The sequence below is a fragment of the Coffea arabica genome, chromosome 10c (assembly GCF_036785885.1).
Source record: "Coffea arabica cultivar ET-39 chromosome 10c, Coffea Arabica ET-39 HiFi, whole genome shotgun sequence".
Taxonomy (NCBI): domain Eukaryota; kingdom Viridiplantae; phylum Streptophyta; class Magnoliopsida; order Gentianales; family Rubiaceae; genus Coffea; species Coffea arabica.
Genome location: NC_092329.1, coordinates 3,753,933 through 3,890,958, shown reverse-complemented (window position 1 = coordinate 3,890,958; position 137,026 = coordinate 3,753,933). Strand labels below are relative to the sequence as shown.

The 137,026-nt window shown below is 37.1% G+C and overlaps 17 protein-coding genes, 1 long non-coding RNA gene and 4 other non-coding genes across 34 annotated transcripts; 8 read left to right on the top strand and 14 right to left on the bottom strand.

Moving 5' to 3' along the window:
* Positions 1-828: 828 nt before the first annotated feature.
* LOC113713472 (cytochrome P450 734A1-like) lies at positions 829-4,304 on the bottom strand. Its single transcript, XM_027237199.2, has 4 exons — positions 3,306-4,304; positions 2,682-2,926; positions 1,875-2,238; positions 829-1,491 (listed from the first exon to the last, which is right to left on the bottom strand). The coding sequence occupies exons 1-4, from the start codon at positions 3,795-3,797 to the stop codon at positions 1,072-1,074; spliced, it is 1,521 nt and encodes a 506-aa protein (XP_027093000.1). The 5' UTR covers positions 3,798-4,304; the 3' UTR covers positions 829-1,071.
* A 3,640-nt stretch (positions 4,305-7,944) lies between these two features.
* LOC113714662 (zinc finger protein GAI-ASSOCIATED FACTOR 1-like) lies at positions 7,945-11,265 on the bottom strand. The gene is made up of 4 exons (XM_027238641.2): positions 10,608-11,265; positions 10,069-10,465; positions 9,743-9,960; positions 7,945-9,072 (listed from the first exon to the last, which is right to left on the bottom strand). Exons 1-4 carry the CDS (start codon positions 10,738-10,740, stop codon positions 8,180-8,182), a joined length of 1,641 nt encoding a protein of 546 aa, XP_027094442.1. The 5' UTR covers positions 10,741-11,265; the 3' UTR covers positions 7,945-8,179.
* A 9,057-nt stretch (positions 11,266-20,322) lies between these two features.
* On the bottom strand, positions 20,323-29,384 carry LOC113713262 (uncharacterized). Of its 2 annotated transcripts, none has more exons than XM_027236942.2 (16): positions 29,206-29,384; positions 28,224-28,435; positions 27,621-27,757; positions 27,422-27,532; positions 27,210-27,311; positions 26,931-27,039; positions 26,648-26,848; positions 26,006-26,174; positions 25,699-25,780; positions 25,513-25,606; positions 25,153-25,249; positions 23,056-23,149; positions 22,203-22,275; positions 21,631-21,804; positions 21,414-21,536; positions 20,323-20,643 (listed from the first exon to the last, which is right to left on the bottom strand). In XM_027236942.2, exons 1-16 carry the CDS (start codon positions 29,216-29,218, stop codon positions 20,482-20,484), a joined length of 1,953 nt encoding a protein of 650 aa, XP_027092743.1. In that variant the 5' UTR covers positions 29,219-29,384; the 3' UTR covers positions 20,323-20,481. The 2 variants fall into 2 exon arrangements, with proteins under 2 accessions (XP_027092743.1, XP_027092742.1); XM_027236941.2 differs by having other exon boundaries at positions 28,224-28,438; positions 29,206-29,358.
* Positions 29,385-30,382: 998 nt separating this feature from the next.
* On the bottom strand, positions 30,383-33,483 carry LOC140016025 (uncharacterized). The gene is made up of 5 exons (XR_011822353.1): positions 33,329-33,483; positions 33,138-33,207; positions 32,572-32,667; positions 31,978-32,050; positions 30,383-30,742 (listed from the first exon to the last, which is right to left on the bottom strand). It is a non-coding gene; the product is annotated as an uncharacterized lncRNA (long non-coding RNA).
* A 291-nt stretch (positions 33,484-33,774) lies between these two features.
* Positions 33,775-40,239, top strand: LOC113714422 (COP9 signalosome complex subunit 4-like). Its single transcript, XM_027238244.2, has 14 exons — positions 33,775-34,135; positions 34,249-34,400; positions 35,371-35,474; positions 35,568-35,628; positions 36,994-37,086; positions 37,170-37,270; positions 37,525-37,633; positions 38,474-38,518; positions 38,693-38,761; positions 38,859-38,950; positions 39,082-39,124; positions 39,487-39,546; positions 39,709-39,768; positions 39,916-40,239. Exons 1-14 carry the CDS (start codon positions 34,006-34,008, stop codon positions 39,988-39,990), a joined length of 1,194 nt encoding a protein of 397 aa, XP_027094045.1. The 5' UTR covers positions 33,775-34,005; the 3' UTR covers positions 39,991-40,239.
* Positions 40,194-50,435, bottom strand: LOC113714421 (probable serine/threonine protein kinase IRE4). 4 transcript variants are annotated; one of them, XM_027238240.2, is made up of 17 exons: positions 49,815-50,435; positions 48,225-48,316; positions 47,943-48,128; positions 46,580-47,827; positions 46,064-46,236; positions 45,730-45,973; positions 44,566-44,658; positions 44,112-44,252; positions 43,924-44,016; positions 43,260-43,452; positions 43,060-43,145; positions 42,550-42,638; positions 41,961-42,012; positions 41,784-41,840; positions 41,351-41,494; positions 40,656-40,733; positions 40,194-40,405 (listed from the first exon to the last, which is right to left on the bottom strand). In XM_027238240.2, exons 1-17 carry the CDS (start codon positions 50,044-50,046, stop codon positions 40,307-40,309), a joined length of 3,300 nt encoding a protein of 1,099 aa, XP_027094041.1. In that variant the 5' UTR covers positions 50,047-50,435; the 3' UTR covers positions 40,194-40,306. The 4 variants fall into 4 exon arrangements, with proteins under 4 accessions (XP_027094041.1, XP_027094042.1, XP_027094043.1 ...); XM_027238241.2 differs by having other exon boundaries at positions 40,656-40,730; XM_027238242.2 differs by having other exon boundaries at positions 47,943-48,104; positions 49,815-50,434.
* A 2,307-nt stretch (positions 50,436-52,742) lies between these two features.
* LOC113713655 (uncharacterized) lies at positions 52,743-57,530 on the bottom strand. Of its 2 annotated transcripts, none has more exons than XM_027237436.2 (11): positions 56,561-57,530; positions 56,375-56,429; positions 56,177-56,276; positions 55,848-56,025; positions 55,570-55,623; positions 55,339-55,478; positions 54,508-55,066; positions 54,306-54,420; positions 54,110-54,159; positions 53,580-53,723; positions 52,743-53,379 (listed from the first exon to the last, which is right to left on the bottom strand). In XM_027237436.2, the coding sequence occupies exons 1-11, from the start codon at positions 57,218-57,220 to the stop codon at positions 53,137-53,139; spliced, it is 2,298 nt and encodes a 765-aa protein (XP_027093237.1). In that variant the 5' UTR covers positions 57,221-57,530; the 3' UTR covers positions 52,743-53,136. The 2 variants fall into 2 exon arrangements, with proteins under 2 accessions (XP_027093237.1, XP_027093236.1); XM_027237435.2 differs by having other exon boundaries at positions 55,848-56,079; positions 56,561-57,529.
* Positions 57,531-58,309: 779 nt separating this feature from the next.
* Positions 58,310-61,079, bottom strand: LOC113713374 (outer envelope pore protein 24B, chloroplastic). Of its 2 annotated transcripts, none has more exons than XM_027237092.2 (3): positions 60,775-61,077; positions 60,330-60,689; positions 58,310-58,619 (listed from the first exon to the last, which is right to left on the bottom strand). In XM_027237092.2, exons 1-3 carry the CDS (start codon positions 60,970-60,972, stop codon positions 58,539-58,541), a joined length of 639 nt encoding a protein of 212 aa, XP_027092893.1. In that variant the 5' UTR covers positions 60,973-61,077; the 3' UTR covers positions 58,310-58,538. The 2 variants fall into 2 exon arrangements, with proteins under 2 accessions (XP_027092893.1, XP_027092894.1); XM_027237093.2 differs by having other exon boundaries at positions 58,583-59,463; positions 60,775-61,079.
* Positions 61,080-62,442: 1,363 nt separating this feature from the next.
* LOC113713776 (uncharacterized) lies at positions 62,443-67,786 on the top strand. Of its 3 annotated transcripts, none has more exons than XM_072069818.1 (6): positions 62,443-62,759; positions 63,836-65,426; positions 65,516-65,594; positions 66,321-66,739; positions 67,201-67,299; positions 67,433-67,786. In XM_072069818.1, exons 2-6 carry the CDS (start codon positions 63,879-63,881, stop codon positions 67,586-67,588), a joined length of 2,301 nt encoding a protein of 766 aa, XP_071925919.1. In that variant the 5' UTR covers positions 62,443-62,759; positions 63,836-63,878; the 3' UTR covers positions 67,589-67,786. The 3 variants fall into 3 exon arrangements, with proteins under 3 accessions (XP_071925919.1, XP_027093366.2, XP_071925918.1); XM_027237565.2 differs by having other exon boundaries at positions 63,795-65,426; XM_072069817.1 differs by having other exon boundaries at positions 63,713-65,426.
* A 254-nt stretch (positions 67,787-68,040) lies between these two features.
* Positions 68,041-69,681, bottom strand: LOC113713292 (uncharacterized). Its single transcript, XM_027236985.2, has one exon. The coding sequence runs from the start codon at positions 69,379-69,381 to the stop codon at positions 68,350-68,352; it is 1,032 nt and encodes a 343-aa protein (XP_027092786.1). The 5' UTR covers positions 69,382-69,681; the 3' UTR covers positions 68,041-68,349.
* A 3,208-nt stretch (positions 69,682-72,889) lies between these two features.
* On the top strand, positions 72,890-75,569 carry LOC113713529 (uncharacterized). Its single transcript, XM_027237267.2, has 3 exons — positions 72,890-73,345; positions 73,930-74,271; positions 74,875-75,569. Exons 1-3 carry the CDS (start codon positions 73,043-73,045, stop codon positions 75,379-75,381), a joined length of 1,152 nt encoding a protein of 383 aa, XP_027093068.2. The 5' UTR covers positions 72,890-73,042; the 3' UTR covers positions 75,382-75,569.
* A 3,086-nt stretch (positions 75,570-78,655) lies between these two features.
* Positions 78,656-78,746, top strand: LOC113715244 (small nucleolar RNA R16). Its single transcript, XR_003453884.1, has one exon. It is a non-coding gene; the product is annotated as a small nucleolar RNA R16 (small nucleolar RNA).
* A 165-nt stretch (positions 78,747-78,911) lies between these two features.
* LOC113715245 (small nucleolar RNA R16) lies at positions 78,912-78,995 on the top strand. The gene has a single exon (XR_003453885.1). It is a non-coding gene; the product is annotated as a small nucleolar RNA R16 (small nucleolar RNA).
* Positions 78,996-81,910: 2,915 nt separating this feature from the next.
* LOC113715071 (uncharacterized) lies at positions 81,911-84,726 on the top strand. 2 transcript variants are annotated; one of them, XM_027239225.2, is made up of 3 exons: positions 81,911-82,540; positions 82,931-83,163; positions 84,364-84,726. In XM_027239225.2, exons 1-3 carry the CDS (start codon positions 82,274-82,276, stop codon positions 84,368-84,370), a joined length of 507 nt encoding a protein of 168 aa, XP_027095026.1. In that variant the 5' UTR covers positions 81,911-82,273; the 3' UTR covers positions 84,371-84,726. The 2 variants fall into 2 exon arrangements, with proteins under 2 accessions (XP_027095026.1, XP_027095025.1); XM_027239224.2 differs by having other exon boundaries at positions 81,932-82,540; positions 84,353-84,726.
* Positions 84,727-86,037: 1,311 nt separating this feature from the next.
* LOC113713211 (protein ESSENTIAL FOR POTEXVIRUS ACCUMULATION 1-like) lies at positions 86,038-96,420 on the bottom strand. Of its 4 annotated transcripts, none has more exons than XM_027236874.2 (10): positions 96,228-96,420; positions 94,203-94,288; positions 93,111-94,013; positions 92,903-93,023; positions 92,595-92,783; positions 91,455-92,234; positions 88,710-91,359; positions 87,406-87,590; positions 87,265-87,324; positions 86,038-86,682 (listed from the first exon to the last, which is right to left on the bottom strand). In XM_027236874.2, exons 1-10 carry the CDS (start codon positions 96,274-96,276, stop codon positions 86,294-86,296), a joined length of 5,412 nt encoding a protein of 1,803 aa, XP_027092675.1. In that variant the 5' UTR covers positions 96,277-96,420; the 3' UTR covers positions 86,038-86,293. The 4 variants fall into 4 exon arrangements, with proteins under 4 accessions (XP_027092675.1, XP_071925522.1, XP_071925523.1 ...); XM_072069421.1 differs by having other exon boundaries at positions 93,111-94,016; positions 94,203-94,306; positions 96,228-96,412; XM_072069422.1 differs by having other exon boundaries at positions 94,203-94,306; positions 96,228-96,412.
* Positions 96,421-104,990: 8,570 nt separating this feature from the next.
* On the top strand, positions 104,991-106,220 carry LOC140015704 (deoxyuridine 5'-triphosphate nucleotidohydrolase-like). Its single transcript, XM_072068477.1, has 3 exons — positions 104,991-105,425; positions 105,529-105,620; positions 105,706-106,220. Exons 1-3 carry the CDS (start codon positions 105,088-105,090, stop codon positions 105,948-105,950), a joined length of 675 nt encoding a protein of 224 aa, XP_071924578.1. The 5' UTR covers positions 104,991-105,087; the 3' UTR covers positions 105,951-106,220.
* Positions 106,221-106,420: 200 nt separating this feature from the next.
* Positions 106,421-107,224, top strand: LOC113713321 (deoxyuridine 5'-triphosphate nucleotidohydrolase-like). The gene is made up of 3 exons (XM_027237022.2): positions 106,421-106,654; positions 106,732-106,823; positions 106,921-107,224. The coding sequence occupies exons 1-3, from the start codon at positions 106,524-106,526 to the stop codon at positions 107,115-107,117; spliced, it is 420 nt and encodes a 139-aa protein (XP_027092823.1). The 5' UTR covers positions 106,421-106,523; the 3' UTR covers positions 107,118-107,224.
* A 1,316-nt stretch (positions 107,225-108,540) lies between these two features.
* Positions 108,541-116,213, bottom strand: LOC113714509 (glucose-6-phosphate isomerase, cytosolic). The gene is made up of 24 exons (XM_027238390.2): positions 116,073-116,213; positions 115,824-115,874; positions 115,676-115,752; positions 115,417-115,498; positions 115,288-115,335; positions 115,010-115,165; positions 114,837-114,933; positions 114,653-114,695; positions 113,540-113,607; positions 113,367-113,451; positions 112,993-113,041; positions 112,785-112,857; positions 112,653-112,713; positions 111,989-112,055; positions 111,445-111,501; positions 111,279-111,332; positions 111,068-111,196; positions 110,686-110,749; positions 110,518-110,591; positions 110,216-110,269; positions 110,070-110,138; positions 109,334-109,423; positions 108,997-109,104; positions 108,541-108,913 (listed from the first exon to the last, which is right to left on the bottom strand). The coding sequence occupies exons 2-24, from the start codon at positions 115,872-115,874 to the stop codon at positions 108,863-108,865; spliced, it is 1,707 nt and encodes a 568-aa protein (XP_027094191.1). The 5' UTR covers positions 116,073-116,213; the 3' UTR covers positions 108,541-108,862.
* A 338-nt stretch (positions 116,214-116,551) lies between these two features.
* TRNAE-UUC (transfer RNA glutamic acid (anticodon UUC)) lies at positions 116,552-116,623 on the bottom strand. The gene has a single exon. It is a non-coding gene; the product is annotated as a tRNA-Glu (tRNA).
* Positions 116,624-117,329: 706 nt separating this feature from the next.
* Positions 117,330-120,910, bottom strand: LOC113714387 (glucan endo-1,3-beta-D-glucosidase). Its single transcript, XM_027238199.2, has 5 exons — positions 120,601-120,910; positions 119,786-120,450; positions 119,189-119,512; positions 118,200-118,506; positions 117,330-117,673 (listed from the first exon to the last, which is right to left on the bottom strand). The coding sequence occupies exons 1-5, from the start codon at positions 120,665-120,667 to the stop codon at positions 117,636-117,638; spliced, it is 1,401 nt and encodes a 466-aa protein (XP_027094000.1). The 5' UTR covers positions 120,668-120,910; the 3' UTR covers positions 117,330-117,635.
* A 5,671-nt stretch (positions 120,911-126,581) lies between these two features.
* On the bottom strand, positions 126,582-126,654 carry TRNAK-UUU (transfer RNA lysine (anticodon UUU)). The gene has a single exon. It is a non-coding gene; the product is annotated as a tRNA-Lys (tRNA).
* Positions 126,655-127,377: 723 nt separating this feature from the next.
* Positions 127,378-132,162, bottom strand: LOC113713693 (uncharacterized). Its single transcript, XM_027237479.2, has 5 exons — positions 131,657-132,162; positions 131,163-131,224; positions 128,831-131,059; positions 128,565-128,688; positions 127,378-128,155 (listed from the first exon to the last, which is right to left on the bottom strand). Exons 1-5 carry the CDS (start codon positions 131,763-131,765, stop codon positions 127,530-127,532), a joined length of 3,150 nt encoding a protein of 1,049 aa, XP_027093280.1. The 5' UTR covers positions 131,766-132,162; the 3' UTR covers positions 127,378-127,529.
* Positions 132,163-137,026: the final 4,864 nt, after the last annotated feature.

The window sequence follows — 137,026 nt, the reverse complement described above, 5'->3', positions numbered from 1 at the left end:
CCTGGTTTGATAACTCTCACATAATCATCTAATAGTTGATCATACAATTTCTTGCAATGCTCAAAAAGAGAATTTCTTTTCTATGTTCTGAAAAGGTTGGTCTTACTTTATAACAATCGTAATAACCATTTAACGGATATTGACGTAGATTGCTTTATTTTATTTATTTTTATGCACAAATTCACTCCTCTTTTCCATCTCATTTTATTATTAATATACATTCTAAGTAAGTCAAGTGAAGTGATACAAACAACCGAGCTTGAAGCAATAAATATGTTGACAGCAACTTATTTTTGAAGATCTTTTAAAGGGCATTTTAATATGAATGAAATGAATTAAAGAAGGAACATGTTGTGAACTCACATATGTAGCAACTGCTAGAGTGCTATCTTTTTTTCTTTGGGAAAAAAAAAAACGAAAACGATAAAGTGATCAGCTTTTTCAGACTGGAGGCAGGAACTTGGAGGAATTGAAGAGGGGTGATTGAACCTCCATGTAGCTGTAGGAACTAGGAAGTAAACCTTTTGGAAGATCACATTTGGGTTCTATGGTTCTTTACCAAAATTTTATGATAAAGCTGGGAAAGTAAGTGCAAATGCGCCTATCAAAGAAGGATAACCATCAAAGATACTACAGAACTGAATCAGAATGGCACCAATTCGATGAAAGGATATAAATGTGCAAGGAAATGGATTCAACAAAGATATATAAAAACGTTTCAGCAATTCATTTCTTCAGAATGCAGATCCCATACCTCAGTTAATCACTCATCTTTTTTGTTTCTAAACATTGATCTTGAATGAAATGCTGTAAAGGGCGAAAATTGCGTAAAATGTAAACAGACAAAACAAATTAACTTTTCTCTTTGGTTTAGCCTAACTAAATTCTCCTAATCTCGATCACAAAACGTATATGGTGCTGCAGTTACAGGCACTTTTACAGTTCTATTTACAATTACATAAGAAAACCGCACGTACTCCGCTAACATATAGGAATAAATACGCTTAAACCTGTTTGGGGAAAGGAAATAAAACAAAAGAAAAAGAAAGGAACACTCGAAACGTGTAAACCTCAGCGTTGAATCCTGCTAAAGATAATCTGTGCACCGTACTGAGGTTGTAGGGTCATAGTTTGCATGGGAGCATGAACATAAGATGGAGAAAGCACGAAAGAATATTGTCTGATGATAACAGCCAGGACAATTTTTGCCTCAACCAGAGCCAGATTCTGACCAACACAAATTCTTGGACCCAATCCAAATGGAAAGAATGAAGCTATATGCTTTCTAGTGTTAGCGAATCTCAGAGGGTTAAATTTGTTTGCGTCTTCTCCCCATATTTGAGGGTCATGGTGTACAGAAGTCATGGCCAAATAGAATTGGGTATTAGCTGGAATGTCGAGGCTCCCAAGCTTGACATCCTTAGATGTTTGCCTCATCAACATCACAGCTGGGGGGTAAAGTCGCAGAGTTTCGTTTATAATCATGTTCACCTGTCAATGAACAGAATGTACATCAGAACCAAACTCTAAACACCAGGCTTAGAGTGATTTTGAAGTTCAAAATAGTAAAAACCATGTTTAACCAAAAGCTTATCCTGCTTAGCTTCTGCAAATCAAAGTGCTCCAAAATTTTGGAAAACACATTTTACAAATATTGTGCCGAGTCTGCCAATAACAAAGTTACATTCAGAGCAATATAAATGGACTATGGTCACTAGAATAAAAAAAGCATTACTAAGTCGTCCACCATTTTTACTAGCTAGTTAAAACAATTTTCAGTACCATCTTAAGCAACAGAACTGGTGAAGCAAGATATGGATTTCATTTCAAGCCTAATAACTGAAGGTGATAGGATGACATAAAACTGAACTTACGATTTTGAGGTCAGCTAAATTCTCTGCAGAGGGAAGTTTATTGTCACCACATGTGCTTAAGACCTCTTCCCTTGCCTCGTTTTGCCAATCTTGATGCAATGCTAAAAGGATGAATATCCAGGTCAAGAGATTAGCAGTTGTTTCCTTTCCAGCAAAATAGAATGTCTTGCATTCATCTGTGATTTCCTCCACATTCAATCTCTCCTGTTCATCATTCTGGTTCTTGTATGGAGACATTAGTAATGCAAGCAAAGCTTTTGGGTTTTCCTGAATATTGGTACCATTGCCAATCAATTTCCTAATTGAGTCTCGAGTTTCCTTCTCCAACCTTCTCCTCATTCTGTTCTTCTTCGTTGGCAAAAACCTGCATCCAGTTACATGGTCAGACAATGAGAAAAAGGTAGCACTTAGTCTTACTGCCAAATTACCAAAAACTAGTGATTCCTTGGAAAGAATAGAATCACTAATCAAGCCACCTCCATGCCGAATTTCTTGTTATAAATGTGAACAACATTATCAAAGGACACGCAAAAACTTTTAATACGTTATCTTGTTTTGATGGCCTGGAACATGACCAAATCAATTCTGGCAACTTTGGCATACCATTTGCCATAACTTTTCTGGAAAATCAAGTTCTTGACAGTAGCACACAACAGATGGGTGTTGAATATCAGCTCTTGTTGTCAGGATTTTCCAAATGTTTGAAATTACTGGTCCAATATCAAAAGTTTTTGTCGAACTACCCTCCGATGATAAGAAAGGAACAAGATTCTAGCATTTTATCGGCATGAGGGGAGTGAGTAATACCTGAATCCAGGTATGTATACACTTCTTATGGCCTGCAAAACAAGGCTCGCTTGCTGGTCTTGTAACTGGAAAATACGCTTCCCTTCCTCAAAGCTGCTTCCAAAAGCTGTTCTTGATAAGATATCAGCTGAGAGGTTATGCAGTTCTTTAAACACGTCCACTTCAAATTCATCTCTTTCTCCTCTTTCTTTCTCCCACCTGTCCAGCATCATTTTAGTGCTATCCACCATTTCTGGAACCCAATCCTATTAAAAATAAACACATTTAAGTGCCGTAGTCAGGCAACCCAATACCCAAATCCCGAAACCAATCAAAGAGCAGGATATGTCACATTTCAGAAGTTCCCAGAATCAATCAGCTGAGTGCTGCATTAGAATCATCACATTGTTCACTGGCTTGGCACTCTTCTTCCAAAGAAAACAAAATGGAATTTCACCAGAGTAATATTTCATTCCATGCCCAAATTTCTAGTTTTAAGGAGATATTTAGATAACTAATTTCCACATGTCCTACTTGGACAAATAGTGCTTCCGATTTTTGTCCATTTTTAAGGTGTCAGATCAACAAATAGATAAATAAAGAAGTCCTAGGCAGTATTTAAGTAGCTGTCAGGAGAGAGTTTACCTTTATTCTCTCCATATTGAAGGCCTGGCTGGTGATTCTCCTGTGCACAGCCCACTTCTCACCACTCAGCCTAACAAGTCCCTCTCCAAATAGCAACTTAGACAAAGGGTTGAACTTGACTTTCTCATAGGACCCGGTATTGTTGAGCAAAATCTCTTTGATCATGTCTGGGTCGGCTACCGCCAATCTGGGCTTCGGCCCGAACCAGTATAGAAAAGTCTTGCCATACAGCGTTGACCAGTTATAGTAGTGTGGCATCACCCGGTGAACTATTTCATGAGAGACGAAAGATATGGGCTCTGCTTCAGCTTCAGCGATCATCCGCCGCCTGATCTCGGCCGTGTTTCCAAAGATTGGATGGTAGTCCGGACCCTCAATCCCCTGTTTCCGGAAGTGACGTTGAATTTTTAATGGGACCCAGATGATCGAATACACAAATTTCAAGATGAAGCTAATGAGTAAAACCAAGATCAGGAGTAATAGAAGATGCATATTGGCAGAGAGAAATGAGAGAACTTATGGTTCTGAGCTCTCTTTCTTTTTTTTTTTGTGCTGTGTTATTTTAGAGAGTGAACGAGAGTTTAGACAGGTAGACAGAGATGGTTTGGAGTCTTTGGACTTGGGAAAGAGAAGATGAAATGGTGGGGGTCTGTAGCTTAATCAAACTTCAGCAAGGCGTTGAATTTTTGGACTAAATAAAAATATAATAGTGCAAATTGTATTATCTTGATGACTCCGTTGGAAGAAAGAGAGAGACTTGGACACAATCTCTGCAAATTGTAACGTAGGTAAGAGTTTTAGGACAAAAGGTTTGGGCATGTTAATGAATTTGAAGTTTTAAGCTACTAGTACAGCCGTACAGGTGACGGGTGACAAAGGCCAACTGATTGGCAAAGCAAAACTACAAACTGGATCTGTACTTGAGGCTGGGGAGGCACAAAGAAGAGTACAGACAAAAAAAGACAGAAGTGATGTTTGCTGACTTTCGAGGCACAGGGGGGAAAGGGAAACGTAAGAGGGGGACTAATCGGAAGAGACATGCCAGATGGAGCAAGAGTATCCAAGACTCCCAAAGTCCCAAACTAGCTACAGTACTATACGAGGAGTCAAACGTAGGGGAGAAAGAAAACGGATGCCAGTTCAGGATCCGATCCATTTGGATTTGGCTTCTAAATTCGATTATTGTCGGTCTAGCTCTAGCATGCCGTGTAAGTTGTTTCATTAATTCACTAGTACATGAAATAACTAACTCACTAATGTGCTTGAGCACTGGTACTCACTGACAGTCAGAATAACCTACTTGCCAGTGGGGGTAATTTTTCTATTATTAGTAATGGAATGTGAAATAACTCCTCTTATTTACCCCCAAAAAAAAAGAAAGGGGGAAAAAAGTATCTTAAGTTGATATCAGCATTACATCATTAAGATATGTATTTAATATGAGTTCTTGGTTTTAAATTTTTAGAAGTTATTTTTTCAACTTGTACCGAATTTTTACTTTAATAGCTCCAAAACAACTTTAACATAGGAGAGACACCCAATAGTTATTTAGGGGAGCAATGCGAGAATTTTTCAAACTATGAGGGGCAATACCAAGGGAGAATTGTAGTATTTTTCAGAAAATTCAGAGCAGAGCCGCGCGGGGAGGGGGGATTGGATTGCATTTTTCTGAATTTTTTGTAGCAAAATTACTGTACAATTTAATATATACAAGATAAAAAAGTGATTCGAAAATGTGTCTACGAAGAAACGTAGCAATTTTTCAAATCCAAACACACATGTTTGCCCCTGCTAGGTGATACTTAGCTCTGCCATGGGCAGATATGTACCCATGTCACACCTTATTTAGCTTTAGACTTTACATCATATTATATATAAGAACTACTATAAATGGTGAAATCTTAACAGTTGAAGCTTCAAACCAAAAGTTGTCATGTTACCGCACACTATGAGTATATGTGTTTTGTACAAAAATTGTGATATTGTTTACACTAGTCATGGATTTGTACATCCCATGTTGGTATAGGAGGAGCTAAATTCACATTTTTCCGTCGTAAATCCACATCTTGCTCTGAAGATCCTTCGGGGCAATGACGATGGCTTATTGGGCTTTTTAATCGGGCTCCTTCTGTTTATTTGTATGTCCGTCTCTCAGTCATGCAGGTTCAGCAATATCAAATTTGGATAATGGTCGTTGTATCAGTGGAAAAAGCCCATCTGCAAAGCTGGGGCTCGAGGAGAAATGCCCTATGGGCGAGCAAAAAAAAAGAGATTATGAACTTTTTTTCCCGTCGATAATTATTCCGAGTATTTTTTGTGGCTATTAATGAGAGAAAACTCTAACAGGGGACGAGGTGATATTGATAGGCAAAGTTCCCCATTCTAGGAGTCGGCAACGGAACATCTAAATTGAAACAAAAAGTAACGAAAGAAAATAGCCAAGATGAAATTAGTCCACGCCATGCCAGAGAGAAGAGAGGGACTTGTCCATCCTTCCTGTCTCTCGGGTCTCTGCAGACTCGACACCCTTGCATTAAATTCGTCTGGTCTTTCTTTCTGATCCAATGACCTGAGCAAACCACGGTCATACATGCAAATGCATGCCTTTTGTAAATTTCGGATTTCGAATTTGACTGCTTGGGAGTTGGACCCACTCCACCACCACCGGAGTGGGCTTCACTCAATTGCATTGGAGATAATTAATTTCTCTCTCAATTATACTTTAATAAAATTAATTTAAAATTTATTTTTAAAAATCAACATCGTTCATAATATATTTTATTACTTGTATTAATGGTACATAAAATTTCGTATGAAATTGACCGAGTTTTGATGTCTGATTAATCATTGCAAATCTCGTCACAATTCTGATTCATTTTTGCCGTTGAAATATTTCGTGTAAATTGAATGTCAAAATATTTTAAAAATATATCATTTTTTTAGCATATTAATCCAGGGATAAAAAAAAAGTGATGACATAATTGCATAATTTTATAACATTATTTAAATTTAGATATATAAATAAATAAATATATGAATGGAGAGAAATCCAACCGGAGGATCCTAACCCCACCACCACCACTAACAACATCATCGCCTGCTGCGTCCTGTCCGGTTCAACACTAAGAGAGGAAGTATTTGGAACTCTTCAATTTAATAGCACTTCCTCTCCCAACCCCTTCCTGCCGCCACGGTGCACTTGTGTCCCCCAGTCCCCACATTTTGAGCTGTCTCCAGTCCACAATTCCAACGCTTTTTCGAACTCAAGATGGACCTTTTTTTTTTATGTAAATAAAAATTTGGAAGGATTTTCCTCCCGTAACCATTACGGTACAGGACGCGACTTACATCATTGTCCTTACACATACTTTCTTTCCAACATATTCCTTGTAGTATCAGAAATGAAACTCAAATTATTGTGTGCCCTTTGAAAGTAGTGACTCTACCTTACCAGTCACCATTACCAAATTGAGCTAAACATATTTTGGTGAATAACAAATTATTTACATCATCATCAATAAATAACAAAGGTAACGAAAGTTTCGGCCTTGTTTGGATTGCTTGTTTTCATCGGAAAATATTATCGTTTTTCGTGATCACATTTTCCTATCACCTTTTTCCCTCACATATATCAAATCGCTACAATAATTTTTCCATAAAAAATGACGGAAAATGCAATCCAAACACAACCGAGCTCTCGATTTCAGAAATAAGAAGTTTTGAATTTATATCTCTCCTTTGCAGAAAGAAAAAATGTTTAAAAAACAAAAAGAAGAAAAAAAAGAAAGAAAAGGGGGTAACAAAAGTTTGGAGTTTAGCAACTGGCGAGTCCTACAGTAGATAGGAGCATAATTGAAGGTGTAAGTAAGTAAGGAGGGGAGTAGTGCAATGGTTGGTGGGTAACGGTAGTACTGTTGTAACATGATCCCTCATTGTAATTTGCAATGAGTACTTCCGTTGAACTTGCACGAGGATAACTCCGCGGGAGCACGTTATATATAGATTTTGTCAGCGAGAGGGGACCAACTTTTGATCATTAATAGTGGTTTTCTCTTGTGAGGATCTTGATCATCATTCATCCATCAATTATCAATATGCCTTGGCTGAGCTGGAATCCATCCATTTTTACCTTTATCCCGGTTTCTATATCTATCCCAAAGTAGTAACTACTACTAGTAATTTTTAATCAACTTCAAATCCATGCATATGCAGCATCTTTACAGAACCTTCTCTACATATTATTACTACTTTGTTGCAAAAAAACAAAAAAATGGTAGACTCACATATTCCTATTTTAATATCCCCCGAAACCTGTTCTCAGTTTCATATGAAACTAACTATAATTTTTTTTTTTTTTTTTTAAAAAGGGGAACATACAATAAATTTACATGAAGTAAAACATAGCATAGGATCCAATTTACCTCCATATGGTAATTTCTTAAGCCACATGCATAACAAACGAGCCCAAGAACGCTCCCATAATGTATCTAACGATGATAATATCATCATATACACTGATTAATCCATTCTTTTAACACTTCCAATCCACACACAGAAACTGAAGTTTTTCTAACATTCTCATAATCCCCGCTAGGAGAAGAAAAATTATGCCGCCTCACCATTGGGTGGTAGCCAAAAAAAAAAAAGACTGAAGTATAATTAACTGAACTGCAGAGGGAGTTTCATGATCATGCCTACCCTACATTCATACATATACATTACAAAATATAGATTATATATCTATATATGGAAGCAACTACGGATAAAATATAAACAAAAAAACCTCTCCCCGAGTTAAAAAATAAACAAGAGAGTGATATGATATTGACGGATAGAGAGCTTCTAATTAATTAACTAAACAAGGAACTTCTGGCTTAGAGTAAAGTAGGCTTCCTGTCAGAAGAATCATCCCAACCGCTGCCACCCAAGTTAATCCCACCAAATGTTGAGGTTGCAGCCACAGCCGCAACATCAAGACCCCCTCCTCGCATTGAACTCAGATATGCAGATATCCCATCCGAAGATGGAGCACCGGGAGCCATTCCCAGGCCAAGAAAATCAAGTGTGGTGGGCTTGCCACCAAAGATTGTTGGTGGCCCCATCATTAGGTCGGTTAAACCAGAAGCAGCATGATCGGAAGCTAGTCCTAGTCCAAGCTGCCCAGGTGCGACTGAACCGTTCTCTGGCTTTACATGGCTCATCATCCAATTTGCAGTGGATGCAGATGCACTAGCGGTGGCGGGGGCGGTGGCGGTGCTTGGACTAGCACAGGTATCTTGAAGGTCGGATGAGGATGGCATTGCCAAACCGAGACCGCGAAGAAAAGATGATCCTGATGATGCCGCGCCTATTTGAGCTGCTTTTTGAAGCAATGCAGTTGCAGACAATGCTGGCTGAGGGTTCGTCGAATAGTGCCTAGGATGATGATCCTGGGGCGTGCTTGGGAACAATGTGGATGGATGGTTGGAGAGGTAGAGCGAAGAGGACAACGAGAGCGATATGGGTTCGACAGCAGATCGCTCTGGTCCGCCCATCGCACACAGTAGGCCAGAGAAAGATGAAGGAGACTGCGAAGATCGCGACAGCCCAGCTGAGCCTGAGGCTCCGAGTATACTAGCAAATACACCAGTGGTGCTACTGACGTTAGCATCGGAAGGCGAGGAAGAGTTGCCGGCAGTGGCTGCAGCTGCCGAGGTGGTAGATGTAGCGGATAGCTGAGGCGTTCCTGGTTGTGGTTGTGAACGGCCAATCAGATTTTCCGGCATTTCTACAATCAAAAGAAAGAAAATGAAGGAAAGATTGAGACAGTTGAGAAATACTTCTAGGAATAACAAAAAAGATAGTATGACACCCTTTCCAGCAAAAGAAAAGGCTTTCAAGGCCTTTTTCAGATCCTGCCTGAAAGTTTATTATTAAACTCAGTATCCAACAAATTGCACTTAAGGACCTTTCCTGTAAAAGCAAAGGCAATCATGCAATCCTTTCAGTCATTGAATCATCTCTTCCCCCTTTGATAGTTCTTCGATCCTTGAGCTATCCGATTCACATTTGAAAAAAAAAAAAAAAAAAACCCCTCTAAAGTTTCCAGATCAACAAACAAGATTTTTCGGAAACGCAGATTTCAGAGGGAGATACGTTGCACAGACTGTAGAGTAGCACCCTCTCTCACACAAACCCACACACACACACAGAAACAGTCACACATGAAAACAAGGACACAAAGGGACAAAAGCAAAAGGTTCACTCACAACTCACAAGTTCTACAACCTTGAGAGTAGGGGAACGTCTACGGTGGGGTGGAAAGTTAGTACTAATACTCTTTTTATTATGTTAACGGTTCATAGTATCCACGTTTTTGTCTTGGCTTACGACGAGAAAAACCAATAATATTAGTAAAAAGAATGTGGACAAAGATGAAGACTATACACGTCACCCACCTGAGCTATGAATAGACAAAACCGGAGACAGCACGCCAGTTGACGGAGTAAGCGGAGGCGGTGGAGGACTCGATGACGACGTCCTCGTCGTCGTCGTCTGAGCCTGGACCTTCAACGTTCCCTCCTCATTAGTTATAGCCAAAGTTTGGGTTTGGGACCGCGCGCTCTCTTGCGCCAAGGCATCACAAAACGCCCGATGCGTGATAAAGCTATCCCGCCTTCATTTCATAAAAGAGAAAACAAACAAGGAAAAAGAAGGGGGAAAATGTTCATTAAGAAACGAATGAGAAAACTCGTTGAGTTTAGCTTCGTTCTAGTGGAATGACCTGGAAAATAGGGTGCCGCAGTCGCAGCGGTATTCTCTGGTGCCGCAAGTTTTCGTGTGGGCTTTCCAATCGGAGATGACGGCATACTTCTTAGAGCACCGTTCACACTTCCATTTCTTCTCGCCGTGTTTTCTGCAGAAGTGTTTTTTGATGCCAGTTAGGTCCCCAAGTGCTCTGGAGGGGTCGTGATGAATGCAGGTTGCTTCAGGGCAGACGTACACGCGCTTTTTAACTTCTTTCCCGTTTCTCTGCCGGAGTTTCCATGGCAAGTTATGGCCTCTTCTGTGTAGTTGCAAATTCTGGTCTCTTTGGAAACCCTTGTTGCAGATCTCACATACAAATCGGTTTGTTGCTAGGAGAGTCTTTGGTGATAAGGCTATCACTTCTGCATCTGGATCTACATACAAACTACCGGATAAATGCCCCAAAAAGAAACAAAAGAAAAGAGAAAAATATAGCACTAGTTTTTTAAGATAAAAAATTAGGAAGGTACAAGTACGATTTGAGGAGCTATATAGTGATGATTCATGAGCAGCTACCTGGCATTCCAGGAAGGTTACGCCTTTTCTTGACGGGTCCAACTTGAGCAGCTATCATTGGATTGCCAGCTGAGGAAACACTAGCTTCTTCAGAAGCCGAAGGGACTGTTGCCATTGCTGATGAATTATTCATATCCACCAACTCTCTACAATCCGTTTTTCCTTTCTTTTCCCAGGAAAAATCAGCGGGATTCACTTTGTAGCAAACTTTCAAGACTTTGAGAACAAAAACCCTTTAAGCTGAGGTGGTGAATTGGCCTAAAAATCTTACAGCAAAAGGAGAATGCTAAGCAGAAGCTGCTGGAAGAAGCTCCTAATAATTTACCAAGAAAGGCGCAAGACTTTTTTGAGAAATGAACCAAGAATCCCAAGAAAATCTTTATTCAGGACATTTTTATGGAATCTAGAGAAATGATGAGAAAGCAAAATCAAATTAATCCCTTGAGTCAAGAGTCGCGACCGAAGAAGACAAGAGCATAAGCAACCATCTTCACACCATGGCGTCGTTGTCACTTTGTTAAAAGAGAGAAAGATTGCAGTAGTATTAGTAGCTGTAAAAGAGCGATAGAGAGAGAGGCATGGAGATTTGAACGAAGTTACAACTAAGTATAAAGGGTGGGATTAAGTCATTAAACAATGGCTGTTTTTTGAAGCGGCGGCAGCCATGAGCTAACTACGGTTACTGTTTTTCAATTTTTTTCCCTTTGTTTTTTCTAAATCTTTTTGCTGCAAATTCCACCGTCCACGTGGCTTAGTTGAGCCACAGACGACACTTGTCGGAGAAACTCGGACTATGCGGTGGACTGTTTTGTCGTTTTCGAACTTCGTCGAAACTTGATCCTATTTATTTCATCTTTCCATAATCTGAATTTCTGATGCTGAAAAGACGATTCTATCCGCTTCTCCATTTTTGTGTTCTTCTAGCCTAATGGATGCTTTTGGGGTTTCGCCTTGTGTCCTGGTTTTGTTTTGTAGGAGAAATGGTTAAGTATTACGTGCTATAGTAGAAAATTCAAACGAAAAAGAAATTGTGTATTAGCATGCAGCCGCAAAGCTCCAAATGATGGACGATCAATCGATTTACACTCCTCTATTCACAATTTATTTGTCAAGTTTCGGAAGTCTAAAATTTTTTAAAAATAACACTTTTGATTGTGATGTTTCTACGCCTCTTTCCAATTTTATCTATATATATATATATTCATAATTTGAATTTGAATGGCAACATCCGTATGATTAAAATGAGAGATTATGTTAAAATGAGAGACTAAAAAAGATTTTAATTTTTTTAACATGATAAATATATTTTGGGATATCTAAAAAATGGAAAGGATGACAATATGGGAGAGAGAGTACGTATTATATTATGATGAGAAGAAACTCATAGTAGAATGTCTAAAATTTCTGTAGAAAAGCATACTGTAATGACTTGATGTATGTGAGATAAAAAAAGTGGTCGAAAGATATATTTACAAAAAAATATTTAAACATTTTTTGTTAAAAAGTGTTATGTAACTAAAAAAAAAAATCATAGGTAGGTTCCTCCATGGAAGAAAATGAAGAAATTATGGTGTGTTTGGATAAAAGATTATTAAATTTATTTGTTCATACCAAAAAAGAAAAACTTATTGTGATGTAAAAAAAAAAATCTTTTTAAAAGTATGATAGTCAATTCAAGTACATGTTTCTGCTCAGCCATTTTTCTCTTTAAATTGCATATTCTTGTTTGCATTTATCATATATTACCATCTCTCAACAAAGTAATCAAATATATACGGGCTATTTTGTTCAATCTCCTTGACATTATTGACATTGCTAAAAGCACATAATGTGAATAAAAAAAAAGGTAAAAGAAATTCCTTGTAGCATGACAATTTTTTGAAGTTTTTCATCAGTGCGGATTTTTCAAATATAAATTTCTCGAATATGATTTGCATACGGTACTAGATGGACAAGATCAAAGAAATATGTGTTTATTTTTATAAAATTTTTTAGTAGTGCGGATTGTAATGTGTCTGTGGTCATTATCCTTTTTTTCTTCATATTAATCGTAACGTCTTATTATCATATATGGAGTGTATTTGAATAATAGATTATTTGAGATATTTTTTTTTTGAAAAAAATATTATAACACTTTTTTTTTAATATGATGCATGTAAAGTAAAAAAAGTGATTCAAAAATATATTTATTGGTAATACAAACAAGCAGAAATTGGCAAATAAACTAAAATCCAAACCAACCAATAGGTACATGTGAAATGCAAGCAGCAAGGCGCTTACGAAGGAAGATGAGTTTTCTGGCGGCTTCTGTAGTACCAAAAATGCCACGAGGATAAGGACGATGGACCACAATGGCCAATAGCGGGCTGTTTTGTCGGCTATGGAGTGGCTTGGCCGTGATTCTGCTGCCAAAGTAGTCCATTTTCCGAACGTTGGAACCAGCTGTTTGAATGCTGCCAAACTTGTGCTAAGGTCAAACGAGAATACTACTCCAAGTCCTCCTCCTCCAGCCTCTTCCGACTTGCTACTTTCCTTCCACTGTTCCAATCGTGTACTTTAGCCGTGTTGATTTTTGATTCTCAAAAACATGCGTGAAAGGAGCTTTATTCAAACCTTGAACCCCAAGAATTATCATGTGTTTGAATTGCCATTATCGGCAAAAAAATTATTGGGGAGCAACCAACATTTACTACTCTCTGTTTTTCTATAATCGATGGGTAAATTTTCGTCTCCAGTCCAAATTTGATTGGTTGCCTTTTTTTTTTATTTCAGACATAACATATCACTGCAGACTGCAGAGAGCAAACTTTACACACGGAAGAAATCAAATTCCTACTCCGTAGAATTGTTTAATTTTACAATCAAAAGTTTGATTAATTTATATCCAGTTATGATACCTGTTACAAGTTTAGGCGTTGCTGGGGGATTATGATAAGTAATTATACAAATACAATATGGCGTGAACAAAATAAGAAGGGAGAATGAGATTAGGATCGTTAACAAGTGGATTCAAACTTTTGCATCACTCAGCCGGGTTTGACTAAAATTTATCAAACTTGAACTCGAAAAAGCTCTCTGCGTAAAACTCAACTCAAAATCAAAGTCAAGTTTAAGTTTAGTCGAGTTGGATTTCGAGTTTTATTAAGTTTAAATAAATAAATATATATAATTATAATATTTTAAAATAGAAAAAATGGATGTTTCGTTCTAACATATAATAAAAATATAAGATACATGCATGTAATTCTCTGCCAATAACAAAAATTATTACAAATACATATAATTGAATCGGCTGAACCAGCTGAGCATGACTTCCATAGGCTTGCTTTCCTTGTAGCCTTAAACGAGAAGAGTAAAAGTTGACCTCGAGGCCTGTTTGATAACTTTTTATTTAGTGTTGAAAATTAATTCAAAATTTTTTGAATTCAGCATATTTGATAACAAAAAATACGTTACCATTTAATGTATTAAGCACTTGATTTGTGTACAAAATTTTAAGTAATTTTTTTTTTACTACTCTTCTGAAGTAACTACACATGTGCTATACTTCTCGTATACATAACACACTCTCATACTGCTCTCGCATGTGGTATCTCTGTTTTCTTCGTACCTCTGTATTGTTTCATTATTTTCTCTCTCACACACATGTGCATTTTTTCTTTTTCTCCAAATACAAAAATAAAGAAAAATTTTTAAAAATAACACATGATATTTGTGTGAGTGAAATTTCAATTTAATGTTATAATCAAATTAGGCATCAAATAGATATAATTTAACCAATTTAACAACTTAATATTTTTAGCATTTAATAGATTCACAATTTATATTCAAATTTCAGTTTTATCAAACATGCCTGTGAAAAAAAACTCTGCATGGTTGAGCTATATTCGATCCTCAAATGCTTTCACGTTGATGGAGTAATTTTCTATTTAGAGCTTTAGCGTTGACGATTGTTGTTAATTCGTCAACTAAAACACTGTGGTGCTTCGAATATCAAAGTTTAGCCACTTCCCAATTCTCATAATATAAAACATTTTGTTTTTGCTTAATTTAATAAAGAACGACTTCAATATTTATTTTAGTGTTAGTTCATTTTATTAAGGATTTAAGGGTAAGGTCAAATTCGTTCAAGAAATCAAGAAACTATGGAATGGCTAGGTGGCCATTTTCAGAATATGTTTCTGAAAATATATCAGTTTTTTTCTGAAAATATGTTTATCAAAATATCAAGGATTAGCATACCAATTCAGTTTTTTTTTTTTTTTTTTTGGTTTTTGTTTTTGTTTTGTTGGGGAGGGGGGGCGGCGGCGCATGAATTGATCTTTACTGGCTGTATATAAAACGCGTGCGTGCTAGGGTGGCGCCGTGGCGCGCGAGGTGAGAGAAGATTTTGCTTCTCACAGAACACGACGCTAACTTGAAAGTGAAAAGGCGAAGACATTTTTCACTTTCCGTGCTAAAGCCATCTGTTTTTCTCTCCCACCATCTGATACAGACAAACCACAAAAAGGAGGATGGCACTTCGCAAACCTTAAAGAAAAGAGTCGATGTTTCATGTTTGTGCTTTGTCTAATCAACGTTGTTGCGGTTAGAGGATTTTTTGCGCTTGGAGCTCGGCTTGAGGTTCACGTGGCCCGTGCGATTCAATACTCCCATGGCTGGTCGATAGTGTTTTTTTTTGCCATGGCTGCTTAAAAGATATTTTCTTCTTTGAAAAATTACTGAGAATAAACTTCGATGTGAAGAAAGTGTGAGGCGGTGAGAACTTTTTCAAAATTAAATCACGATTTAATTATGAATGTCAAGATACCAATAAGTATTTTACGAATAGTGGCGGAGTCAAGATTTAATGGTAGAGGGACGAATTCAGTGATAACTAAGCTAGATCTAAGTTGTTTTACGGTGTCAAGTTGTGGTTCTTTTATACTTAAATGCCAATTAAGAAGTAAAAGTTTAAATTTTTATTGCTACAAACGACTGTTGCAAATATATATAAATTGATTGAATAAATAAATGGAGTATTTGTCTAGGCATGAAGGAGAAAAAAATACAAAGATTACACCTATAATACAATGCTACGTGTGAAAGTACAAAAATTATACATCTATAGTCCGATGCTACATATGATTAAATCAATAAATTAATTCTCTATCAACAAATCATATGATTAAATGAATAAATTAATTCTCTATTAACAAATTAATAACACGAGGTACTAAAACAATTAATGAAAGATAAGTTTCAAGAAAAGGAACAAGTGGATGGGGGAGAGGAAAGTTTAACAAATTTTTTGTAGGGGGGAAATTAGAAATTAAGGGTCTGTTTGGTTGGAAGTAAAATGTTTTCCTTGGGAAAATATTTTCCGTGGAAGTAATTTTCCATGAAAATCATTTCCCTTTCATCATTTTCAGGTGTTTGGTTAGTTTATTGAAAATATTTTCTTACTTCATTTTTCTGGTGTTTGTTTAACTTTTGAAATATTTTCACTTTTATCTCTATCTTTACTTTCTACACATTATAACTACATACTTCTTCCCATGCAAAATAAGAAAATTTATCGCATTGTTTAACTTTAAAAAATCTTGGAGAAATGTATAAAAAATATCTCCTTAAGCAATAAACAAATTGCTAGCCATTTAGTGTCAAATATCAATCACATGTAATGCTTATTGTGACATATATCTTGCACTCTCACTGCTGAAAGTTTTTCTAGAAAAGAATGTCCCTATTATACATAATTAATTACTAGCATAGGATGGGCAAGATGAGGTTTTTTTTTTTATTTTGAATATACTAGGGGGAGGGTTGGGTGGTACGTGGGAGGGAGTGTAAGGAAGAAGTCTTGGGTTCGAGTCCTCCTGTTTACACTAAAAAAAAAAAAGAACATACTACAAGATGTTTTCAGTAAGTTTGGAACATACTACAGGCGGGATGCATGCATTTCGGAAAACAACTTCAATAAGTTTGGAAGGGAAGTTGTTTTCCATAAGATGAATGGAAATATTTTACATAAGAAAATGTTTTCAGTAACTTTTGTGCAACCAAACACGAGAAATTAGGAAAATATTTTGCTGGAAAACATTTTCACCTGAAACAAACGGACCCTAAAGCCAAATGTTATGTTATAAAATATTTGTAAGTAACAAATGCAATCTCTCAAAAGTTAAGGGCTGACCGCCACTGCCGGTCACAGGTCACCCCCTCCCTCCAACCACTGTTTACGAACGTTTGCATTAAAGTGAAAAAATCCAACGAGGACCCGATCAAGCTGCATATGCTTTGCGAGAATCTCCGACCACTGTTTACCAAGGTTTGCATCAAAGTGGAAAAATCCAATGAGGACCCAATCAAGTGGCATGTGTTGCGAGAATCTCCATGAATTAGTTTCCTTCGTTAGCTCATCATATTGTTAGTGACGATTAACAACGAGTAATTTGCAGAGATTAGAAAACGAGGGGCTACAACGATAACTTATTGGAAGTTGTCACCCTTTGGTTCATGCCACTTAGCTCGAGGTTTTCTCATGTCACGCAATGAATGCCGGTATAAGAGGTGCATCCCCTCTAATTTGGGATGTATTGGGATTCTTCGCAACTTGTCTCACAATTGCGTGGTGCAACTAATGGTCGTGATGATGTGTATGATGCCAACATAAATTAGTTTAGTTGGCTCTTAGTAGGGTGGCCAAAATTATCCACTAACTAGAATTTTCATCATATCTGATTTGAAAATTAGAATACCTGATTTTTATTATTTGATCGAGTCAAAAGATGGTCAGATACCAGTTAAGATGCGAAACGGGTTACGGTCACATAATTAAAAAACCTACAGGTATCCGACCCGCCCCGCATATATATATTTTTATTTATTTTTACCTTTAAATACATACTATAAAATAATAATTTAGAACTAAATAAGTAATTTTATTGAACAAATTGCATTTCAAATATAAAAGATTATAGTTTATTTACAAGATTCATTTGTACAGGTAATAATCTTATGTTTTATAAAAAAGAGTTTAATTAATGTGGAACATATATTTAAAAAATGTGCTACTTATTTTAGACTTTTATTGATTTTGAATTCTTTTAATTTTTTTGTTTGATCTTGTATTCTCTTTGCATGCTTATTTCTTGGTGGGAGATTTTTTTGAGAAAAAATCTTTATTAAATCTTAGATGAATGTGTAAAATATAAAATTAAATTAGTATAAATTATTTTTAAAAAAAATTAAATGATAAATGGAGTGGGACGGGTATTTATTGACTCGATCTTATCTCAACGAGTACCCTATAATCGAATACCCGCTGATATACGGGACGGTAAGGGTCAGAAAATGGCTGACCCGCAAGGTGAGGGTCGGGTCAGCCAAATGGTGGACAGAGCAGATATCCAACTCGCGCCTACCCCTAGCATTAAGAAAAAGAAAGATGATGTGTATGATGAGCTTGGTTGTGCGAGTTAACTTTTAGTAAGGGTATGTTTTCAATTGATTTTGAAAATATGATTTTAGTTTTTGACTTTTGAAAAGCTATTTTGTTGTGTTTTTAACTGATTTTAAAAATTAATTTTAGAATTTTTGGGTAAAAAAACTGAAAATCATAAGAGTTTGATATTCACTTATAAAAAGCAGCATCACATTATTAAACGATAGATACAAACATGATAATCCCTAAAATCATGATAATCATAGAGGTAGAGATATCACCTCTTACATGGTTTTAAGAGTTTAAATTATTGAATGATATCGAAAATACGAGTAAAAGAGATGGTAGAATTTCTGCATGATTTTATAACTTGTAATAACCGATGTTTCTTCTTTTGAAGGAGAGAGAGAGAGAGAACTTCTTGCATGCATGCGCGCTATAATTTCTGGTAAATAAGCATACTTTGCCAGTGTATACATTGTATAGTGCACTTTGGAATGACAATTGTAAAATCCTTAGATCCGATTCGGGGTAGATACCCGAACCACAGATGTCGAGCCAACCTGAGGCTTGCTTTTTCGACCCAGGACCCAGGAGGGAGAAACAGCATATGGTCACATGCTTATCAAGGGCCTTGTACAATTTGAGAGTCAATCATTAAGGATCAGCCGATCAGATATGGTCTCAGTTTTTGGGTGCAAGTGCGCCCGCTAACAAATAAAACATCATACGTATCAATTTTTTATTTTGCTAAGAGCACAGATTAAAATATCAAAGCCAATTATCAGATTAATTCACGTTCGAGACTAGAAAGTCTTGTAACTTGTATTAAAGATATTCAATCATAATCTCTAGCGTCTAACGAATATGAATAAGCTCTTGTAGTTTCCAATTCGCAAAAATGTTCCAAGTCATTTTACTTCGCAGACCACTCCATTTGGATTTCTCATTTTTTTAAAAACAAGTTTTTTCATATGCAATACTACATTAATATATAAACAAAAACAATTTAAAAAATATTATATCAATACAATATATAAAAAAACAATTCTAAATATACAAAAAAATAAAATTTATACTATTTTCCTTTTCCATTTATTACCATCACTCTTATCCACTACCGATATCATCCCCTCCTTTTTCCTCTTTCCTCTCCCTCCCTCTTTCTCCTCCCCTCCTCCCTTCCCCTTCCTCTCCTTTTTCCCGCCGCACCCCACCCCTTCCATTCCTTCTCAAATCAAGCCTCGGGCAGAGACTATGATCTGGCCGCGATGTCATGACCAGAGGTCTTGATCTAAACTCGGCTAGATCGGGGAAAAAGAAGAGGGGTGAGGCGTGGTGGAAAAAGGGAGAGGAAGGGAGGAGGGAAAAGATGAAGAAGGAAGGGAGTAGGAGGAAGAGAGAGGGAGAGGAGGGACGTGGTGGTAGCGGTAATTTTTAAAAATATCAAAAAAAAAAAATTTAACTTTAAAAATATTCTAAAGAACATATCCCAAAAAACCTCTAAAAACATCACAAAAAACATTTATAGTATAAAATTTTTCATATACACTGTTATAGTAAAATATTTAAAAAACACTTTAAAAAATAACTAATCCAAACGGGATCAACACTCAACCCAAAATCTGGACCCCTAGGACTGGCGTTCTAGAGCCACCCCCATCTGGAACCTTCCCTCTTAATTATCTCACTTGAATTTCCAATAAAGAAATTAAATGAGAAAGCTTATTGAGATCTTGTTGAATAGTCGTATGTTCATAATTATGTTCACATGGACATACAAGCATTAATCTAAAAAAAATAAATAAAATACGGACATACAAAGGTTTGATCACTCCACTTTTGACGAAATGAAGAACGCAAATGTCTCATTCCATTGATATTACAGCTGTGAGGCCGCTGGACAAGCAGAATACGATGTCAAGAAAGGAACAAGTTTGATCTACCAAAGCAATCATCGGCAGTTTGATTATCTTTTCGTCCTTCTGCTTTTCACCTTTCCCGATTCCAATTGGCAACAAACGTCTTTCTCGAAAACTTGATAGCGATTTCTGTCCCCAGTACCAATTTTTTCTAAAGCTTTATCATGCAAAGGTGAGAGCCCACGACCTATCTTTGTTATTATGATATAGGCTACGTTATAAAAACATTGTAGGGTCGGACATTATCATCCAAATCTGTTGGTCCATGGATCCACTTATTTATTGTTTGAGTAACTCTGATGACTATGTCAGCATCCCCTACACTTTGATTTCCATTCACACAAAAGGAACTAGAGATTTCAGACCGTTCTTTGCCAAATTCTGCTCATTCTATCATTCAAAACAAAATGTGCTGCAACTAGTGTATGCGTAATAACAAAAGACACATGTCAATATCCGTCTGCGCACAAAACTGGTCAAAATAAATAAGCATCGCCCAAGAAAGGTACAAACAGCAAAGTTCTCTTCATGATCGGCAAGTCCTATACACCTCACCACGCATTACATCAATTGGAGTGTGTTCAAGAGTGTATCGCTCTGGACCCAAGTACACGCCTGTCTTTGCCAGCAGAGCAAGTCCTTCATCCCTACCAAATCTTGAAGCATAGAGCCTGAGGTACTCAATGTCCTGGGTGAACCGACAGAGAGTAGACATACCGAAAATAACCAACCATCAGTGGTCTAAACGAGAGAGGAAAGAAAAAGCTCAATGAGCTTGACTACCAATAGCAAGCATGGAAGGTTGTTGAAACGATGAAATCCAGTAATAGGGCTATCAGCTAAGCTCAATGCCACCCTGGGAGCAGCTATTCATGGCTAAATCAATACCATACACTAAACCTTTATTTCTTTTCATTTCATATCAATACCAGTTATATATGGCTATCAGTTTTAAGTTCAAAACCAAATTGCATTTCACTGCATGCTAGCGGACGCTATTCAGCATACAGCCAACACCAGCAGACAGATATCTACAGGAAATAGGGAGACAGAAAACCGAAGATACAGTCTTGTAACTAAGATATCTATTAGAAGGAAGGAAAATAGAGAAGGTTCTGAAATCATAAATTTTCAGGATAATTTCAGGAACCAGTAAATAAAAGGTGGACCTTGGAATGGAGGAATTCTTCTTCCTGATACCTAATGAGATCCAGTTCAATCAGGCAAGGCATGGAAGTCATACGTAATAACCCCTCCCAGTTTCCATACTCCCACCAAAACATCTCATCAAAGCATGAAAATAAAGATGATTACTTGCCATTCATGGATCAATATGTGAAACAAAGTATAAAGTAGCATAGCACAACGTTGTGCTTTATAGAAGGCTTAACGCTGCGCAAGGTTGTGCAAAGTAAAATGAGAGAATTGCATAGAAATTTCAATGTGATAAAGCAATACCTGCAAGCCACTCAAAAGCCGCTCAAGTCTTAGTGAAGCAACAGGTTGTTGTGAAGATGAGAATACTTGACCTGGGTAAAACAAGACCCCATCCCCTGGAGGGAGGCCACGCCTGAACTTTATCTGCAAAAAGGCATATAATAGCACAGAGTATCAGACATAAAAGATAAAACTGCTAATAATAAACAGCTGACGACATAGAGACGCATGAAAAAACCTCAGCACTTGGAGCAGTGGCCTTCTCATAACAGTTGGCACCCCAATACAGAAAACCTGTTCCCCCTTCTTTCCATACACGCCACATCACTGCACGATGTTGTGTACCTCGCATCCCAAGGTGCCAGTTGGGATGAGGATCAGACGGTCCCATACACACATATGTCCACCATTCCTGTATGAAAGCGGATCTCATAAGTGAAAAAGTTTACAAGCAACTGGTTATAATGATCAGGAACATGATCTGCTGAAGAAACATGCGCTATCTTCTAGGTGGAAAACTTGATGCAAGGAACCAATCAGATCAAAGTTGCCCTATCAAAAATTGTGGACCGGACCTTAAAAAATGGCATTTGGAAATGTGGTTTATATTACATTAATGGGTTATTGACATGATTCAATAATATCAACACGACAAAAGTTACGTCAAAATTGGGAACTAATCTTGAGCTCTTTATAAACAGGCCAGGCCAGAATTAGCTTGCTAAAGGAGACAAGAATGTCAAATCAGACGCACAAAGTAGAAAACTAGTTATGAGTGTAGACTCTTAGTGAACCCTCAGTGTACATTACCTCACCATTTTCAGGTTGTATTTCAGCAATGATATCCTTAGCCAAATCCTCTCGGTTACCAATCACCCATTCACTGCAAAGAGACAGAAAATCATCAAAAGAGAGCACTTAAATTGCAGCCAAAGGTTCTACAATTTAAAATCCAAACCAAATGTACAGATCTACTAAACTTTCCTTACTGAAGCCCAAAAATAATAAACAAATAATAAAGTGCATCAAGAGCTAAATATCATAAAACAACTACCTTTCCATCAGAAGAGTGTTAATCAGGGATAAGCATGATGAATGAGAATCACATTTAACCACAGGAAAAAAGAAAAAGGAAATGAGATCCTAACATATTACCCTTAATCATGGGAATCAGTAAGTAAGAAGAATATCAAAGACATGCGGAAAGGATTTCACTGTTCCTGTTGTAGTACCATTTCAGCCCAACTTACCAATTCAAGTGAAGACAGCGACCAATAGGGTAAAGAAGTTAAACTAGTCATTTGATATCCCTTAAAATCAATTTGCTTACTCACAAATAAAGATATAGCCTTCAAGCAAGACAAAAACTTTTTTGTTTTGTAGTGGAGAAATGAAAGAGGGAACACAAATTTGTTCATGAAAGACATGTCTAGACATCTGTGTCCTGGAAATATGTGGCGCAGTTGAGCTTCGTAGAGATACCATAGCACGTATGTGTCCAAAATTCTCATTTAACATTTTTTAGAGTCAATTCATCAAAAAAATTAATGCTAGTGCCTTTTTAAATTGGTGAAATGTAATTTAACATTTAATTACACAGATGCAGATTCATCCTCCTTAGAGACACATAAGTACCATGAATGAAAATAAATGACGCTAATACCTTGTACAATATATTTGAGTATGTGGGCGCAGAAACTCCGGAACTTTAAGAAAAGCCTCAAAGTTATTAGAAGCAAGAGGTGCATCACTTGGACCTGAATAAAGTTCAAGAGGCATTAATGGATAGCTCTAAATCTGCATTCTGTAACAGAGCAATGGGAACTTGTCTAGTGGTAAGGAAAAGGGCAAGATGAGAATATCAGGACAAATGATAGATATTCCCAAAGTTTTAGGCAAATCCAGAAATAAAGCTGCTTATTAGTCACATCTAATTCTTCACTTTACAAAGTTTCATGCTCACATCATTTGCCAGATGAAGTTAAAATCAATCAGAAGCACTATTAGAAGCAAGAGGTGCATCACTTGGACCTGAATAAAGTTCAAGAGGCATTAATGGATAGCTCTAAATCTGCATTCTGTAACAGAGCAATGGGAACTTGTCTAGTGGTAAGGAAAAGGGCAAGATGAGAATATCAGGACAAATGATAGATATTCCCAAAGTTTTAGGCAAATCCAGAAATAAAGCTGCTTATTAGTCACATCTAATTCTTCACTTTACAAAGTTTCATGCTCACATCATTTGCCAGATGAAGTTAAAATCAATCAGAAGCACTATTAGAAGCAAGAGGTGCATCACTTGGACCTGAATAAAGTTCAAGAGGCATTAATGGATAGCTCTAAATCTGCATTCTGTAACAGAGCAATGGGAACTTGTCTAGTGGTAAGGAAAAGGGCAAGATGAGAATATCAGGACAAATGATAGATATTCCCAAAGTTTTAGGCAAATCCAGAAATAAAGCTGCTTATTAGTCACATCTAATTCTTCACTTTACAAAGTTTCATGCTCACATCATTTGCCAGATGAAGTTAAAATCAATCAGAAGCACAATGATATCTTGTATTCTCTTTTTTCTTACATCAACAAAAAAGTTGAGTTGATGCATATCCATAATTTGTTCTTATGTAAATATTAGAAAATTATACTAAGTCCAAATATTTTAAGCTTTATGACACACGTATCTGCATGAAAAACAATGAAGTCAACTTATAACAAAAAAGGATGAAAACCACAATAAACATACTCCTTAGACACGCTAAGACAATTCTGAATGCTTATAATCCAAAGCTAAGTCACAGGACCTGACATTCCCTCATACACGAACACTTTGCCCACTTCATATTGAAACTCATCCCAAGTACAAGTTGCAAATTCAGTTTGAAATGGTGGGAGTAATTAATTCATAGTTTGTTAAAAAAGTGCACCTGAAGCTAAACTTAAGAATGCAACAAAAGTAGGCTAATTTATTAGTTTTCATTTTACAAATTATAGTTGAAGTAACAGTGATAGCCAAAATACTAATAACATCAGCCAACCAAAAGGAAGGAATAAAAAGAAGAAATTAAAGAAGAAAGAAGACTTGATGCACAAAATCCAAATAATGCAGGGTCCAAATGAGGAAGTTGCATGATTTATGGAAAGAAGAAAATTGTGGAAAATATAAAATAGAAACTCATCATATTATTGTAAATGTAACATAAAAGGATACTATGCCTGCATTATTCAGGCCAAAATGGATCCAGTTCAGGCCGTATTTTGGAAAAATTCTATTTAAAGATTTTGATCTCACTCTATTTTGTTTAAGTTATGTGAAGTAAAAACCATCAATGAACACCAATTTTGCCAGACTAGGCTTTTTCTTCATTATTTACCCTATAAATGGTACCAAACATAGTACTCTGAATCATTTTGAATTTCAGATATAAGCTAATAAGTTCCATTTGCTACTCTCAATTTCCTATCCATGGTTTCTCCTTGTGCACCTCCTAAGAAACCATGCTTTGATATCTATGGTTTCTGATTCCACCAAATCATACTGATAAAACTATTAATTAGTACCATTATCTTTTCTTCCAACAAATCAGTTACATGATCCAGAAAACCAGTAACTAGACTACACTACATGAAAGACAACTACCATATGCAAATTTTAATGTCACATTCACCCCCGCAGGAGGGGAGGCAAAGGGAAAGGAGGAGCGGAGAGAAGAGAATAAATAAATAGCAATAACATATTTAGAAAGACAGGCCAATCCGCACCGCAATAGTATGAAGTAAGGATTCGAGCATCAGGTGCATAGGCATGAATCTCACTGGCCATGGTGCGAACTGAATCATAATGTTCCACATTTAGTGGCTGAAAAAAATCAGAACATAAATCAGCAATGCAATATATAGGCCAAACTAGGGAAATTCCCAGTGTTTGACAGCAGTTATAGTAAGACCAGTAGATAAACTATATATTTAACTTTTTAACAGCACTTGAACCACAATAACTAAATTTAAAAAATAAAGCTCACAGAAGAATGGGAAATGAAAAGATAAAACACAGAATTTAAACCTCAAGCCTCTTCAGAACAAGATACAGGTCTCAGGAACTTTGTAATACCACGTTCTTACCTCATCCCACAGGTAAAAGTACGCCTTTCTCCAGTGATTCTTTTTGCTCAATATCTCAACTTCTTTATGCAAGTATTCCTCCGTTGTATCACCACTAATGGGAGTCAAAAGGTCAAAAGAAACTCATTAACATTTGATGCCAGGAAAGCAACTGACATATCTTTAAAAAGACAAGTCTTTACATACCTGGATACAACTGGATTATATGGTACAGCATATGCTGCAAGTCGAGGATCAGAAAAATACTCATCTGATTTTGGATGATCAGCTACAGCAAGAGAGAGAGAGGGAGTGAATAAAAATTTATCACTATGATAAATAGCGTAATAATAAATTAGGTAATAAGCAGCACATGTTCAACAGCATGCTTAAGAAAACCAAAGTTACAGCACTCTTTTATTATTGGCGTCAGCAGGTTAATTAATTATCTAAAAGTGCTGAGTCTCAAAACACATTAATGTAGACATATTGTAAAGCAACTTCTCTCTAATACCTGGCCATGGGCAGGTATATGTCAAAACTCTCATGCTCTCACCCCATCTGCAAAAGTAAGGACTGATTCTGTACTGAAGCAGCCACTTATAATGCTGATCCAGTGCTTCGTACCAGTCACTGCTTCCATGTTCAACACCAAAACGATCTTCAATTACTGTATCAGATACCTAATATAGCTAAGGAGACATGGTCCACTATTTTACAGTAGTATCTCATTGAGATTAAAATGCAAGCTGGCCATCCAGAAAAGGAGAAAAACAAGTCTCTCCTATAAACATCAAAATTTCAGTATCCTATTCAGCATAAGTACATCCATTAGCATTCAAAAGCCAAAACAGCATAATAACACATTACAAATGGAATGTTAACTATTCCAACAACAGCTCAGACAAAATAAACGAGCCAACATTTCACATCATTTGTAGTAATAGACTAGCACCATACTTGGTTAGAACGTAACCTCATAAATAGCAGTATTTGGAACTGAAAATAAGTAGATTCCTTGGATCAAACTCATAAATCAAGTCATTTACTACTCTGTAAGACAGCCAAATAGGGTACAAGAAACTCGAATAGCAAACACTTTCCAAAGTTAGCCCATCAAATTCAGCTTTCAACCACACTAAGATGTGCAGGATACACCAATAACAGCAGGAAGGGAAGGGGTTTCTGGTAGAACAAAGTCCCAAACCGTCAAACTTATCTTCAGTCTGACAGAAAGGTTTGAAATAGCATCTTCATCCATCATATCTACTGGGCCGTTATCTGGAAAGCAATCAGAAAATGATGGGGACACCAGAGCCATTCTGAGATATGAGCTAGCTGATTTGACCCTTTCTACCTAGAAAGAGAGAACTTGTGTGAGTAAAAACCCTAGGTCAAAGAAAATTGCAACAGCTTCAGATCCATTCCAGACTACCAACCACTTCATCTAATGGTGTTCCATCAATTGGCTCCATAATTTCAAAACAGTTTCTAAGTTGCTTGTACAATTGATGCTTCTCGGCTTTACCAAGGCAATTTGCTGCAGACCTGCGGTAAGGCATAGTAAATAAATCAGCAAGTAACATCCCCAGAAGTAAAGTGAACCATATTGAAACAATTCATCAGTAACACGGAAACAAAATAATTAAGCTGGTCACGGAATAAATCTAACACAATAAAAATAACATTTAACTTAAGTAAACAGGATAGACAATCACTCTGCATCAGCTCTAATGGCAGTAATTATGAGTTCTCCATCGTATTGACCAGGGGGCTGTGCATTTGGAACATCTACAGAAACCCAAATTGCTGTTGTTTCACTACAAAAATAAAAATTAGAAAAAAGTCCTCATTAAAATTTGTAGTGTCCCAGAAGGACAAAGCTCAATAAGTAAGCCATGCCAACTAAAACATGAGCATAATTGTATACCCTGGAAACAAATTTACTTGACAGGTTGGCATATCAAGAGGTACAAGAGCATCCGGAACTCCTAACATGGAAACTACTCGCCGTAGTGTCAGTGACTGGCCAGCTATCAGTCTGCACACAAGATATGTACCATTGACAGCATGGAATTTTAATCATTAGTAAATCTAAAGCACCGAAATAGCAGAGCTAAGAAATGAACCTTTCTCCTGAAGCAGAGCATAGATCTGTAGATTGAATTTGTATAGTCCCTGCAATACCAGATCCACTCCAAGACAATTTTGGACGTAAAGCAATTTGAATACTCTCCCTCTCATTTCTTGCTGCTAGAAGAGATATCTGCAAGATAAACCAAAAATCAGATGCAAATGCACTCTTCAAATATGATACTTTTACATTGCCCAGGCACCATTGAAGACTGTAAAGATTAAATGATGTAAAATCACTATTTTTATGTTTCATAAGGATGATTACAAGCACAATCATTGCCAGACAGTATCGGAGTCCGAGGCAAGCGTCTCTCAGCTAACAACTTGTACTGTGACTCCTAAGAATTAAGGATAAATAATGAGCGCAGACAGAGAATGGGACATTAAAGTGGTGCAAGACAGGGCATTCTAGAAATAACGGCCTGAATCCTTGGGACCAATTAGTCCACCAGAAGATCTGATGAAAAAGCATACAGTCTGGGAACACACAGAATTAACATACCAACTGGCACATGGGATGGTTGTAAAGGAACAATATCTAACATGAACTCGTAACAAAGCAAAACCACCAGTGAACCTGTCATTAGAACACTCACAGGTTCGAATGATCGTGGCATATCCTGAGGTCCGACGTTAGCTGTGCTTGGCATGCACCATACATGAATTAATTCTGAAGATGGAACCTTCATAGGATCAATAGACCCCCTGAGTTTACTTGGATCATGTACACTACTATCACTCCATCCGTACGCTGTCCCTCCTCCAGCAATACCTTCAACTGGTGGCACCCTCGTTCCTTGATGATTCTCTGCTTCACATAGAATGGAATAGACATTGAGATAAAAAGGAACCCATGACAAAACTTGTGATAACCTCATCCATTGCATTGACATCTTATTTCGGTGGCATTGCAATGTGCAATTATATACACTTTTACCTCTCTTTTCCATCCTAATACATCTTCTTGACCACCTTTTACTTCTTTATTTATTTTTTTGTATTCTGTTTATCAATTTTCTATCTTCACTCGAAAAGTTCTTTTAGACTCTAAACTCTTGATCATCGAAAAGCAACAACAAAATTCATTGTCAACTATCCATATTCTAGCTCACCGCTTCACGTACTGACACAAACATTAATAGCATATACATATAGATGCATGTGAACTTCCCCAAAGCTTCCAACTTTTCTCTTTAAATTTCCTAGGCAACCAACCAGTGGGATGCCATCGGATTCCAGCTTGCTGATGGGTTCTTACATGAATCATAGCCAACATATTATATACGAGGAAAAATAGTCCATGAGATATCCAAAAGTGACACCCACAGCTCTTCGCAACGAATTCAGAGATAATCAGAAAATATTAGCTCAAGTGAAGCACAATCCATTCCCATATCAACATTAAAAACCAAGAAATTAACTAAATCTGAACAGACTAGGAAAAAACAGCAAAATAACTGGGATAAACATATATGCATCATCCGAAATTTAAACCATCGCATGACAAATTTAACAGAAATACAGCATATGTAAAGGGAAGAAAAAAAAGAGTTATAATCAACGAAGTTTGATAGTTACCAGAGTTTTCCATTGTTGGCGCCGAATACTAATTTGCGACTTCAATTAGCTTCTATAAATCAACAAGTTTAGTTCTTAATTAAAGAGATGTTCGGAGAGCTAATTTTCAGGTAATGATCGCGCTTCGACTGCAGAGAGATGATCGTTCGTGGGTGGGTTTTTTTTTTTTGGCTTGAGTCGATATTTTATGTAGGTGACGGAAGATGATAAGACCAGGCCACGATTTGCTATTCCGTGGATTTAAAGGGTTATTATCAACGTGGATACGGAAGTGGAGGCGTGGCAGTTTGGGGGTGGAGTGAGTGGAACGTGGGCGTGGAAGGATGGTAGGCATGCTATGGATTTATCTGGTTACGTGGCAGCTAAAATATACCAGCAATTTTCCTGGGTTTAAATCATGTCGGTTAAGGGCCACGGGAAGGCAGAGTAGACATAATGAATACTTGTGCAGGAGGCCCGTGCAGAAAAAGCCCAAAAATGAAAAGAACCAACAAAAGCACCATACCCAAAATAGGTTAAGGATCGGCACTTTGTTCAGTTTTGCTGACATCTCTTTGTAGCACATGATTCCGTTTCGCCATCTCGGACTCATTACAAAGAAAGAAAGAGAACGTGGGGCGAACCCCAACCCCCCCACATTACACCAAAATTCAACCCACAATCATGCGTCCTTCGAACTATTGATATTGCGAATCCAATCAGCTAGCTGCAGCCGGAAATTAATGGATATAAAGTCGCTAATGTCTCTAAATTTAGTTCAAGTGGCAAAAATACCTTGCTTCTTCTACAACTGGCTTACATATAAGTACTAAAAGTATGTGGCAATCCTTCAAAAAAGTGTGTGGCAAAAAAACAAAAACGTTTAGAACGAATTGTGACAAACAATTTGGAATCGAAGTGTTACGAACCTAGCTTGCGAGGGAACGAAAGGCTACTAATCCCAGGCAAAAATGTACAGGACCAAATGGGATCCATCTCTCGTGTCAATCATGGAATTTTCTTTTTTTCTTTTTTGTCAAACATCAATAATTTACACCTATACCTACTCCTACTTCTACACTATGATGAAGGGACAGACCCAACTGGATCATAAAAAATAGAAGAGACTAAACCACTTCTAGATCAGCGGTACTTGGAAAAGCCACATAAAGCAGCAATGGATCGTCACAAATCCAAGGGGATAAACCATTTCTAGATTAAAAAATATTTGAAAAAGCCACGTAGAGTACTAATTGATGGGAAGTAAGGTTCGAGAAAACGTTGACCTCCATCTTTGGTGCCTTTGCGGTGTAGGGGCCGTTGGTTCAATCATTGGTTCTGTTGCACAGCTACAAGTTGCTTTTGTGGAACAGCGTACAAACACAATAGCTCGATCAATTTCAATACCGTGAACAAAAAGACCAAAATCTACAACACATGGTCAAATAACACAGAACAAAATGGATAATTATGCCAGAATCCCGTATCCATTCAAAACTATACTGCGCAATCTCCTTGCATCATAGGGGTGCCTCCATTGCACCAAACTCATAAATGCCTGAAAGAAAATATACAAAGTTACAACCACGAAGAGAACTAAAATCAGAATATGAATCTATGAAATTACTAATACAAATCTTAGCACACTAGCCTAATTAGACCGATTTGCATAGCCCCAAAAAAAAAAGAGGCACTTGTATATGATAAAGTTGCCTAAGATGATGACTTCCTGCTTCACAAAACAGGCCTAAACTTGTTATAGAGGTATCTGATAATGTACTGCAAATTAAACTTAACAATATACCTGTTTTAAAACACGAAAATAGATGAAATAATGCAAGCAACACTCAGCAAGTCCAATTCTCCATAACAATCAAATCCTTGGATCCACCTCCAAACTACTAAAAATGCAATTTAATCATCCCTAAATGAATTTCTTAACCATTCAAGTACTTCATCATGTCCATCTTAGGGTCGACAATAAGAAGATATTCTCATTCTGTCTGGTGATGTTGGATAGCACTAGTGTCTATTTTAGTTGCATGCCAACAAGTGATAATCAGCTTTTTGTGGTATTTTGTTATTCCCAATGATGCTAATGAAAAGAAGATGCCAACGACATAGTACTAAAAGAGAGGTGCTTTTAGCTGCAATTAGAGACACCAGACTCTTACTTGGCGGGTATGTGCTATAACCTGATTTAGTTATTTCACCAGATCACCCCTATAGGAAGTCTACAAGCAGTCAAAGAGCATGCCGTCAAATCTAGATCACAGAGTTTGGAATAAAGAAGAACGGGTTTTTCTTGCAACTTCAAAACTGATTATCTCTCAGATTGGTTCGAACAAATGCAATAGTCAAATAACTCGTTAACGAGGACTGTACTATCACCGTATCTACAAGATCTTGACATTTTCAAAGTTGCAAGCCCTGGACCAATAGAAAATTCATGCAAAATCATATATCAACAAAAGTGATTCTAAATTAAGAGTTTTCATTCTGAAATGACAGCATTTAAAATTTGTCACTAAATGTAAAGCTCTCTCAAAGAATATAGCGGTCCTTTAAGATCACATCAACCATGTCTTATTCATTGAAATGGTAACTTTGTTAATTAACAAGAAGTATATTGTCTCAAAATATGGTTACCAGTTCGATGATTTTACATGTAGAAAAGTCTCAATTATGGAAATATTCTACAGTTTTCATGAACATATTGATCAGGCAAGGACAGACAAAATGGAATCCAAATGCCATGATATTAGCAGTACAATGATGAGAACAGAGACTTACCTTTTACAGAAATCACTGATGAACTTTGAGGTGTTGTAGAAAATAAACCACATCAACACAATAATCAGAGTATCTTTCAGATTAAGGTGAACATTGCACAAAATACAAACCTTCAGAAGAATGACCTTGAGCACTGTACTGCCTTAACTAATATATTCATCACTGCTCGTACAAGCTTAAACAGTAAAAAAGATACGCACTTTCATTTTCTACAAACTCTGGTAGTTGGGACAGCATTTTAAAACATTTGTCAATCGAATGCTAAAATAAAAAATAAAAATCATCCATCAACACTATCATAAGTTTATAACCAGAACTTAACCACCAGGCCTAACTACTTGCACCACCCCCGGTTCCAAACATCATTTTCAGGAGGCAATGACTACAACTCCTTTTGAATGACATGATTGGCCATGTCATATCTCAGGATGACATTGACCAGAACAAGATTTGATCAAGACAGTTACCAAATTCACCAATTTCAGCAGCACCGGATTGTGCAAGTATGAGCAATTTTGGACAATCTTACATGAGCAAGCGTAGAGTATAAATCAAGCATATCAAGTTTCTAAAGTTGAAGCGAATGAAGGATACTGAAGAGATAACGCTCCCACCAATCCAACATGTAGAGTCCAAAAGTAACATTATACAGATAAATCTTGCGTTGAATCCAGTTCATGGTACTTACACCTAAAAGCAACAAGAAACAATTAAATGAAAACCAAATAATCGCAATTTCCATCCGTATGAAGAAATTAGGACCAGAGACACATGCATTGCATGCATAAGGCACACAACTATATGACTACTAGATGTAATCCAAACTTCAAAAACAAGATTTTCCAATTTGAACCCATTAACGGATAGTGGTTTTTGAATGCAAATTGAAGCTCTAAAATGAACTATTAACATGAAAAGAAATTATCCAAAAAGAAAAGGTCATTAGATATAAAAAGTTGCTTTCTTGGATCTACTACCCACTTAACCAGGTATCAAAGACTATCTTAATACCAGTGCTATCCAAAAACCTTTTGCAATCCAAACTTTTGGATCTCAGGCAATAATCATCTCAACGTTCGAGGCTCCAAAAAGTTATATTTGTCAGCACACATAAGAAACTTCCGGCAGGAAAAAAATAACTCCCAGGAAGCATTTCTTACCTTTAATAGCGGAGGTGGGGATGGTTAGAGTGGCTCTGTAACAGTATTGAACTGAAAATTTTGTTGATTCCTGTTAAAAATAAAGACAAATTAAGAAACAAAGAGATCGTTACCGTATAGATAATAGAACAGAGAGACAGAAAGGCGATGAGAAGAAAAAGGCAGTGGCGGAAGAAGGAGGGCGGGCACACCAGGAGGGGGTGATCCGGCGAATCAGCAGAAGTGGGAAAAATCTCTAGTTGTCTGTTTATTTGGCTGGCGTCAGCGTCAGGGTAAGAACATATTAAAAACTATTTGTTTTTTCTTCTATTTCTTTGTCTTGGCAAATGTTAATGGCATTGGCACCTCATTATTTATTAAAGACACCTCCTTTATAACCCCTTAATCATTTTTAATTAGATAAAAATACTTTTTTATTAAATTTATGACGATCTGCTTTACATAAAGTTGTAATTAAACTGATGTGTACATTTTTCATCTTTTTACCATTTTTTTTTGGGGTAAAATCTTTTAACATGAGTTAAATGAGTCCAAGCATTGTTAACAAAAAATTAATGGCCAATTAATTAATGAATGCTAATTCTTTGGGTTTTTGTGAACTGTGTAAACAATTTATTTTGTTTTGCATTTTAGTACAAAATGACCATTTAAATTTTACAATTAAGGAAACGAAAAGGAAAGGTAAGATCAAATCCAAATTTATTATTTTGCATCCCATTCTGCACCACCTTGTCCTATAAAAACCTCGCTTGCTCAAATGTCTCCCCGGTTTATTCCTTACTACTCCACAATCTTACTAGAAAAGCAAAACACCAAAATCTCGGAAATCTCTGAAGTCTAAACCCTAGGCTAACGACGACGGAGAACTATGGAGAAGGCATTCGCTAGCGCCTCTGGGATCAGTGATCAGAGGCAAAAAATCGAGCAGTACAAGCACATTCTCTCCACCGTACTCGCCTCAAACGATGCCGCACAAGCCAAAAAGTTCATCGATCACAGTAAACACACAGTCGATGTCGACATTCTATTGAGTTTGGGTTGCGTTTTAATTTTCTAGGTTTGATGATTTTATTTACTTAGTTTTTCATGAATTTTGTGAAAAAATTTTCAGTGTTATCGGACGATGTACCTCTGGTTGTATCGAGGCAGCTTTTGCTGACGTTCGCGCAAGAGCTTAGGAATTTGGAGCCAGAGGCACAAAAGGAGATTGCGCATTATGCTCTTAATCAGATTCAGCCTCGCGTTGTGTCCTTTGAGGAACAGGTTTCGATTTAGTGATAGTATGTTTACCAGGATTGTCCTCAATGCTGCTTTCGGTCGGGAATTGAAACTGAAATTTCGTGCTTTGGTTATTGTAGAATTAACGTCTACTTTTTGTTCTCGTTATCTATTTGTGATGAAATTGCTTGTATAATTAACCTGATTTAATTAGGCCTAGAATGAAGCTGCTGATTGCCTCACTCAAGTGTTTCTTCATCCTTTTGGATTCTTTTTTAGGAAGACATAGTGCACACAAAGCTGGTTAAACTTACGACAGTAGAGTTATTGGGGAATAGAGGACTTCATGGCTAGGGGATGGGAAATTTTAGGGGTATTTAGGCATCAAAAGTTTTGTTTCTTAACTGTTGATGTATTTTATCCATGTTTAATCAAAATGCATGAAAGTGAAACATTATCATGAGATTTGGCTTTTGCTGTGTGAATAGTACTAATGTTCCTGATTGGAAAGGAATTGTTCTAACGAATTACTCTTTAGCACCTGTGGTATTTGTTTGTGTACCAGAAATGCTAGAATTGCTGTTTGCATCGGTTCTTCTTACATCTGCGTCTTGTTTAGTGGCTTTATCACTTGACTGAATTATGATGCTGATCTCTATTTATTCTTTTGATTCTCCTTGCCCACGAATGTCTAAGGGAGGTTTAGCTGGTGGTGTCCAATTAGTTTTAAAACATGTCTACTGTATGCATAGCTTCATATTCTCACTAGGAGTATTGTGTGGTTGCTTTTTACTGTTCAAATCTTTTGAGTCATAAGGTGGTGGTAATCAGTAACTGCTGGGAGATAAAATTTGTTGTATGTCTAATATGTCCATCACTCATCCTCTTCTCTTTGTTTACTTTTTCGTTCTTTGACAATATTGAATTGCACAACACAGACGCTTATTCATTGATGTGGTTTATATGGTTGGATTTATCCCTTTTGCTGAATGTGCCTCATAAAAATGGGTTATAGGTGCTGATAATCCGAGAGAAGCTTGCAGAGTTATATGAATCTGAACAATTGTGGTCAAAAGCTGCACAGATGCTGAGCGGCATTGATCTAGATTCTGCAATGAGGTTTGTTAACAATTTTAACAATTACAGTACAACTACCAGGTATCTCGGTTAATCTGCAAAAGCTAATTTTCTGCTTCTCTGCTGCCTTTCTAGAGTGATTGATGATACATTCAAGCTATCAAAGTGTGTACAAATTGCCCGTCTTTACCTTGAGGTACTTGTTCTATTTGTTAGTAGATTTAGTTACTTGTAACTATTTACACATACATATATGTGCTGATACAAAGTGTGGAATCTAGTAAATAACTTATTTTAGACAGGATGTGCGTCAAGTGTCCTTGAACTTGATGAAAGCTGTGCAGGGGGTTGGTTACCTGGAGATCCTAGGACGCATGAAACTGTAACTATTACTGAAATCTGACTTGAAACTGGCACAATCATTGTCACTTTAAAAAAATAATTAATATTTTCCAAAAATCAGCTGGATCTTAGAACAATTACAAATACGGGACTTAAAGAATTAGTTCCAAGTATCAATTATTGTTTGTACAGATATGTACCTCGTACAGCAGTTGTATTTATGTATCTGCTATTTGGATTCATGCAATTCAAATGCGTGAAGAACAAAAGAGAAAAAATTTGTTATGAAAATGAACCCAACAAATAAAAGTGTGCTACTGTTTTTGGGACAGGAACTTTGGGGCTCCAATACCAAACCCAGATAGTTCCACTCTCGCATGAATCACTGTATAGAGTAGCTAGCCATCTACTGCCAAAAAGAATAATGTTATGAAAATGAACCAAAAAAGAAACAAAAAAGTATGCAATTGTTTTTGGACAGGAACTTTGGGGGGTCACAATGCCAAACCCTGGCGTTCCTCTTTTACATGAATCACTGTATAGAGTAGCTAGCCTTCTACTCCCAGGTAACAGTGAAAGGACTGGCATTGTTTTCTTATCTTTTGAAGGCTTGTCTGGTCAAGGCATTGTGAGCGGATTCACTAATGAGTTGGACTGGGCACAGGTTGACTCCTTGTTGAGTATTTGCCTCATTAAACCCTTTGCATTGAGTCAATGGGATGCAGCTTTCACTGGATTTATGCTGGCAAATATCTGCTGTCTCAGTAGCTGCGAGCGTGCAATAAATCTCAAAGAAATGCATGTTTGTTTGCGCAATCACTATGATATTCTGGGATAGTTGTCCACATGATGCTACACTTTGTTAGTGCAAACGTATTGCATCACTGCAGTTTGGAAACTTTGTCAATCTCACAAACCTCTGTACTTCTCTCTGCTTATCACAATATTCATTTTCCGAAAGCATATGTTCTTTAAATTGATGGAGGAGACATTCAATTGATGTTTTCATCATTTCCTTCACATATTGGATTCTTTTTTACCATGATGGATGATCTAGGAAAGCATTTTACCTGATCTCAAAAAGAATAGCCAAATTGGTCTTGCCATTGACATTTGGCTTCACAATTGAGCCTTTTTATGCATCTGTCTTGGTAGCTTGTCTGCATGGTCATTGCGTGGAATCAATCTGCCATAACTGCATTCATGGTTACCTGGACAGGATGATGATGCTGTTAATGCAGAAGCCTTTATCAACAAAGCTTCATTTTTGGTTAGCAACAGTGGACACGAAGTGTTGAATTTGCAGTACAAGGTAGACATTATCTGATGTTAAGAATATCTTTTGGCTGGAAACGACATTATTATGCTTTAATCATTGTATCTTGATTGTACCAGGTTTGCTATGCTAGGGTTCTTGATCTGAAAAGAAAATTTTTGGAAGCTGCTCTACGTTATTATGACATTTCCCAAATAGAGAAGCGGCAAATTGGGGATGAGTAAGTTTTCTAGACTTAAACTGCCTCCTTGAAGCCAAATCTGCATACAGATAATTGTCAACATTTGTACTTTAAGAATTAGATGTAAAAAGGGGTGATTTGCATTGGGAAATAGATACTGAATGTCCTCAAGAATATACAAGCCTTAATAAAAATCTCTCTCATGAGACTTTGATTCATTCTTTTTCGTAGTGATTCTGGAACATCTATACTGGTATTGTGTATGTGCTTCATGAGTATGATTTTTGTTGCAGAGAGCTTGATGAAGAAGCGTTGGAGCAAGCTCTAGCAGCTGCTGTGACATGCACAATTTTGGCTGCAGCAGGTCCTCAGCGTTCACGTGTTCTTGCCACATTGTACAAGGTTAATAATAATGAGAAACTAGATTGCATGAGCTTTCTATATGCTTTGTTTTGAATTTGGTTAGGCTTAATTACCCTAAGGGGTTAATCCCTGTGTTAACGTGATAGGGTTCCTGCTCTTTCTTTTAACCAGACAAATTTCATCTTTGCATTATCATGTTAAACAATCAGTATATGGTATCATTCTCTGAGATTGTGTCTAATATATACCTCTTGATTTTTCATGAGATATGGTCAAAGGAAAATGGGGTTTTACTATTATCACTTTTACAAGTTTCCTCTATTTCTTCAAAATTTCTTCTGCCACTTTATTTCTGATGTATCTTTACAGGCAAAGACAGTTAACCCTTAATTTTCATAGCCTGAAAAGATATGTTTTACACAGCAAATTTCATCTTTGTATTCTCGTGTTGAACAATCAGTACATGGTATCCTTCTCTGAAATTGTGTCTACAATCAAAGGAAAATGGGGTTTTGCTATTATCACTTTTATAAGTTTCCTCTATTTCTTCAAAAGTTCTTCTGCTACTTTACTTCCGATTTATCTTTACAGAAGAGGGTCAAGCCCTGATTTTCATCACTTGAAAAGATATGTTTTGCCTCAACGTTGTGGGTAGAATACTGTCTATAACATCTATCTTTGTAGTCATAGTTGTTGGGATCGAACAATGTTTCTCCTATAAGAAACTTATGAATAAGCTTTGAGTAGTTACTAAAATTAGGCTAGTACGATGTGATAATAATAATGAGATGAGTCGTTTTGCCAAAATTAGTGCTTCTGATGGGCCTTTGACTCCTTTCATCTTTTTTCCTCCCCTAAAATTTCATTACCTTGTTGCAGGATGAACGGTGCTCCAAGTTGAAGATTTATCCAATCTTACAGAAGGTATTTTCTACAACTTGTTTTCCTGTAAACGTTATTGAAACTTGCATGTTATCTGATTCATAAGCATAATAATGTGATGCAGTAGATTTGCATATCAAGGCATGTAGTTCTTTGTTGTCTTCTACCTTTTCATTTCCTTTATGTTTGTCTTTTGATTTTTAACATTGATTCTAGGTTTATTTGGAGAGGATTTTGAGAAAACCAGAAATTGATGCTTTTGCAGAAGAGCTGAAACCACATCAGGTCTAACTTACTTTCTAATTGGTGGTTTGGATGTGATGCTAGATGCAGCTGTTTCTAATTACTGCTTTGATCCCTGGATTGTGTAAATTTATTGCAGAAAGCGCTTCTGCCCGACAATTTTACTGTCCTGGATCGTGCTATGATTGAACACAATCTCTTGAGTGCTAGTAAACTCTACACAAATATAAGGTGGAAAAACCATTTGATATTACTCCTACTATTTACAAATTTTTCAACTTTCTTTTTGCTTTCAATATATCCTGTTGTTGTATTTGTATCTACATGTGCTTATGTGGTTTTGCATTGTCTCTTTGAAATAGCTTTGATGAGTTAGGGACCTTGCTGGGCATTGCTCCTCAAAAGGTCTGTTTCTTTCTGCCAATTTCAAGTATTTGGTGCCATTCTCGTCAATTTCTATGTTTTCTAGGTGTGTTTGCTCGTTAGTGGTTATTTTGGAGTTCATTTTGTATTCATTCATTGAAGTACAGAGGCTATCCCCACCTATGTTGGAGAATTCTTGATTATATATGTCATTGGAATATGCAGTCAATTAATCTCATTGGAAAATAGTAGCCAGCATTTTCAAGTGTTGTTTGCATCTTCTCAACGGGTTTAATGCAATTATTTTACACTATTTAATCTGTAGAATTCTTAGTGCATAGGTACGTGTGTATAAACCTACATGTCTTCTGGCCCTCGGAACCTATGTTGTATTTTCTTTTCAGGCTGAGAAAATTGCTTCAAGAATGATATGTGAAGATCGAATGAGGGGATCTATTGACCAGGTAGATCCTACATCTTTTTCAGCGACGAGGAGTTCTCTACATTTCTACATTTCTCTTTCATTTGTTTGTTATTGCACAACCTCGCTCATGCCCATCGAAGCTCAGAAATTATGAATGCACCGTTTCTCATGACCTTTTCTAATACGGGATCCATCTTGTCAGGTTGAAGGTGTCATACATTTTGAGGATGATTCAGAGGAATTACAACAGTGGGATCAACAGGTAAATTTCTGCTTATGTTGCCCTGCCTTTCCTAGATGGTCAGGTCATTTTCATGCCGTCTGGCAGAGTCACTCAAATAAAATGCATGATTGGCAGCTTTCACTTTATTTAATTGTTCGTTCTGACATATTATGCTGCTTTTGACAGATTGTTGGGCTGTGCCAAGCTCTGAATGATGTCCTCGATAGCATGGCAAAGAAGGGCTTACCAATTCCTGTCTGAAGGATGTTAGTTACGAGGATCTCCTCTCTGTTATTTTAGGAATACTTTTGAAATGGTATCTTACATCTTTGCTTCTACAGCAGTTTTGTCATGGTCCTGGCGGTTGAACGTCTTTGTACATGTCCCGAGTTCTTTCTGATCAATGTCTTCAAAAATGCTTTTTCCCAAAACATTTGTACATGTCCTCCCAAAACATTTGTACATGTCCTTAAATGAGCTTTTAGAAATCCAAAGTGCGTCTATTATGTACATTTTGATTTACAAATTAATCAAGTTCCCCGGTACTTTATAATTGAAAATGAATCAATAAAAACCGCTATTTTTCTGGATTTCTGCTTGGCGAAGAGCACTTTGACGAGTCCTTTCCTCCCTGTAACAGCACATCATGATTGATGGATGCCAGCTGCGACAAATTCTGTAGAAAATGCAATAGTTTAGGCTCGATTTGTCGAAGGAACGTCTAACTGATGAAAGCTACGGTATGAACCACAAAATGAGAGCAACACTATGAACTACGGTATTCATCATACATTAAACCGGCAATGTGTTTCAGCAACGCTATGAACTACAAAATGAGAGCAGCACGCTGTCTAATGCAAGTAATTGGAAATTGTTCAAAAAATGTAAACCGAAAGTGTGTTTTGCATTTCCAAAATAGAAGTTACCTTGAAGGAAAAATTAATCGAAGAAAGATCAAGAGGAGAAGAATCGAACTCAGCAAGATCACCACATTCGTCCATCTTCTGTAAAGGAAAAAAGAGGAAAGGGAAGTTTATAATTGTCCATCAAATAGGATACATTTGTCTTTCTCCAAAGTGCATTAATCATAGATTCCATCAAGGAGGCATTGTAGCCGTTGCTTAACAGGTTAAGTGAAAATCGAAATATTCATCTACACTTCGAACAAGCATAAATGTAACCAGAACCATACTTCATGGACAAGCAAAAAAACAGTAGGTAACAAGGAGCAGATTCTTGCATATCTAGCGATACACACACACAACAGATAATGGTTCCCCACTCCACCCTTGTTGATCCCTGCAAATGGAATTATTCACAAACCCACAATGAAGACACAGAAAAGCAATAAGTTCATTACAGTTCCTGATGTAAAATCAAAAGTAGTTAGAGATCACATGCTTGACTACAGGCCACCAGAGGCATGATTGAACATTTAGACATGTCTTCAACTAATGCCTAGGAAGGATGTTGAATTGAAATGACATAAGATCAGACAGTAAGCACACAATTTTCATTTTAATTCTAATTTGAGATTCCAAGCCTTTGCAGATAAAAGTGTTAGCATTTTGCAATGTGTATATTTGAGTAAAGATAGCAATCAAGGACCGAGCTGATATACCTCAAGCCCAGAATTTGAGCACAAATCAGAAACATCAGAAGCAGTATCACTACAATCCCCATCATCCTGTAGTCCAATCGAATTATACCGGGAGACAAAATAGCTTGTGTCATCCATACTTTCAGGTTGTGGTACAAAGGCAGCCTATGAAAACAATCACTGGCAGTTAGTAAATAATATGGGGAAAATGGTGACCGTAACCAAGCAATTTAAAGAAATGCCTAAATACTAGATTAATAAACAGCATTCTGAAAGTTTTTTCTTAAATTCAAGACAATCCTTTTTCTCCTCAAGAAATTTGTGCAAACAAAAGCTGAAAATGACCACATTCTGCAGAAAAACAGCTAAAAAAAAAAAAAGCTCATAATTAACCACTCCAAACATGAAAATGCAACACAAAGGAACAAGCGCAAAATATATTTCCAGTGCTGACCTTTTGTAAAGCTAGATTGTCCCAGTCAACTCCCCTGAAAAAGGGATGTGCTTTGACCTGTGCAAGGATCAAGGAAATATTAGATTATCTTTGGAATGCACAACTACTTATTTTCTCAGTGATCAGAACAAATAGAGAATTTTAATTTGACAACAAATTAAGCAAGATCATTTAAACCTCTGATGCTCCCTTTGCTCCAAGCCGCAGATCTGGGTCATGGTCAAGAAACCTACAAGATTGATTTGACATCAGTCGTGGAACAGGTAGTCTAGTAGTTGACACAGAACAGAGGCGAGGCGAGGCGAGGCAAAAAGAAAAAACAAACTATTGCAAGAAGTCAGCTACCAGTTTTAACAGCCAAAGTCATCAGTGTAAATTTTCCTTAGTTTAAAAACATAGATTCACCCAAATATCAGATAGCCTTGGCTTAAATTACATGTAATCGAGAGGTTCCCTCCTTTTACTCAAGAAACTCAACAGAAGAGAGGGTAACACGCTGACTTGGAGAGCCCTATTCTTTAAGTGTTAAATCCATGAACCTAAAATGGTAATTTTCGTGTAATATTCTGTCAGCAATCATGCAAAATGTAACAAAGAAGAAAAACCATGTTATATCAACTATAAAATCAAAAATTCAAACTATGTAAAATGTTCGAGATAATGCCTTGCTTATTCTGAGACATGGGAAAAGGCATCTATAGTGCTGATAAAATACTGCATGTTACAAATACAATCTCACGACATATAACAATTTGTACAAACTAACCTGTCAATCAAGTCTTGGGCTTCGTGGGACATCTCAATAGGAACAGAAGGCCAAGGAATACTCCTGTTTAGTATATTGTCAAAGATTATCTGTCCAGCCAAGAGCATGGACAACTGGAGTGAGAAAAAATATAGTAACTCTCACTGCACAAAGTAAAACTATTTAATGTTTGGTCATACAGGGATTAATAAAGAATTTATAAGAAGAATTAGGCAACGCATATGCATGGAAAACATTCCACAGCCGATAAAAAGCAATACGGGCTTAGTCTATGATGCATTTCCTCATCTTAATGATGCATGAAAAATTTTTTTAAAAAAAAATCCAGAGTCCAGTTTGCACAAAGTAAAACTATTTAATGTTTGCTCATACAGGGATTAATAAAGAATTTATAAGAAGAATTAGGTAACGCATATGCATGGCAAACATTCCACAGTCCAGTTTGCCTACTTTTGTAATCAGTTGCTCTGACGTCCAAAAACATTATAAGCCTACTCAAATGAATACTACCTCTGGAAGTTCAGCAGTGAACGGTGGAAATCCTGTAATGAGTTCAAATAGTATAATTCCAACAGACCACCAGTCTGCCGCATAACCTGCAGAAATGACCCAAAAATGATTGTACAACTTAGGCTTCATTGAATAACTTTGAACTGTTTCTGGAAGGAGAATGCTTCAAATGGAGAGAAGGGAGCAGTTAGCCTCTGGACCATGTTGTGTTCCAAGAAGAATTTCAGGTGCCAAGTAGTCTGGAGTGCCAACAGCTGATCGCTGACATCTATCAACAGTATCTGGATTGTTCTGACCATGATCACCCGAAACATTATTTTCCTTTGTCTCACATCTTGATAAATCACTTGTACTGTTCATAAGACCAATCTTTGACAGCCCAAAATCTGTAAGCTGGTCAAATAATCTGTTTTAGAATTTTATCACCACAATGATGGGTACTGGACTTGCACAAGTAACTCACAATTGAAACATACTTGTGTTTCTGAAACACTTCTTTCTTGTGATTTCCATTTTTCTTCCTCACTTAGAACTTCCCCTCTCCCAAATGCCCCCCCACCCCAAAAATAAAATAAAATAACCATTACTAGTTTGTCCTAAATACAGATTTAGACTAACCTTAGCAAATCTGGTAAATAAAATGGTTTATAACAAGTTTTGTTTTGATACTTTTGACCAAAAGAAATAAAGTCAATTCAGACTTGTAAAACTTTTGATGTATTTTAACATCTCTATTCTGTCAAACCAAACTTGCATAAAGAGGAAATGCATTGCTATGATTTATAGAAAGCCATACAACACTGCATATGATTTTCCTCTTTCAGGTTGTAGCATATATATTTCACACACACTGTGCTACCATACCTTGATATGCCCATCATGTGCAATTAATATGTTGTCTGGTTTCAGATCACGATGCACAATTCCCAGAGAATGAAGGTATTCCAATGCAAGGACCTGAAAGCATCCCAATTTGGATTAGAAAGTTGCAAGGACCTGAAAGCATCCCAATTTGGATTCAAAAATTTATCCACAGGATTAATTTGTCGTACCAATTCTGAAATATATATACGAGCCACATCTTCTTCAAGGCAACCAACTTTCTGAAGCAAAGAGTACAAATCTCCACCATTTAGGTATTCCATTACCAAGTAAAGATGGTCCGTACTGGTAAATGAATAGAAGAACCGAACCTGCAGGGACAAGATCAGACATCCAGAATTATGCTGTGTCATACTTCCAACGGCTCAAACTGGAGAGCATTAACAGCCCCAACAGTTGAATGTTCAAGTACATGGTTCTTTCACTAAGAAATACGACAGATATAGTAGAATTGAAGCAGCATGAGTGGCATGAGGACCAAGAATAAAACATATTTGAAACAGCACTGAAGCATGAACTACAAAAATAATTAATGAATTAAAAAAAAAAGAGAAATTGGATATTACCACAGAAGGATTCCGTACAGTTATCAAGATGTTACAAAAGAGAGAAATTGGACATTACCACAAAAGGATTCCGTACAGTTATCAAGATGTTTCGCTCTGCCAAAATACGGTCAATATCATTCTTCCGCAACATGTCCATTTTCTTGAGCACCTAAACAAAGCGACAAAGTACATTACCTCAAGAATAGACTTAAAAGTGCATAACACCTAACTAAATGACAGCTATATATGAGGTGATGGACATTACCAAAAATTTCACAAGCCAACATAATCTACAATCTTGATGAGTAAAAAATTGGCACTTCTAACAATACTACAGTTTCAAACATACTTTCTGGTCCTATAAATTAAAGTTAAAAATCAACGAGAAGTTACATTTTTACATGCCTTGTGATTGTGGGATAGTGGTTAAAATACTTGCTACAAAGAGCCTAATTTCATCCCCCCGTGATGAGTTCAAAAGAACATACAGGTTCTACAGTGAAAAATATAAGGAGGAAAGGAGAGAGGGTTCTTGTCCACAAGTACACAGCAACAACTAAAGGTGCTCAAGCAGCACCATGAGAAGTTACCTTCTATCTAATCCAGAACAAGCAGACAATCCTTACAACTTAAATTATATACATTGGTGCTACAATTTTTTTTATTTTTAGTCGAATGGGTCATATGTCCTTTGTGACTCCCAATGCAAAAAAAAAAATCTAGAACGACTATATTTTGACAACAAAGGACATCAAACAGGGGAGAACATTTTTGAAACCTATGCCCATCTAAACAAAGATAAACTTTAGTTAGACAGGAAGACTTGTAAGTAGATCATGCTAGGTCATATAACCCCAACCCCAAGCCCACCCCACAGCACATGGCCCCACCAAAGGAAAAAACAAAAGACCCAACCCAACCCCATCCTTTGGCTGATGATATTGTACCATCAATTGATTGCAGATGTCAAATCATATTGTCTCCACAGTATGTCAAATGAATCCCAAAATTTCAATTGCAACAAGTTAATTCAATTATATAATAGAACCAACTTCTTATAGATAACATTAAAACTTCCCAATTTGAAACTATAACCTGAAATCAATTCCATAAATACAAGCTAAAATCTCCACACATTCTGCCATAAAGTATCAAACTATGATGTTTACAGCTACAGTTCCAACAACTGAAAGTGTTGGGGGAAAAAAAAAATTCAAGTGTTGGATTGATTGAAGAGTACCTTAATTGCAAACAAATCCCCAGTTGTTCGCTTTCGAGCCAGATAGACTTTACCAAAGGCTCCCCTACTGATGGGCTTGATAATTTCAAAATCATCAATACTTGTTCGTTCTTTATGCAAGGGATGTGAAGGTGTAGAGATTGTACTACTCTGAGATCCATTATCCAGCAGCATTTTGGCACTTTCTGGACGCTGAATATCACTTTTTGGGTCCACCAGATTGCAAGCAAGTAAAAATTTCTCTCTGCATAAATGTAGCATTTGTTGGTAGCTTCAAAGTTCTATCTTTATTTTCCATTTTATGTTTCTTGTCTTGTATGGGACTTAAAATTACCGCAGAAGATTTTCTATTCGACCACCGAACGTATCTACAACAAGAGCTCTGAGCTTGCTCTGTTGCAGTACATCCTGCAAATCTTCCATGCAAGCAAGTAGAAATTCATTGGATCCTTCATCTGAAAGATCAGTGCCTGCCACACAGCGAGCAATGTCCGCAAGGTCAGCCATCTGAAATGAAACTTGAGCATTAGAACATGTAAGATTCTTTTCCACATGTTGCACTCAATTATTTTAAGCTAATGGAATCAAAATGGATATCCAATTATTAATACATACCAACAAAGAAAAAAACCAAAAAATAGTAACAGTAAATGATAGACTAGCAGAACAACCTCTAAAGTCACTGGAAAAAGACTAACTCCAAAAATTTTCCTTTCCTACTTGTCTTTTTAAAAGCAGATAACCACTGTTATTGCTTCTTTTTGGCTATATATTAGTTTTCAGGCACTTCACAATTATTCAAAAGATGGCCTGTCAACCAACATGCATAGATCAATTCAGGATGAACAACCTGTTTTACATCCTCCAACTCAGATGGATTATTGTGATCTAGCCAGAATAGGTCAAAACTTCCAGCCCTAGGAGTATTTGTTGATGAGGCTGATGTCATGCTCCCAGTTGAAGAAGGTGGACCATAAAGATTGAGCTTGCTGCCCCAGTAGCCTTTGGAGTTAATAAAACTTGCGATTTGGGAATCTTCTATACAGGCAGTGTCCATCTCATGAATATCCTCAAACATCCCATCCATCCCCCTATTCCGGAATTCATTTACCTTAGGCGAATAAACTTCAGATGCTACTGCAGAATCTGCTAATTGCATCCTTGAATATTCAGGGCTCTCATCTGTAGCTTGAATGCTGAGATTACGAGACTCTACTAGCTGTTCCAGTAGCTCTGCAAGTCTTATAAGACGCTCATTTACATCTAAAGAATTCAGATAACATTTGTCTGCATAGGCACATATATATGAATGAGACTCCAGATGAGTAATAGGAACGAGTTCCTCACATATCCTGCATATTACTAGATTAGAATCCTCCATATAATTTTCCTGCTCCTTAGACACGTTAATGCTAGCTCTGTTAGTTGATTTTTCACTAAATCTGCCACCCAATTCATCCACTTCTTGGACATTGGGAAGGACACGGGAGGTCTCAGAAGGTAAATTTTGTCCAATGCTCGTGAAATCTTTTGGAAACATTGCATCAACCTGTTGAACAGCTGCTTCAAACCTGTGCTGGGAAGGTCGAAAGAGAGTATACGCATGATTTCTCTTCTGAAGGTTTCTTTTAGAATCATTCTTAAGGTTTATAGCATAATCTGACTCAGAACCAGCCATCTCTTGATTGACAAACCAATTTACTTCAATAGAAGGAATGCTTTTCAAACATTCTTGGAACTTGTGGAGAGATTTTCCATCAACTGGCTCAGCATCCTTCTCAAAATGCAACAATCTTGTGCACCTTGTCAATATGAAAAGCATGCGTGTCAACAACCATTTCAACAATCCTGCTTGACATTGCTGCCTCTTTGCAGTCAAATCTTGGACAATCTCTTCACATTTGGTTCGAAACTTGGAGGCGGCCATTTCAGTGCATTCTTGGGCAAGAATGAGAAGTTGCTCTGCCATTCTATGACCTTCCTGCGACAAGGAATCATCCTGCAGTATCTCCATTAACTCCTTTGAGAAACAGTCAAGCTCTGTGTTGACCACTTCTTTGGCAGCATCGAACCTTGAATGCAATGATCTGAGCAGCTCCTGAATTCAGATGTATGGAAAAGAAACCAATGAAGGCTCAAGGGAGTCGTGTTTGAGTTTTACATCATGTTGTACAACACAATTTAAGAAGCTGGTACTCTGCAGTTACTTGTACCTTCATATCATTGAAACTTCGAGCACGAGGCTGCACAGATGGGATGCCACCTTTTGGACCTAATTCGTGTGAAAAACTTTTCAGACCTTTGTGCATTTTATGGTTGCTTGTGACTTCTAATGCAGATTGTTTTGCAGTTGTATGCTTCATCATTGTGCGTACCTGTCCAGTTTGAGAATCATTACACTGCAAGGTTACATGACCAGCTTAGTGACATCAACATTCAGATTCAAACAAGGTGGAGATACAGTCACGCAAGCTAGATATATCTGCAAATATCACCTCCAGCTGTTGGGGCACATCATCTGCCACTTGATCAGAATCCTTAGAGAGATGTGAAGTAAACCACCTAGCTCTTCTCTTGGTTTTCAGTCCTACACCATTTAGACGTTCAACTTTATAATATTAATATATCATTCATTTGACATCCATCAATCAAGATTCAACAATGACTTCTAAATAACATATTTCGAATAAAAAGGTAGAAAATTATCATCAGAGGAAAAATGAAGTGAAGGACTTGGTTCTGCTCATCCTATCAATCTTGAGAATAAGAATCTGAACAATATCATACCTCCAAAACAGGCATGATTGCAGTTAAAGCTTGTGGATGTGTTGTAAATCTAAAGGGACTGAAGTGACTACTGGAGACTTAACAGTACAACAAAACTGAACCGACAGGTGATATTAATATCTTCAGCCAAGAGAGGTTGTACAGGAAGTCATCTGACAGTGTTAATTTATTAAGCAGCATCCCTTTGCAAACTATGGATCCTCAAGCATTATATAACAGATTTTTGGCAGATTAAAGCCCATGGTGATTTCATGGAGCCAACCACATACATAGACCATAACTTCCACTACACTAAGAAACCATAAACTCACAACATATCTGTGTCCTTGTCTTTACCCCTCCTGAATTGCTCAGATGAATAGCAAGATACTGCTGACATTCATTGTAAAGTAAATGTGTCTTATTCCTCTGTTGTTGCTGAGGTATGACAGTTCACCGTATGGACAGATGATTATTGCTCCAGATGTTACATCATCTGTTCCTAAGCGACAACGCTAAACTGGTGATCATAGGGCTGCAGAGATCTAACAAGTACTCAAGCTTATATTTCAACCAGAGCAATGGCTTCCAATGCTTATCGCCGAGGACCACGACCATCATGACAATAGTTGTCTACCTAGCTTAGCCTAACACACTGCTTAAAATAATTTCTAAAGGAAAACGTGCTACTGCAACATAAATAAATAAACGCGACTTAGTAAATTATGAATCACCCTATCACGAGGAACTAATTTGAAACATCAGATACTGTTCCATGAGACTACTAAAGCGTCATTAACTCACTGGATGTTTACGACGATAGTTCTGCCAAAAGCAGGTAAATTTAACTTCATCAATTCGGAATTTCAGATACCAGAATAAATCACCAGCAAATGAAGTAACACTAAGTTGACACTTGAGCTCAATAATTAGGACAAAATAAAAAAAGAAATTTAAAAGTTAAATAGGTATGCACACATAGTGGAGTATTCTTTCTTCTACTCTATCGTTTTCATTTTAACAAAGTTATCATGACAATGATTTTGACAAACAAAACAACAGCAGATAATAGGTAAAAACATTAAATTCACGTGATTACGATCCACAAATAGCCTCTCTCCACCACTTCTCAAAAATTACCAAAATCAACGCCTCCGCTACTTCCATAACTACAGCAAACATCTTCACGTCTGCATGACGTTCGTATATTTCTCTTTTAAACAGGAAATAATTCTATGTACTGCATGTACAAGTTTAATTAATTATTTCCTTATCCAAATTTGGAAGATTAAAAAAAAAAAACGCAAAATAACTCGAACCTTCTCGAGGACTGTTGATTCTCACACGTCCTTTAACCAGAGCTCCGAACTTCTGCTTGACATAAGGCCGCAAGGAGCCAGGAGAGTCAGCGTTCAATTTCTCAGAATCTTCAGTTGTCGAGCTTCTCCTCTCCTTGTCCTTCGACGATGCCACTCGCCGAGTCTTAATCCGGTTCAAGCCGGTGGGAATTCCGGTTTCCGTCAACGAGTTCCGGCTCGGCTCTGCCGCCATCGCTAATTCAGCTACCTATTTTCACTTACAAATAAACTCCTAATTTTTGAGAGCATCTGTTGAAAGCAAGGGAGCTTCTGAATAGCTAATAATAACTAAAAAAAAAAAAAAGGACTGAAGCGAAGAATTTAAATAGGAGGAGCAAATGTTTGAATTGTTTTGGACAGCGCCAGAGCAGTTGTATAGAGAGAGAGCCTTATTTATGCTTCAGTTTTGAACTTTTGAATATGGGAATGAACAGTAAGCAATAGTAATAAGGGGGAGGGTGGGAGGAATCAGGAGTGGTGTTGGATGCGTGGATGCTTAGAAAAGGTCTTCACAAGAAAGGTGGGTGCAAGTTCAACTACAAAGTCCAGAATGGCCCTTTTCTTTTTTTTTTGGGTCGTTAGATGAATACCGGCAATTCTAGAGCAGCGTCCAAAATATTTCTTCTATTAATAGCAAGAAGTAAAAATTAAAACTCCAGGAGAAATGAGGTCATTAGGGTATTAGTGGCCTTGTTTGAATGGTCAGTTTTCTTAGAAATCCTCTCCATGCATTTTTCCTGAGTAAAGAAGAGATTTACAATAAAAAAACATCTTAATATAAGCAAATTGAGTTTATGATTGCATTATTGAAAATCAAATATGCACTTTTACTTATCATACCATATTAACACTACAAAAAGTGGCGGAGTCAGAAAAAATTCTCAGTGAGGGCAAAAGTAATACTAAAATTTTTTACCTACTCTTTTTCTAATTTTTTAAGCCAAAAAATATTCATCAACAAGTTGAAATGAAAAGAATTTTTTTTAATTTACTTCAAATGAAATTTTTTGGCCTACATATTCTTTTATAATATTGATTCATGATTAACTTAGAGGACCACGTATTTCTTTCACTTCGTTCGTAAGAAAATTTCGAAGACACACTCGAGATTATATCAAAGTTTTATGAATATTATAAAAATTTAAGGGGAGCAATGGGCCCGTGCCCAGTGCCCCACCTTAATCCGCCGTGACTACAAATGATAAAAATCGTTCACAATTGAAAAAAGTTCCTCTGACTTAATTTAAAACCTAATGTGCAAATTACTGCTAACACCTATGGCAATGAATAAAAAAGGAAAAACAATCACAATCCAAAACGAATGTGAACTTTGTCTCTTCAGCGAACGTTTTCTTTGATTTATAAGATAAAAAACAAAAAGAATAAGCAGCTTAATCTCAAGATTAAATATCCAAGGAGTAGTGATTAATACCATGTACGAGTGGAATATTGATATTTTATTAGCAAATTTCGTATTCACCATGCGACAAATTCACGGGTAGATAGGAAATCGGTGCCGGCATGTTAGTGGCAAAATTCTCGCTCTTTTGGATGGATGGGGCCAAGAAGATCGGTGGGAGCAAACTGCAAAACGCAAATGTAAAAAAAACCTGATACAACTAGCCTTTGACCGTTTTGACAAAAAAAAAAAAAAAAAAAACTAGCCTTTGACCTGCTTTATTCCTTTTCATAAACGGATTTTAATCCTCTTTTTCTGTCGTGCGTCACAAAGTGTGGCAAGGCGAACTTTTCAAATTTGGACGAAGTCACCAGCAACAGTAACGGCCACGCGACGGGTGGAAGGCAGGTGGTTTTTGAAGGGAGCAGGAACGGGTTTAGTTTATGATGGCTGACGACGTCGCTATGATAGGAGTCAGCACTCAGCAGTGGCGTTTTCCAGATGATCATTTCGTTGGTTGGGTGGCTGGATACGCATGCTGTAGTGTTTGCACTTCCCAGTCCCACTGCCCACCATCTTCTGTTTTCCATTTTGTATTGTGCGGAAGCATTTGGAAAGCCGCAATAATCATTCCTTCTTAGAATGATTGACCCAAAACATAGACAGATAAACCATAATTTGGTGGTGTTTGGATCGCAGTTTTCTATTAAAATTTTTTTATATTTTTTCGTGAACATATTTTTAAATTATATTTTTACTTTACATGTATCAAAATAGTTACAATCTAAACGAGTAATACGTTGACTTTGGAATGCTAGTAACCTCTACCTCTCACTAAAAGAACTCATTTCATCTATACATTTCTTTCAACATGTCTATATATATATATACACACACATACACACCTCCGGTACACATGTATGAAATCATGTTCCGATTTATTGTTGCAAAAGCTTGGTTGTACTAAAATAGAAGGAAAGATTTTTGAATGTGACATTTGAACTTTTGCTTGCCGACATATCACGCGATTCAAAGTTTAAAATGAAATATGCAATCGTTGGCTAAATCTGCAGTTTTGAGATGGAAAAGCGAAATGTCAATTTACGTAGAGATGCGCATCAGAGGAACAGCATTTTTTCACTTTCCATAAAATTTGGCAGAGGCAAAACGTACATGTAGTTGTAATTTACAATTTACAATTTTAAAGGGAAAGCTTCAAACTCATAAGCACCCTCGAGATATCTACGCATATACTTGTTAAATTTGAAGCATGGTTCAAGTGACTATCCTTCAAGTCAATAGTTAGAAAGAATAAGGACTGGTAGCATGGGTGACTCAATCTTCCAAGACGTGCATCATTTTCACCTTCGACAGATTCATTGACATCCTAAATTCTAAAAGGACAAAAACGATGTATTGCATGGTTCTGCTGTTTCTGGGCCCGACCACACTTGATACATACTTTAATTTTTATCTACTGAGTCAGCTGAAACGAAGAAGATTCATTCTCCATTCATTTCATGTTTTGCTCTGACGTTTTCCTTACATTTTCACACGGGGAGGGCAAGAATCTAAAAAGAACAACCTTGTGGAAGATAAAAGATAGATCGTCACATCTGATTTGCTATCATTAAAGATTACAAAGAGAAACAGATGGGCTCTGCTCAAAAGCGAACCGTGAGTAAAATTCCCAGAAATGACAAAAGCCACCAGGGCCCAGGCCACATCCAATTTGCCACCCTTGATTTCGGATTTTCATTATCTTTGTTTCTTTTTCTGGATACGCTTTTTCCGACTAGACTAGAAGAAGAGAAGCGTTAATTGGCCTTTCATAGTTTCACATCATTGCCTATTCAAAGTTGAAATGAATTCCTGGGAGTCTAATTAGTTTCTCCCCTCTATCTTAATTGGCTTCTTTGGAACTCTAAAAGTAGCCAAGACATGAGATAAATCAACCGGATCATCACGATTATAGCTCATAGACCGAATTGAGGACCGTTTCAATGTCTCAAATAATGAAGCACCGGAAGCTCTTACACCACAAGTACTTCTGTATTGACTACTGAACTTGGCTTGCGAGCTACTGACTGTAGCAGTAACGGTCCTCATTGGTTTTTCTTTAGAGATCTGCATTTTCAGAAGCAAATACCACAAGAATAAGTTCCTGCTACATTCAGCCACAAAAGGGGCACTACTTTAACTACAGTGAGGCAGAAATGTACATGAAGGTTCTGAGGCACTCATGAAGTTTAATTATTTAGGCTATCTAGTTAAGTTTATGTGGGTTACAGTAGCTGAAAAGCATTGATGAATGATACAATGCTTACTGTATCTAAAGAGTCGTCTGATTTCGAGATTGAAGTTCTGCTATTGCTGTCATCCCTCCCAAAAATAAATGATCGAACTGTGCCTGAACCTTGCTTGTGGGATGAAGGAAGAGAATGGTACGACGATCGACCAACGAAAGATGACTGCAACAGTTTAAGAGAACAGCTATGATTAGCTTGCTTAGCTTATGTTTTTTACAAGAAAAGTTCACGAATCTAAAGCAGATAAGAGCTTCCATTCAGAAAACTTGCTTCTTGTAATGCTAAGGTTAATAGATCTATCCCAAAGATAATGAATTCTAGTACCACAAAGCTGAATCCTACAAGTCCTTGAGAAAATCCATATCCCTTTAAAGCAAACCATTGCCGAATACTGACATGGGGCATGGTATTTGTGCTTGAACATTTTCTAGCACCCCTTGTAGCACTGCTCAGTTATAATTGGATGACAGACCCAATACCAGGTATCTACCAAGGGGTAATTTCAACCTCTTTGAAATTCTATACCCATTACTGTAAGGTGAGTTTACCTTTGAAAAACTCCTACTCTGTCCTCCTTTTAGCTCTGACTCAAAGTACGCTGCAAAGGAATAAAGTAACAAGTATGAGAAATCCAGACAGATAAACATAAGATGCAATCCATTTCAGATTGCCATTTGACATGGATTACATGGTGCTTACATGCATTAAGAAAGTTCAAACTGCATCAAGAAGAAAGTATCTTACATGATGCTTTTGCTTTCTTCTTGTTTTCTGGCACAATATTAAGCTTCTTTATGAGACCAAACACTTCCCTGGAACCTTCATCCTCCATAGGTGAAACCAATGTTGCCTGTTCTTCCTGTTTCAATCTTCTGAATCTTAATCTATTTGAAAAGAATAAAAAGCCAAAATCAAAACAAACAAAGCAAAAGAGAAACGAACTAACTGCTCTAACAAGAAGATGCTGCTTAACACGCCTCCTTTCAACCTCCTCATCCTCATCAGATATGAATGAGTCATCTTTATCCAAAAACATCTGAGTAATTATTTGCTTTGCTTTCTTTGTATTCATGCGAGCATAATTTCTTGGTACCACATCCTCATCATTACAGTCCTCTCCATCCTCAATCTCTTCTTGCTCCTCACCAACCAAGGCAGTGTCTTTGGGTTCTGAGCCAACCTTTAATCTCTGAAGCAGATTGTCTGTTCCAGCCTCATCTTGCTGCTCAAGCCACTTCTGATGAAGTTCATTCCGTCTATCACAATCAATTGGCCTCTCTTCATACTCAGTTGCTATTATGTCATTGAGTTCCTCAGAATCTTCCATGTCCTCATCTTCTTCGGTTTCTTTGGACTGGAGCAGTTCATTATCACTGTCATCTTCTTCCTCAGCTTCCTCATCCAGAAAAGCTTTAAATGGAGCACCTCTTGGAGAGGTACTGTCATCCTCACCTCCATGTGGTAGAGGATCAATGTTCTCCTTGTAATTGTCCTCATCTGAAGAACTGCAAAGCAGAAACTTTCTAAGTTGTACGAGTAAATAATTTCAATGCAGTAATATCATCCCCATGATTAAAAAGTTAAGCACTTAAGCTTCATACACAAATACTGCACAAAAAATGACACCATAGAAAAGAAGCAACAGGCAAAAGACAAAGTATTTTATCAAGTACGAAGCTATGTTGCGTTACATTAATGTACTCAACAAACTTTGAAAAGGATGAGGTTGCCTGTCTTTTTTATTTTCTGGGTTGATAATGGAGTTGACTTCACTTACCTATCATTAGAAGGTACTGAATCAAACTTCAAATTCATAGCAAGTAAAGATGGTGCCATAACTTCTTCCAAAGGACTATCCTGAAGGCCACCAGGCAGCTCATCATAGCATTCCTTTGTTTCTGAATCCCCAAAAAGATCCTACAAAGCCAGCAAATACCATTCAAACAGTCAATAAACATGATCAGCAGAAATGGACTTCCCTTTTTCCATACAAAAATATGAATCTAACCTGTGTATCATCAATAGGTGCTCTAAACATAGGTGAGGGTTTCTCACTTGAAGCCTGCAGTGAGATGGTACAACTTTTCATACAGCAAACCAGATCATAAATTTGCAGGTAACTACAAGGTTTTAAGTTCATTTAATCATAGCAATAGCATCTAGCACAAATAGATTGTTCATCCTCTAACCCCTGAAATATACAGTGATATGCTATAATTCAAACAACAAATACATTAGAAAAGTGGAGCATGTGCTTCTGATTATTCGCTATCCAACTTCCCTTACCTCATCAGGGGGACCAATCTCATGGCTTGAAGGAACTAGAGGTTCATCAGATTTATCTACGTCTAAAGCATCTCGACTTGGTAACACTGGACATGCCACTATATCTTCTACCGCTTTTGATAATTTATCTTCTCTCTCTTCCAGTAATCTGCTTGTTGGCTGATAGCCAATATCATCTCTTCGAACACCACCGTTTGCAGCAGCAAAAGCATTATTGTTTAGAATTAAGTTTCTGCCAACCAAAAGTTAGTATCATAATGTCTATCTACTGATAAATACCAAAAAGTTCATTTGTAGAAGGCAACAAAATTGGCTCTAGAGATACTCACTTTTTAGAAAGCTCACGTTTTCTCTGCCGGATCTTCTCCAAGACTGAGGATATCGGTTTTTTAACCACGGGTATGGGTTTAAATGCAGCTTCTGTAGTTTCTGAACAAAAGGGCAGAAGAAAAACCTAAACAACAGTCATTTACATAATAACTTCAACGTTGGCAGATTAGAGCAACTGTGTAAAATTTGGTAGAAACCTCGCAATAGCCTCTGCGATTCAGCGTGAAGTTGCTTAAGGTAAGTTTTTCTTTCCTGCACATCAACACAACAAACAAATTAGTTTTACATGGATGAAAAGATTTTGGAAAAGAAAAAGAAAAAAGAATAAAATCTTGTAGGCAGTACAACTAGGAAGAAATGCAGATGTAATGAATTCTTATTACCTTTTCTTGTCTCCTTTTGTCTGAAGCAGAAACTTTAGATTTCATGTCATCATCAACAGTAGTATCATTCTTAGTTCTCTTACTTTTCTTTTTCTTACTACTATCCCCTTCCATCTCATCTGTCTTATTGTCCACATCCAGTTCAGAAGTAGCCCTTTTCTTCTCGAATTTCTCCGACTTGGAATCACGATCCTGTTCAACATCAGCCACATCATCGAACTCCAAAGCCCTCTTAGCCTCTCTGCTGTCTTTCTCAAGTGCCATTTCCGCATCCATCTGATTATTGTTTTCAGATGCCAATTCTGAATACGTCCGATTATCTTTTTCAAATGCCAATTCCGAGTCCAGTTCCTCTGAATCCATCCTAATATATCCCTCGGATTTCATTTCGGTCCCGACGTGAGACGGCAATGGCGATTCATTTGAGTCATCAAAAAAAGAATCAAGTGTTTTGGTTGCTGAAGCTTCTAGAGCTTCCAATCGGGCAAAGTCAACCCTCGGAATGCCAAGCAAAGGGTCTAATGAATCGGGTTGCTGCGGCGACGGTGGCTTGCTGGAGACTTCCGTTGCTTTCTTCTTCAAGCGTTTGAGCCTTCGATTTTGGGGTTGTGGGGAAGGTTGGAGGGGTGAGGATGATTGATAATCATCGTCACTGTCCATTGCTAATTTGAGAGGGGAGAGAAATCTGGAGTTTTTATTGATTAGAGGATGGAGAACGGAGAATGGATCTGCTCTAGCGATTTCTCTTTCATCTTTTGGGATGTAATTGAGGTTTAGCAGTTTAGGCGGCAAGTTTTCAAATTTTGAGGAAAAACCAGATTGGCGCAAAATAGAGATACCATGAAATTAGCCGCCAAAAGCGTACGGTAATTTTGGAAATAGGTTTTTCGAAGGTCATTGGATTACTATCATACACTGCGAATCTGCGATTGCGTTTGGGATCAAGCAGGTTTAATGCCGGTTCTTCGTATTTGTATTTGTATGTATCTTGTGTAATTTCTGTCATTAGTGGAGACTTTATAAAATTATGATGTTTATTGTAAAAAAAAAAAAGAAAGAAAGTAGGTTTAACATCTTTAACAGTCGTCGGCTATCAAATCTTGAAGGAGAGGTCCTAGCTACGTCCAGAATTGTCTCATGTCTCTTGCCTCTGCAACTAATCACCAACATAAACAGAACAATTAGAATCCAAAATGCTAACCTTAGGTTGTGTTTGGATTGCATTTTCCGTCATTTTTTATGGAAAAATTACTGTAACGATTTGATATATGTGAAAGAAAAAGGTGATAGGAAAATGTGATCACGGAAAACGATAATATTTTCCAACGGAAACAAGCAATCCAAGCAAGGCTTAACATTGGATCTTGTCACTTAATTATCTATTTTTTTGGCTTGTAGTAGTCGAACCATGATCAAAAGCTGATACGTTTTCATTTTGTGGAGAGGGGATAAGCTTGCTAATTGCTGTCACATGCATCTTCTAATTATCTGGTTCCGACCAGCTTCTACAATAGTCGGAGCGATATCGTTTGCAGATCATGGAATTTTAGAGACCGGCTCCAGTTGCTGGAAGCATATGGAATTTTACAAGCCAGACCAATAATTCGCAAGCGTGGAAACCTTGTAGGCCCTTGACACCAATTGTTTGTATAGCAAAAGTTTGCTTGAACACAGTAGTGAAATTCGAAAACCATCTAAGTTAAGACGGTCAGATTTTTTGTTTCCAAATGATTGATGGCTCTATTCAAGTAATCAAACTTATAGAAATTTTTATTCGAGGAAAGAGTGCATATCTGGAATCCGCCGCACGTCAAGAAAAATATAAATAGAAGTTCATGGATCACCGCTCAGAAATTTCATAATCACATTTGAAATGTGAAAAAAAATGGCATACAATTGAGCCAAAAAATATGAAGCAGTCACAAGGAGACAGGTTGATCTGAATGGTTGCAGCAGGGTAATGAAACCAGAGGTAGGGTCACATCTCAAAGTCCCAAGCACTCTCAGCAGTTAATTTAGGCATTTTCCTTTCATCTGCCAAGTTGAGTGATGCTGAAATCTGAAAGGAAGAGGGACAAAAATTAAGAGTAGAAGTGAAAAGCCAGCAGAACATTCAATTAACAAGGTTAACCTAGTTAAAATGATGCCTAAATTTGTAAGGGACGAGACAAGCAACATTAAATGCCACTTCTACTCTAAGTTTATGCTCCATTACAAGGACCTAAGCATTTTGCCAGTCCATCTCTACTCATGCATCTTTTGCAACATGGCTTGGAAGCATATGGAAACACAACAACATCCAACAAACCCAATAGCCTTCATATCAAGGCATTGTCATTTTTCTGTTGTATCCAAGACACATCAGCCACAACATCATTGCATGTGTCAAGATAATAATTACCCAAAATATCTCAAAAAGAATGTACAAAGGTACTAGTAAAGTGGCAACCGTGTAACCCAGGCAGCAAGTCAATCAAAAATAAAGGAAAATCATCATAAAACACTCCATCACTCCAACATGGATTGCATTTTTATGTGTACTGGATGCCACAAGTAAAGAGTAGACAACATGCATGAATGATAGCCACATTCTGCATAGATTAGCAATTGAAGAGCGGATGACAACATTTTTTAACTTCTGAAAATATATGCTAACTCTCATTTAAGTTTTCAGGTCACATTTCTGACCTTTAAAAAAAGAAGTGGAAATACTTAACTCACTAAGATCTATTTACAAAACTTTCACACAACAGCATTCTCATTGGGTAACTAAAGCCCAATTAACTATCTGATTGAAACTCCTCCTTTACATTCTGCTGAATATATGAAGTGTCTGATTGAAACTCCTCCTTTACATTCTGCTGAATATATGAAGTAGATGTCTGCGATTAAGTTACACTCTTCTGCCAAACAAACAAATGAAATCAAAACAACAAAATTCTCCTTCAAAAGGGGAGATTCATCAATCTTAAATTGAAAGAGAAAGAGAACATACAAGCCAAATAGGAACTCTGAAAAAGTCATGGAAAGATCCATCAATGATGCGCACATACACGTACACATACACAGGTATAGAAGCATGTACCACCCCACACCAACTTTGGGCCCCTTAAAAATGCCACTTGAAATTCCAAGGGCACACCTTGACATGGAATCAGGATAGAAATTTCCACTGAAACAATGGCTATATCCAGAAGCTACATGCGATGATTTTCCAAAAAAACATATAAACCTAAACCTTGAATGCGTGACAGGTAGTATCCATATTCAACAACTAGAGGTTAACCAAGTGCTCAAAACAGCACTTTTTATGATACAATTCTATTCTCATGAGATAAATTGTTCTGCACTTTCTCATATAGCACACAAACAAAATGCCAACAGAAATCATGCTACAGCAACTAAATTAGCACTTCATAGTCCGACAAAATTTAGGCTTCTGTAAATCAACATGCACATGTGCCATAAACCACTTAGAGATTACGAAACAGCAACTATTTTGATGCTTTGCGTATGAGGTGAAAGAGCAAACTGAGACCAAAACACCAGTGCCTAAGATGCAAATGCATTGTGAACTGAGATTTATGAAAGCCATAGGCATTTAGATTCACCGTATGATGATTCATGACTCCGCAACTGAATCACAACCTTATCCATAAGCTATAGCTCAAATAAAAATGCCTTCAAACTATACAACTGAAATTGATCCATAAGTTCTTCATAAAGGTCAACAACATAGCAACCAACAAATCAAACGGCAATGTAATACCTTAAACGAACCGTTCAATTTTGAATTCCTCGACCACTCAAGCCCCAAATTCTTACTCGAGGTCTGATAAGCAGCCCTGAACACATCATCGCCGTAAACCCTACGCGAAATAGCAAAATCCCACGAATTTTTGGAAAAATCATAGCTGGGCTCGAAAGTGGTCAGGCCACCATGGACGTAAGTGTACTTCAACTTACAATTCCCCGACCCCAACACGTGGTTAGCCGATACCTTATTGGCAGAATCAAACACCAAAGTCCCATCCAAACTAGTGCGATTATCACCCCTGCTGTGCATGTATGTCAAGTTCAATGGCTTCTCCGAAACCCTGATTGTGTTCATAAATTGAAACCTAAAGTCCTGAAAATGCCCAAATATTTATCACAATCAATAAGTAAACCTAATTTGGGGGTGAATTTCTGCTTTCTTCAGTAAACAGGAATACCTTTTTGGGGACGTTGTAGTCGACGATGAAGAAACCTGGTTTTTCTACAGCTAGAGCTAAACCGTTTAAGTTGGGGCCGCTGACTATGGTGGCGTCAGTCATGGAAGCGCGGAGCCTAATGTCACCGGCGTTAACGGCGACAGTAGCCGCCGCCGCCGCTTTGTCTGTTTCATATCTGGCTTTGAATGACGCCTTCATTTCCTTTGTTGTTTTGTTTACCTAACCTCGAGAATATCAGTGAAATCATATGCTAAGCTGAGCGGGATAAGTAACAAAACGAGTGTCTAACAGGTTTACGGGGTTTCCCAAGTTTGCCTCGTTCCTTTTACATCAGTGAAGTCGTAATTTTTGCTGACTCCATGGATAGCGCCTTTTAGAAACGTTATTGGAAAGACTGCTTCGAAGTCTTTCTCTTTCATTAACTTTAATATCACGCCTTCACCAGAAGAGGAGGCATTACGACAGCTTGGAGTCAATGAGGCAAAGGAGCAACTTGAATCGTTCGGTATAGCACGCCTTTGAGGTTCGAATGCTTCATTGTCTACCACACAACTATACCACGCTTTTAAGTTGTTTTATGTATGATTGTCTTTCAAATTTTAACATGGCTTCATCGATATTTGCCTAAACAAAGTTCCTCAAATTACAAAAATGAACTTGTACTGTAATGATCCTATGATTTAGTCGACTAACTTGACACCAGAAATTCCCAAATACCAAAAATCATGAGTATAACCCAATATTTGAAACAATAAAAAAGTGTTTGTCTATGGGCATTAGTTCATGTGTTAGGTTTTTTAAAAGGGTAAAACTAATTAGGGGAGGTGTATAAATGTAATGGAAGGATAATTATTTTTTAATAATAATTGTTAGTGCGTATACTTATATGATAAATTAAGGGTGCATTTGATAAAATTAAAATCTAAAGTTTAAATTATTGAATTGTTAAATATTAAATCAAGTATATTTGAATATATATCATATTCAATGATAAATGAATAATTTATCACTCATTTTTTAAAGTATAAATTTTTTTTTTGTACAACGGAGGGCTTTCGACCCATTAGCTTGGGACAAGTCTCGGGGTAACTATCCATACAATGTCTTCTGCCAAAATATTCCTAACCCCATCAAGTGGATCCTGCAAAACTATAAACCCCATCGCCCCCTCTAGACTGCACTTGGCCAGATAATTTGCAACTCTATTTGCTTCTCTCCATGTCTGCGTCAATTTACATTTTTTGAAAGCAAGTTTTGTCTAAAGAATTCAGTATCACTTAATTAAATTCAGATATTTAATTTTTTATTGTCAAACGCATAAAAATATACTAAGATATGAATTCATTCAGTTTAAGTGCTTAATTGGATTATTAAAACGGGACTACGTATGATTTAAATGTGTTAACAAACATCCATTGAACATTTATTGAAAAAATTTAAATAATAATCCAAGTGAGGCACGCTTTTTTGCAAATGCAGAGTGTGTAGCCTAGCTAATGTAATCTAATCTATTATACCATCAAATTTCAGGTTTGTTCAATTAGCTGAAAATCATAAGCATATATCACCATTTGTAAACTACGAACACGAGGATAATATGGTATGAGGAATGCACTTATTTTTGCTCTTTTTCCTTAATGAAGCATCTTTTTCCACTCATGTAAAGGACTAAGAAAAAACCATAATAATCAGTTGGGGTCTATTGGCTACTTTTTTTAAGCGTTTAGTGGGCTATGACTACTTATTTTATACCTAGGCGGGGTCTAGATGGAAATTGACCCAAACTATAACCCTAGTTCCCGCCAAATGAATTGGCGCGAGATTTGTACCGGATTTCCCATTTCATAGTACTTTTGCCATCTGCTACATACAAGTAAATCTCAGCTTCCTACCACCCCCAACCCAAAAAAAAAAAAAAAAATCAGCTTCTCCGCCTCTGCCCACTTAGGTTCTCTCCATCTCCCCTTGCGCATCAGAATCTTCAGGTATCCTTTTATTATAGCATTCTTCATTCTTAGATCCGTGCATTAGCGTTGCATTTTTTACTTTATATATGTTTCTATGTAGATTCTTTGTTAAAAATTTGAAGCTATGGGGGGACAAGGAGCGTTGGGTTGTTTTATGTGAAAAAAAGCATTTCTACTGGTTTAGTTTGCAATTTCAATCATGCAATTGCAATTTGCAAGGAAATAGGCTGTGAATTTTCCGTGATGTGTTAGTGGACCTCCTTGAAACTATAGTCGATTAAGGATTGGAAACGAAAATTATGAATTGAACTGGGCAATTTATGTATCTCACCTATACGATATTAATATGGAAAAATGGAAAGATTAGAATGTTGGCTTTTTCATTTTTTTCCCAAGATCGTGTTAATAGATAGTGTTACTGTTTATATATTGGCAATGCTTTTAGCGTATTTCATTGAGCTTTTGCCCACAATGAATGGAAACATTTGAACTACACTGAAAGAGGTAGTCAATTGTCAAAATTCAAGGGCTTCTGAAAGCTTTCTTCAAGAATAACCTCTTTTTAATTATTCTCCGTTTAATTTGAACATAGCAATATAGTATGTCACAGCCACCAGTATCTAAACTCCAGTGTTGTTCACTACAATTTATTATCCTTTTTTGCCTTATCTAAGTTTTGCTAATGTAAAATAGCTTCAATTTCACAGTTATACCACATTGATTCCAACTTTTGTCACACCAATGTATGGCTTTTGCTTTGCTTCATTAGCACGATCACAAGTATGTTTGAATTACAAGTCAATATTGCTGCTTTTTATTATTAATATCAAGTATTAATTTCATAAATGTATACTTTAAGTTTTTTTTTTTTTGGGTCTAAAGCTTCTGTCAAGGACAAAGGATGGGCTTGCTTGACTTCTTAGGTGAATTTTAAGAAAAAGACTGACACTTTCTTGTCAACATGTTTCTAGGCAAAATAAGTGCCACGCATTTGCTTGGTTTAGGAGTTTGATCCACTTTATACACGTACTGGCATTTTTTGCACAAATGCAGATGTCCGTGAGCTGAAGTGGTAACCCTCATTTTATTGGCAGCAAACTATCATGAGATAGAGAGGGAAGGTTCAGTTATCCAACTATGCAGAGGAGGAGCTGCAGCAATCTACATTTCATCAATGCTATAAAGGGCAATTTGGTTTCAAAACTCTGCAATGTTAATTCCTGTGGCAAGCCGGCCCTCATGTTCAAGAAATTAAATGACATTTACAACACTGGAGAGATGAGAACTACTTCACACAGTTTTCTGCAGTCAGGTTCAGGGCTTAGCAGTGACAGGGTCAAGATTGAGAGCCAATGTCTGCCACTGGCAGTCCGAAGTTTGCTGGAGGTTCACCCTGCAAGAAATGAAGCTGTTTGCTCTATCAGTGATGGTGAAACTGGCAATGATTCAGATGACGATATTTTTGTAAAAATGACACTGAAACAACTTAAGCAGAAGTGCAAAGTGAAGAAGAGAAGACGTTCCGTTTCTGTTGGTTTGAATCCTCAACATGTTCACACAAAACTGGAGCGGGAGGATGATGAATCTGACCTCAAGGTCCCCCTAAGTAGCTTGAAAATGAAGTCTCCAAAGGCTAAAAAAAAGTGTATAAGAAGTAGTTCCGAATCTTCTGAACTTTCTGTTTTTAAAATAAAGTCTGAACAAGGTCTGGATCCTGAAAGTTCAGTGCAATTTCATGGGGGTTTGCATTCAGTCACTCATGTTAAGACAGAGGTTCCAGAACCTGAACTTGAAGGATGCCAAAACAGTACCCCCTTTGTTGATGAAACCTTCACTGTCAATCCCACTTATGAATCAAACATCATTGAAGTTATAAATGATGGAAACAGTGGGAGAGTTGAATGCCGAAGGTTGGAGCCAGATCTAGATGGAGAACAATACCAAAGCTGTGCTCTTAATCAAGTTTCCTATGACCATCTGGAGTATGTTGAGCCTCTTTGTGTTCTCGTACCCAGTTTTGAAGATCTTATGGATGTGAGCAATCAAGAGGAAAGGCACCATCAGTTTCTGGATATGCCTAGTTCAGAATTTGGGAGAGAGGGACAGATAGAGCAGCCTCTCGAAACAATTTCGCATGGCAAAGATCAAAGTTCAGATGTGAATGGTTGCTCCGGAAGTTGTCATCTGCATGAGTTCTCAGTGCAGAGCAGTAAGCCTGTAGTTCAAGTTCCTGAATTGGTGGTTGACGATAGCACTGGCAAAAAGGAACCTTGCTACGGTGGTGAGTCTTGCCTGTTACAGGGTACATTAAACAAGAAATTGACTACAAATCAGCAAATTGCTACATTAGGTAGCCCTCATAGAACTTGTAGCTCATCTTGGGGGCCCCATCCCTGCTCAAGTACTGAAGAGGAGTTACTTTCCTCACAAGATGGTAAAACTGAGGAAAAGCAACAACTGAAAGGTAACATCATTGATATAGTAAACAACAATTTGAATAGCGAGAATCATATGGGTTTATTGGAACATGAGTTATCTTCTGATGAGGAGAAGAAAACTCCAATATCTACAAAAGTTCATTCAGAAAGGGAATACTCTTCATGGAACCAAAACTGTGCTTTTGAGGAAACGCACTCACTGTCAGCACCGGTTCCAACTCCTGGGAGACTACTTTCAACACGGAAGGTCAGGAATATACATTTTTGGTTGATGGCCATTTATTATTTTTTTAACCTGATGCAAGTAGCTTAAACTTAACGTCAAGCACACTGCAGGTCGTCTCTCCTACATCTCAAGAACGCTACTGTCTAGCTATGAATTCCACAGAATCAAGTTATGGTACAGACCTTCAGGGTAAGTCATATATACTGTACATTCCTGGGTTTTCAGCACATATTCAATGCTACTCTCTTGTTTCCTTTTCCATCACTGAAATTGCATTTGGATGCATTATTAAGTCTGAAGGTAAACATTTTCTTTTAAGACATGGTTTTAAATGTATATCTCCACATTCCTGGATTGGCGGAGAGTCATAAATGTAGACTTGTACATGCAAGATGCCTTTTAGTCGTGTCTAAGATTAGAAAGATGATTGGGAGGAGCTGGCCACAAATAGCCATTGTTTCCTATTTCTGCAATGCAACAGCCCAATAGTGACTCAGATTATATAGCCGTAGAACCCAATGGTGCATTTCAATATCATATCTACCACAGTTTTGCATGCAGAGTAGAAACTACTTATTTCATGCTTTTGCATGCATCAGTCACAATTTTTACAATACTAAATGCGTGTATATTTATACGAGTTTAAGTTGATGCTAGAAAGGAAGTGTACACTGACAAACAATCTAAATGTACTATGTAACTTCAAAACATTGATATGATTGTTCTGCTTATCTTTCTCATGTGGAATTTTGTTATTGCTCTTCTATGAGTATCTGAATATATAGTTCCATCTCAAACTTTTGATCTGAAGTTTCAGATTCGGTTATTGTTTAATTCCTGCTTTGCTTCTGGAGGAATTACTAATTGAACCTGCTGTTTCCTGACCACTCTTTTCTTGGCTTTCTATGGTTTTAGATTGCAAGGAGAACCTATGCACTTCAAAGCAAACTGAAGCCTTGCCCTTTTGTGAGGGATCAGATAAGCATGATAATGCATCTAAAATCCCCAAGGGACCGGTTGCAGTTAGTAGGACAAAATTCATCTTAAGCCCCTCACAGGTAAAAGGAAAAACAAAACGTGAGAGAACCTCTCCACCTAAAGGCAATCTTGAAGGTCCTCGTCTTTCTCGTTCCCTACCTAGAGTTACCACTGGATGCACTTCAGTTCAAGGTTGTTCTGAAAGTGCTATTGCTTTTTCACGGAGGCAGATGCATGACATTGAGTCTCTTGCAACGAAGCTCATGAGTGAGTTGAAGTCCATGAAGGAAATTGTTGAAGAAAAATTGCTCTTTGAGGCATACCGAAATGTCTCCTTAAAGAATGATGCTGATGAGGTATGCCCACTGCAAATGTGCATTTTTCTATCTTTTCTTTTTGAGTTTAATGGATCCTACTGAAAAATTACTTGCATTTGCATGCCTTCTGGAAAATGCAATATTTCCAGTCATTTTCTTTACAACTTCTGTTGCATCTACTACCGTCTTATTTCCTCATTTTCATTTCCGGGGATGGTGTGTCAGGACTCTAGCAAATGGATTTGAAGTTGAAAGCAATTGCTCAGTTATCACACTAAGTAAATTGCAATTTTTTTAATTCTGAAAATATGTTATACATGCAAACAGCCGATACTCTTTAATTAACTCTGTTGGTCTTGGGTTAGAGGGTGGTTGCAGTTTATTTTTTGTTTGAAGTTTATTTGGCCATGATCATCATAATGTTGGCATTCTACATAAACTTCCTCATTCAAAGCAAACTGGTAAAATTCTTGGTATAATTTTCTTTTTGCCGCTAGCAGGTAAAAAATGCCATCACAAATGCAACAAAAGCTGAAGAATCAGCAAGGAAGTGGTTATCCATTATGGGAAGGGACTGTAATCGTTTCTGTAAGATCATGGTTAGTACCCTTTATTCAAGTCTTGATACAAGGAGTTGATACAGGGGTATTGCATTTGTAATTGGTGCCATAGTGCTGTAACAATACCTAACTAATTTTGCTTTAATGAGATGTGCATTTTGTTCTCTTGTAGAGTTTGACACAAAAATGTACCACTCCTGCTTCTGCTGACGTGGTTCAGAGGGAGAGGAAAAGGATTTCGTTTGCTGATGAAGCTGGTGGCATGCTCTGTCATGTGAAGTTTTTTGAGAATGGCATGGCTTCCGGTAACGAAAATCAGGAAGATTGAACCACATGATTTGGAAGGAATACATGGTATTTCCTGTAGGGGACCTGGGAAACAGGATTATGTACATTTTGGGGCTTTGTTTAGGTCAGAGTATTAAGTTTTCTCCACAGAGCTTTTCTTGGTTGCTTACTCGGATGACGACATTTGCTGATGTATCATTGAAAGATATCTTAAGAAAAAGAAAAATTCTTGAGTGCAGAGTGTAATTCATTTGCATAGGCATTTACTGTTGTATCATTGGAAGATTTTTAAAAAAGAAAAATGCTTCAGCATAGAGTGTGATTCATTTGCATAAGGTGATCAGAGGTCGTTTTCCTGCAGAAAAGTGCATTTCGACATTATGCATAAACAAGTGGATTTATTGCAAGAAATATTAAAGCAAATGCTGAAAAAAGTTGCAGGCATTGTTAGAGTTGAAACTTTGGTCGAATTAGGAAGAACTGAGTCAGCTCTTAAACAGATAAAATAAAGCCCGATATTTGTATTAAAAAAGGAAGTGGCGTTTGTTTGGGAAACTGCAAATTGCCCTCCCTCCCCTTAGCAAATAGTATGTAAAAGAGAAACGCCTTGGTACAAGTTTTGATTTACAACACTTTGTGTTTCTTTTCAATTTTGATATTCAAGGGATTCAAAAACAAGCCTTGGTAGAAATGAATTAATTCAAAACACTTTTACAGAGATAATATGTATATTGTAATGAGGGAAGTCAAAAGTAGAGCTGATGAACTGTCGATCTCTCCACCTTTTCAACCTGAAGAATTTTAAGGCTTGGAATCGGAAGAAAATAATTCCTCCCACACCTCAGTGAAAGCTGCCACAATAACCCCATGATGTTCCTTTGAATTCAGTGACAAAAAACACATTAACAATTTCTCCAATTCCTCGGGTTCAGACATTTCTTTCTCTAGTATCATTTCCAACATTGACATCTTAAAATCATCAAATGGATCTGCCGATTTCTTCACAATTGCATAGCTCTCGTTCACCTTTCCATCCACCCCGCAAGGAAGTAGCCGCCCCAAAACCGTCTTCGTTGCAGATGAATCACTTTCCAGCGGCGGCATTGTGGATGTTGTTGCCAGTTTTATTTTCTCACCGTCTTTCCAAGTATTTGAAACATAACGTTTCAACTTCCTTACTTTCCCATTTTTCTTCCTCTTTCTTGTTACATTTCCATTTTTGGGCTTCCGAGTACTCGGGGTTTTCACTGGATGACCAAAATCACAAGAAGATTCCAAGCTTGAACAAGTTGAAAGTAGGCCCTCACTTTCATCATTAGGATCATCGCCCTCTTCACTACTGAACCAACCACTATCAGCTGATGAAATGCTCACACTAAAACTGGTTGCAGCTGATTGATCCTTTACCCGGTGGTTTCCCTCGTTGTTACTGTTTTCTGCATTAAAAGAAGCAAAGGGCCACGCACTCTGGTCAAACTCATCCGAAGCCTCTGGAGAATTGTACAGTTTCTGCAAACTGTTGTTGTGCCTGTAACCAGGTGATTCCACGTTGCATGAAGATTCAGCATGGGTATTGGTACATGGCAGTGGCTCTATAGTTTCCAAGCTAATTGGTAGGATTTTGGACGAAATGTTGCGCTTGCAGAAGAGGTGAATTGGTGTGGATGGTGGCGGTGCTGGTGACGGGTACGCAATGTCAAACGCTTTGGGAGTCGTAGAAGTAAATGCACGAGTCACCGGCGAAGGGCTATTTGCCGAATTGGTAGAAGACTTTCTGGAACGACAAAGTTGGAAAGAGGGAAGATGGAGTCGAAGTTTGAACGGTTTAGTCATGTTGCTCACCTTTTAGCTGGCAGAGAAGAAAAGTTGGTTTATTTGAGGTTGAAACACGAGGGTGCCTATTCTTTATATATGTACGGTAAGGGAAATGAAGGGGCTGCCGGCCGTTGGGAGTTTATATAATTCAGAATTAGGAGGGCGTTGGCTAATTCCAAATCGCTGGATGTTTGCTAGTGACCGTATCTAAGTGATGCCATCATGTAGTCCGTAAAGGAAAGGTACAGTTAATTCCTTCTGCGTCATTGTTGTGATTCTTGTGAAGAAAAGGCAGACCAGATTAATGACAATATGGGAAAGATGCTAAGAGCTGCACCTGTCTTGATTATAGAAGAGACACCTTGGAGGGCTGCAATTGCTTACAGGTTCAGCTTGAAAAAGTCATAAATTTTTTGTACTGGTCAAGGACTCAAGGTCATAAAGCAGTAATATATGGAGTATCAAATTAGTTTGGTCAAGAGGGTATTACATACAACTGCCTGTAGCTAGGTAAAATACAGCGCAAATTGCTGATCATTTTTTGCGGTGTGCATTCGTGGGGGTTGCAAATCGGGCCTGAAGGCAAGATATTGTAGATTATTTATGAGGCATACGGAATAATGTTCATAACCAATAACCAATAGGAGTTGATAATCATTATGAGGCTATTGTGAATGTCATAATCATTATTGAAAACCTGCAAAGCCTGTGACCAGCCGTACGCAGAATAGTTGATCGCTACACCCCAAGAACCACAAATAAATCAGCTGTAGCGGAGAGTATATACTTTAATGCTGGTTGAAATAATTGAATGGGACAACCTGCGCATTCCTATACTTGTAATTGGTTGACAAAACGTGTGCGAAACCCAAAATCCTAAAAGTTTTGGATCGGTTTGCACGCGTTTTTGCATACTGACGGGGCCACGGCTGAGGCTGCACTTTGGCTGTGGCCAGCGGGCAATGTGGTTCGCAGAGAAGGGAGATGGGGAGGCAGGAGCGCTCGTCCCTTACAAAGGTTATAGCAAATAAGCAAAGTAACGAGAACGAGAAAGGGACAGAAACAACCAACTCCCTTTAGTGGAGTTGGCCACCACTTTTAGTGTGGGGTGTGATGTCAAGGGTTTGATCCCTGCCTCCCATCAAAAAGTTGTCCCTTAATGTGATTTTTCTTAAGATTCATGTGGGTACTGTGCACCCGTATAGTCCGATGGTGCTTTAGTCCCCATCGGTTCCTCGTGATCCTGTTGGATCACCCCCTAATATAGACTAAATTAGGACTAGGAGTAGGTATAGATGTAGATGGATGACAAGTGACAAAAAAAAAAAAAAAGGAGACAGAAACGGTGGTACTGAAAAAAAGAGAATAGCAACAATTATCATTACAACTAAATTCTTGAATGGTGTAACATTTTGTGAGCAAATTGTAACTCATTATTAACTATTTATGAGTTACAACTTGTAGGTCTCCATTTCTTCTCGAATATACGCTTGGGGAATATCATTACCCTGAATTTTGTGTATTAGCAGTAAACCATACGATAATAGCGATAATTATTTTGTACGTAGATGATTTAGATGAGTTTATCATTGTCTATCTTCCAGCAAAGTTTCTTCTACCCTTTACCAAATTATAAATTGAACATTTTGTTTTCAACACACTCTTTCGTTACAATAGCACATCAAGGTTTTTTTTTTTTTTCAACAAAAAAAAATTGTACTTCACGACATTGGCTGTAAGATCGTTGCTGCCCTGAGTCCGAAGAGCTAAGGTTAAACAGGCAGTGGGGAAAGAAACACGCCACCATATAAATTCAGGCAATGGGTATGGGAAAAGAGGTGCTTTATTCCTTTGATGTCGCTTTGCATCTTGCCTGGAAAGCGAGAGAGTTCCTGACTCCCTGTTTTGGCCTTTGTCGGTTTTTGTGGTTTCATGGAGGGTTAACCATATCAGTCCAACCATTATTTTTTTTGGCCCCTAAAACATACATATATGTTGCAAAACTCCATCATTGCATGGGATTATCGGTGCTGCCAAAGGCGAATAAATCCAGTCTTTTGAAGCTAATTACGATGTTCTGATAATTTATTTCCCAAGTCACAGACTACCGTTCACACGCAATGGATCAAACTAATTAACGCTTGGTTTTGACCAAGTAAAATAACCATTTATAGAATTAAGCGTTTTTAGAGTGATATAAACCAATGAAATAGAAACTCGATATCATGAAGTTGTTTAGTTTAACAGTTTCTTGATTCTTTGATCCCAATCGTCCAGAATTCAGCAAAGCATGCATGTAGACTTGGTTTTTGAATCTCGTTCAATTGGCTGATGCTTCCCGGCTCTATCAAATTAATCCTGTGGTGATCTTCTGCCCTTTGACTTGCGAGTATTGATATAAGAATAGTAAATTAACTAATAAATTGCGAATGAATATATCACACTTAAGAAAATATGAGTTTTGTACTCTTCATCGTCCAGTCTAGTAGTTTCCATTTGAATGATCCCCCGGTAAAAATGAAGGAACACAGGGTCGGTTTCGGTAGCAATTTACCTTTACTTGTGTGTTTCTCAACGTAAATTATGTAACATTATGGTCAACATTATTACTTTGCCAAAATTCTTAGTAATTTAACATTATTTTCAACATTATTTTTTGTCAAAGACTTGGTGCAATGGTTGATTCAGTTAAGCTAATTGCATACAAACAATTCTAGAGTTTGAATATAACCGGCGCATCTAATATTAAAAGGAAATTCAAATATTCTTCCAAATTGCCACAATTTAAGATTTTTCGTTTGAATTAACTGTTTTTTAGGGTGTTTTTGAAAAACTTTATTGTAGCAGTGTATATGAAAAAATTGTACTATAAAATTTGTTTGAAATATTTGATATATTGTATGAATGAGATGTTTTTTGAATTATTGTATATTACTGTAGCATTGTATTTGAAAAACTTGTTTTTGAAAACATGGCCAATCCAAACAAAAATATCTCCCTTGGTAAAAATTCTGTCTGCATATATTACATCAAAGAGCAAACCAAACAGATGGAATCATTTTTATTTTTTACTTCAAAAGGTTGAGGAACATTCATAAATAAAAGAAAAAAGTTGAGAAACGGTCCATCAGTGACGCGAAGTTTGAAGTCCATAAGAAGTCAGATCACTTTCAATAATTTGTGTTGGAAAGGGATTAACATTGAGGTCCTTGAATCAACTACTACTTCTTAGGATAATTACACATTACCTCCTTGCAATTTAGCGCTTTTCTGCGTAACCCTCCTATAATTTCAAAAATTATATGTAAATTTTTCATAGTCTGAATTAAAGTATCCAAATAATATAATTTGAATTAAATATGGGTTTTCTCTTAAACTACAGTAAATGAATCAACAAATTCAAGCCCCCAATATTGTGCCAACGCGATTGCTACAACTAAGGTGCACCTTAGGCAAGAAATAAAAAAGGGAAACAAAAGAGAATGTCACCTCCTCTCACTTTTCAAAATTCCCCGATTTTCCAATTTTGATCCCACAGAAATTCATCCAAACAAACAACAATTCGAGACAGAGAAAGTTTGGTAAGAAAAAGAAAGGCATCCTTCAATCCTTTCAGTTCCTTCTTCAACGATAAACAACCATTCTGAGCATCTTATTTTTTTGTCCTGGAGCCGGATACATGGTAACTTCTATGAGGAAATTGTGTCCCAATCTTGACAAAGAAGATGGGCTTGATACGGTATTGGAAGTGCCCATCCCGGAAGAAATGTTCACAAAGATGGGGAGCACTGCAGCCCACAGATGGCAGAATATGCGGAACCTGATGAAGGCTCAGCGATTGGATAAGCAGTCTGCATATACCACCGCTGCTTCAAGAAATGATCATTTCACGTTACTGTTAAAACTCGTTGGCTCAGCTTTCATTCCTTTCCAGGCTCAGCTTGACCACGCAATCATTTTGCCTATTAAGGATGGTTCCATCGTAAGGCCTAACAAACTCCATGCATCTCTTTATCTACAGTTGTTTAAAGAAAAGATTTCCACATATAATACCTTATGCATTTTGTTTTTCCAATATAGTTCTTAATTTAGCCAATTTTATGGTTTTTTTTTCTGTGGAATAGATGAATTTCGTAAGGTATAATAAATTCCGCAGGAAAAGTTGTGTTGATCATTTCCTGTCGTGTTATTTGTTCTTTATATTTCTTTTTTTTTTTTCCTTTTGAATGATAAATTAGGTGGAAGAGTCGTGTGGTCTAAACTGCATTTTACTTTCTGGACTATTTTACCTCTGAACGAAGATTTGCAAATTGAAAGATATTGATGCACGGGGCACCCTTTTACAAGGATCCAAAGCGAATGGTTGGATAGTATGTCGTAATATTCTGCTCTCCTCTATGTTCCATGACCTGTTCTACAAAACAAACAAATGCACTAATAAATGACTTGTTTTCCCATAATATCTAGGGAGCCAATTTATGTATGCTTGATAAGAAAGAAAAGAATTAGTTTGATTTGTACGAGCCATGCACCCCTAATCGGTAATTCTTTTACTTCTACTCTTAGGAAGCTTCCACAGCAAAATATATTGTACAGCAATATTTAGCAGCAACAGGCGGCCATGCTGTACTAAATTCAATCAATAGCATGTATGCTGTGGGGCAAGTGAGCATGGTCACGTCAGATGAGCCTGAGAACTGTCAAAACGCAAACGCCAAACCTAAGCGCGGTTGTGAAGTTGGCGGCTTCGTTCTTTGGCAAAAGAACCCTGATCTTTGGTACCTTGAATTAGTTGTTTCTGGCTGCAATGTAAGTGCCGGAAGTGATGGGAAAGTGGCATGGAGTCAATCATCTTCAACTTCAACTGCCTCAAAAGGTCCCCCAAGACCTCTTCGTAGATTCTTTCAGGTACTCCGCTTTGACTGCTAGTACAATACACGTTAAAATCTTTAGTTATCAAACGCATCTGAATACGTTAAAATCTGAATTCATTAGATACGTTAAAATCTGAATTCATTAAGTTTAAGTGTTAAATTGGTTTATCAAATAGGACATTAATCTCTTAGAGATTGGGGAGGCTCATCTAGAACTATGAAATCCTGATTGCAACTTGAGACTGAGTTTAGCTGGGCGATCCATTAGTTGAGGCCACCAATCCATGAAGAACATTTTTTTTTTTTTAAAAGTACTATTATTCAAATTCAGGTTCAGGATTTAAATCCCGTGCTTGACAGTTGGAGGCGCGAATGATGTGAGAAGGTGGGAGGATTAAAAAAAATTTTCTCAAATTTACGCGTTCGACTAGTCTAAATGAATTAGTTGATTCTCAAATTTACGCCTTCGACTAGTCTAAATAAAAGTTTGCATATGCTAAAATAAACGAATTAGTTGCTATATTTATCCGACATAGACATCTGAAAGTTAATTTTGGAGAGAATAAATACGATTGGCAAAAGTGGCAAGTACATCGTCTTAAAATCTGAATATGATTTGGTTGTGAACACTGAACAGGGCTTGGATCCCAGATCAACAGCCAACTTATTCCTAAAGGCGGTTTGCATCGGAGAGAAGAAGATCAACGACGAAGATTGTTTTGCGCTCAAGCTGGAGACAAATTCAGACATCCTCAAGGCTCAAAGTACCCCGAACACAGAAATCGTCCACCACACAATCTGGGGATACTTTAACCAGCGGACAGGGCTTCTCGTTAAGTTCGAGGATACAAAGCTAGTGAGAATGAAGGCTGCAAAGGGGGATGATAACGTTTTCTACGAAACGAGCATGGAATCGTTCCTGGAAGATTATAGATATGTTGAAGGCATTAACATAGCACATAGTGGAAGGACTAATGCAACAATTTATCGGTACGGGTCCAAATTGAATCGAAAATGGAAAATTGAGGAGACATGGAGGATTGAAGAGATTGACTTCAATATATGCGGTTTGTCCTTGGATTGTTTCTTGCCCCCTGCTGAGGTCAAGAAAGAGATGGAACAAGAAGAGCAAGGGATGGGATGACGGTATACTGTTTTCAGGTGAAACAAGCTGTATTAACTCCAAATTGCTTGTACATATAAAGTGAGTGGCAGATTACATTTTTATTCAAGTTGTATTGACTCCAAATTGCTTGTACATATAAAGTGAGTGACAGAAGTTTTTCTGCTGATTAATCTCTCACTGGATAACATACAAGATCGGCATATATATTCACCAAGTCCATTGGAAGAAGTTGGAACTCGTTCAAATTACATCTTGCACTAGGTTCTGAACCAACATCCACATATAAATTTTGTAACGTGCTGCAGGTGTAAAATTTGTCTCAGTCGCCTGTAAAATCGTCGTTGAAATTCGATGGGAGCTTATATTCGATTACATTTTTTTTTTTGTTTGTACAATTAAACTTTGGTTTTCCTATGTTCAGCACTAGCTTTTTCATGATGTCTTTAACCAATTACCGACCAGTTTAATGCTCCAAAACGGGCTCCGGTTAGAAAATGAAGGGGGAAAAAACTCTTCACTTTTAAAAAAAGGGTAAATTATATATAATCTGCCGTGGTTTCATCTATTGTCACACGACCTCCTCTAACATTTCAAAATATCTATTTCACTCTCTATGATTTTATATTAAGTGAAAATTTGACGAAAAGTAACATATGTAACGTCATTAGTTGAAATATCAATAGTGCCCTTACTTAAATACTAAATCAATCAATGACTTAACCATTTTATAGAAAAGCATATGGAGACTACATAGACAAATACAAAATTATCGGAGGTAAAGTGGATATTTATACAAATCATAAGAGAGTTACATGGATATTAAGATTTTATCACACACGCTCTTAAAGTACGTTTGGTATAAACGCTATAACTAATTGTGCATTCCGTTCATTTTTCACTTTATATAAAATTATAGGGGGAGTTTTGTGGTTATTTTAAAACCTTAGTAAGGTCATCTGACACTATGTAAAATCACAAGAGGTAATAAGTAATTTATCCAAAAAAAAGGGACACATTGTAAAGGGAGGAAAAAAAAAACAAAAGGCCTTCCGATAATTTCACTTGCATTGCAAGTTTGCAACATTTGGAAATTAAATGAATATTGTCCAATACATATAGTTTTAAAATTACACAAAAGTTATACCACTAATTATACTACAATTTTGCATCTTCTTTCCCCCTTTCCCTAAAATTTTGAAGAACTAAGAGGAGGCTAGAAGGCTTGTAATTAGCACAAGTTAGTAAAAAAATTAAGGGTTGTGTCATTTGCCCCTTTAACTTTTAGTATCTCCAACACTTTAGCCGTTAACTTTATAGTTTGGTCAATTAACCCTCTTCCACCATGCTAACTCTATAGAAAGACTTTAATACTCTTCTTTTCACCTTCAGCAATGCTAACTCTTTAGTCTTTGCCTTTGTTCCTTATGTTACCCAAATTAACATTAAATTGCACAAAAGTTTACATCAAAATGTTTCTCGTGACAAGTAAAAGATGAAAGTAACAACAATTGGCTAGGAAATTGAGAATATATTAACAAAATTCAAGCCAAAAGAATGTGTCATAGTATAACTTCAAAACTAAGAATATGATTACATACAGTCACATAATATCAAACCATTAACAATTAATTTGAGAAAATTCCAAATGAAGGCTAAATAGTTTCTGGCACATAGTCCATTTTCAGCACTTAATGCAAGTGGCATACTGCTTTTGGTTGTAAGTGGTTTCAACAAGATATTCTATTTTCCTCCTATGTGTTTTCAATTTTCTTAATTTTAATTGACTAAAATATCACTTTAGGAGCAAAAGTGATAAATATGCTTAAGGTAAATTCTTGAAAAATCTTAATATAGTAGAAGGGCAAATTTGGCTTTTTACTCATAAGCTTCACACCGTTAGCATTCACGAGAGTAGTTTGTGGTAGTAATGAAGATTTAACGGGTAAAGTGGAAGAAACCCGAAAAAATTAGGGTAGATTACATATGATACTCCTATAATTTCATATGATACTCCTATAATTTTTCATTCATAATTTTATGTAAAGTGAAAATTTGACAAAAATAACCTATGTAACGTCATTAATTAAAATACTAATAGCGTATTTATTTAAATGCTAAATCAATCGATAGCTTAACCACCTTGTATAAAAGTATAGAAGAATCACGTGGAAAAATGCAAAAATTAGAAGAGGTAAAATGGATATTTGTACTAACCATAAGAGGATTATATGGCGATTGAGATTTTATCTTACATGTTTTTAGAGTGTATTTGATATAAATATCGTAACTAATTGTGTATTCTATCCATTTTTTACTTTACATAAAATCATAAGAATTATGTGGCTTAGTTTGAAAATTTAAGGGAATCGTCTGGCATTATGTAAATTACAAGAGGGTTATAAGTAATTTACACAAAAAAATTATCTATGGGAGCCTTGAGTTTTGGTGCAAATGTTTTTTTGTCACTCTTTAAACTTTTATTTTTACCTTCACAGGATCTAAATTTTACCCTAACCATAACTTATTTTCATTGTAACTACCAAAGAATATCTTTCTAATATAATTACTCATAAACACACAATATAATTATAGTCTTAAATAAAAAATCTTAAAAGAGCAAAGTCATGTTCACTAACCAAAAAAAAAAATTCTATGTAAAATAAATTCATAAAAAAAAATTTATTTCTAAATTGCACACGTATGGATGCCCTTTACCGCTAATACTAAACAAAACTCTTACTGCGGCTAACATGTTACCAACCATTGCCGAAGGAAGAAAAACCCTAGCCGCTGCCTGCGCCAAAGTCCTATTTAAGCATCATCTGTTCAGCGCCTCCGGGTAATGTTTAGGATCGATCTTCAGGAGCTCTATTTAATCCTTGATCCGTCCACCTCGTCTTTGATTCGGTACTAGGAAATAAATCCTCTTCAGAACCTAATATCATCGTATCACCCTCAATTTGTATATTCTTTTCATTTCAATTTTTTTGGGTTGTTTTTTTTGGGGGGGGGGGGGGGGGTTGTTGTTGTTGTATGTCTACAATTGCATCTGGTTTACCCTCTCCTCGTGAAATTTAATGAGTAATTAAAAGGTGTACGAGGAGATATAGCTGGTGCAGAAAGTGGAATTAGGATGGCTTACCAGCCCATTGCATTGCTGCTATTTTATAAGTAGCATTAATTTGCCTTGGCGTCAAATGGACCTTCCGATATTGTATTTCTTAGGCTTAACGAATTTTATTTCTCTTGTTTGCCTTTTTTTTGGTATAAAAAATCAGCAAATTTGTTAGTTAATGGCAAATGACGATTGCTAAATTCTTATCCTACACACTGAATATTTTTATGTGTTGACTACCCAACTCCGCTTATTATCTGATGCCATTTTTGTTGGGAATTAAGCTGTATTTTACGAGCATTTTAAGAAACTTTTCTATGTTCTGTGACTTACTGTTTCGTTGAAAGAGTTTAGGCATGCATCAGGGTAATTTATGATGGAAGTTTTTTCTTTATTTTTTTTTATTTATTGGTTAATATTACCTATCCAGTGGGAGAGCAAATGATGAAAATAATCTTATCCTACACACTGAATTTTGATGTAGACTAAACAACTCCGCTTATTATCTGATGCTCCCTTCGTTCGCTGATTTAGATAACCTTTTTGTAGTGATTTTGCACTTAACTGTACTTTTCTCAGCTTAGCGGTAGAAAGTGTTATTTTGATTATATTAAATTTTATTGTGGCCCCCTTTTTAGTCACCTGAACTCTGAGTAATAGAACACTTAATCTGGTTTGTTGATTTTGCTCTGAGCCCTATTAGTTACGTAAGTTGCGAGTCAAGTGAATCCTTTTATGTGATTGATAAAGTCCTAGCATTTTTTGGTTCAGTGATGAGAAAAAGGCAGACGGGCGGTCTGAATCTGATGCCATGTTGAATGTCTGCATAGTTCCTCTTTTGGAACATCTCTGAGACGTGTATCTACCTGCTTCAGTGTTTTTATCAAGTTTTCTAGTACAGTTTAAATTGTTTCTCATCCTTAGCTTTTAGAATTTTATTTTGTTTTTTATTCTGTTTTTTATGTGATTTTAAAGTTTTTTTCTTTCTCCTTGCCTACTGGCCGTGATGAACTGCTTAAATATGTCTGGACATATGAAATTTGTCTCTGATTAAAAATATGCAGAAAATCTGAGCCAGTTTCTTTTTTTGCACGGGCTTTTAGTGCATAAATTTCACGACCATGTACTTGATACAAAAATCTTTCTTTTGTTTCCTGCCTTCTGCTCAGTCGAAAGAGAAACTGTCTAAGGTCTACATTAGCCTGTGATCTCTAAGTGTGCTTGAATTCGGGGAATTATCAGCGAGGAAGAACGGTTGCATGTGTAAATGGCTTTGGGAATAGGCTTTCTGGCCTGCTTCAAAATTTAGCCAAAATGATTTTTGAAACTTGATGCTTGAGAAATTGTGTTTCCGTGTAGCATAGTTTAATGTGATTGCTTTATGGCGAGTTTTCGTCGAATATTACCAGGTGCTTGTTTACCTGTTCTGATCTTGAGCCTGCACTTTGCACAGGTTATACTAGGTATCATCTTAATAGCATAAATATGCCGCCGCTCAATTGATTTCCTCCAGTTACAGATAATAATGTCTGTAAATGTGGAGTATGAAGCTAGTGTTATGGTTCACCACGACGGCTGTTCTGTCGACAGCCCTTATTGAATATGCTCGTTGATGGATTTTGGTCAACGTTATGTGAGCTTGCTAGTTTCACCGCATGTTTTTGTTTCGGTTGACTTAGCTGTAGGAGTTACAACGAGATATCTTCCTGAAAGTATTTGACTATGGGACCTAAGGGTTATTAGTTAGTTTTCGGACATGGGAGGCTGAGATGTAGTTAGTTTTCAATTTTAAACGACCTTAACAACCATAGAGTAATAGATCACTTCCACTCGCAGGACGTGTATGAATTTGCTTCTACTACTAGTGTTCAATGTGGTCTTCAAATGTTATAGGGTATTAATCACTTCCAAGATATATAATCATAGCATATTGGACGAGTGGAAGGTTTCATTTGTTTTTTCCTTTTCTAAAATAAAAATGGTGCTCTATTACAATGTTTTATTGCCGTTGCCATCCATGCATCTTTGTAAACTAGTATCTATTTAATTGCAAAAGAAGAGGGAAATATTATTATTTGTACTCTCATTTTTATTAATCACTCTTTTACTATCATTTTAATCGGACAGTTTTCACTTGTATGAAGTGTGGTATTCAAGGGGGAAAAAAACTAAAAAAATTTTGACTATCAAGGTGAGGTGAAATTCAGGAGCAAGAAACAACCAGTCTACTGTCTTAGTTGATAAGAGTATATGCTTAGCATATGAATTAGCGAATAGTCAAGCTCTGCTGGGGCGCTTCATGGGCTGGCGTCCCATGAGATGCAGACCATCAAATATGTAACTCTACCGTCATAGTATCTTTGTTGGGGCTTACCCAAAAAAATGAATCAAATGTTCTGAGTGAGGTCTGATTCGTTGAAAATATACACAGATCTGTTTGCTCAGCAATTGATGGTTGGCACTGTGTAGTATAATTGTATGTAATATGAGATTCAAGCAAGCCTATTTTAAAGTTGTGAAAAAAAAAAGAAGAAAAAAGAAAAGCATAATATATATATAACTGGTATTACACTACTTACCTATCGATCTCAACTATATATTGCTATACGTTGTACTAGAAAATTATTTTAAGGGAAAAAAATGAAAATTTTTGTCTTGTCCTCGGTACAATCTGCTTCTTTGGTGTTTTCTAGTTTTTTTTTTTTTGGTTAGAAAAGGTTTAAACGGAGAGAAGGCCTGCCTTATTCAAGGTCAGGATACCAGCAGTCCACGCTTACACCGGCGTTTAAAAATCGCTTATCAAAAGCGTGTTTTAATTGACAGCGAGACTTGAATTCAAGCGCTATTAATGTAAGTCCAAAGCCACTACATGTTCGTTAATAGAAATGCTCCCCGCCATTAATAGATGGGGATATTTTTCTCCGGTTACTTTAAATTGGGTGGGAACAAGGACCCCGCCACGCTCCCCACCTATAATTTAATATATATATATATATAACATGAAATAGATATTACTATGATATTATTATGTATAAATATATAATAAGATATAAATAATAGTATGATATTTTATTGTGCTAAACTGATATAATTTCTTTTATCAATTTATTGTTGTAAAATTAGTTCACTTTTTTCTTGATACATGTTGCATGTTGTGTATAAAGAAACAATAGCAATTAATTTAGATTTTATATGGCATCAAACATGAAGAAATAAATTCAAAAGATCAAAATGACTTTATTTCACGTTCAATGTTTTGCAAAAAATTTTAAAAAATAATTAGCAGAGCAATTATTAATGTTATATATATATATAATTAAATTAAATAAAAAAATAAAAATGATAGCGAGGGGTGGCGCGGGGGTTGGGGTTCCTGGCGGCCTTTGTGACTCCCAAGCCACTCCATCGCCATCGCTGGTGTCGTATGATGAGGTATTAGACTCATTTCACTTGCTCCAATTTAATACTGCCATCTCATCTGGTCGAGCCCACCCCCGTCGGTGGAGTTTTTAAGACCCACATGTTATCCGATGCTTCGCAGTGCACTTGATCACTCCACTCATTCCATTTCTCTCTCTCTCCCCCACAATCCTCAGCTCAGACTGTCGGTGTCTGACATTGTAAGCCTCTGCATTCTTAACTAAACGAAACTGAAGCAACCCCAGACGACACAATCAATTCACCCCTGTACTAGAATCAATAAAATTTTGACTGAATTTAAACTTTTTAGGAGGGTTAGTGTTTTTTTTTTTTTTTTTTTTTTTTTTTGGGTGGGGCAAAATATAGTAGTCAAATATGAAAGACGAAGAAGCACAGACAACGACAACATCAGCAGCAGCAAGTACAACAACAAATGCTGCTGTGAACAAGAAAGAGGGGTCCTCTGAGGTTGGCTTTTTGGGTAGAAGCAGATACAAGTTCTGGGCCTTGGCTGCAATTCTTCTGCTAGCATTCTGGTCCATGTTCACTGGCTCTGTCACTCTCAAATGGTCTTCGGTTCACCTCAACCATGTCTCCGATGACCTTTTTGGCTCCCCACTTCACCACGACCTCGATATTCTGGTACTACTACATTTTTCTTCTGTTTATAATTGTTTCATTTTTTTTCTTTTTTTTCTTTTTTTTTGCAATGTTTGGGTGTTTGTGGGTTGGTGTATGACAATTTAGTCCTGTTGTTGATGCAATCTTGCGGTCAGCCTTTAACCAACTTACTAGCAAAATTATCTTTGCTACTGCTACTTCCTTGAAAATTGATTTGTAATACTCAATCAAACAGCTTAACTTAGGCTGCCTTGCTTTTGATTGAAACTGTTAGAGGCAGTTTATGTTTAAAGATCAAGCAACTTATAAATATGTTACCAATACTATCATAATGCATACATGCTCTTTTAGTAAAACTGTTAGGGATGTTTGGGTTCCTATTAATGCCTGACAACGGGGCTTCTATTCCAGGAAGTGGAGGAGAGGGAGAAGATGGTGAGGCGTTTGTGGGATGTGTATACTCAGAGCAAGACTGTGAAGTTGCCTATTTTCTGGCGAGAGGCTTTTGAGGCAGCATACGAGGATCTGATTAGTGAAGTCCCCAGGGTCCGACACGCTGCCATTTCCGAGATTGCCAAGATGTCCTTGGTGCGCTCCACGCTTATACATCAACTTGAACCGTCTTCTCACAACTCTATAGAGAGGTAGATGCACATTTTACATTCCTTTCTTTCTTTTGATTAGCGACAACCCTTTTCTCAGGTCTGTGCTACAAGTACAAGAAAAAGAAAATCTTTTTGAGAGTTTTGATTTGCTCTGGTATTGCTGGATATACCATTATTAGTTTAATGCAAAGAAGACAAGGAGTGGCTGGTTCAACATTCTGGGCCAAACTAATTTCTGTGGAAAGTCTAAGCTATTTTCATCCTTCGATGTCTTCCAGACCTGTGTTCATGCTTTCTGTGCGTTGTATAGAACTTCCTTGTGTTGACGTTGCAACTTGCAAGATTTAGAGTCAGAAAGTTAATTCTTCTGCTAGAATATGGAAATTGGCCTCTGTTAGATAAGCTAAGGGCAGAATATCTCATAGATGGCCATTATGCTATAGAATTTGGATACTGGATTTGCTTGATCTCTGAGTTATATGGTTGTCAACGTTGACACTTGACACGTTCATTTGTTTCTTTACACGAAAATCTTAATCCGTAGGTGAATTCCCATATTTTCTGGCTTCTGACTGCAGGCGAGATGAATTCTTTAATTGTTTTCTATGACGATAGCTAAATGATAGTTTTTGGCCAAAGTTTTACTCAGTGGTTGTCGCCTTACCCTCTCAAACCTAAATAAAAAGGGTCATTCTCGTATTCTCATTCTACAATCCTTGGATCTTGTTTTATTTCTTTTTTGGCATCTTTGTCTGCGCGTTTTGGTTTCTAATTATTGAATCTTCTCTGTTTCTGATATCAAACTAAGGACTTCAGTTAGACTCGGTTGTATCTGACTAATATGTGTATGTTTTATAATTTGGAGTTATGAGTAAAACTGAGGTACTAAAACTGATTTCTTAAAAAGATCAAGTGTGATTAATGAGTGCAACCATAGCAATTTGAAGATCGAATATGAATCCAATCTAAGTAGTAGGACTGGGACTAAAGTGCAAAAAACCTAGCTAAATGATACACACTCGTTGGTGTCTTCATAAAAAAAACACATGGTAAGTAGTTCACAGAAGATTTCAGCTCATAATTTAGCAATTCAAGGGAGTAGTAGGAAAGTATCATTGTAAGTTTGTGACACCTAGCTTGCACAATTACTTGTATAGAACTACTTAAGCTAAAATAGGTAAAAAAATTATTTTTTCCATTAACGTGTTTTAACTCATTTCTCCTTTAGGGCATCCACAGAGAGTAAGCTAGCAACCCAACCGGGAGGAGAAAAAGTCAGCACCGACAGAGCATGAGGATTATTAACAGTGCACTGCATGATCATCTGGTCGCTTAATTGCTTGTACCGGCCAACATTTAAGATTATTTATACGTTGAAGTGTAAAAGATTTTGTAGTAGTAGTAGTAGTCATCTGCAAATTTATTGATGACATTTTAACTTTACTCAATTTGATAGCAAGTTTAAATATCAATTGTTCATGATGCTGCCTCTATGCCTGGGATTTGTGCCTTTTTTTTTGGGAGCGGTATTTGTACTTGAACAACTGCAGACTCCAACTCAAGCAAGCATGAGCTTGGATCTTCCCAGCTACTTTCATTGCATCTGGTATCATCTCTCTGTGAAAACTTGACATTTTTTAGACAATTTGCTCTTCGATGCCAAAAGATTCAAGAAATAGCTGCAATGACTGCAGCAACTTGCAATGATTCTTCATTGAATGTGAGTAAGGCTAGCTTTTGACCGCGACTCGTACCTTTCTTCTGTATATGGTAACTTGGTGCTGCGTCCTCTTTTGCTGTACTTCGCATTTTCTTCAACCAGGCCCAATTTTCTCTGGTTCTTTTAGAAGATAGCTAGGACAAAGATTCAGTAATCTGCAGTTATTATCTTGATGGACGTTAGTGTAGTTTCATTGGATAGATGAAGGTTATTACAGCAGGTGTTATGATGTGGTAAACGACCGCTGAAAGGAATGACTGAAACCAGAAAAGGCAGCATCAGTTTAGGGAAACCAAATGTTTGACAAATCAATGAAGATTATCAGATAGAATCAAAACATATTTCTGCAAACTAGCAAGTTTTACAGAATTAGGTCATACTCAACAGAGGATCAACGAACTTAGTAGTTTAGGTGTCTTGACCAACCCCAGGTGAAAAAAGGGAAGAGAGAGAGAGAGAGAAAATAGAGTATAGCTTTTATCGAGTCAAATCGAGCCAAATACTTGGTGTTTAGACTCTATTAATGTATTATATGAACGTGATTCAAGTTCCACTCGAATATTAACGAATTACAAATATTGTTCGAATTCAATTCATTTATTTGTAAAAATATTTGAATTCAACCTTGAATTTGATTTTGAAAATGATTTAATTATTTTTTTAATAAACAATATATTCTTTAGAATAAACTTAACTGTATTTATTGATTTTTTTAAAAAAATAATGCTAATTTATGTGTAATTTAATTTTTTTAATATAATATATTATATATTTAATAATATTAAATGTATTTATTTTTATTTTTATTTTTATTCATATAATTATATATGTGTACATGAGCTATTCTAATAGTTTACAAACAATTTCGAATATTTTTTTAAACTTGAACGAATCCAATACGCATCTGCAAAAAGTTCAATTCGTTAAAAATTATAGCACAGAGGATCCATAAACTCAAAAAGTTTTTTAGCTGTCTTCACCAACCCCACCCCCAAGTCCCAACACCACCAAAAAAAAAAATTTTGAACACGCACAAGCACACGCCCTGCGCCTACATCCAATCTCCTTGTTGCCATTCTTGGGGCCGTGGAGCCTCACCCTACGGGGAAAGAAACACTTGATAGTATAGAAAGATGGGGGACGTAATTGCACTTGTTTCTTAAAAATAATGGAAGGTTGATTAGAAAGGACGGTTGTACAAAACACGTGAAAATAAATAGCAGCTAAAAGGCCCTTCAGAAGTGATACAAAGAAGGCCACCTCTTTTGACGGGTAAGCCACGCTAAATCTATAGCTGAGTAACTAGTACTCCTGTTAACAATCCCTCACAAAATTGCTCGAGCAGATACCTAGCACTGCTGCAGCTCTATAGTGAACAAAAAACCTAAAAGAAAAACATTTACAAAAGACCTCAAGGTAATGTATGTACAAAAGGCCCAAAGTTTTTACTCAATCTTCAACGCTCTGAATCTCTCCCATCATGATCCTGTTGCTAACCACATTAAATCCCAACACCGAAGGGCTTACCTTCTTTCCTTTTTTAGCCTTCTTCTTTCCTCCCCCTTTTGTGGAAGCATCGGAAGCAGTTGCATTGCTCTGGTCCATTCCCCTAAAACCACCATCATCAGAAATCATCTGTCCAGAACCTGAGCCAGTGACCCTTCGATCATTCTGACTTTGGAAAGCAATTTCAAGGACTTCACCAGATAAAAGATCTTTGTAGTTGAGGAATTTGTCAATGAATTCATGGGCAGGATCGAAGGAACCAAGGTTCTCTATCAGAAGTATTTCAGCTTCCGATCTAGATTGCTTCACACAATATTCTAGAAAATTTGTATCTAGAAGAAAGGGAAAAGGTGTCAAAGTAATATCCATTTATATATATATAGAAGAAATTAGAGCATTTTCTGAATGACATATACTGGCACGGCTGCATTAATTTGATATGCAATAAGCACTCCAGGATCCTCTAAATATAATAGATACCACAGCAACCAAAGTTACAGTAATTATCATTGGCATCTACTTTTAAGGAAAATTCCCACAAGTTTCTAATGCTACAATTGTCTCCCAACCCATATAACACATCAAGACTCAGATGATTCAGGGGATATTGTGCTGCCTTATAAAAATTCTACGTCCACTGGATGGGGTACTGTATTTTGACACAACAGCAGGCAGAAAAGATTAAACTATAGGTTTCCTTGACCATATGTACCTCTGTTAAGAGAGAGAAATGAACAGATTAGATCCAAGTTTCCAAAAAAGACTCTAGGCGTGGGAAAACTGCTATATGGTTTGTAGCCGTTTTCATGTGTGTTAAGTATTGATTATACCCCAGATTTAGAACAAGCACCAATTATCCAAGATTAACATACAACCAAATCAAACGAAACAAGCAGCTAGACTCATGCAAGTACCTCTTGTTCCAATAAGCCTGGCACACTCACTTTCACACCATTCTCTGAAATCCATAGCTTCTGCAATAACATGATCAACGAAGTTCTTCAATATTAAAGTGATTAGCCTTGAGCAAATCAACCCACATGTAGATTACATACCTGAATATTTTGTTGAGGAATCCTTCTTTCCCTTCAGAGATGAGTTAGCAGAAGCATTAGAAATAGATGGATGCTCCACCAGCCTTCCACTTGCAGACTTCTGACGGTTTAATGCCACCCCAGAAGATGCTTTAACAGGGGTGTTTTTGCTTCCCCAGCTGCTTCCGAGTTGAGGAAAATCGGACCTGCAATGGCCACAAATACACTGTCAAACAAATTTCATCTAGGAATCCTAAATATAACAGCTTCAAGATTCTATAAGTCTCCCACAGTCCATATCTCCATGAGTAAACACTATTCCCACTGCTTGGGAGAAAAATGCTGATAAGTTAAGTCAATGAATCACATCTTCATGTCTGTTTCTTCTCAACTCCCAGCCCAAAAGAGCAGAAATCTCAGTACATCACAGAAACCGAAAGGCATGCTGTCACAAGCACATCAAGTTAAATGTGAATTTGAGAAGAAAGAGCTACAGATGACGGGTATCACATTGTTTCAGCAATCTTCCATGATTTTTAACTGCCCCCCACTCCCAAAACAAATTCACCAATGCAGTACACAAGCATTATCCCAAAGAGCGAAGGAATACTATCCCGAATGGAAAGCAACCACCTACTGCTAGAGAAATTTTTCTAACATAGATGACACAAACATCTGGCAAACAACTGACACTGTTATTACCAAGCTTGCTACTTAACTGTAAGGTAAAACTCTTAGCACAGTGCATTCGCAACTGCAGCTTCTCACAAAGGACTCTGCAATACATGAACTGAACCAAAATCCTATAAACTTGCTGTGTCTTTCTTGTTTAAAAGTTGAACAAACATTTGAGTAACACAAGAAATTTGAAATAACATGTTGAGATGGCAACAATTATGCAATGTTGTTTCGTTAAACAATTAAATGCCCAGGGGGACCATTATACACCATGCTATAAGAAGCAGAGGCAGGGAAAGAACTTTTGAATAAGTAAAAATTAGCAATTTAGCTGTTAAGAACCGTCTATCAGATTACAAACTTAAAATTTATATGTTGAAACAACTAATATACCTGAGAGGACCATTATACATCATAACATCATCCAGATGCAGGGGAAGAATAAGAATTTTAAAATAATAAAAAGATCTAGAAATCATGCAGTTAAAAACTATGTCCAATACAATATTAAATTAGGCTGATCACTAAATACTCGATATGACATTTGCATAGTATCTAAAAAATTGGTAACCACGAATGATGAATGAAAGTAAACACTCATGAATACACTAGAATTTAGAAAGAAAAAGCAAGTTAAAGGATCATACAGCTTTGACTCTTGCTTGGGTTGCTCCACGGGCCCCCAGAACAAATCATCCTCAGCTTTATGCTTTGAAAGAGGACCTTGAGCATTGATTTGAACAGGAGATGCAGCCTTGGCTGGAGAAGATGCAGAAGCTGACCGTGAAGAACCACCTCCCCGTGCAAGCTGACTTGGTGCAGACTTCTGTGATGTAGGCACTGGGATCTGTGGTGAGGGGACCTTTTTTCCCTGTTCCTTTTGAATGTCCCTCAATGATGCAGGTTTTGGGAGCTTTCCAGAGTCAGTAGACCATGCAGGACCCGCGGAAGAACTTGTAGACTCCCCCTTCCAGACAACAAAATCTCCCAAGGAAGGGCCCAAAGGAATTGCTGGTAATAGTTCCTTCTCTTGGTGACGAGAATTTTTACTTTTCTCAATGGGACTTGACCCCACTGACACATCTGACACAGCAGTAGGAATTGAAACCTTTGATCCAGCACCCTTAGATTTAGCAGATTTTTTACGGCTCTTCTTAGTATCTTTAGCCTCAATGAAGTTGCTATCATCAACAGGATCACTGTGTGAGCTGATAGCAGATGCAGAAGGCAAACTAGACAAATTGTCAGAAATCTCTGGATCTCTTTCACTTGACTTAGCCACAATGGTATCCTCAAACAAATCATGCAATTGGCTCTTCCTATTTTTCTGATTACGGGAGCTGTCCGACTTGCCAATATTTAAGGTGGCACTTACTGGGTCTAGCTTAGATTCTTTGATTGACTTGGAATCTGAACTTGCAACCACCCCCACCCAAGGGGTAGAAACACTCGAGGAGCTGAAAGCCGTGGCTGTCTCAGAAACTGCAATTTCTGTGCGTGCTCTCCTCTCTTCTTCCTGTTGGATTTCCAGCAATGACTTTGGCTTGAAACCAGGAGCAGGCTTCCAAGCTCGTTGTCCAGCTTGTAGCTGTGTGTTATTGAACTGTGAGATAGACCCAGCCTGTCCTAGTTCAACATTTTCATCAAGAGTTTCACTATCATCTTTGGAAATGGATGACTTCTGCCCCTGCCGGACATGTACAATGTCAGCCGTCACCTTATCACTTTTATGCTCTTTTTCTTCGGCTGCAGAAGACACAAATAGGTCATCTGGAAGAGTTTGTGTATCAGATTTTATTATCTTACCATTTGTGCCTTCAACTTCTCCCAACCTCAGTTCCTGTGTCTTCAACACTCCTTTTGCCAAGTCAGAAGACTGAGCCTTAGAGGACTTTTGCTTTCTTGACTTTTTATCAGATGATTTTTTCATATCGCGTGCTTCGACATTTTTCACTTCCTTCACCACAGAGGACTCTTCAGTGTTTTTCTTTCCTTCAGCTTGTAGTCCTTCATTGGCTTCAGCTGCCGGCTTTACAACTTCTACCTGCTCTCCAATGAAAAAGTCTTTTTCATCACTTTCAAGGGCTGCAGGTGGTTCCAGAGCTATGGATTCTTCAAAATGTTCCCCCTCACAAAAACTTACAGCAGCTTTAGAGGTAGCAACTACAATAGGTTCATTACTTTGCAATGGATCTAGTTGATAACCGTTTCTTATTCCTATATGCGACAAAGAATCAGTCATGCTAGTAGTCGTCAATGAACTTTTCTGCTCAAGATTATCAACTTGTTCTGATAAAGGATAATTCCAACTATTCTGATGGGCAGCAGTACCAAACATTTGATGGGGTAAATGGGTTTCAGCACCAACATTTTGGTTGGCAACCTCAGAAACACTCTGAGAAAGTAAAAAGTTAGAAACACGTTCATCCTTCAAATTAGGAGCATGAACCTGAGAACCAATATGAAACAATTCATGAGATGGCTGGAACCGCGAATGATCACTTGGAGCAATTCCTGCAGAATATCCAGCAGTTTGTAACAGGCCATAAGAGGACTCGCCAAACCTCTGGTGTGAATTATGATCAGGAAGCACTTGTGAAAGAAATTGTTGATGCTGACGCAGGAACTGTTGCTGCTCCTCCTGCTTCTGTTGCTGCTTAAGCAGCAAAATTTTATCCACTATACTGAGCTGCTGTAATGCAGCTGGGGATTGAGCTTGCAGTAGTTGCTGTTGCTGCAGCAAACTTAAGAGCTGTGGATCTTGAGAAAGACCAGAAGAAAGTAGTTTTTCAGCACTAAACATGCTAGAAGAATTTTCCATAACTTGGCTCGGTAAATTTATTTGTGGCTGTAGCCTTTGTTGTTGAATTCCATATGCAGCCTGAGGAGGATAATTCTGAGCTTGATGTACGTCCAACTTATCTTGAAGCGATTCCAACCCTCCTTGAGTTGAGAAATTTGGCCAACCACTTGCTCCATTATTAAGAACTGTATTAGATCGTTCAGGTAAACCTTGGAGGATGGCCATCAAATCAACATTGGGAGAAGTCTGCTGCGGACGAGCATTTTCAGCAAGCGAAGATAGAAGTCTTGAATGAGGCACTGACGGGTCCTGGAGAATCTCTGAGTTGGGAAGAGGGGAAGCTGCATCTCGCCCAGGCCAATATGAATAGGGATTTGGTAGAGACCTCTGCCTCTCAAGTGTCATCTTTTTAGCCAACAGATACACATTATCAGCATTTTCAGCTGCTAACGGAGGTGCTGCACTGGTATTATTTCCAATATATCCTCTGATACCTGTATAGATGTCAAAGTTCTCTTGTAAGACTAAAAATGGAAACAATTGATTGCCAAGAAATAAAATGCAGAAGCTTTCTAGTGGCAAGACCAACCTTCAGAGAGAACAGCCTTCTCAAGTTGGACACCACTCAAATTGCCAGTCATCAGCGATTCCAGGAACCTGTTTTCAGCCTCTGTTGTTGAATGATGTTGATACCTAGGTTCATTCTTCACCATGTCAATCTCATTCAAACCAGACTGAAGTGTTCCAAAGTTGCTGAAATTAAGCCGACTGGATGCATCGGTGATTTCATTTGGCTTTGCTGCACCAAATCCCGGCGGTGGACGAGCTTTGGCACGCAGGTGTGGCATAACATCTCCAAGTGGACAAAATGATGACTCAGGTGGTGCACCAGCTAAGCGTACTAGCAAGTCAATGCCAAAATAGCCTGCTTCAAACCATCCAATAATATCGCTCCCCGAAAAAGGACCTTGAATTTCACCTTGTGGATCTTTATAATAAAGAACCAGGTCTTCAGGAGAAGACTGCAAAACTTTCTGCACCTCTTGTTCCTTGTTGAAGATTGCAGTTGGTTGCTTTCTTATAGTAGAATCATCAGCAATCCGCGATAGTCTGGCAAATGATTGATCTGCCACGCGTTTTTCGCATTCAGCATTTACGTCTTTCTGTGACTCTGACCTACCAACATCAGGAGCCCTGGAATTTACAGCTGCAGGAACTTCTCTCCAATCATGTGAGACTGAAGGTGAGCGCTCCCCAATTGATGAGGACCGCCATGTACCTCCGTGTAGAATAGAGGGAGGTCCTTGCATGTTTGGTTCTCTGTTAATAGGCACATCATCATTCTTCCTAGAAGGAGTGTTGTCTTCTCCTGAAGCCGAACATGCAACATGAGTTATTCAGTGGCCCAACATTGGATGTTCAAAACAGACATTCGCAAAATGCAAAGGAAAAGCTTGTGCTTTAGGACCTCCATTGTATTTATCAAGTGAGACAAAAAATGTATATATACATGCATATGTCTAAATGTAGTTACAAGTGTTAGCCTAATCTCTCCTGAATGTTACAGAAGCAATAAATAGTCTCAATTGATCAGTTAATATAAATTTGAACAAACTTTCAAGAAAGAAACTCCACTAACTTCTATCACAAAACCTATATCATCCTACAACTACCACAAAAATTAGCTTCATGATGAAGTTGGGTATCATATTAGGCTTTGTGTATGTACCTTCAGAATTAAATTTATAATCAGAAAACTTCTGATAATCCTGCACACTCTCAACCCTTGTACCACCCCCATAAGAGTAAACCTGCTTCTCCTGGGACATGCTTTCTGAATAATTTGAACCACCACCAGCATTTTCCATGTTTTCCTCCTTGGAATCATTTATGTCATGTGGTAAATCTTCTTTACTACCTGCAGAGCCAAGTAGTACCAAAAACTTTTGTAACACAGAATACCATATTAATGCAATTAATATCAATACAGAATGGCACACATCAAAGGTCATAAATTAGTCTCATTATCAAAAATACCAAGCTTGTTCCGTCTTGACTGCAGAAAATCAGTTGAGTTCCTTCCAATAGACCCTTCTCTAGTAATTTGTGGCGCACCACTGCTGACAATATCTCCCCTGTCAATTCCCTTCAAGACCATCTATCCACCAAAGGTACGGAAACATTTTAATATAAGTAAAACAACATATCAGATTCACATTAAACCAAAAGACAGGGCAACTATTACCAATTCTTCATTAGTCAGTGTACATAGTGCAAGAGGTTCTATGGGTTCTTCTTGGGTAAGTGGAGGTACTTGCTGGACGACATTGGAAATTTTCTCACATGATCTCGTGTCTGTTGTCCTGTATACGTCAAGCAGCTTTGTTCGACTGTATCTCCAAGGTAAGGACTCTCCATGGGCAGTTTCACCTTTTTCTGACACATACCCAACTGAATAAGACTGAGCGGATGCATTACTGACAGAGCTAACTCTACCCCGACCAACAGAGAAGGTCAGGCCACTAGTTTCCCCACGTCCCCGACCATGAGTAAACACAGGAGCCTGTCTGCTTGGGGTCAAAGTTTGGTGAGGAGGAGGGTCTACCCTTCCTCGGCTGTGGGAGTTCATTCTCCAAGGACGATAATGATCCCCCTCCTTTTCTTCCTTTCCATGATAAGCAAGACTGGATGGCCCTTTATCAAGAAGTAGGTCTGAGTCTTTGCTGGATTCTGCCCACTTCTCACGCACATTATCTGTCTCCTTATCATCAGGCCCCCAGCGTGTGTTCCACTTGCTCTCCCGACGCTGATCATGGTTGCCGTCCCTATTTCCCAAATCCGTCCATCGCTCAGTTGGGCCACGGCGTGCATCAGCATATTGTCTTCCTGATGAATCAGTCCAACGATCTGTTTTGCGGTTGTCAACAGGCTCTTTCTCACCATCCCTCCATCGATCCCTACGAACAGCTGAATTGGTATCCCTTTCTTCATCACGCCAGCGATCACGCCGGCCAGATTCCATATCCAGCACAGAAGGCCGGAAGACATCTTTCTTCTTATTGATCTCGCGTGTGTCCTCACCAATTCCAGGTGATTTCATGATATCTGAGCGACTGGAATAACCCGGATGAGGGACAAAATGGTTCTCCTGCTACAGGAACAAACAGGTAACATTCCCATGAAGACATAAGAAATGCTCTAAAATAAAATCCTACAGGTTTTCAAACAAAATTCCTACACATGTTTAATACCAGTGGAAGGTACTACTTATCACTACAGGGAGAAAAGATGTAATTAGACAAATTAAAGTGCTGGGCACAGTAAAGTAGTAGCATACCCCAGTTATCCCACTCTTAATCTCCCCTGGCTTGGAGAGAAGCCACTGCGGTGAAAGCGGAATAGGATTCTCCGACGCTTGTGCATCTACAGAGAGGGAAAAGGCTATAACATAATCAAACATCAAGACATAAAATAGGCCAGAGCATACTCCATCAAAGAAGAAGAAAATCATTGCAAACAGGATGATTTCTTAAACAACCATCGCAGCCAGGATGATACATCCTCACTTCCAGTATGACACAAGATTTAAGAAATGGCCAGTCAATTGTTGTCTATTACATCATGACACCAGCTCTTCAAAAATTGAGAACATTGCCCACAGGGGAGGAAAAGAGAATGCATTCCTTCCATTTTATCCAAACAAAGGGTTAGCAGCAACACGCCTAAAGTCTTGTATCATAGAACAGCTATTCAAACATGTTCCATATACAATTAAAAATAAAGAGCCACACAGTTTGCATAATCAGCAGTAAATGTTTACCATCACAATTCAAGGCCAGAAACCAAAACAAGAAGAAGAAGAAGCAGCAGCAAACCAGAAGACAAAGATCCAAAAATAAGGTACCTTTTTCTGTTGTAACTGAACTTTTGAGATAATAGAAATGATCCAAAAATAAGGTACCTTTTTCTGTTGTAACTGAACTTTGGAGATAATAGAAATGAGATCTTCACTGTTAAAACTTTTTTAACTAACAAGGGGGAAAAAATTTTAAGAAGAGGGTTTTCAACTGGGTACTTCAATCTCCCTCACAGCTAAATTACAGAATAGCATAACTCTGGTAAGACAAGGTTAGTCCAAAGCCCCATATGCACGATGTAGCAGTGGGACAGGCCAAGAAATTTCACAAGCAATGGACATATACTGAGCTCAGAATTTCAAGCAGAAGTTCTTAAAATGAAAACAGAAACAAGAAAGAATTGAACCAATATCACACAAAAGAGCTATCGTGAACAAAAAGAGGATTGAAACATTGAAATGAAAAGACATTTTCTTTTTAGCTCTTTCAAGAAATTACGTCTGCAGCTCATTCACAAAAAAAAAAAAAAAAGATTAATATCCGATTAAGATGACCATGGTTTCAAATTTTGGCAAAGCAGTAAATTGAAATGTCTACAGAGTCCTTCACTCTCTAAAGGTTAGCCAGATCAAAAAGGTTCCCGCATTCTACCAGTAATTTCAACATTTCAAGGTATTCCTATTGCAAATGTACAAGTAGCACGTGACTTCCACATTGTACAGGTTTTCTTATTTACCTGTACAGTCTGTCACCTAATAATTCATTGACCTTCCATCTAATCTACACGCAAAATTCATATCCAAAATTGTTTTTTCCAAAAAAAAAAGGTTGAAATCAAGAAAGCATGATCACTTAAACAATCTGTACTCGTAATTTAGCTACAACACTATCATTTCCAGCTATTCAACAAAACGTTTATTTTTTATCTGCTCTGCATTTCAAATTTTGGAAAAGAAATACCAGAAAAAAGACAAAAAATGCATCAGTAGAAAATAACAGGAATAAGATACCTGCAAAACCCTTTTTTCAGCTAAGTATTTCGCACTCCTATCAAGATAAAGCGGCGCCCTGGCCCCGCATTCAGATTATACCCCGAAAAAAACCCAATAAACCAAAACCGATACAACCACCGCGAAGCATAAACGCAATTTATCCCAAAATTAATCTCAAAAAAGAGGTTCAAAACTTAAACTATAATCAAACAAAAACCACTAGAAATTCAGCAGGAATTTCCTACGACAGGGGAAGCCAAAAAATTTTAAGATAAAAAACAGAAGCAAAGCATCGCCATTTCTCTCCTCTCATCCACAGAAAATAAGAAGCTTTCAATGGACGAATCAAAAACCCTAAACCTTACAAAACATCTTTCACGCGCCGCGATGAAACACACAGGTAGCGGCTTCAATCTAGGTTTTCAATCAGCTACGGATGAAAAATGTAGAATTAATAACAAACTTCAGATAAAATGTACATAGATAAAAATCAATCAAATGAGAAGGGGAAACCTTTGGAGATCTGGCTAGGGCGAGAATCGAAGTCGGTCTTATCAGCCATGGACGTTGATGAAGACGACTCAAAGAAAAGGTAGAGAATTATTTGCGGCCGAAGAAACCCTGCTGCTACTGCTGCTGTGTGCTGCTAATTTCTGATTGACTGCTCCGAGGTGGTAAAAAAGAGGGGAAGGCAATTGGGGGACATATAAGGGCAAAGGGCAAAGGGTGGATAATTGGAAAAGACGGGTTTAGTTTTGCTGGGTGTCCATCGCGGCGTACGTTAGCAAAAGCGTCTCGTATCCCATGATTAGAGTAGTCGATACTTTCACGCGCTCATGCTCCGGCGTGGATTCCACGCTGTTAATGAATTGACTGTTAAGCCCCTGAATGGTTTTATCGTGTGGTCGATTGGGGAACAAATGAAAGTAAGGAGTGTGATGGACTCTGTGGATGAGATAATTTCTATTTTGGTTTCTGGATTCTAATTTTGTTTCAGGGTAAGCTACGTGGGCACGTTAAAATGGCTACCTGATGATGTGGCTTTATATTATTGGTCACGACGCAGCCTGATTTTTTTAAAGTTTAAGCATCCCTAAGGACCCTAACTCGTTAATGTTCTTTAGCATAATTTTAAGGGTAATTTCATAAACCTCCCTAACAATTGCAGCCATCTCCCTTAAGATTTGAAAAATCACACTTATCTCTTTTAGTGTTGTTAAGAAGACTATAATAACTTTGATAACTTTACAAATTCTAAATGAAAACTTGGTGTAAAGGAAAAACAATCCGCATTTTGCAAATATTTCTTTATTCAATAGCTATAACCTCATCTCACCTAATAAATCGTATTTAATTCCTAAATCATTTAAATGGATTTCTTACTTAGTTTTATAAATAACCTACTAGTGGGGATGTATTTGTTAAAAATAGTTTCTTCACAACTTACCTAGTAAAGGAAAAAAAAAAGGAAGTTCAAACATTAAAAAATGATGCCTTGAAATATGGCCTAAAGTTTACTGTAAAGAATTACCTTAAAATTTTTTATTTCGTATGTAATGCTGATATTCGATTTCTTTTGTCATCTACTTTGTTTTGTAAATCAAAAAGGGGCAATATAGGATATTCATTAGACTTTTTGTACTTGCATCCCTATTTGTTATCAAAACATATTTTCTAGTAGAGGTTTCTATAATTTTTCAAATTTTAAGGGAGGTAACTACAATCATTACAAACCTCAAGGGAGATTTCTGAAATTGTCCCTAATTTTAACCGACCTCACAGATTAAACTGATAAACGTGGTTACGAAATTTTCCTTGATTTTGTACCTGGGCTCTTGGTTTTTTTTTTTTTTTTCAAACTAAGGGTAATCCCGTTGTATTAATCTCTTTTGTCTTCTTTTTTTATATTGTAAAAGTAGTAGTTTGACCTTATCCTAAAACCCGTATCAAGTTAACAACTAATGAGAAAAATGTTGCAATTGGGTGAAATAGAGTGTTATTGACTTTTATATCGTTCAAGATTAATGTCTTCAACTTGTTTAAGATCATTGTCTTTCACTTTTCATACCTTGTTGCGAAGTATATAACATATTCGAATCAACTTTAAGAATCAATATATGTTGTCCACCTTATATTTTCTTTAATGTTCTAGCAAAAATACTTTTTTTGGTCTTTTGAAACACTTACACTCTGGAAGTTATTAACTTTGGAAGTATTGTATATATAAAGAACTTTATATAAAGTGGGAATGGAGCTTGGTTCTTGCTGGTCTTTCGTCCTCCAACTCCTGTGCAAATCACGTGGCCTGCATCCCATTCTTCTATTAAAGTTTGTTGCTGCCTTTTTAGTCCTTCGTCATCATGCACTATTAGTCATCCGTCATCATGCACTATCTATCTTCTATTTTTTCCCTCTCAATTCAGATTGGTTACTAACCATTATTTGCTTCTTTTTTTATTACCCCTGCTGTTTTTTTTTGTCTCCTGCTGTTTTTATTACCCCTTCTTTTATTATATACCTATCTTCTATTTAGCCTTTATATATATATATATATATATATTATATATTTTTAGTTATAAATTCTTATCCCTATTCTATTTCGCTATCCAGTATTTGCTTCTTTTTTATATAGTACCCATGGTTTTTTTCTCTTTTCCTTTCAAATAAATATTTCGTACATTTTTAAATAAATATTTCATACAGTTTTAAAAAAACTTGTTGTTTATCCCCTATTTCATATTACTTGCTCTGTTGTTATTACTACCTGACTATCTTTTTTCTCTTTTGCTAAATAATTTTCGTCTTATTCTCTATTTAACATTTTTCACTTTTTTACTCGTATTATTATATTGTATATTATATGCCTATCTTCTATTTAGTCTTTTTTTTTTGTTTTCAATTCTTTTCCGTGTATTATTTCGCTATCTAGTATTTGCTTCTTTTTTATATACTACCCATGCTTTTTCCCTTTTTCTCTCCTCCTTTCAAATAAATATTTAGTACAATTTTTTTTTTGCTTATTATACTGCTAATACAAATGCTGGATTAGTATACCAACTAAACAGGCCATTAATAATCGCGCCATTAAAAGCAGACGCCTTCCTGGTCTCTATCATTGGTCGGCGGATTCCCCTCTCAGCATACGCAGCCAACAATCCATTAATTTTTATGGTCTCCATGCAAAAAAATGCACGTCTTCGGCCATGCTTTCCTGGGTTCTGGTGCATGCAAGAGAAGCCAGGTAATCATTTCAGTTTCTTTCCCTTGCATTTCAACTTCCTTTTCTTCTCCCTTTACTTCGTTTGGTACATTGCTTCCACTTCTTCTTACTCGCGCTTTTCTTCTCATCTGTTTCCTCCTACGCCTTTCTTCAATCAGTGTTCCTGCTATTTTTCTGCTGCTCGCTGTTACATCTGCTGTAAGTGCTGTTCCAGTTTCACTGTCCCTAATCCTGTACTAATCTTTATGTTTTTTCCTTTTGTTTTACTTTTTCCCCCCAATTCCTTCTGCTTATCCTGCCTATAGCTTTATTCTGCCTGTCCATGCTATTATTTTTCGTCTTGCATTTTTTTTACTGCTGCACACTTCTGTTTGTTCTATCGTTTTCACTTCTGTTGGTCAGTAACTTTCTTTTTAACCATACTGATCTACCTTTGTTATTATATGCTTTAAGTCTTATTTTTTGAGTTCCTCTCACTAGATATTATGGGAATTGTTATTGCTGCTTTGGATGAAAAAACTGTCACCGTTAATTCAAAGGAAGCACGAGTCCAGAAGCTCGTTCTTGTTAATGAATAGTAAGAAATCTTTGTTTTTGTATACAATAACTATCTGGTGTTGCAGATTGCAGCCTTTTCCAAACAAAAAAAATAATAGTTCCTCTGTTTCAAATATGTCAGATTGCAGACACTTATGCTGTCTATGTGAAATGCTTTTATTGACAATGAAGGCTCCAAGATTATTTCAAAAATTCAGAACTATCCTGTTCTTATTGGAAGAAGGCTAAAGGTTCAAAATTATAATGGTGAGTATAACAGTTGCCGGTTACATGTTTTGCCGTCTAACCTTTTCTATCTGTTCATTTTTTCAAATCACATATTGCTTCCTCTTTTTTTTTTTAAGAAGTGGCTCTTTCTACTTGGTTTGATTCAGCAATCCTTGTGAATCCACCTGTCCAAGAAGCAAGGGAACTCAAAAACTGGTTCTGCTCTTATAGTTTTCAGTATTTGTTGCTTATGGACTTTATATACATTATCTGTTTCTTGACAATCAGAGATACTTACGAGCTGGTGCCACTCTTTTATTTTTCAACCTCGAGTACGCATAAAAAAATGCTCTTTTCCCTGCTTGGCTCACCATTTTAATATCCTATACACAGGGCAAGTAGAAATGCCAAATGCCTTGCAAACATTGTTGCAAAGAAAACATACAATCGATACAATCTTGATCTTTCTTTCCAAGCAGATCAAAAAATTACTGATATATCAAATATCAGCTCAAAACACAAGGTACTGTCTTGATTGCAGCATTATCAGTGGATTTCAGCCTTCAAATAGTTTGGCTAATTCATATACTGGCTTTATTCTCAGAATGTGTGGGTCAAAGCATCATTCTCATTTGATCACATCTTCCAAAAATTTTGGTACATGGGGTGTGAAAAATGCTTCCGCTCCACGTCTGCCGATTATGATGTCTTGTTCATGTGTAATACTTGTAAACAAAAGCACAAGGCTGAACCAAGGTCTGACCATCATTACTTTATTTGTTTCTTATCATTTCTTCTGCTGCTGCTCATTACATTATCATTTCGTTTCCTCTGTTGTGCCTTATATAAAACTTGCATATTTAATAGGTGTAAATTTGATGTTGACCTCTCTGATGACACCGGAACAGTCACAGCCACAATGTTTGGCGATTTAGCTGAGAAACTGCTAACGTTCACAGCAAAAGAAGCAATGGAGCATTATTTTCAGGTTTGCTCTTACCATGCCGTGTCAGCACATATGTATATGTATTTATGTATATGTATATACATTCTTTTGTTTTGTCCATTGCAAAATATGGTGCTACCACTTGAGGTTCTGCATGAGGACCTAAAATCCAAGAAATTCCTTGCGTATATAAGACCTGTACAGGTTCCCTTGGCTGATGCAAAACAACGTTTCACAATGGTATACTACAAGGAAGCTTCTCATGAACAAGTTTCTGTTACAGGCTCCAGTGAACAGGGCTTTATTTGTCCTTCATCAGGTTATAGCCTCTACTTAATCATCTTTGTTTCACATGTGCATGAATAGCCATACTTGTTTTTCTATAGAAGAGGCATCTTACTGAGTCAGGTATGGTTACTACTTTTCAGCAGGCGGAATGTCTTCTTCTAAAGCTAAAGTTTCTCTTCTTCAAAAATTTGACGAGTCAGATGAGCAGAGGCAATTAAGCTCTGAAGCTCTTCAGCCCAGCCCCAAGAAAAAAGCCAGACAAGCTTAGAATTGTTTCCTTTCCAAGCAAACTATTTTTTTTTCTGCGTTGGCTCCTAGGTGCCTTTTTGTGTGGTGAATGACACCAAGTCTCAACACTTTTTTTACCACTATCATGCTACTGATGTGCCTAGCAAATGCTAAGGAATTTTCATGCATCTGATCTTTGTATTTCTACACACTCTTACTTTTTGCCTGTTAATTTGCATGTCTTTTGCAACTTAATTTAGAAACGTCATAATCTATAATGTTACCATATCAAGTACCATAGGCGCTATAATCATCCTGTACCATTCATTTTGTTTGGAATTAGCATTGACTGCCAGCAGCAAAGAACGTTCCACTCTCCAGTGCATTTATCAAAGCTTTTACCTTTCCCGTTCATTCCTTCTGAAACAATGTGCCATGACTTAACTGTTGGCTTCAAACATCAAACCACGCTGCATCTTTCCAAGACTGCCTTTTCTGCATCCATTACTGATCCTACAGCTATTAGTTCAACCATTTTAAATAAATTCACTGGTTACCAGATACTCTTACAGGCCAATTAATGCTATCTGTTTATGTTATGAAGGCCCTATATATATATGCCAAGAACAGCCTTCTAAAATATTCAGCCTCAGAAGCTAATTACACTTATAACAACCAAGCATGGAGTTCTCTGAAAGCGTTGGATCCTCCAGTCTTCCGCCAAATATTACCGGCAGCATGGAATGCTGCTTCTTCTTTAGGAGTAGCGGTTCTAATCAGGTACTTTTGATTCTGTATAGTTTTTTCCCTCATGACATATGCCTTTTTTAATGATAACCAAAGTTTTTCAAAATAATTAGATATTCCCTGCTCAATTTCTGCTGCTTCTAAGAAACCATCAACAGCGTACAATAACTATTCGAGAAGGCTATAGAACATGGACTATCAGCATTTTAGAAACTTGGTTTGGAGAAGGTTGGCAAGACTTCTGCGAGAATAATATCATCCATGAAAACGACACAATGTTCCTTCGACATTCCGGAAACTTGATGTTCGACGTCCTCCATTACTCAGCAACAAAAACGCATGGCTACTTACCTTGGAGTCATCCACTACCTAGTTTGTTGGACGCTCCAGAACATGTTATCGCAAAAAGTTAGTTTTCTCATGCTTAAACACTTCCAGATTTTTAGCATTGTCCTTGTTTAATTTGCCAGCTTTGTACGCTTACCTTTTTTTATGAAACACAGAACAAAGAATGCAGTGTCAGAGAGTAGCATCAGCAATGAAACCAGATTTCGTTCAAGACATCGCTGATGGTCTATCATTCTATGAGATCTTCACTGAGGAAAACCAACATAATTTTGTAAGCTTCAGTTATCTCTTCTTTTATTTTTTCATTCGCTGCTTTCTTTCCCACTAATAACTTTTTCCTTTTGGTTAACAACAGAAAGTGCCCAAATTTGTATCCTTCTTCATACACGGTGACAGAACTCCTCTGGTGACCCTACGAACTGGAAACAAGATAATCACAGTTGGAATGCGTCGAAGACGGTTTGCAACAAATTGGAACACATTTACTTTTGAGCATCAGCTACAATTTGGCGACGCTTTAGTATTTATCCCTGAAACAAAGTCCTGCTATACTGTCCTCATCTTCGACAAGCGTGGAGTCGAAAAGTTGTTCCCTTGGTACAATAAGTTCTGCATCTTCTCTGATGCACCGACCAGTAAAACTAAGCCAACTTCTTTTACGTTTATTCCAGGAGAAACCTTGTCCTTCTTATATGTTCACTAGGCATATGAATGCCAGCTTCTATTGTCCTTTATTTTTTCCATACGCAATTTACCTTTGCAGTCCGCAGATTTATTCCAACCATTTAGGAAATTGCAGCCGAATTAATGTTCTTTAATTCTATCAAATACAGGAAATTATTTTGCCTACATGGAGTTATCTCTTCACTTTAAATGCCTACAATTTTTTAAAAATCTGTTGCACTGACAGTGGGACAAATATTTAAATTTATTATATTCTACTTTAATTATCCCCTTTTTAATTAATGCCAGGTTCTCCATTTCCTTAATTTATAATTGCATTCCGCTGCTCACCAAATTCCGCGTAAGATGGCAACAAATAAATTTCTACTACCCTTTGGATTCTTGATTTAGATGGCTATGTCATTTGAATTAATGGTTAGTGTATCCTTTTTTCCATCTTTATAATTATCTCCCCTATACTACCTAATTTTTACTCAACATACTACAAATACAAATTATAGTACTTTATTAAATTCATGCTCTGTAATGCTCCTACTGGGCATTACATTAATTCTTTACCGTGCGCAAGCACGGTATATTTCTGCTAGTGTAATTCAAATAAGAAGGAGCAATATGGTGATCAATGTATACATTTCTATGGGTAGGCTATGTGGTTTTAAATACTTAGGCTGAGTAGTAATGCCTCTAAATTTTGGTTTCACAAAATTTATCAAAATAAATCTTGCTAGTGAAAAGATACAACAAAATACCCAAAAACTAAAAACTACTTGAATTTGTTTCAAAAAATCTTAACGTGGTTATGCAATTTAAATTGATATGATAATTCCTATGCTAGTATAGAAAGGAATTCAATAATCCTACGAGCCTTGTTATTACAGTATTCTACATGTTTTTAGTGTAAATTATTTGCTTTGACTTGTGATTGTTTAAATAATAAAGGAACTTAAATAGTATCAATAGTTGATCCATCTTCTACGTGAGATTAACACTAAGATATTTCCTATATTGGCATACGATTTTTGCACTTACGGTAGTGAAAGTTTGAATTTGATAGAGGCAAAAAACTTTACTGAACTCATACTAGAATAGGGGATCGATCGAGCAAATAAAGTCAAGATTAAATTTAACTCGCTACATTTTTTCAAGCCTTAAGATTTAGAATTCATCGAACAACTAAAATCAAGCTTAAATTTGACTCGCTACATTTTCTATCCTAAGATTAATGCAGCAACAAAAAACCAAGCTTAAGTTTGACTCGGTACATTTTTGGAGCAGCTTAAACTCAAGCTTTAATAAATTCAGTAGAAATCATATTACTCAAAGTTTGGCCCATGAGAAGTCACTCACGTTTTAGATTGGTAAATAAATTAACAAAATTGGCATCAGTTAAGGTCCATCCGGCGGACTCTAGTTATCGGCCGTTAATTATGTATTGGCATAATCTTATCTTTTCCGTGGATTTCTTTAAGCAAACATATGCCTGTGTGCGATGTCAGAAGTAGAAGACGTGAGCTTACATGATGGCTATTTTGACAAGCAGGCTTGGACTTATGATCATATGTCGCAGATGGCTAGTGTGTATAAAAAATAGTTAAATCAAAGTCCCTAGATGTGCAAAAAGTTGCACCTATGAACCTCTTGCCAATGTCAATTATGATGAATTCAAACAGGGCGCTAATGGTGCTCAGGCTATTTAAGAATTTGGTTATTATCAAAAAAATAAAAAAAAAGAATTTGGTTATAGTTTTGTAGTCTTGATAAAGTTAAAAGGTATAGCCGTGTAGGCATGATTTTTGTGATAAAACTTGTCCGATGACATATAAGCGTCTACATATAAATATGTAGGATAAATTTATTAACATTAGCAGAAGTTTATGATCGTATTATAAATATATTTTTTAATTACATGTTTTTATCTTAAATGCATTAAAACACAATAAAAGTGCTACAAATTATTTCAAAATTTTTTTTTCCAAATAACTTCCTACTTGTGTGTTTGGATATGTTTTCATTTGCAAAAAAATTAATTGATTGCATTGGATATCCAAACAAAAGTTGCAGTCTTTTTTGGTGGAGACTGGAGGGTGCATTTACTTTTAGGATGGTATGGCGGGAAATCTTGGCGCCATTGGTCTCCGCATTCCCTCATGTCCAGGACAATCTTCCTCTCTATTATCCCCAGTCCCACCAATTTCTCCAACTTCTCTACCAAGCGAAATCCATCATATTTCCAGCAAATACCCAGATTAATTAATTACCCTCGTCAACCTCCTGCTTCTTTGAGTTCTTTCTCCATGGCCCAAGACATGAATCACCAAAACCATAGCCCTGAAGTCAAAGAACCCACTCCAAAAGTCCAGAAACTCGACCGTGAAAATTGTTCAATCCAACAGGCACCCCCTTTTTTTCTAGTCAAACGGCTGTCTGATAATGCAATCTTGCCCTCTAGGGGTTCTCCCCTTTCCGCTGGCTATGATCTCTCCAGGTAATATCTATTGATCTCCTCCGGTTTTTGCTAGAGCAATAACCGATTCTTAATCAGGAAAATAATCTCTAAAAGATTTTTGAGGTGCTTGTTATTTTGGCAGCGCTGCTGAAACAAAGGTGCCGGCCCGAGGCAAGGCTTTGATTCCTACTGATTTGAGCATCGCCGTTCCTCAAGGAACCTACGCCCGTATTGGTAATAGTAATAAAATTTTCTGATTAATGTTCAGTTAATTGGAGTTTAATGTTAAAGATTCGCATTGGTTTCTGTTTGGTTGTAGCGCCGCGGTCGGGATTGACGTGGAAGAATTCAATAGATGTTGGGGCTGGAGTGATCGATGCGGACTACAGGGGTCCAGTTGGGGTGATTTTGTTCAACCATTCTGACGTTGATTTCGAAGTCAAGCCCGGTGACAGAATTGCACAGCTGATTGTTCAGAAAATTGTGACTCCGGAGGTGGAGGAGGTCGATGATCTGGATGCAACCGTCAGAGGATCTGGTGGCTTTGGATCTACCGGAGTTTAAACTTTAAAGCCCCTGTGGATCTAGATAGAACTGAATTTATTTTTCTAGTTCATTTCGTAGCAGTGCTAAAATTCAGTAGCCCTGTACTTTGTTAATGGATGGTCGGTTCTGTTTTTGGGTATTTGAGGGCAGAATCCATATGGGTTAGGCTGGAACTTGTATCAAAATCGAGCGCAATCCTACGAACAACAAAGGTCATGCTTGATGTTGTTCCAGAAAATTTGCCCAGAATTTACCAATTCTTAACATTGATAAGTTTTCATTGATGGATATTGTAAATGCACTGCGAATCAGGGACAAGCTTTTACACACCCTCAAGATACGTAAATATACGCAGCCGATTCTGACCAAATTCCAAATCCGGTGGAAAAGCAATTTCCGTAGTTTGTACCTTCTATGTGTGTTTTATCCAATGCTCTTGGTTGGTCTGCCCACCGGAAAAGTCTTCTTTGAAAAATCAAAGTTACTATGGACCACCCACCAAAGCCGACAGTTTTTTGAGTATAAACTATCCCCAATAGTCAATACTAGTAGCAAAAAGCCAACTCATTCTGCAGACAAACAAAGAGCAAGATGGTTGATCAAATCGGCTTATCTGAAGCTCTCAAGAATTACATGCCGTTTCTATACGTACGAAGGCTTTCTGATAGAGCTACGTTGCCTAAAAGAATGTTTCTTCATTCTGCTGGTCATGATCTTTTCAGGTACTAAACTAACTCTTATGTGCAGCGATATTACTCGCGAGAATCTGATTCTTTTTCTGTTCCGACTTGGTCTTCAGTGCAACAGATACCAAAGTGCCAGCCAGAGGCAAGGCAAGGATTTCTACAGATTTGAGCATTGACATTCCTCCAGGAGCCTACGGTCGTATTGGTACTAATATAGCATTCTTTCTCCGCATAATTGAACTGTTTTTTTTTTCTCCCTTCCAGGAGCCTATGCCCTTATGCCTTAACCTTTCTTTTTCTAGCTGCACGGTCGAGCCTGGCATGGGATCATTCGATTGAAGTTGGAGGTGGTGTTGTAGATGCTGACAAGAATCCAGTTTTTGTGATCTTGTACAATCATTCTGATGTCGATTTTGTAGTTAAGGTTGGAGACAGAATTGCTCAGCTGGTCATTGAGCTTAATGCAACACCTGAAGTCGTGGAGGTTCATCAGCCCTGATTGACCACCCTTAGAGCTGCTTGTTAATGGTTTCGTTATCTCTCGAATAATGTTGTTTGGAACCTCTTGCATTCTGTTAATTAAGAAATTACTCAGAATTGAAACGAGTTGTTCTCGAACACAATCATAACATATGGGGACGATATGAACAACGAAGCAATGATCAATTTAACGTTCATGCTCGAACTTATCAGTGCAACATCACGAAAAATATCAAGAAAACTTATGAGCATTCTGATAGGAAAGAAAACCTACGAATCTATTGTATACAGACGCAGCACTATAACTTAGTGGATACTCGTGAGATCTTCAAGAACAGAAACGTTGTTGAACTTCATAAAGTGATCGACAAGATGGACAGGTCATGTTTTTGGTCAACCAAGGATCAATGCACTGAACATGGAAGACATGGCTGCAGGGAGGAAAAGCTCTACACAACTGTGCATTCTGGATGCCATCCAAACATATGGCACAGGTCGATTCAGATCCTACCTTGTGGTAGTAGAAACAAGCCGCTTTTTGCAATTCCTCTGCAGATAAGCCCGGACAATCTTTGTCACCACTTCTGTCGTCGTTTGGGTGTGTGAGGTCGATCACAAGGTAGCATATGATAAGATATACAATAATTATAGCAACAAGACTGATGCAAGAAAGAGGGGGAGGTAATTCAGCCAAAGAACAAGCCATTTCCTTCCGGACATCGGCAAAAGAGATCAGCTTGAAACTGAAGAACAATCGAAGAAAATCGCAAATGAAGTTGTTGTAAAACCGAGACCATATATTGACAATTTGTGATTTGACTAAAAAACTTCGAAATAGGTTCAATTGGCTAATGTTGCTTGGCAGCCGGATACTTGCACCCTGGCCAGGCATAAAGATTGGCTTTCTGCCTGGAAGCACGTGCCTTTTTCCTTCAAGAACACTAGACCCTTGGTGCTTTGCTAATTTTGGACTCCATCCAAATCCAAAAGAAGATGCAATTACCCTCGATAAAAATGCAAAAATCTATCCGCAACGTCGATTTAATGTCTGTCAAAATCTTCATTTTTGTTATATTATATAGTACCAGCTGTTTATCAAAACAATTCCACACTATCCCAAACACACTCACTGTTGCTCTCCTTTTCCATTCCCTTTTTTCTTGGTGAAAATGACTAAAATTCTATTTATTTATCAAAATAGAAGCCTAAACTGACTTGAGCAATCCTACTGTCGGCATTTAACCTCATATCCTTCCCTCAGCAGCATTAAATGACAGAGAAAAAAAAAGTGCATACAAAAATTTATTGATCCAAAGGACCACCTCGTACATTGATACTCTAACTAGTTATTGATACTCAAAAATTTATTCATACAAAGGACCACCTCTTACATTGCATAAAGATGAGCTTCGTAATACTTCGGACCACATGACAGGAAAATGTTTAGCAAGTGAAAGCAAACAACATATTTTTATTCCAACCATCAAGATGGTCCTGTACTCAGGTTAGCATGCCTACTAGAGGAACTCAGAGAGCACAATATTTTATACATCCACATTTCCAAGTTAGATCTTAGACTTCCATGGAGGTGGCTTATGGAAGACTGCCACCAACTGTTTATACTGAGCGGCGATTGAGTCATTCAAAATGATATGTATGAAGAGGAAATCCAAACTCTGGCGCAATTTAACAACCATTAGTTGGTAAAACAAGGTGCATTTATCTCTCAAAGTGGCAACAATTGCTTCAGCCGCCAGTGCCACTCTACATCTTTGGCAGGAGAGTGGAAGGATCAGATGGAACATCAGCACTTGCCTGCCAAAAACCAAAAACTTTTAACTTGGTACCTAGTGCTGTCAATATAATTTTAAGTCCTGCGAATCTGACATGTTACTCACCTGTAGGTATCTTGAAAGCACTGTGGTAGTGCTGAAATTGAAACCCTCAATTGGTTCTCCTTTCCTGCGCGACACATGAAGTTGTTTTCTAACTTGAGAGGCCAGCGACTGCATCACATTTAGACCACAAGGGGAGAAAAAAAATCAACACTAACTCTGGCGGAGAAATTCAAAGTTAATTTTTAAATTACTTAGGAAACGGAGAGAAAAAAAAATGCACCAGCATGACTGCTTGAGTATGAAGAAGAAGAAAAGTTAACTCAAACTTTGTGTTTTGAGGGAAGGGGGATGCGGTGCTTGGCAGTGTCGCAGAGATCTTGTACAAAGGAATACAAACCTTTCCCAACTCCACTCCCCACTGGTCGAAAGAATTAATACCCCATACAAAGCCCTCTACAGCAATCCTGTGTTCGTAGATTGCCAGTAACTGGAAAAGAATACCATCAGCAAAATCAGCAAAGCCAGAAGCAGAGATCTTGACATATTTATCAAGGATGCATTAAAATTTTCCAGTATAGTGCCAAAAATAGAGCAGGAAAGGAAAATTAGTCTAATTTAGGGAGTTGTACCCTGAGAGGACAGCAATTACTTTCATTCAACCCCCAAGTTAAAAGTAGATGCACTCATATCTATGAGGAAAAGGCTATTCATCAGCAATAGGTGTCATGAAGTTGGTTTTCACGTAAGAAGAATTTAAATGAAAAACATTCATGAAGCCCTCAACAATGCAGTTCCACAACTGCAGCGTCAAATAGTACAAACCCTAAAGTCCTCAAAGCTCCACCATAAGCAATATCATGAAGCAGTAATCCAAGAGCGACTCTGAAAACTACACAGACAAGACTAATGAAACTCTCAAAATCTTGACCTACATCATGATGTCCAGTTACAAGCATCAACCTTATAGTTTGATCTGTACTCACAACCAACTAATCCAATTGGGCCACGGGTATATTCATCATAAATTTAAGATTTCGTAAGTGTGATACCAAATGTTCTTGGAAAACCAGAAAAAGTATCAAAATGGTTCAACTAATGTTCAAAAGGAAAGCAAAGCTTTATAAATCCCGTACCTGCCCAATGTTATAAGCACTTAGTGATGGGAGAAGTAAACTGATAGAAGGTCGATTTCCACAAAAAGTCTGCAAATGTAACAGAATTGTAAGCTAAGAAAATTTTCACGAACAAGAATATTAATAAGAAGATGTGGGGGTATTACCTTGTGGGGAACTAGATGCTGGGGAACATTTTCCTTTAGTAACTGTTCTGCGGTCTGAAAGCAGATAAGTTAGGATACAGAAAATTTGAAGTGCAAAAATATGCATGTTTTTTACAGTATTAGCAGCATGCAATATAAAACAACAGAAACCTAAGAGAAAAAAAGATACAGCAAAGAAGTTAGGAGACTAATAGTCCAAGTCTCAGAGAGGCCTGTTAATTTTGATCTTCACCAAATAAACAAATGTCACAAATTTGAAGAATGAGAAGCTAGAAAGGGAAGCAGAAACACTGGCTTATTACCTTCCCATAAGCAAGAGCATCAGGCTGTGCAAAGAAGTTTGACATGAGCTCATCATGATTACTCACAACTTCACCTGCAAAACAAAACTTGTCCTATCAGGATAAGGTAATCTCAGAAGCAGAAATTTGTACCCAAATGCGGAATATACAAAACAAAGAAAAATTTACCTTCCAAGTATACAGGTTGCTGACTCTTGACAATGCCAATAAAGTCGCAAGGAATAACACGGCCCTGATTTTTCAAGGATAGTACAATCAAAACTCTTTCATATAGGAGATCATACTAAAGCTCAGTGGGATTGACTGCATACCAGTTAGACCTCATAAATGGAAAAAGCCTATTTGATGATGTACTTAAAATATGAAGGCAGATACAGAATGCAGGCAATCCACAGCTCATAGATCTCAAAAACATATGACTCTTACACACTACATCCATTAATTTCACTTACAGATGGCATTAGCTGAAAACTCACACGGGTAGAATAGTCCAATATTATAACCTTGCAAGTCTAAAAAATTGAAGAGGTATTATGGTGAAGAACACTACCTGGTGAATTAACTGGTAAAAACTGTGCTGACCGTTTGTCCCTGGTTCACCAAAATCAATTTCACCAGTCTCATAGGGAAGTGGCACACCGTCAATAGATACCCCTTTGCCATTGCTCTCCATGCTAACCTGAAGGCAACCAAATTTGGGCTAAGAAAGAAGCAAGAAGCACGGCAATGAGAACAGAGCGAAAGGAGTTTCAGCAGCATGCCTGTTGAATGTGGGGTGCAAGTTTTTCCAATGCTTGAGAATAAGGTAAAATGGCCTGAAATCATAAAGACTACATTCAGTGTAATGGCTTAGCCAAATAAAGCTTCATCAGGTATAAATAAATTAATCTGCCTAAATAGTTGTTTCTTAAAAGATAATGTACTCACTCTTGCAGGATAGCCAAGGAATGAAACATTCCACACGCTCAACAATCCCAACAGAACCTGAAGTATAAAAGAATGCTTCTGAGAAGGAAAAAGTGTAGTGCAAATGTAAAGCTGGACCGCTAAAACACTACCAGCAAAAACTAAATAAGACTGAAATGAGAACTAAGTGTGAAATCAAGGTAAAATTTTTCCAAAGGAAAAATAGTCCCTGCTGATAGGCAAAACAAGAAGAAGACTCGGAAGAGCTAAGAAAGCCAGCACAAAGACAGATACCACCAAAGAAAATCTTACAATTTCAGAAACACCCTGGGAAATGCATGAGAGGTTAACATACAGGCAAATGCATAAGGACCTATTATATTCACAGAACATGTCGATACAGGATGTTTTAGAGATGTCATTGAACTTATGACAAGCCTCAGCAGAGATAAGTGTACTTTAACCCCAAAAATGCTTCTCAACTAGGGATTCAAAAAATTTATGGGCTATATATATCATATGTATAATAAATGACACAAAAAGGGATGATTATTTGGGTCTGTACAGGTATATTCTTCTCAAAAGGTGCCGAATAGAAATGCTGATCAACACTCCATGCTCCCTTCAGGAACCTTTGAAGATGAAAATGATGGGGGAATGTCAGCAAATATAAAACTAAAACTAAACAAGTAAAGAGTACTAAAAGAGCAATAAAATAAAATAAAAAGAAAACCAGCAAAAATGTTTCAAAGAATAGCATCAAGGAAGTCACGAACAAAATTTGAGTCCAAATATGAATTCCAAAGAATGCAGATTATTATTAATATGTCAAGTTTTATGTCCTGATGCCTTACAAAACAAAAAAGACTTCAGAATATAAGAAGTGAAGATCTGCTTAAACGTGTAAAACTTCCTTGATCTTATCTCAAACTTAATTCCAATTGGAGGAGAAGTACTTAATTACTGCAAAAAGCAAATCAAAATTCCTTTATGAAACAATAGGAAAGCAAAATGACAGGATAAACATAACTGGAATAAATGGATATTCAAGGATATGATGTTCAAGGATCCATATAAATGGATAATTATGCAATTTTGTAAAACTCCAAAATTTTCTTGTGGTTCAGCAGATAGAATTAAATCAGATGAACAGAATCATTCAGCTTATCAAAATCCCAATGGGTGCTGCAGAATGCTTAAAAAGGGAAGAAAGCTGTAAGTTAGCGTACTTCTCAACAATTGAGAAACCGTATTGCAGCGACAGAGGCAACACTCCAACAGCACTGCACACTGCAAATAGATTTAAAGTTCATCATGTGCAATAGAAAGAGAAGTTTTTCTGACAAGTTAAAGATACTTACCACTATATCGGCCCCCCACCCAGTCCCAGAAAGCAAAAGCATTATTTGGATCAATCCCAAACTTTTCTACGAGCTGCAATAAAGATGAAGACACACAAAAATTGAAGCAAGGGATTATGATCTAAAGCTTATCAAATCCAGCAGCAAGAAGTGATAAGGGAAAAAAAAACCCAATGAGAAAGAAGAATTTGAAGAAAAACGTCCTCACCGTTAGGTTTGTACTAACAGCCACCATATGCTTGGCAACTGCCTGAGGACTACAAAATAACAATTGGGAGTCAGGAAGAATTTGATAAAGCACATTTTCGCACAAGTTCTTCAGATACACAAGTTTTAACAGTTTAACCGGCTTCAAAAACAGAACATAGTCTGAGCTACATAGTCTAGACTTCTAATAGATGTCTAGCATATTGCCAGATATTAGTAGCTGGACAGAATCTGTTCTCCTACAAATTAGATTAGGTCCAACTCAGATTAATGCAGTTTGACTCTAACCAAGAGATGCATGAGAGTGATGCAGTTGAGGTGTAATGAGGGAAACTCGTATTACTCACTTCAGGACAATCATTGAGTAATACATACCCCAATGCAGATGAAATCCATTCCCTGAGTGTCCGAGCATTCAGCATAGTCTCAGCTGTAGTAAATGTCTTTGAAACCACCACAACTGCACTTCCCACAAGTCCGCTCAAAATGGCATCCAAAGTGCAGTTAAAAAAATGACTCAGAATTAAAAAAAAAAAAAACTTAGTTACCTAGGGTCGTTTCAGGGCTCAGGCCTGCAATATTTCTTGCAACGTCAATGGGATCAACATTGGCAAGACTGCAGTCCCAACATAAAGAAAAGAAGTAGCAGAAAATAAGTTTAAGTCAACTTTAAGAATAAGAAAAAGTAACGAACTAAGGTATCAAGGATTGTCCAAATTATGCCATATAGCTGGAATTTAAATGCAAATGAGCAAGGGATGATCAATGTCAAGATTGCTGTAAGTTAGAGCACTATATTATTTGAGAGTAAGATCAACTTTTTCTTCACTGATGGTAATTTGTTTATGAATTTGACCACTGCTTGAGGCATCCAGAGTGCAAACTGTTATCCATATTTACCTGAGAATTTAATCATTGTTGAACTAATCCAATCTATTCTTCTTTTCTGCTTTTCACTTCTTTTTCTTCTCTCAACTTTGACATCCTCAACCACTAGCATTATACCGTTCTTGAGTAGCTTAAGCTATTAGAAGATGAAAATGAGATAAATTTTTACAACTGAACCCTAACCAAGAGCAATGAAGCAAAAATTGGCCACCTTAGAAACCAATTTCAAGATGACATGCACAGTTCAGCCATATCAGGTCAAACCCTCAGGTAAGAAATTTCTTAACCACCTGATCTTACTAATAATGAATTGATCCTGCAACAATACCTAGTTTACCTCCCAATTAGAACAAAAACCCCCTTCTCCCAACCCCAACCAAAAAGAAGGAAGGAGAAAGACTGCAATTTTGGGTCATCACTCATTTATTAGTTCATTTTGACTTCACATCCCCCCAAGTTGTCCTGCATGCACCTCCACTGGTCTGTCAACTTGATGAGCTGGGTAAATACAGTTTTATTATTCCAAAAGCCCAAACTGTCTTGCATCATGTTCTAAATAAAGAGAAAAGTCCCAAACAGAGCTGAAATAGATGAATTTATGCCTTTTATTCTAGAAGCTAGAGCAATATAACTTGATTAAAATTTCAACGTCAAATTTAAAATTCGAAAGTGCCAAGATATGAGAAATTAGAAAACTTTCTGGTGCAATAACGATTTTATAGGTTTGTCCTCCAATATCAATAATAAAAACACTAATTTATGCGGTCACTTACAAACGAAGCTGGCGTCCCTTAGCAGATTCAATAGCCTCTGAATCTATAAGTTGCAAAAGATAAACAGTAAACGTTTAGCATCTTCTTGTTATTAGAGTTATGGATATGTCAACCAAATGAACAGGAAATATAACAAAGAAATATTGGAATAAGAAGTTTTAATACCAAAGTGAAATGTGCAAACCTGTTTGAAGGGCGGTATGGACAAACAAAGGGCCCAAAAAGCTACCACCAATGCCAATAGCAACAACATCTTTCAGTGGCTTTCCCGTGGCTCCAACCTACAATTGTATGCCCATGAGTTAGTATTTAGGCATTATATATGCATAAATGGCTCAGAGAAAAAACGGAAATTACCCAAGCACCACTGCGGACCCTCTCAGAAAACTCCCGGATCTTGTCAAGCACTCCCCAAACATCAGGAACCACATTCTTCCCATCACTTTTAATAACTGCATCCCTAGGAGCACGCAGTGCTACGTGAAGGACAGACCTATTCTCTGTGCTGTTTATCTGAAGATGCCACCAAATAAACATTACAATCCTACCGTAAGAATTATAACTAACCATGCAAATATATGAAATATAGCTCAAACGCAGGTACTTTTTTATCAGATATATGAAATGATACTCACCCGCTCCCCATTGAACATCCTGTTAATCTTGTCTTTAACATGTGCTGCCTGCATTATTCACAAAAAGAGATAAGTAAATTATAAATAACTTATCCAACTTAAAAAAAAAAACATGGTTTCCAAATTCACCTCTGCTAAACTCAAGAGCTTGTTCAGGGTGTCAAGAGTGGCTCTCTGTCTTGAGTAGTCAAGCAGGTTACCATCAAACTCGCTGCACGCATTTTATAACATGACGACTGATCACTTATCGAACACCAGTAACTTCTTAAAAACAGCTTATTTAACTCAATACATGCAAAAGCCAATTCAACTTTTTCAAAGCTAACAAAATCAAAAGGAAATCAACAAAAAGTGTAGGTTGATGGGGGAAGCTAAATCAGGATCATACACCATCATTGACTTGCAACGTTCAGTATCGGCCATCAATTCGCGCAAATGAGTCTTCTTAATATCCTCAACATGGAACTGCAGATGCATCCATAATCAGCTAACCATAGGAAAATAAAGAAAACGTGGCATGACATGTTAATCACTACCTTCAAATCCTTCCATGACTCGCTGTCGCCAATTAGAGAAGATGAACCCATCTGCATCAGTTTCAAATCAATTTTGTGACTTAGAATCCCACACGATCAAAAACCTCAATGCACAGAAAATGTACGAAATTCCATTGGGCATCAGGGAACCATTGATCAGCAGCAGAAATCACATATTGCACATTTTTAGTCAAACCAATTATTTTAAAAAAAAAACTATACAGAAAAGGATCGTTTTGGGGTGAGTACCTGTGGTGGTTTGATTGAAAGCGGTAATAGCTACCTCCAAGCCAAACAGAAATTTTGGTGAAAGACTGTTGAAAAAGAAAAATGAAATAACAGAGGAAGACGATGATGGAATAGACTGGTTGGCGTGCAGTCGGAACCGATGGCTTTAGCTTGGGAAAGGTCAAAAAGCCACCTAGCCAACGACGTCGCATGGGGGCTGATCACGGGAGTGTCACGTGCCACAACTGATAGGACGCGAGGGGATCGTTGTCAATATTGGTATCCACTTTATGTGGATGGGGCGGTGCTGATTTTGACTGATTTGGACGGTTTACGGTGGTAGTTAAAATTGACGTGCAACTAGACGTTGTCGTTTACGGTGATTTCAGAATGCGCCCACAGTCTCCCGGTCGAATCAGGGGACGAACAAGAGTTGATTTTGACTGTTTTGGGTTTGCGATGGTGTCCTTAAAAAAAATTGAGGAAAAAACATGCAAGATTTCCGTTACCGGGAATCGAACCCGGGTCTCCTGGGTGAAAGCCAGACATCCTAACCGCTGGACGATAACGGATCGTGTGTTAGTATTGTCTAAATTTGTTACCCTTAAACACAACATACAAAATGATGCAGAGAAATTTTTTTTCCTTTCGTAGTGTGCAAAATTTATTGCTGTAATAACTGTGGCAATGCTGTTCTGGTTAGTCAAAATTCACAAGAAACACATTTGTGTTCAAGAAATATTTGTATGAAATTTTTGTGGGACAATTCTCATGCACATGATTATAATCTGGTCTTTTACTTTTTATCTATAATGGGCAGATTTCATGTATTCAAATGGTGTATGAAAAGGGTAACATAACTCCTATTCAAGATTTTGGCCGTAAAATTCGTTTGGATAGAGTATATTTGGAATAATTACTGTAGCACTTTTTGTGATGTGATATATGTGAGATAAAAAGTAGTTGAAAATATAAAAAAGTGAATTGAGAAATATGTTTATGATACAAGCAAAATATTATTTAGAATAATTTGACAATCCAAACACACTAAAATATGATCCTCTTTTTCAAGCGTATGTAAAATATTACCTTTACATGAAAGGAAGAGGTGTACACTGAGACATTCAGGAGAAGGCAATTTTTCCACGGTACATATGAAATTGGTAAAATTGAAGTGAAAGTTTCAAGCCATAATTACAGGATAAGGTGATATTTTGTAGCATTCCTTTTTTTAATGTTGTGATAATAATTCTAAAATAAACTACTTATGCGCGACAATTTTACAGGGTGCAAATTTCTGATATATATAGTAGATGTAAAGAAATCTATTCCACATAAATATTGAAACAGTGAACTACAGCACAAGCAGGGCAACAACATATTAGGCAAGTCGAGCCTTTACAAATTACAATTATCAGGCAGATTCCTTCCCCACGCAGATACCCATACTAGAACCGTGGGACTCTCATTCCACTCCAAACCAAATACTATACCTCAAGCCACTAACCCAAGAATCAGAATTTCTGTGCTAGCCACCGTTGCTCAAAAGCTACTCCAACAACTGAATTGGATTCCTCTGGACTCTTAGGCCTCTCCACCAGGATATTGACAAGCATTGTAGCCTGCAAAAGGTTCAGAATCAAGAATAAATTCAGTTAGCATAGACAATAAGGCCATGAAACCAGCTTAGTCAGCCCCTGAAAAATGCGACAAGTAGATCAAAGAGGAGCATTTATTTGAATGGGACAGGTTTGTTTGCATGGCTTCCTTTTTCGTATTCCTCATTTCACCTGATGATCAGATTGTTATAGTAGTAGAAATGGGGAAATCATAAACACTACTTCTTTGATGATATTAAGTCAGCCCCTGAAAAGTTCGTAGCTCGTGCTAAAGATGAATATCAGTTATCAGTTTCGATACTAGCTCATTATCCCTATAGAGGTAAGTCTAACTCTGTGAAACCGATAACTAGCAGCGACCATAAAATTATCCATGAAACTGTTAAGTATCATCAAGAACATGACTGATTAAGAAATGTTAAGCAGAAAATTTTCTCACAGCTAAAAGTAGAACTGTAGTATGGTCCTTGGCCCAGAATGTATGCACGCCCAAACAAGTGTTTAAAGTTGTTCAAATCCAGTAACTTACTAGGATTAGTGGTTGAGAGGGTGGCAGTCTGTGAAAAATCACAATCCCATGGATTTCTGCCGGCAGTTTGGTACAGCTGGTTCATAGCATAGGTGGCATGTGATGCTACAGTATTTGGCTCAAAACAAGCCCCACCAGGTTGAATTGAACTGCAATCTGTTCCATGACTACAAGCATAATCCAAATTTGCCTGCAACTGGGCATCTGACACCCCGGCCTTAGGCACACACCAGACAGTCTTCTTCGCCTTTGGTGCTGGAGTTGTAGGAATTGTAGGAGTTGCAGGATTCTTTGCATTTGAAGGAGCCTTCACAATTAAAGTAACGTGTGTCATTCCAGAATCCAGAGAAAGATATTAAAGCTAAGCATTTTCTCTGGAACGAACTTGTAGCTCTGGATGGCATTAAAACTAGACCAAAAAAGAGGGAAGCCTTCAGTTATAGAAGTCAAGAACGCTAAAGGTAAGGGAGCTTCCCCCAATGTAGACAGATCACAGTCTCCTGAAAGTTATCACTGCGTAAAGATAAGATTTTGCATTTTGTGCTGTACTTATCCCAGTCCAGCTTAGAAGTACAGTATTATTTTGTCAATTAGTATCATTTTTTCACTGATCACTTTTGGGAATAGACTATAAATTCAGCAAATTTTCACTTTCATCCACTATTTTTCCAAAAAGACTTGCAGGTATCCAACAAGTGAATACAGATTGCACACTCCAATGGAAACTTTTTCGTTTGGTAGGTGGCTATCTCTTCAGGGATTACCTAAGCAAAGCTAAGCTTGTTACGCGGAACCAGCAAAGATGTATGTACCACAAGAGACCCACATGGAGATAATCGTTTTGAGTTCAGGAAATCATCAGAAATTAAGTCAGTTGCACAAACATTTAGAACCCTGGTCTAAACGAGGAATAGAAGCAAATCAACTAAGTCATTAAAGTACAAACTAAGCAATTAATTAGGTTTCTGTTTCAATCGTCTGGAAATCACCTGACTGGTCTTCGAAAATCCTGCATCATAATTCATTGTCATATCCAGCTTGAAAAGCCCAAATGCTCGCTCTGAACCCGGTCCAGGCTTCAAATCTTCATCGTACAATGCAAAAAGATATGTATCAACTGATTTTCCGGGCATCAATGGTGTTCCGACCATAGACTTTAGGTGTGCAATCAAGTTGCCATTGTAAGCCTTGGCATTCTCTAAACTCGGGCCAACCTCATTGCTGTCACCCTTATATGGCCAACCAGTCTCAGCTACCAAAATCTCAACTCCTTTGAAACCCATAGCATTTAAGGCAGATCTAACAGCATCCACCTAACACAACAACAACTAGTTGAAGCTTTGAGTCTGTAACCTCGTACAGTTTCCTTAAAAGGGGAAAAAGAAATCCTACACATCATATAGTGTTTAAGATATGATACCTCTTAATAGTAATATGTATCAAAGCTCATTCAAGTGAACAATATTTATTCAATGAAGTCTTCGCTCTTCGTTACCCTCCCCACATGTGGTCTAATCTTTTCTTGATCAGATAAAGAAAGTTCTATCCTCCCCACCAAAAATCGAAGCTGTGTTGCTTTTACTAACCTGAGCATCAAACATGTTTGTGTACTTGATCTTGGTGCCTGAATCAACCCGGCCCGAGTTAGGCTGAAACAAGCAGAAAGCCAGGGTCTCGGGCCTGGGATCACTCTGGTACGCAAAGAAAGGATAAGGGTTGATCACCAAAGGTGAACCAGTGGCATTATTGAACTCCAATAAGCCTTTCATCAAGTCACCGAAGCTGGGATCAAAGGAGCCAGAAGACGGCGGATCAGACTGCCTCAATACAGCCATGGAATGAACCGTGGACACCTTAATCTTTCCATTTAAGGAAGCTGAATTTAAGGCATTTTGAAGATTCTGCATCGCCGGCAACAGCTGAGTCATCAGATTCCGGTCACCGGATAACAGCACCTCGTTGCCAATATTGATGTGAACAATCTTGCTCGCCGGATAGAACGGACTAACATTAGAATTAACCCAATTTTTAGCAAAGCTGGGGTCCGTAGCCATCGCCGGGATGTCGCCGTTGGAAACTCCAATCATGATTCCGATTCCTGTATTGGCGAATGCTTTGATAATAGCCGGGTCTGCCCCGTACAGCCGAACTTTCTCTATTGAAGTAGACTGCAGCATCTTAGCCGTAGCATCAGGGGACGGGAGATTATCTGCTACTTGGCCGTAATTTATGCCGATAAATGATTCTGACCCTGCCAATAATTACAAAGCCCAGTAAATAATTCAAGTTCAACAACTACCTGTTGTCCAAGCTCTAAAAAATAAGCAAGTTCTAATTAGTAAAAATCATGTACTCCATTTTTTAACTAAAAGCAGAGTAATACCAGAACTGAGAAACTTACTTGAGAGATGATTTAGTTGGAAGAAGAAAATTATAATGAAAGCCCACGTAAAAAGGCGATTTGCCATAGCTGAAGAGGGTTCTCTGTTTCTGCTCTGAGGTAGTTAACTACTAGTGCAACTTTAAAAGTTTGTTCAAGTTTAGGTTGCTTTATGAAGATGAAGATGAGAAGACGAGGAGAAAGAGTAGAAAGGGGAACGTGGCAAAACTGGAAAGGAGTTTACTTTTGATCCGAGAAAATTAAGGTCATTGAAAGCACACTGTAGAGACAGTGGAGCAGATGAACAGAGCAACTAATTGAATTGTAAATTCCACGGTTAACTGAACTAGGTACATTTTAAATACGTAATCTCTTCGGACCGGAGCCGCGGGTGCACGTGAGACTGCAGAAGTCCCGCGTGTGTTCAAGTGTTTCTTGGGTTTGGTCATAGGGGTATAATGGGAATTTGAAGATGATATTAGTGCAAAACTCGATTTATTTTAGAAGACCGTAGTGAGAGTATGAAATTAGGGATATACAGATTGACGACAGTAACCTCTTTTATAGCCGTTACGACGTAGGAGTGGAGATGTAACCAGTCCACCGACAGAGCTTCCAACTCCTCCAATTATTTGGATAGCTTTTTTTCTTTTTTTTTTAAACTCACATCTTAAAAACATTTTTAAATTTATTTTTTATTTTTTAATCACTTTTTTATCTCACATTTATCATATTAAGAAAAAAGCACTACAATTTTATTCAAAAAAATTCCAAATAAATCCGTTCCAACTCCACCATTTCGGCAATTAAAAGGATCTAGAGAAAGAGTAATACAACTAGACTCGTCAAATTAATCAAAAACATAAAATTGTATGCAAAGTTCCATAATTTCAAAGAGCTCGAGCAATTTAAACTTGATTTTTATCAAAATAACGATATAGTTAACTCTAAGCAACACAATAATTTGATTTTTGTTAGAAATCACAATATGACGATTGTGATTTTCTAGCCAAAACTACCAAACAAAAAAATAGGCATTTGAGTTAAACTTTAACAAGTTTAGATTTGACTCATATAGTTAGTACCATTTTTGAATTCCGGATTGAAAAATGCGAAATTCATACTTGTCTTACAAAATATTTGGACCGTGAGTCGAATTTGGATTTAGTTCAAACTCACTTATTGTTCTTTAATTTTCTTAATATAATTACTATAACAATTAAGTTCTAAAATTAATCAATATCCATAGGGCCACAACATTAAAATATACATGAACCAGTAACAATTTATCAAAAAATATACAAACCAAGAATTTTTCAACAATAATACATCCAATTAGTCCAAAATACATGAAAAATGGTAATAAAATATGATCAACAGTTAAAACATCTTCAAAGGTCCTCCACTTGTTTGTACTGAGATTTGTCCTTTTGAATCTTTTGACATAATTTAGTGTCATCAGGTTTTTTTGGACGAATGAACCGAATTCGGACCGACCCGGCTCCATTAACCATCCTTAGAAACAAGTAGAGCTGTAAACGAACCGAATCGAACCGAGTATCTCATGTTTGAGTTCTGTTCGTTAAGCAGTTCGAACAACGTTCGTGTTCGTTCGTTAATTTTCGAACTCCAAACCTGTATTCGTGTTCGGTTCGTTAAGTAAAATTCGTGTTCGAGTTCGAGTTCGAGTTCGGCTCGTTTAACATAAACGAGCCGTTCGCGAACATGTTCGAAATGCTCGAATCCAAATTATTTTATGCCTTAAATATGCCATGGAAATTATTAATCATTCTAAAAAATAATTAAAGCACTAAGTGACTAAATTCTATTATTCATTAACTATATAACTAACGCCATTGGGCCTTTGGTCCAGTGGTCATCCCAAGCCTTCTAAGGTTTGGTGATGCAAAGAGGTTCTGGGTTCGAACCCTGCCTCCCTCAAAAATTTGTCACAATTTGTGACGGTCTTCTTTGACCATCTTCGATGGAGTTTCTACTCACATCGAGTCCCCTCCCCCTCCCCCTAGAATAGGCTAGTTTAGGTTATAGGAATCCTATGGTTTCGACAAAAAAAAAAATTAACTATATAACTAACATTAACATAAAAACAACAAATAAAACAAAGAAATTTGCCCTCCAAATATAAAAGTCGAACATGCTCGTGTTCGCTCGATTATTAATCGAACAAAAAAATTCGTTCGAACTCGGTTCGTTTAAAATTTCGAACGAGCCTTTCACGAACACGAACGAGCCGAAACGAACCGAGCTACCGAACAGCTCGGTTCGTTTAACAGCTCTAGAAACAAGTCCTTAAACAAAAGTGATTTGGATTAGTCGCAATTACCCCTATCCCTTCGCTGGGGATGGGGAAACATATTCCTTTTTGACTCGAGCGTGGGAGAATTATGGAAAGGTAGAGCGTAAAGTCCATAAGCCAGCAGATATTCACGTTCAAAGCAGTTTCCCAGCTCCTTCAGTCCATAGGGAAGTCTCTAAATCTGAAACAACTTTTCCTTGTACATTAAGAAATCACTTTTTGTCCTTTTAATTATTTGTTATTCATTTTCCAATTTGGATGTCTACTTTTCTCTCCCTAGAAACGTGATTACATTTCGGTCTTTGTAAGTATAATACTACACTATTAGACTCACGAAAAAGGAATGGACCATAGAAAAAGAAAGAGCCTGCAATTTTAGCATTCTGGGAAGGAGCTTCTAATAGAATAGTAGAATAAAGGAGAGCCAACTTTGGGAAGAAGGAGAGCATAATTCGATCACAAGTAATCTTTCCACAATAAAAGCAACCCGTTTAGGTAAAAAGAAGTTTGCAACAAGCTGTCGAACATTAGACCTTGGGTGCATCACATCAATACATGTTGTCATCGTCTTCTTTATCCTTTTAAAACATATGTCAAGCATGGCAAGGCTTGAATATGCTACTCGGAAAGAGACCTTTATTGTGAATAAATTGAGCGTGTTTCGAAAGATAGAGGATTATTTAGAAATTTTTTTTTTTTGAAATAATACTGCAGTAATTAATATGAGACATATAGGTGGTTAAAATGTTTTCTAAGTCAAGTGTTAAAGTCCTTTAAGAATATTGAAAATGACCAATTGGCCCTGGCGATGGGGCTAAGCTTTGATTCAAGCTCGATGAAGAGTTAAAGTAGGGTATAGAAATTATTGCCTTTTTCTTAGAAAACTCTACTGCATTGGTTTTTTTTTTTTTTTTTTTTCAATTGTCATCCCTACTTCTACTCTTACTCTAATTAGAGGAGGTTCAACTGAGCTTACGGAGAATCGATGGGGACAGAACCATCACCGGACCAGACGAGTGCATTACGCACCCGTCTGAATTTGAAGAAGAGCCATGAAAGTGACATTTTAGTGGGAGGAAAGGTTCACTCCCACCAAAGCCCAAGAGCTGGTGGTTACTGCATTGGTTTATCAACTTTAAGATGTTCTTAATGGTCTGCTTAGATGGCAACTCCACCCACATAAAGTTGTACTCTAGTATTTACCAGGGCATCTTTATCTTTGCTTTGCTCCAAAACATGGACCCGTCGTCAATTATTAGGGGAGACATGAAAAAGGCATCTTTCTCGTCAATTTTCCTCTTTGCGTGCCACCGGGAAATGACTTTTATGGTGACAATATGGCTTCCTAGAGTTAGTTATCGTGCGTTCCTGTTCTTGGTAGCTTGTGGTGATGGGCAAACTTTTTGTGCGCAGGCTTGTCAAACTTATTTCCAGATTCAGGTTCCTTTAGCTTTTCCTTTTTCCTTTTTTTTTTTTAAGTAATACTTTTGAGATGACAAGGATCAAAATCTTCGTGCATACATTTACTACTAAAATCATATTTTCAACGTAAAAATTCTGCTGTTCATCTGCTGTACTATGTAATAGACCTTAATGAAGCTCGCTATTGTTATAGTGGTAAATTCTGTAGTGTATTCAGCTAATCCAAGACAGGTGTGGAAAGCATCCACTTAACGGAGGTTCTTGACATCATCATCGAGATTCTTAACCATTAAGGTTAGTTTCAATTTTCAATGAGTACCACCTGCTCAGTACTTCTTGGGACAGCAGAAGACAAACTAAATGCTTATCTTTGTTCTGGAGTCCTAAATGAAGAGAAAGAGTGAGTAATGGGGGAGGAGGATCAAGAATTAAGGAAACCTATCTCCAATATGTGGAGAGAAATTAATAAAGAGAGTGATTTGAAGCTATTCAAAAGAAGACCTATTTCGTTGATAAACGTTAAAGAACAAATGAGAATGAGACCTAAGATGTCTAAAGTCATTTTCTTTTCACTAAATCTCAAATATTATTATTTTCTCCTCCGAACCTCAAATATTATTTTTTTTCCTAAGGCTATAATCCAAACGAACTACTTGTGAGTTACTCGCAAGTGACTGAGTTCTAATCGAGATTGAGCATGCTCTATTACATAAATGAACCAGATTCAAGTATTAAGATACTGCACTCGAGTACTTAACGAGTTTAATCAAATAGTTTACTCATTTGAATATTATAATATTATTAAATTACATATTTATACAAACTTGTTAGAAAATTTAGTACGATGCCATATTTTAAAACAATTATTTTTACAGGCAAATTAGTAAATATAGCACCCAAAAATCAGAAACCTATCCCTTACAATCTTACTTGCGTTTCTCTGCATACCTTCCTTTCTTCTCTGCAATGGCTTTCCTTCTTAAACACAACACAAATACCCATCTCTCTCCCTCTCCTCTCTCGAGCTCTCTCTCAGGCGTGTCGTCGTAAATGACACGAAATCAAAAGAGCGACTTCTCTCTCTAGTTGTCCTTTTCTTTTCATCTCTCTCTATACCAATTGTTACTTTAGTGATGGAAGTTTAGACTAATTGTGGGATTTAAAATTGGGAAGGGAGGGAAATCAAGGGTTAAAATAAGTATTCTTTATCTTTGTCAATTGTTGCTGGGTCTTTTTATTCTTGAAATTTGTTCTTATTTCATTATGTGATTTTAAGATTAAAAAGCTACATTTTTCTTGTAACTCTTGCCTTATTTCATTTGGTATTTTTGAGATTAGAAAGCTGTATATTGTTGACTTATATTTAGTTGAATTTGGATTTTCAGACTTATATTGAAAATTGTTGGAAATTTTGAAAATTGGTTTGGAATTTAATATTTGGGTTTGTTGGAAAATGTTTGAAAACTAATTTTGGAAATCCAACTCGATCTCAAGTTGGAGTTCAAGTTTTTACAAAATCAAGTTCGAACTTTATAAATCTAAATAAGTCGAAACTTTGAGTTAGAGCTTGAGTCAAGTTCAAATTTTAAAAATCTAAATAAGCCTTGGTTGAACTTGGATAAGCGAGTTCAAGTTTTTTGATCTCAAGTTGGAGTTCAAGTTTTTACAAAATCAAGTTCGAACTTTATAAATCTAAATAAGTCGAAACTTTGAGTTAGAGCTTGAGTCAAGTTCAAATTTTAAAAATCTAAATAAGCCTTGGTTGAACTTGGACAAGCGAGTTCAAGTTTTTTGATCTCAAGTTGGAGTTCAAGTTTTTACAAAATCAAGTTCAAACTTTATAAATCTAAATAAGTCGAAACTTTGAGTTAGAGCTTGAGTCAAGTTCAAATTTTAAAAATCTAAATAAGCCTTGGTTCAACTTGGATAGGCAAGTTCAAGTTTTTTCGAGTCAAGCTCGAGCATGATAGGAATGTTCGTTTGAGCTTGAATTCAAGTAATGCTCAATTATTTGAAGTTCAAACTCAAAGATAGTATTACTATCTTGAATGCACCCCAATTTTTTTCACCAAAGCCCAAATTTCGGCCTCCATCCCACTCTCAAACGAGAAAGGCCCCATGCAGAAAACACATGGGAAAAGAGCTAAGACGGGACACAACTAATTTAAGTCCCATAGGCGGTCGACAATCATTAAGAAGAAAAGACTCGTACAACCAAGTGGGCATTGACTGCGGAGGTAATAGGCAAAATGCTGACGCCAAACGCCGTCTGTGGGAATCGAACCCACGACCACGTGGTTAAAAGCCACGCGCTCTACCGGCTGAGCTAAGACGGCTGTGTTCGATCTTGTAAGTTCATATTTTCAAAAGTCACAAACGAAGCTTTCGGGTGAAATTTACGCTTTTAAGTTGTAGTGGCAAAAAAAAAAAAATTGTAGTAGTCCAGGGAATTAGTCGGACCCGTAAGGATTGAATACCTGTGTCGAAAAAAAAAAAAAAAAAAAAGAAGTTGTAGTGGCAAGATTTTCGACACATCCTGTTCTGGGACTTTCAGTTTCTGGTTTGCCAATTCGGGTGATCAGAGACTTTCGTGAAGTAAAGCTGCAAATCTGATTCTCGGAGAGACGCTGCGTCTAATGAAGCCATTTCTGTATCCTCTCTTAGTCTTAGACCCCCAGAGAAAAAGTACGCCATATAAACTAATGTATTCAATAAAATTAAAAGGAGCATTTAACCATATTCTTCTTCAACAGTTTTAAATCTTTGAACTTTAGTCCCAATATTCTAATTGGCGATGGGTTCTGTGCATGGTTCATTTGGCCAAAAGAGTTTTTTGGATTATCAATGGAGAATGGGAAAATGAGAAGGTAAGTGACAAACGAATGCAATGGCAAGAAAAACAGTAAAAATTTAGACCTTTTGGAAATTCAAATTTCCAGGAGAGAAAACACACACTGAAACTGGAGTTGGAAGGCTAGGATGTATAGTGGAAAATGAAGGTATCTCCGTGTCACTGTGTGTGTTACCTAAGTGCAATTGCAGCAAACCAGACGCCAAAATTGTGACTGAGAAAAAGAGTTTCTTTTTGTTTTCCGATTCCCTCGTTACAAAACTGCAAAATTCAATTCAAAACTATTACATAGGTTTTTTTTTCTTAAATTAATAAACAAAATACGATCTTTAGACTGTCAAGATGTGTGCTTTGAAACAATCAAGCCGAAACAGCAATGTGTAATAGATTACGTGTGATCTCATCTAGAAGTCCATTTAGTATATGCTTCTCTAAATCCTTAACAAGATCATCCTTTTCAAGGAAGGCAAATGTCTTCTCATTCCAGCCAAAATCCCACATGCTGCTCACATCTGCATGCCCATTTCGGAAATCCTTCTCCAACATCTTATGCAAGTAATCTGCCGCATCACAGTCTTGGCTCCCAATCGTCCCTCCATAAAATTTTAACACGTCAAAGTCCTTGCTCAGTTGCTTGACCAAATTATCCAATGACCTTACTTTGATATAACTGATGGACATTCCTTTGCATGGATAAACTGAAAATTCTTGTCTTTGTCCCTTTTTCTTTAGCAACTCATATCCACAGTCTAATATGAGTTTAGTTTCTGTATCTCGACCAATGTGATCATGGCCATGAAGTATGCTGACAGGTATGTTGAGTTTGAAAATTGCCTCTGCTGTGTTTAGAAATAGTTGACCTTTTATCAACTTTTCCTTGAGATGCTTTTCAAATTCTGTGAGTAGCTCCGCTGCCCCTGTTGGAGGGATCCTCGTGTGATCACGACGCACCACATTACTAATTCCTCTACTTACTTCATCCATTCCTGCAACATCAAGCATTGGGAGAACATGTCAAGGATGCATATCTACAGATAAATTTTTAGAACTGTACTTGCCATGGTTATATACGACTAGTTAAGGTTCTACCACGTTATAAAAAATTTTGGTAGGAAATTGTTGATGTTAAATTAGAAGCAGTAGATGCTTTGGTGCCACTCCATGAAAAGAAAGCAAAGGGACAAAAGGAACCTTAGAGATGAATTAGATAGGTAATTTGTTCTGCAAAGGAAAGTTTTATCGTTGAAGAAGAGTGTTGATCTAAGAGAATAACAATCTCAGAATGTTTTCTTTTATTCTATGAAGTTGAGGAAATATTTTCCGCAATGGGAGAAGTATAAACTGTTTTTAGGTTTGGCTAATAGTGTCAACTTACATATCACATCCCACATTTACCTGTAAGTTGAATATGTAAGGCTTTCTGAGATTTCAGTGGGAAATCATTGGAGGACATTGTTGCTTTGTCTCCATGTTGCTGGTCTTCTGGAATTTCTTGTATGTCTGGTGTCATCTCATTACTCTGCAGGGAGCCAGTAAATCATCAAGTCAGGATATTCCAAATTTACCCACAAGTTAAATAGGTCAGAAGTATATGATTATTTTCCCATGTTAAACGATAGTTGATTCATGCAGCTCATAAGTTTGACGATGTTAATCTTTACATTGTCATCACAGGTTTGAGATTTTGAAGCTTCCAGACGTGCATAGTCTTCTTCTCCCGAATTGGAGAAGTTCTGTTCTTCACATTCATTGTCCAAGGAATCCTTCCTCTTTAATGGTTCTGTGCTAACTTCTGGTTTATCAAGACCTCTGATGCCTAGATTTGCTTCTTCAGATTCAATGTTTGTCTCCTGGTTTACTCCGTTGGAGTGGCTGAGTTTCTCATCCTTCTGCTGTTTCTTCTCTTGTGGAATTGGGGACTGATGATTGTTTGATCTTGCCTGGTCATCGTAAGTTCCATTTATTTTGTTCACTGCTGCATCTTCCTTCTGATGGGTCTGACCTGTCAACGTTTTCGTGTAATTAGCTTTTCCATGTGGCAGAGGGAAATGGACAGAATGTATTGCACGATACTCATGGTGTCTGCTGTTGGCCAGATCTTTTGACGGCTTTACTTCAATGTGTTTCATTGCATTTTTCTGGTTAGCTGCAGCTGTAGCTAAATTTGCAGATGATTGCTTCTTTTGTGAACTTTTTGGTCTGTTCTTGGCCTTCAATGTAACAATTGACTCCACTTGATTTCCTTTAGGTTCTCTAGCCTGCAATCTTTGTTTTGGAGGTTGTTGCCTTTTTTTCCCTTCTGGATGATCACGTCTTTCAAGCATCTGCGGCTGTTGCATATTATTTTGGTGCTTCTGTTGCTTGCTCGTGTGAATACTGCCGCCATTGCTATTTTTTGTTTGAATTGCAGTTCTATTTCCTGTTTGATTTGCATTTCTTTTGACCTCAACATTTTCTTCTGATACATCTTCACCTTCTGACAATCTGTGTCTGTCTGGTCCGTTTTGCAGCGGGACATCATTTAAGAATAGATCCTTCCTTTCGCCTGCCTTTCTGATGTTCTTTTCTTTGTCCTCTTTGTTATCTTCTGCTTTCTCCTTTTCTTGTAAAACTTTTGTGTATCCAAGCGTTTCGTCATGTTGGCTGATTCTGTTTTGTTGTTTACTTGCCACTGTGGCTCTTTTTGAACCTGGACTTGCATCTTTTCTAGCTGCCGCTTCGAAGTCCTGCCAACGGGAGTTTTTGTGAGAAACAACCACTGGAGAGCTGCCATTTGGGATAGACTGAAAGTTTTCTGCTTCCATCATAAGTCTGGCATCCCTCGTTGCTGATTTGTTTGATGATAGCGCGTTTTTATTAGCTGTGGTTGGTGGGTTACTCCCTGTTTCTTGAGCCTGTGAGTCCGCAGGAGTTTGACTTTTCAATGAGACTGTCTTTTCCTTTTTCTTGGATCTCATTTCTTTTGGTGTGGTTTTCGACCCATCTTTTGGAGCAAGTTCTTCGAGACCCATAAGTTTTGCGATGACATTTGGTATTCTCCCTTTCTCAGGTTTTGAATGTGAAATCGAGTGACCATTTGGTTCCAAGTACGTTGAAAGAGCTTTGAGGTCTGGAACACAAGTAGCAGATCTTGCATGAGAGAATGAATTGGATCTACTTCGAGGTTGCTTTTCTTGCAGTTTCGGAGTTTCTTCCGGATATGTCAAGGCCATCAATTGCTGCTTGATACCATTCTGTGGTGCCTCCTTGGTGCTTTGTGATTTCCTGTTGGGCTTATCAAATGAGAATCTTGGACGAGCCAGTTGCTTCAAGTCATTTTCTTTTGCTGTCTCAGTTTCGTCATCTTCATCTTCCTCAATCAATTTGATCTTATTCTTCCTTTGAGAATTGATCATGTAATCCGAAGCTTCCTGCAGGTTTACCAGCATTCGGAGGGACTCTTCCAAATCCATGGCACCTCTGAGCAGTTCCTTGCCAACTTCAACGGAGTATCTATCAAAATTGAGGCCATTGGAACAGGCTCTGAGAATCTGGTTTAATTTTTGCACCCCTTTTGATATTTCATGAATATGGATATGAGAGAAAGAAGGAAACTGAGTGGTTGAAGTATGCATATCAATATTAGTCACTATGTCCATTCTTCCAGTGTCTAGAGATCTCCTGCCAATTCGCTGGAGAAAATTTAGCATTGGGTTCCCGCCTGAAGCATCTATTTTGTTGAACTTCCCCCCATTTCCAAAGGCAAACGCTAGAGCTGTTGACAGATCTCCTATATGCTCCGAACTTCTGCCTTTTCCATAGAGAACAATTTGATTTGAAGAGTCTCCAATGCGAAGCTGTCCAGTGCCACTACTGCCTTTTCTGATTAAGCCCCCAGATCTAGGACCAACCTGCAGGATAGCACAATGTTTAACCAGCTAAAAGTATGCTGCAGAAACTCGCCTGTCTCAGGCGGATTAAACAATTTTCCAATATCATCAAAATCAAACTTACAGGTTCTAAAGCTTTAACTTGTCGAGAGCCTTTATACGCTGGCCCTGGGCTTCCATGTGCACCTGCTCACGCATTGAAAATTTTCATGAAAACTCATGCACAAGCAATTAGGACGTGTGGTCCTGGCTACACTTTGATATGCAAGCTACAACAAGACAGGCTGATTAGATCTAAAGCAACTAAATAAACATGTGGGTATGTGGCTCTGCATGATATTATCCAAGTCCAGCATGTATGCATTTTCATCACATCTCGTGTCCTAACCAGTGATTTCCCACTTAATCTACTTACCTTTTGGAATTGCTTGAAACCATTGAACGGTAAATGATAATACTCAAAAGGTAATAAACAGAGAATTCGATGGTGAAATGCAATAAATATAGTCGTAACTTCTTTAACAAATCTACAGTTATAGTTATACTTGGAGAAAGCAATGCTGCACTTAACAAGTCCTGTAATTGGCTGAAATCTTATGATTGGCTGAAATTCTTTACCTCTGGATGTCAAATTTGAGCTGCTCGAGTTCTGAGCGGCAGCCATTCTCTCTTTCCTCAGCCGAAGATCGTGGAGCAGCTTCTGAGCAAAGTCTGATTTTGCGGCCATGATTTGGTTGATGCTATGTCCTGACAGCAGCCAAAAATAAAATGGTAAAGCAAAGAACCGGTTCAGCTAGAAGCGGAGAAGTAGAGCATACAGGTCATAATTTTCGGACTTTGGCAAATGGGAATAGAAAAACATCCTCAGATTTTTTTTGGGGCTCTGCTCTTTTTTTTTCGTGTATAGATGGGACTGAAATGAGAAAGAATGTGTTAATTCTCTTCACTTAGGTGCGAGGGATCTTTCGGTGTTGGGTAAGGTTGAAATGAAAGATTGACGTGAACGTTATGCCTCACTGCTATCTGCCTCTGCTGCTCTATTCTCCGTGGCACTCGAGAGTTACTCCAGACTTCAATTGTAATCCAAGCAATGTGGCCATAGGCATTTTACAGCTTCTTGTAAAAGCAATTTGAGGAGAAACAACTTTGCCAAACAAATCCCAATGTATTATGCATCATCAGATGAGTTGCATTCTGATTCTTAGCAAGAATCATATGAGAAAAAGCAAGTGAATGCAGTCTGCAAAGAATCAATTCTGCCTTCTGATCAAAGTTTACCATGTGAAAGGCAATAGTGGATCTAATTCTCATTTTATGAAAGGCTACACTACTAAGCTTAACCACCACACCAACCTCATTTCAACGGATTTTAAAAAAATTGTCAGCCGAATCTTCTGCATCGTGGAAAATCATTTGAAAATGGGTTTGCATTCTGAATCTGGGAAAAGGACTAGAAAGATTGAATATGTAAGAACTCTTGTTGTTCCGCTGGCTTGATTTGGTTTAGTTGCAATGTTAATATCTCAATTTTTTGAAGTCATTGCTCATGCCCTAACAAATAATTACTCATGTCCATATCTCAATTTTCTTTTTCATCAGTGATAGAGACTTATTAATTCCCAACCACACCAAGCCTTCAAGTTTCATCAACATTTATCATCCAAATTGATATTCGAGACTTGATGGATCATCTGTAGTGAGAGATTATACAGCTTTGTTGTTTTGTGCTAGTAAAAAAATTAGACCTATTTTTTAATTTTAATTGAAAGATGCAAACTATTAGGGGGAAAATTCGTAGAACCAGTTGAGGAGGCCAATATATGGCCATCATATAGGTTGGAATGAAATTTTAATTTAGATATTAAGCTACCCTTTGTTTATATTATACTTTTTTATATAAAAAAAAATAAATTTCATTAACCCTTGTTTATATTATACATTTTTTTGATACAAAATGAATTTCATTAACCAATTGTTGGAAATCATCCATCACAATTTGTATCATACAGTTTGATTTAACTAGAAATTATAAATATTAAAAATATGAATAGATATGAAAAATACAAGAATCTAGTAAAATAAGACATTGCATCGTGAGATCTGCTAATCAATGGTTTTAAACAATATTTATTATCCAAATTGATCTTTGAGACTTGATGGATCATCTGTACTGAGAGATTATATAGCTTGTTGTTTGTGCTAGTAAAAAAATTAGTACTATTTTTTATTTTAATTGAAAGATGCAAACTATTAGGGGGAAAATTCGTAGAACCAGTTGAGGAGGCCAATCTGTAGCCATCATATAGGTTGGAATGAAATTTTAATTTAGATATTAAGCTACCCTTTGTTTATATAATACCTTTTTATATAACAAAAAATCATTAACCCTTATTTATATTATACGTTTTTTTTGCTAAAAAGCTAATTTCATTAATCGATTGTTGGAAATCAACCATCACAATTTGTAGCATACAATTTGATTTAACTAGAAATTATAAATATGTAATTTAACAGATATAAAAGATCTAAAAAGTTATAAATAGATCTGAAAAATATAAGTAATCCTTATACTATATAAAATAGTTTGGGTTAAAGAATGGATTTGAATTTCAACCGCAAGAGTAGGGGTATTTTGGGATTATGAGATTGTTTTGAGTGTAATTATAGCGTTGGGTACTATTTAAGATAGCATATGTACTCTTGTGTTCACCGAAATATCATTGTATTTTAAAAGATGCAATGATGATTTGTTCAAATGTTTGGGTATTTTGGAAATATGAGATTATTTGGTCATCTTTTCTAAGATGGCTACAATGCATAATAGCTTCTTTATTGGTGTAATTACTTAAATGTTCTTACAGAGACATTCATTTTGGCTTACATCAATTATTAGTGTTGGTTTACTAAGGAATTTATAACCGAGCATTAGTTTCAGATTCTTTAAATGTCCGCTCCTTCGCATTCTTCCATTATGTTCCTTTCGCCTTCCAATAAATAGTTATTTGTATTGCCATGCACTTGTGGGATTTCAATATGATTCTTTGGTGAAGCTACTCTTGGTGGTTCAGTTTTATGTGAGCTTTCATTCTTTTTTTTTTTAATGGTATGATTTGCTTTGTAAAATCGTAGTTTCTATTGTCAGCTAAATGCTTCCATTCTGAAATTGGATACTCGGTTTGCGCAATTTAATGTTGATATTATTGTTTCCCTATAAAGTTGGTTGTTCTGTACAATTTAAATGGTGTGATTTTGTTAGAATAGGTTTAGAGATACAAAACTTTCTCTTCTTGTCTATTTATATGGCGGAGGCTTTTTGATCGAATTTATCTTCTTTTCTACATATCACACACACCTTAATGCAGTAGTTGTAGAAACTGGTGTTGTAGCAGTTTCAATTAACTATCGGCTCACCCTTGAACACTCTCTACCTATTGCTTATGAAGATTCTTAGATTGCAGTCAAATGGGTAGCCTATCATTCGAATGGTGAGGAACCTGAGATATGGTTCATAGATTATGCTGATTTTGATAGCGTGTTTTTTGGTGGGGACAATGCTGGTGGCAACTTAACACATAACATGGCGTCAAGGGTTTGGCTAGAGATACTAGACAACTTCAATCTTTATGCGATTTTTCTCAATTGTCCTTATTTTTTGGAGAAGAGCTAATCGGTATTGAGCTAATGAAATTACAGGTGAAGGCCTATGTTGAGAGGATCCGGCATTATGTTCACCCAAAATCTATGGGGGTTGATTATCCATTGTTGAATCCTCTGATAGAACCAAACTTTTCAAGGTTTAGGCTGCAAAAGGATGCTGATTTATCATTTATGTTGTTGAAAAGGATATTCTAAAAGATAGGGGATGGCTTTATAAAGAGACTTTAGAGAAGAGTGAGTGGGGTAGAGATGTGGAGGTTGTAGGGGAAGATCATGTCTTCAATTTATTTTTTTTCAAGGGAGAAAATGCTTTGTCATTGCCGCAAAAGTTGGCTACTTTCATCAACAAGAATGTTGTGTAGATGCATCTTTAAATAGATAATCACTTTGTTTATTGTCATTTTCTAAATCGTTTGTGTACCTATTCGAAGTTCATTTAGTCTTGTTAATGAAAAACTCATATACAAGTGTTTGTTCCAAAATATATGAACCGAGCAAGATAGCATGCATAATTTTCTTCTCCATCTCCCAGTATACATTAGATATTTTGTTACTCCATATTGTTACTCAATGTGTGTGAGTTTTTTGATATTCGTTTGAACTTCTGTAAAATCCTCTTAAACCATAGGCACCAAACACCAGTGCGATGCGCAGGTACTCCCCTCCTAGTTATATTATATAAGAATGAATTGTGATCAAAGATTGTATTTGAATTTCAAACACAAGACTAGAGATAATTTGGGAATATGAGAATATTTGAAATATCATTAGAACATTAGGTACAAGTCATAACAACTTTGGATTTATTGTAATTACGTAGATGATGTTTTAGACATTTAAGGTTAAGGCTAGTTTGGAAATACGAGAATGTTTGGACTATGATTGGAACATTGAGTGCAAGTCATTCTAACTCTTATTTTGCTGTGATTACTTAAATTTTGTTTTCATCATCAAATGTAAGAGTAATGCCTTTTCTACTTTTTGAGCATTTGGTATGGTAGGCATTTTAGTCATTGAAAAAATATTGGTATCTGTAAATATGTAAATATTGGAATCTGTTGCAAAAATTTCTGCAATAGATTAAAAGCGATTCGTGTGTATATATATATATATATATATATATTAGCAATTGCTAAGCATATAATCTATAGTTGAAACTTATGAAATTAGGTACAAATGAGCTATACTTGTCTGCTATGGAATGAAACCTAAGGTATGTGTTTTAGGATTCTTTTTTTGACCAATTTTACTTTTCTTTCCTATTGAATAACTTGGACATGAAATACTAGACTGTATCTCAATATTCTTTTAGACATATGTGTAGCTTAGAAACCTTTTACAAAATTAGGTGAAATTCTTGTTGGATACCATCTTAATATCATAGTGAATGGTTAATGATTATTTCATTGCTTCTGGATTTAGTTAATCTTCATGAACTACATTTGTAGTTCATTCATAGTTCCATTTCCAAACATCAACTCAAATGATTCATTAAACAATAATGCCACAATTTGTGCACAATTTTACTTATATACCCTAATCAAGTGGAGATAAACTATAAATTATCAAACAAAAATTTATAAAACTTTCTCTATATCATAATGATTCACTACCTTCAATCACAGGCACCCAACTCCCACGTGTTGCGCGGGTTCTCTCCTCCTAATTATTATTATTATTTGAAGGCCTAATTCATATCAATCCACTGTCAATCGAGTGAAATTCTATGCTATTTTTCGAAGGCGTATTAGAAAGAAGAAAAGGAAGAGTTTAATATATGACACATCTAATTGGCTAATATTTTTAGATAAAAACTTTTTACTTGTTTACCACTATTCTATATTTAACTTATCAACTAATAATATGTAAAGGATTAATATTTTACTACAATGACAGTGTATATACTGTTATACAATTATGCAATTACATATACACTAACAGTGTTGAATGAATGAAAATTATGCAAGAGTTGAATTCAAAATTCAACTTTTGTACATATATCATGAATTCAATAATGAAACCGTATAAACTATCTTACTCATATATCTAAATTGTAAATTGTAATTTCTAGATAAACATACTGATCCCTAGAATTTAGCAACATCTTGATCCCTAGAAGTTAGCAGCAAAAGCAGATAAGTTTGGGGTGTTTTCTTTTGTTAAGCAAGGCTTTTGAAATTGCAACATACAATTAGGGTTAGCCGGTCAGATAGGGTTTAGCATTAGTAGGAGGAAATTGTTGATGCATGCAAGACAACCACCCTAGCAGCGATCTCCATATAAAACCAAACTACGAAATTTACATCTTTCCCAAAACCACGAAATTTCCAT

Bases quoted from the DNA above. Each gene is read 5' to 3' on its own strand.
- LOC140015704 (XM_072068477.1), top strand. From the start codon at position 105,088: ATGTCCAGGACAATCTTCCTCTCTATTATCCCCAGTCCCACCAATTTC. The intron at 105,426-105,528 runs GTAATATCTATT...TTATTTTGGCAG, and splicing joins GCTGGCTATGATCTCTCCAG to CGCTGCTGAAACAAAGGTGC. The intron at 105,621-105,705 runs GTAATAGTAATA...GTTTGGTTGTAG, and splicing joins AGGAACCTACGCCCGTATTG to CGCCGCGGTCGGGATTGACG.
- LOC113713472 (XM_027237199.2), bottom strand. From the start codon at position 3,797: ATGCATCTTCTATTACTCCTGATCTTGGTTTTACTCATTAGCTTCATC. The intron at 2,239-2,681 runs GTATTACTCACT...AACTGGATGCAG, and splicing joins GTATACATACCTGGATTCAG to GTTTTTGCCAACGAAGAAGA. The intron at 1,492-1,874 runs GTAAGTTCAGTT...GTTCATTGACAG, and splicing joins ATTTAGCTGACCTCAAAATC to GTGAACATGATTATAAACGA.
- LOC113713292 (XM_027236985.2), bottom strand. From the start codon at position 69,381: ATGACTAAACCGTTCAAACTTCGACTCCATCTTCCCTCTTTCCAACTT.
- LOC113714662 (XM_027238641.2), bottom strand. From the start codon at position 10,740: ATGAATAATTCATCAGCAATGGCAACAGTCCCTTCGGCTTCTGAAGAA. The intron at 10,466-10,607 runs GTAGCTGCTCAT...GTTTGTATGTAG, and splicing joins TAACCTTCCTGGAATGCCAG to ATCCAGATGCAGAAGTGATA. The intron at 9,961-10,068 runs GTCATTCCACTA...TATGAAATGAAG, and splicing joins TGCGGCACCCTATTTTCCAG to GCGGGATAGCTTTATCACGC.
- LOC113713655 (XM_027237435.2), bottom strand. From the start codon at position 57,220: ATGGACAGTGACGATGATTATCAATCATCCTCACCCCTCCAACCTTCC. The intron at 56,430-56,560 runs GTAATAAGAATT...GTTGATGTGCAG, and splicing joins ACAAAAGGAGACAAGAAAAG to GAAAGAAAAACTTACCTTAA. The intron at 54,421-54,507 runs GTTAGTTCGTTT...AGATTGAAACAG, and splicing joins AGCATCTTCTTGTTAGAGCA to GAAGAACAGGCAACATTGGT.
- LOC113713374 (XM_027237092.2), bottom strand. From the start codon at position 60,972: ATGAAGGCGTCATTCAAAGCCAGATATGAAACAGACAAAGCGGCGGCG. The intron at 60,690-60,774 runs GTATTCCTGTTT...GGGCATTTTCAG, and splicing joins ACTACAACGTCCCCAAAAAG to GACTTTAGGTTTCAATTTAT. The intron at 58,620-60,329 runs GTATTACATTGC...TCTTCCTTTCAG, and splicing joins AATTGAACGGTTCGTTTAAG to ATTTCAGCATCACTCAACTT.
- LOC113714509 (XM_027238390.2), bottom strand. From the start codon at position 115,874: ATGGGTTCATCTTCTCTAATTGGCGACAGCGAGTCATGGAAGGATTTG. The intron at 115,499-115,675 runs GTATGATCCTGA...AAATGCGTGCAG, and splicing joins CGTTGCAAGTCAATGATGGT to CGAGTTTGATGGTAACCTGC. The intron at 115,336-115,416 runs GTGAATTTGGAA...TGAATAATGCAG, and splicing joins AGCTCTTGAGTTTAGCAGAG to GCAGCACATGTTAAAGACAA.
- LOC113713693 (XM_027237479.2), bottom strand. From the start codon at position 131,765: ATGGCCGCAAAATCAGACTTTGCTCAGAAGCTGCTCCACGATCTTCGG. The intron at 131,060-131,162 runs GTAAGTTTGATT...GCTATCCTGCAG, and splicing joins AAGTTAAAGCTTTAGAACCT to GTTGGTCCTAGATCTGGGGG. The intron at 128,156-128,564 runs GTAAATGTGGGA...TTGATGTTGCAG, and splicing joins CTTACATATTCAACTTACAG to GAATGGATGAAGTAAGTAGA.
- LOC113713776 (XM_072069818.1), top strand. From the start codon at position 63,879: ATGCAGAGGAGGAGCTGCAGCAATCTACATTTCATCAATGCTATAAAG. The intron at 65,427-65,515 runs GTCAGGAATATA...AGCACACTGCAG, and splicing joins GACTACTTTCAACACGGAAG to GTCGTCTCTCCTACATCTCA. The intron at 66,740-67,200 runs GTATGCCCACTG...TGCCGCTAGCAG, and splicing joins TAAAGAATGATGCTGATGAG to GTAAAAAATGCCATCACAAA.
- LOC113713262 (XM_027236941.2), bottom strand. The intron at 25,781-26,005 runs GTATTAGAGAGA...CTCTTGCTGTAG, and splicing joins ATATACCTGCCCATGGCCAG to CTGATCATCCAAAATCAGAT. The intron at 21,537-21,630 runs GTTTTTTCATGC...GCCTTTTTGCAG, and splicing joins CCACTGCTCCAAGTGCTGAG to ATAAAGTTCAGGCGTGGCCT.
- LOC113713321 (XM_027237022.2), top strand. From the start codon at position 106,524: ATGGTTGATCAAATCGGCTTATCTGAAGCTCTCAAGAATTACATGCCG. The intron at 106,655-106,731 runs GTACTAAACTAA...CTTGGTCTTCAG, and splicing joins GCTGGTCATGATCTTTTCAG to TGCAACAGATACCAAAGTGC. The intron at 106,824-106,920 runs GTACTAATATAG...TTCTTTTTCTAG, and splicing joins AGGAGCCTACGGTCGTATTG to CTGCACGGTCGAGCCTGGCA.
- LOC113713529 (XM_027237267.2), top strand. From the start codon at position 73,043: ATGGTAACTTCTATGAGGAAATTGTGTCCCAATCTTGACAAAGAAGAT. The intron at 73,346-73,929 runs GTAAGGCCTAAC...TTCTACTCTTAG, and splicing joins CTATTAAGGATGGTTCCATC to GAAGCTTCCACAGCAAAATA. The intron at 74,272-74,874 runs GTACTCCGCTTT...AACACTGAACAG, and splicing joins CTCTTCGTAGATTCTTTCAG to GGCTTGGATCCCAGATCAAC.
- LOC113714387 (XM_027238199.2), bottom strand. From the start codon at position 120,667: ATGGCAAATCGCCTTTTTACGTGGGCTTTCATTATAATTTTCTTCTTC. The intron at 120,451-120,600 runs GTAAGTTTCTCA...AATTATTGGCAG, and splicing joins CCAACTAAATCATCTCTCAA to GGTCAGAATCATTTATCGGC. The intron at 119,513-119,785 runs GTTAGTAAAAGC...TTGTTGTGTTAG, and splicing joins CAAACATGTTTGATGCTCAG to GTGGATGCTGTTAGATCTGC.
- LOC113715071 (XM_027239224.2), top strand. From the start codon at position 82,274: ATGAAAGACGAAGAAGCACAGACAACGACAACATCAGCAGCAGCAAGT. The intron at 82,541-82,930 runs GTACTACTACAT...CTTCTATTCCAG, and splicing joins ACCACGACCTCGATATTCTG to GAAGTGGAGGAGAGGGAGAA. The intron at 83,164-84,352 runs GTAGATGCACAT...TTTCTCCTTTAG, and splicing joins TCTCACAACTCTATAGAGAG to GGCATCCACAGAGAGTAAGC.
- LOC113714421 (XM_027238240.2), bottom strand. From the start codon at position 50,046: ATGGCGGCAGAGCCGAGCCGGAACTCGTTGACGGAAACCGGAATTCCC. The intron at 47,828-47,942 runs GTACAAGTAACT...ATCTGAATTCAG, and splicing joins GAAGTTTCAATGATATGAAG to GAGCTGCTCAGATCATTGCA. The intron at 46,237-46,579 runs GTTGTTCATCCT...GTTTCATTTCAG, and splicing joins AGTTGGAGGATGTAAAACAG to ATGGCTGACCTTGCGGACAT.
- LOC113713211 (XM_072069421.1), bottom strand. From the start codon at position 96,276: ATGGCTGATAAGACCGACTTCGATTCTCGCCCTAGCCAGATCTCCAAA. The intron at 94,307-96,227 runs GTTTCCCCTTCT...ATTATGTTATAG, and splicing joins CCCTAGCCAGATCTCCAAAG to CCTTTTCCCTCTCTGTAGAT. The intron at 93,024-93,110 runs GTAATAGTTGCC...TTTGGTGGATAG, and splicing joins CACTGACTAATGAAGAATTG to ATGGTCTTGAAGGGAATTGA.
- LOC113714422 (XM_027238244.2), top strand. From the start codon at position 34,006: ATGGAGAAGGCATTCGCTAGCGCCTCTGGGATCAGTGATCAGAGGCAA. The intron at 37,087-37,169 runs GTAGACATTATC...TGATTGTACCAG, and splicing joins TGTTGAATTTGCAGTACAAG to GTTTGCTATGCTAGGGTTCT. The intron at 39,769-39,915 runs GTAAATTTCTGC...TGCTTTTGACAG, and splicing joins TACAACAGTGGGATCAACAG to ATTGTTGGGCTGTGCCAAGC.